At 40.9% G+C, this 144,179-nt stretch overlaps 1 long non-coding RNA gene across 2 annotated transcripts; it reads left to right on the forward strand.

The window, feature by feature from the left end:
* The first annotated feature begins 10,300 nt into the window (after nucleotides 1–10,300).
* Nucleotides 10,301–112,621, forward strand: LOC142818262 (uncharacterized). Of its 2 annotated transcripts, none has more exons than XR_012895645.2 (3): nucleotides 10,301–10,568; nucleotides 14,831–14,959; nucleotides 112,484–112,621. It is a non-coding gene; the product is annotated as an uncharacterized LOC142818262 (long non-coding RNA). The 2 variants fall into 2 exon arrangements; XR_012895646.2 differs by lacking the exon at nucleotides 112,484–112,621 and adding an exon at nucleotides 32,385–33,241.
* Nucleotides 112,622–144,179: the final 31,558 nt, after the last annotated feature.

Here is a 144,179-nt window from a genome sequence, read left to right on the forward strand (position 1 = left end):
TCCTTGGCGCAGCTCCTTAACTTTGGAGCGCACCTGGTTCTGGGTGCGGGGGTAGTGTCCTTTCTGGGCCAGGGCCTCTGCCATGCGGCCATAAATGTCCGCATTTCACCGCCGGCTTTTTAGGGCTTGTAAGGCCTCCTCCTCTCCCCAGAGCTCGAGAAGGGTCTTGAGCTCTGGCCCAGACCATGATGGTGCCCGGCATTTGGAGCCCCTGGTTGGGTCCCCAGAAGGGTCTCTAGAAGCGCCAGGAGGGTCATGGGGCTGGGACATGCTGCACTTAACCAGCCGTGTGCTCTGGCTGCTTTGCTGCCACAAGTGGCTGTGAGGGTGCCTGTCCCTTTAACAAATGGCTGCAGACAGGAACCAGAGACATGCAACGCATGCCCCAGATTGTCCACCAGGGCTTCTTCCTGGAGGCCATTATTTTCGAATAAATGGCCTCCCCGCGTCCACACTCACTTATTTTCGACAGATCTCCATCGAAAAAGGCGTTCTTCCTTGTGCAATGAGGTTTACCACCGTCGAAAGAAAAGCCGCGTTCTTTCGATTTAATTTCGAAAGAATGCGACTGTAGTCTAGACGCAGGTGAAGTTTTTTTGAAAAAAGGCTACTTTTTTCGAAAAAACCCTTGAGTCTGGACACAGCCCTGGATGGGACAGCTGGGGAAGCTTTACACTCACTCTCCACCCCCCAAATGGGAATGCACACCAGCTTCTCAGCTAGAAGTGACTCTCAGAGACCAAAATACAGGATTATGTAGCACTTTAAAGACTAACAAGATGGTTTATTAGATGATGAGCTTTCATGGGCCAGACTCACTTCCTTTGGCCCACGAAAGCTCATCATCTAATAAACCATCTTGTTAGTCTTTAAAGTGCTACATAGTCCTGTATTTTGCTTCAGCTACACCAGACTAACACGGCTACATTTCTATTACTATTCTCAGAGACCAGTGTTTCTCAACTAGTGGTATGAGCACCCCTTAGGGGTCCTTGAGAGAAGTCTGGGGGGCACATCAACACAACTGAAATTTGGAGAAAACTGAATTTTTGCTGTAAGTTTTACAGCGCTTTATTATTTTTTTACTTTTTACACTCAAAAATGTCATCACCAATCCGGCTACGATTAAGTTGTTTAAACAAATGTGTTTCAGTGGTAGAATTTTTTTTTAAAAGGGGTACTTTATAAAAAAAGATTGAGAAACACTGGTCTAGACTGCAGGCTTCTTTCGGAAGAAACTTTTCTGGGAGCCATCTTTCGAAAAAACGTCTTCTGAAAGAGAGCGTTCACACTGCGAAAGTGCATTGAAAAAGCAATCTGCTTTTTTGAAAGAAAGCGTCCACACCAAATGGACGCTCTCTCACATTTAAGCTGTGATTACTATGGATGGAATGGCCACCAGGGCACCTGTGCTTTTTCCCCTTTCCACTTCTTGCAAAAGAACTCCCTCTTCCCCATCCATACATACCTTTTTCCAAAAGAGCTCTTTTGGAAAAAGGCTTCTTCCTTGTAGAAAGAGGTTTACCAATGTCGGAAAAAACCCTCTGTTCTTTCATTTTTTTTCCTGAAAGAACACAATTGGATGTAAGTGAAGTTTTTTTTAGAAAAATGGCAGTTTTTCCAAAAAAACTCTGCAGTGTAGACATACCCTCAGCCTGCACTGTAGAACAGAAGGGGTTATAAGCCATCTTCAGTCAGCTCCTTGTAAGGGACAGGCTCTGGCTATCAGTCGCCAAGATACAAAGTGTCAGCCACTCTCTGTGTCTGGGCAGTCAGTCAGTGTTCTCTACAGTGATCACACACCCTTATCCCACCACCTAGATACCTGAATAACACATTGGGGAAACTGAGGCATGCACCCAGTATTTAGAGGAAACATTACGAACAATCTCACTTTGTAACAACTCCATTTGTTAATTTTTCTTCACTATTATTTGGATTAGAATTCTACTTTATTTTTTAATGCTGTCCAGAGCTCCCTGTAAGGTGGATTCATGTGCAGCTACTCAGGAGAAATTCAAATGCTTGCCAGCTGATAGCAGAGCACCCACACGTAGGTTTTTTGTTTCTATTTGTGGTGCACACTCACACATGCCTTGGTGCACATAAAAATGTATTCCGCACTTGGATGGAAAAGATTAGAGGCTAAGATTCTGCCCTTTTCACATCACCCCAGGGTCTGAGGGCCTTGCCGTGGGCATATACTGCCTGTGTATTGTTAGAGAAGAAACAGGCGACCCAAGAGCTGATGGGGTAAAAGGAACTGCTTTATTGCCTACACACGTTTACTTTGGACATTCAGCACAACATCAGAGTGGCCATAACTTGGTGCCAATTACACCCTTTTATCTATTTTAGTATGTTAATTCATACGTCAATCATTACTTTTCCTAAAGCCTTATTTAGTAATGTCAACACCCATAAAATGAATAGTAATAAGCAAATAATAAATACAATTATACCCACCCCTAATTACAATGTACAGAATTTCTAATTGAATCAAAACTTTCTAAATCAGCAGGTTATAAAGATTACAAGAAATTTTATAAAAATTAAAATATTTTATCCAGCGCCAATGAGGATAAGCAAAAGATGCAACAAAATAGAGCAGCTGCATGCTTACCTATTTTTCTAGGCAACAAAAACAAAGGGAAAGAGCATGTCCAAAGGTAATGCCAGCTGTGGTTGAAATCCTTACCACCCTCTCAGACCAGTATTCATTTTACATATCCCAACATGTATTAATATAGCCTTGATAACATTAGGCATGTCTACATAGCAGGGGTAAGCCCAAAATAAGCTACGCCACTTGATCTATGTCAATTGCGTAGCTTAAGTCAAAATAGCTTATTTCAGTTTTTGGTGCTGTCTACGCAGCAGGAAGACCGAGAAAGAGCACTCTTCCTCCAACTTCCCTTATTCCTCATATAATGAAGGTTACAGGTGTCAGAGTAAGAAGTCCTCCAGCTTGACAGTATTTTGACATTATGTCGAAATAACTGCTTGTAGTATAGACACAGACTATGTTATTTCAGAAGAATGTGAGTTATTACTGCTGTTTAGTCCATAGTTCTCAGAATCCATTACATAGCCGCTCAGTGAATAGATATAATATGGAATGAAGCACAAATTGTCAGCGGTGGTGATATGAGCAGTGGACAATAGTAACTTCTGGTTTATAGATTTTGTGTTTTCTGACAGGTGCTAACCCCCCAAGTTGTGTTTCAGTGGGTACCTGTAAAACTTATATATTTTGACACCCTTCGAATTATTATGAGGCTGCACACCAGAAATGTGGCTTAAGCCATGAAATGAAAGTTTAATAGGAAAGGAACGCAAAGTGATGGACACAAATAGTTCAGCCACCGTGTATATTAGGCAATCACCAGCTTGGATTTCTCCTTTACTTTTGGCATGCGAAATGTTGACTGAGAGTCAAGTGGATCCCTATAGCTGATGAGCTACCAAATGCTAATGTTTGTTTAGCTCAACTGGCGCTGATCTGTACTTTGTTTTTGGAGCTAAAGGTGTAGGGTTCTAGTCTAGTGTTTGCATCCATGCGAGATTTTACATAATAATTATGTCTAATGTCTGAACCTCTTGGGTCCCTCGCTACTAGTGCCCAGCTGTTGAATTTGGATATCTGTGAAATTTAAGTACTTAGTACTAACTTTTTTTTCCTAATGTAGGTGGGTGTATATGTGCAATCCTTTTCTGGTTTTGTGAAGTGTAGGGACTGCTTTAACTTTTCCCTCTTTAAACTCTGTACTGGATTCTGTGAAGGGGCTAGAAAACAGTATATACTAATCTTGTCTCTCTCAAAACTTTTCTTTCACAGCTTGAGATCTGCCTCCAACAGTGAAGCAATAGAAGTTCCACAACACAAACTGATAGAATCTGTCTGACTTTTGCTGATTTTTTTCTACACAAACTGTTACAAAAAGTCTATCTTAAAATAAGAAGAAATAACTTAAAAATCATGCCTGAAGAAGGAAAAACACTATTATGCAAGATAAAAGGACAAAGGACACAAGCCAAAAGTGACATCATTTTAGTAGGCTGGGAGAAGTTGATAGGTCTCAGAAAGGTTTCCTCCACAAATTTCTCTTGGTAAAAAGAGGAAATTAGCAAAATTTATCAGAAAGTTGCCACAACCCCACAGAAGAAGATCCCTATCAATTGTACCTATAAGGATGCCCCAGAAGTCAGAGCCTGAAGCTTGTGACTAGAACTAATCATCCAACTGTACCTCATCACTACTGAGCTTGATTGGGCACTAGAAGAACCTGGGTTCATTCAACTCCAGAGCTGTGCAGCTCAGACCCTTTTAAAAGAGGAACCGGCTCATAATCTTTCCCCTAAAAAGAGTTAAGCATTGCTGTTTCAGTCAGAAAAGGAGGAAAACTATTCAGATGCCAGCTAACACAGCAATACACAAAACTAACTCATATTCTTTAATTTAACCCAACTGCCTTCAAAATGACCACTCAAATTCTAAGTGACATTTCTCAGACCTACAGTCAGAAGGCCCACCTTCTTTCTAGGCATATAAACTCCTGGGTAGTTTATATGCCCTGGGTTCTGGGTAGTTCTGTGGTAAGAAGGATATTCATATTAGGTAGTGTTGATTCAGTTCTTAGTAATCATCCCCAACTACCTGACTGCAACAATTCCCCATTAAGGTATGTTTCTGACAATTGTCTAATGTCTAATTGGTCTCTTAAATGTTTACTGTTCCCATGGATAACTCCTTTGCTGTTGCGATACCCAGGACAAATACAGGCTTTTATTGAAAATAATTCTTGCTACCTGTGCTCCATGCCTTCGAAGGGAGGTTTGTATTTTTCAATACTACCCCAGCATACACCAACATAAAGGCAAGGGTCTGCTTGCCTAATGCCAAGAGTGATAAAACCACACCCACACGTTTATACAAGTGCAGGCAGTGAGCTGTGTGTCTTGGGTCAGGCATCTTTACCCTACAGTCTAGGTAACTATTGAACATTGTAATTATTGTGAGCTGTTGCATCCCAATAGGCTATTAGCCAATTAATCCCTGATGCCTCCTGAAGATCCCAGTGACAGTGGAGTTCAGAGTAGCTCCAGGAGTGTGAGAGGAGCAGCCGATCTTAGAAAAAAGTGTTACCTGTTACTGAGGGGATCCTTCCCATGCTTTCTTGCAGGGGTGGGGAACAACTGAGGACACTTTCTGGCTGACCCAGCTAATGTCATTGGTAGGGCTAGAGAATCTCCCTCTGTGCTCTCCAGCATTTACAGCTGCCTCATCTAGGTAAGCTAGAAAGCAAAGATTGCAGTGGGGGTAGATATTAGAAAACACTATTTTACTAGGAGGGTGGTGAAGCACTGGAATGGGTTGCTTAGGGAGGTGATAGAATCCCCATCCCTAGAGTTTTTAAAGTCCCAGCTTGACAAAGCCCTGGCTGGGATGATTTAGTTGGGGTTGGTCCTGCTTTGGGCAGGGGGTTGGACTCAGTGACCTCCAGAGGTCTCTTCCAACCCTAAGATTCTAAGAAAGAAGCTCCTAGTCCCCTCTTGCCCCATGAAGGACCAGACTTATTTTGGCCTATATGGATTAAATCCTGTCTCCGTGCCCTAAAATGGAGGTGGGGGAAACAACCAGGATTCGATGGCTACCAGCCTCACAGTGTAAATGAGACCTGCTCTCTTTGATGCTGTATAGTGTGCTTCAAACAAAACCCTCATTAATAGACTTTGGATAAAGAGCTTCACAGACTGTACACCACAGTCATACATCTAGTCTCTCCTCTACTTTGTTTGCCGGCTTGCAGTATCTCACCAGTGTTCTCAGCCTGCTGAGCTGGAGTGCACGTTTGCTCACTAGGAGTGAAGGATAATTAGTTCCCCATGTTGGTTATATCCTGCGCCTCTTCTGAGTTGAGGTTGACAGCCATGTGGAGCATTGTGATGTGGAACACTGGTCATTAGGGACAGAGCTGAGATTACCTATCTTATTTCCTCTCTGACCTAAGGTCAGAATTGAATCATGGTCCCTGAAGTGAAAGGCTTTTGCTTTGTACCTAATGCCAGTATGCTAAGTAGCTTCTTCATAGCCAGCACCTCAGACAGCCTGGAAATCTAAAATAGACATCATAATTAATGTGGGTAATATGAATAAAATGGCCCTCCACATTATAAAGCCTGATTTGTTTGCTTAGGAGCCATGTTACCAGGGAAGCAATGAGAGTTTTGGTTGTATGAATGTTATTAGTCCAGTATCCGCTCACCTAGTAATGGATTATTGGTGTCATTGGAAATAGGAAGATAAAAATGTGTGACATTGAGGGGCCAAAGACCAGATCCTTGCTGCAAAGGGGCCTCATTAAAGGCATAGGAAGCCTTATCAAAGCCTTATTAAAGAAGCCTTCTTAAAGGCACAGGAAGAAACCATCCCGATGTGCAGCAGGAAAAGAAAATATGGTAGGCAACAAGATTGGCTTACTGGGGACATCCTTGGTGAGCTTAAACACAAAAAGAAAGCTTACAAGAAGTGGAAACTTGGATGGATGACTAGGGAGGAGTATAAAGATATTGCTTGAGAATGCAGGGGAGTTGTCAGGAAGGCGAAAGCGCAATTGGAATTGCAGCTAGCAAGGGATGTGAAGGATAACAAGAAAGGTTTCTATAGGCATGTTAGCAATAAAAGGGTGATCAGAGAGGGTGTGGGGCCCTTACTGGATGAGGGAGGTAACCTAGTGACAGATGATGCAGGAAAAGCTAAAGTACTTAATGCTTTCTTTGCCTTTGTCTTCACGGACAAGATCAGCTCCCAGACAAATGCACTAGGCAACACAGTATGGGAAGGAGGTGGACAGCTCTTGGTGGGGAAAGAAAAAGTTAGGAACTATTTAGAAAAGCTAAACATACACAAATCCATGGGCCTGGATTTAATGCATCCGAGGGTACTGAGGAAGTTGGCAAGTGTCATTGTGGAGCCTTTGGCCATTATCTTTGAAAACTCATGGAGATCAGGAGAGATCCCGGGTGACTGGAAAAAGGCAAATGTAGTGCCTATCTTTAAAAAAGGGAAGAAGGACAATCCAGGGAACTACAGACCAGTCAGCCTTACCTCAGTCCCTGGAAAAATCATGGAGGGGCTCCTCAAGGAATCCATTTTGAATCACTTGGGAGAGAGGAAAGTGATAAGGAATAGTCAACATGGATTCACAAAGGGCAAGTCTGAGTGCCTGACCAATCTGATTAGCTTCTATGATAAGGTAACTGGCTCTGTGGATATGGGAAAGTCAGTGGATATGATATACCTTGACTTTAGCAAAGCTTTTGATACAGTCTCCCACAATATTCTTGCCAGCATGGTAAGGGAGTATGGATTGGATAAATGGACTGTAAGATGGATAGAAAGCTGGATAGAATGTTGGCCCCAACAGGTAGTGATCAACAGCTCAATGTCAGGTTGGCAATCTGTTTCTAGCGGAGTGCCCCAAGGATCGGTTCTTGGACCAGTTTTGTTCAACATCTTTATTAATGACCTGAATGAGGGGATGGATTGCACCCTCAGCAAGTTCACAGATGACACTAAACTAGGAGAAGAGGTAGAGATAGGGTCCAGAGTGACCTGGAACAGATTAGAGGATTGGGCCAAAAGAAATCTGATGAGGTTCAACAAGGACAAGTGTAGAGTACTGCACTTGGGATGGAAGAATCCCAATCATTTTTACAGGCTGGGGACCGACTGGCTAAATAGCAGTTCTGCAGAAAAGGACCTGGGGATTACAGTAGATGAGAAGCTGGATATGAGTCAACAGTATGCCCTTGTAGCCAAGAAGGCTATTGGCATATTGGGGTGCATTAGGAGGAGCATAGCCAGCAGATCCAGAGAAGTGATTATTCCCTTTATTCGGCTCTGGTGAGGCCATATCTAGAATATTGTGTCCAGTTCTGGGCCCCCCACTATAGAAAGGATGTGGATGCATTGGAGAGGGTCCAGTGGAGGGCGACCAAAATGATTAGGGGGCTGGAACGCATGACCTATGAGGAGAGATTGAAGATTTGGGTTTGTTTAGTCTGCAGAAGAGAAGAGTGAGGAGGGATTTCATAGCAACCTTCAACTTCCTGAAGGGAGGTTCCAAAGAGGATGGAGAATGACTGTTCACAGCAGTGATGGTTGGCAGAACAAGGAGTGATGGTCACAAGTTACAGTGGGAGAGGTCTAGGTTGTATATTAGGAAAAACTGTTTCACTAGGAGGGTGGTGAGGCACTGGAATGGGTTACCTAGGGAGGTGGTGGAATCTTCATCCCTAGAGGTGTTTAAGTCTCGGTTTGACAAAGCCCTGGCTGGGTGGATTTATTTGGGATTGGTCCTGTCTTGGGCAGGGGGCTGGACTTGATGACCTCCTGAGGTCTCTTCCAGCTCTATGATTCTATAGAATCCGGTGTAATGGGCACCCTGGGGATTTCAGGGAATGTAAAGAATTCCTGAGCATGATAGGGTACGTCTACACTACCACCCTAGTTCGAACTAGGGTGGTAATGTAGGCAACCGGAGTTGCAAATGAAGCCCGGGATTTGAATTTCCCGGGCTTCATTTGCATATTGCCGGGCGCCACCATTTTTAAATGTCCGCTAGTTCAGACTCTGTGCCCGCGGCTACACACGGCACGAACTAGGTAGTTCGGATTAGGCTTCCTATTCCGAACTACTGTTACTCCTCGTGGAATGAGGTGTACCGGTAGTTTGGAATAGGAAGCCTAATCCGAACTACCTAGTTTGTGCCGCGTGTAGCCGCGGGCACGGAGTCCGAACTAGCGGGCATTTAAAAATGGCGGCGCCCAGCAATATGCAAATGAAGCCCGGGAAATTCAAATCCCGGGCTTCATTTGCAACTCCGGTTGCCTACATTAACCACCCTAGTTTGAACTAGGGTGGTAGTGTAGACATACCCATAGAGACATACTTCTTCCTTCTCCATGTAGGAAGTCACTGGGGCCATAAAAAGCATGGTTTGTGAAGAGTGAATGTGTATACGTGAACCCAACATATATATGTTCTCCATCACCAATGTAGGAGCCTGATTTGTGTCTAGTGACTGAGCCCTTTTAGGCCCTATCTAGCTGGTTGACTCAGAAGGAGCCCTTATTCCAGGACTAGAAATAGGTTCCTCAATGGCTCTTTTCTTTGGATGCTCGCAGCTGCTATTGAGAACAAGGTCTGCAGGACACCTAATCATCCCCTTCCATTGTCAGCCAGAGGTTTGGAGGGTCTGAATCACTTTTATTCTTTCAAGACAAACCGATAATATGTTAAGCAATCTGTCTTTCCCCCCACCCTGCCAACATCATTGTTGTGTGTCTTTGCATGTATGCTAGATACACATTTAAGTATATGTGCCTTATAGACATGTGCGTGTTTATATAAATTATGCACGTGTGTAAGTTATTTTATCCCTTTTAAAAATCATAAAACTGCCATTAGGAATGTGGGTTGTACTAAAAATGTATCAATCACAAATTTTTACATAATATATGTATACTTAATTAGCTAACACTGGTTTAAATTCTTCATGGTATTCACTGATTCCATTGCAGTGACTATTTTGTCACAATCTAGTATGCTATTTTTACAGCTAGCTTCTATCACTGCTGGTAGGTAACTATGTGATATATAACTTGCAAGCAGTCCTGCTGTTTGTTACTGGCAATTAATTTCTCTGCTGCCTTTCTTCCATTCAGACCAGGCCTTTATGCTCTAAATCCAGCTATTCTAATACTCCCCACTTCTGCTGTGTAGAAAAGACTCAGACTGACAGATTATCGCAGGGCAGTTAAGCATGTAATTGCTCAAATGAGTTAAAATCCCTTCAAATATCTGTCTTTGTACCTCATCACACCACTTCATGGACTCAAATATTTGACAATTGATGAAGATAAACTAAAGGGATCTTCATTAGCTACCAACCACCGTGACAAGCTTCTTTCAGCTAAAGGCTGGCGAATTTTGGGACTTATTATCTACTTAAAAACTGCAGGAAAGCAGAAAAATACTTCAGTGTACTTTAGACTAGAGAAAACTAGGAGCTTACATGGTAGTTAGGGTCAAACAAAACTGCAATTTGTTAATCTAGAGCTGTACTTGTCAAAAGTGTGCTGTGAGACACTCAAGAAATCTGAATAAAAATTTAAGGGAAATATATCAAAGTTCTGATGGCAGCTGTCATCAAAACCTTTTGGTAAATGGCAAATACAATGATCGTATTCATTACAACATCAGGGAGCAGCAGAAATCCATTTGCCAAATGAAGCCCTTTTATTAGCGCATAGCAGCTACACTGGTGTGAAATAACAGCTTCTCACTCACTCAGTTTTGATGTCAGGTGCCAAGCCCAAGTTGAGGGATGGTGGAGGTGAGCTGTATGAGAAATCTTCAGGTATCTTTAGAGTTCTGACTGAACTGGAAAGGATTAAACTGGATGAGCACTGAGGGTACATCAAGCCTTCCTCTGTTTTGATAGCCCACCAATCAAATGGATAGAAGTGCCCATTAATGGCACCTAGATGAGAAGTGGACACAAGTAAGTGTGTGTGTGTGTGTGTGTGTGTGTGTTTGTTTCATGGTTTCACTGAAGTCAATGGGACTAGAATGTCAACCATCACTGGGAAAAATCATGGTTTTGTGAAATGTGGGCACGCATCTGCATGTGTGTCTGCATGCATACACACAGGCACAAACACATCTGTGTGTATGCATTCTGTGTGTATATATACACAATGACATACACACACTTGTACTGTATATCACTTTTTTCCTCAAAAAATGGCATTCAGCTTGTGAATGGAAAGAAATTGTCATTTGACTGTACTGGGTAACATTTATATCCTTTTTACCTTTGTGCAAGGGGTAGATTCAGGCCATTCTACAGTGACACCAGGTAGTCAGGGAGGTAAAATTTGAATAACAGTATTTTTTTTTATTGTTTCCTTCCTTAAGTATTTTACAAACTTTACTTAAAGCCTATGACTCTTGTGAGGTATAAATGGGATTCATATCAGCCACCACTGAAATTCATTCATCTCTAAGACAGTGGTCCCCAAATGGGGGGGAGGCAGTGGACTGTTTGGGGGATGCATGCCATGGGGGATAGAGAGCGAGAGTATTCCCCAGTCCTTCTGCTGCCAGCCCAGCAAGCTTCAAACCCTGCTGCAACTCCATTCTTCCTCCGGCTCTGCCCATAGCTGGAGCTCCAGCTATGTTCCACTCCCAGCTGCAGCCCCACCCTGGCCTCAGCCCATCTCCTGCCCTGGCTGTAGTTCCACTCCATCTCTGCTTCATCTGCAGTCCAGCTCTTCCCTCCTCCCTCCTCCCCCCACCTCCACCCACAGGCCAGTGTTTCCTCTGGCCTCAGTTCTGCCCAAAGCTCTGCCTTCATTCCAAGCACCTTAGCTGAAGAAATAATGTGTGAGAGAGGTGGGACGGGGTTGCAGACAGATTGCATTACTGGTGAGGGGGAATGACAGGAAAAGTTTGGGCCCTTCTGATTTAAGGTGTCTATCTCTAAAAGTTCATAGGAACACAATGTAGGAATAGATGATGTTTATGGGAACTCAAGTTTGGCCAGAACACCAGAGTAACAGCTCCACTTACATACAAAAATACCTTGGGATTTGACCTTCAATTTGTAGAATTATTTAGCTCTTTGCTTGATGTTTCATCCTAAAGCAGCATAATGCACTTAATCCTGTACTTGATTACGAACAGAATACGGAAGTGCTTTCTACGAACTACTAAATTCCCAACACTATTTTTGATGAATCTGGGTTTTCCTGAGAAATTCCCCATTAATGTATTAGCCCAACATAGCTTTGATCAGTTTATGACATTGCACGAGGCCACAGCACAAGGGGATGTGTTTGCAGGTTGGAAACAATAGTAGCATATGACCAAGGCCCATGACCAAAAGGGACTTGTTCCTTTTTGTTAGCGGGTGGATGAAAAAAGATGATTATTGCTTTTGCTTTTTGAAGCTTAAGAAGGTTTGGGAAGAGTGGAAGGAATTCCATTATACTTTTTAAAATTAATTACTGAATCCAGGAGGCAAATAGATGGTTCTGCCATGCCTTAAAAATTAGTTTTGACCAAGATAGCACATATATCAGAACCAATGCAGTTAGTAGGGACTGTCTATTTGTTCTGTGTTTGATCAGCACCTAATACAATGGAGGTGGTCGAACTTATGACTGCTACTGCATATAAATTATAGAACTAGGGATACATGCTGATTCTTGAGTTTCCTGTCAGTCTTTCTTTTTCTAAAGCTGGGTAAGGCTGACAGACCCCAGGTCCTCTCTGGGTGGAATCAAACTTGGGACCTCTGGAGCTTCGTGCATGAGCGTCTATTGCATGAGCTAAAAGCTGACTGGCTACAATAGCAGATTCATAATTCTCTCTGTAAGTGGTCTTGGTGCCACTAGATAGGAAAATGTAAGGGTTACAGCTGCACATGTTACTGTAGTTCTAGGGAAGCATTCCTACCGTGGGTTTTCTCTAGGAGGGAATAGATATATCTGTGTAATGATTCATGTTTTACATATGGAAACACGGCATGTTCTTAAAACCTGCATTGTCTATGTATTGATAGTGCAATAGCACATGTTGCCTTATGTTACATACTCTAGCTCAGGGATTTTTCTATTAGTGCAAGTTTCAGAGTTTTTCTGTTTGTCTTATAGCCAAAGGGCCATGATACCCGTCCTGAGTCCTCTGTGTGTGCCATGTACAAGGGGGGAGAGATTTTTCTGGTAACTGCCTGTTATCCTCTCATGTCTTTTCTCCTCAGCTCAAGGATTTTATACTTTCTCTGGGTTGGGATGGGAAGTCTTTGGCAGTAGAAGTTGTACCCTGTTGCCTAGTTAGGGGAGAACAGCATGGGAAATACAATGTGACCAGAATGAAGCTTCCCTGGGAGAGTCAACTGGTCAGGCCAATGCTTTATGTGTGGATAGACAGGAGTCTTAATCTTCATGAGGTGACCTCACACAAACACAGCTCCATTTTATCAATGGCCCACTGTTTCTTTTGGTGGCTGGCCTAGTGGGTAAAGTTCTGGCCTAGAAGTTAGAACCCCAGGCTCAGCTAATGACCTGCTCTTGGACCACTTTCCTCTGCCACCTTTGTTAGCCATGTCTTTCTCCATTCTGAGCTCTTCAGGGCAGGAGCTGTCTCTTAGGGTATGTCTACACTACCACCCTAGTTCGAACTAGGGGGTATGTAGGCAACCGGAGTTGCAAATGAAGCCCGGGATTTGAATTTCCCGGGCTTCATTCGCATATTGCCGGGTGCCGCCATTTTTAAATGTCCGCTAGTGCTGACTCCGTGCCCCGTGGCTACACGCGGCATGGACTAGGTAGTTCGGATTAGGCTTCCTATTCCGAACTACCGTTACTCCTCATTCCACGAGGAGTAATGGTAGTTCGGAATAGGAAGCCTAATCCAAACTACCTAGTCGGTGCCTTGTGTAGCCGCGGGGCACGGAGTCCGCACTAGCGGACATTTAAAAATGGCGGCACCCGGCAATATGCAAATGAAGCCTGGGAAATTCAAATCCCGGGCTTAATTTGCAACTCCGGTTGCCTACATACCCCCTAGTTCGAACTAGGGTGGTAATGTCCACACTACCACTTACTATGTTCATACAGTGCCTATTACAATGGGACTCTAATCTGCCTTGTCTGTGGTGGGGTTTTATAGTGCTGCCCGGCACTATAGTATCTGAGCATGGCTGAAACCTCTGGCACTAAATATAATAAATACAAACTGTAACGTGACAGACACTATCCAATTGGTCTCTGGAGAGATTACCAATGTGCTGCAGAATTACAGGGGATAGAGGAGAGGGTGACATTGGGCTGAGTGGGCTGTTGCTGATCATTTGGCAGTGTGAGTTGCACAGCAGTGGCTGGTTAGGTATTTGAGTGTGCAAGAGAGCCAAAGTGGAGCACAATCAGGGCCAAACCTAACCAACTGGCAACTCCGGGCGACTGCCCAGCTCACCTGTAGGGTCACCAGGTGGTTTAAAAAAATACTGGGCAAAAATTTGTCAAGCAAAATAATAATAATAAAAAAGGTTGGGGAGTGGGGAGTAACTGGGGAAGCTGAGGAGAGGATTCGGGAGGTCAGGCTGAAATGCAGTCGCAGCCCACCCTTAGGACTGGCTCTGAGCACAATCAAGGGAAGATGAGCAGTGTGTCTGTGAATTCCTGGGACCAGGTCTACACTAGACATGGTAGCTTGGCTGAAGGTATGCAACTTCAGCTATATGGAATACGTAGCTGGAGTTGGCTTACCTTACACCGAGCTTGGTGATATCTCCACAGTGAGAGGCTGACAGGAGCAAATGCTCCCATCGGCTTCTTTTACTCTTCACAAAAGTAGGAATATGGAACACTGGTGGGGGGTGCCCTCTGAGTTTGATTTTGTGAATCTTAGCTAGACTCACTAAATCAAATTCCAGAAGATTGATCATGGCAGCAGTGATATTCTGTTTAGAGAAGAGAAGGCCTAAGTCAAATGGAACCAATAGACCCAAACACTCTAGTAGAATGAATTCACCAAATCTGCACTCCTCCTCCAGCAGAGAATTTGGTCTTGTGCATTTTATTCACAAAATGTATTTATAATGTAAGTGTTCCATTAACTGTTAAGACATGTTTATTTAAAAAAAATTCAAAGCCTTAAAAATGAATGCTGTCTTTTTTTATTATTATTTGTACTGAGTTATTATATAATACTGGTAAGCAAAATGTCATTTTTAAATCTTTCATATTTTTGTCGTCTTAGGTCCTGCTGGGTTCTTGAAATCTGGAAATGGCCAGTATAAATGTGTCCACTACTCCTATTTTCTTGTGTTGACAGCAAGCCTGAACTATTCTGCAACGGAAGAACTGTGCTTAATTTTCTCTGCTCATAGTGAGTTGAACTTTAAGTTTTCTACTGAAGTTAATCACACTTGCTCTCATGAGTAAAAATGTTTTTAATGTGGAACAATAATACCCCAATGAGGTTTGACAAACTATATTTTAATTGTAATTGATTTATACCAAAAGATAAAATGAGTTAATTAGGGAATGCGATCAGAATTAGTGGCGAGGGAAATATGCTATACAGCTAGCAGATATGGGGTAGAAGATGAAAGATTTTTTTAAGGGACTAGATCACTGGCATATTTTAACTTCCAATGGCTGAATTCAGTAATGAAAATATCTCTGTCTAGCACAAACCAAGTAGGTGGATATTCCATATTATGAAATCTGGCTGGAGACTGAATCCTATCCAAAAGATGTAACCGGTTCTGAGTTCCTCACACTTGGCCAACAGTAGGTGGTTGACATTAACTGTACAGTATATATAATACATATGTTTGAGTCTCAACGTTTCTTCAGAGTGTTCATGTGCAGTACACATGTAGGGCTCGATCCTGTAAGTTTTGCTCACCTTGCATGGTGAATTCAGTGGGGATCACTCATCTGAATAAATGTTACTCCAATGTGAGTAAGGCTTAGACAATCAGTCACTTAGTTACTGGTAGCATTTCTGATCATACTGACATGTTCTGTCTTGAGCTGTTACAAGCAGGGGGAAGTACAGACACTTTGGCAGTGGAATGCAATGTATCATCAATAGGGCTGTAATTGCATCATGGTAAATTATAGGGAAAACCCAGTTGCCCTTGTGGAAGCCCCACAAGGGTTTATTCTGAAAAGGAAAAAAAAAAAAAAAAAAAAGAGGAATGCTGTTGCACCTTAAAGACCAACAGATTTATTTGGGCATCTTTCATGGTTTTGAAGTTCTGAAGTTTTTGCATGCACCTGATGAAGGGGGTTTTAAGCTTATGACCTCATGAATCTATTAGTCTTCAAGGTACCACAGGACTTGTTGTTTTTGTAGATAGACTAACATGGCCTCCCCCTCCAAGGGATTATTCTGAGGCCATCAAACAATTGTCCTTTGGAAACTCTCAATGTGATGCAATAAGTCTTGAACCTGACTTTGAGTATACGTCCATGATACATCCTCTCTTTCAAAGATTTCCAGTGTGGGCATAACAATTACTCTTTGATGAAATTTGACATATAAATGGATTGCCTAAAAATGACTGTTTTGTTTAATTGCATCACATTTGTGTTAAAATTTGAGTGGCATAGAGACAATGCTTAAAAACTGCAGATGATGTTTCATGAACTGACTTCTCAGCTGTTTCATTTGACAAAACACCCAGAACCCTCAAAGCAAGCCCTTAGGCCAGGTTTTTCTTAGGGCTTCTGGGAGCAACAGAGAGCCCTTCCCCTGGGTAATGCAAGTGGACAGAGCTCCTTCTGTGACATCAATACCAATATGATATTCCTCCAGTTTCCCCTGGATCCCACAAAGTCACCTCCTCAGGGGCTCTACAGGTTTGGAGTCCATGTTTGGAGAGCAATCCATCCACTCTCCATACATGGACCCCAAACCTGCGTACTTCCTAAGGAGGTGTCTCTGGAGTGGATGGAGTGCAGTGATATGGCATGTCTACACTGGGAAATTATTTTGAAATAACTTATTTTGAAATAATAACTCCCAAAATTACTATTTTGAAATGAGCTTATTCCCCAAGGAAAGCAGGGGTTGTTATTTCAAAATAACCAGTCCTTTATTTCAAAATACAGTAATGGGGGAGGAGGGGTAGTATGGACACTCTGCTTGTTGTTTCAAAATAAGAGGAGTTATTTCGAAATAACTCCCCAGCATAGACCAAGACATAGTCATAGAAAAGGCAAAATTTCCCTCCAATGCCATGGAACTTCTGTGTATAATTTACATACCTTTCTCGTTTGTGTTTTGAGATCCCTGTAGGAATGCTCTGATACTAGGAATCTGAATCTGGATCAGGAACCAGACTAGATTGGAATAGAGGATGTTCTGAGGTGAGAATGAATGTCTTTTCCCTTCTTAAGACATTCATATAATTGGGATCCTCTGATGATACAGAGAATTTCCCCACATCGTGGAAATACATGGAATTGCTATTCAACAAGGTCCAAATCCTATGCCAGTCTTGAACTTTAGGAATGAGTTGGGTGGAAGATTTGCATAATACTGCATATTGTTTACAGTTAACGCCTCTTCTGTGCTGGCACTCTTGGGATTGCTGAGGACACCTCTGAATTATTTTGATTTTTCATGGACTTTGTGATCACAAAGGTAGAATAAAGGACTCTCCATTGAACATCAAAGAATAAATTCCGTGATGTTGGCAAAACATAGTATAATCCACTATATTTCACCTCTGTTCTGTTCATCTTTTATTAGAGTCCTTTTCATTGTTACTATCCTCCTCCTCCTGCATGACAGGTGAGGTCAGATGCAGGATAGTCAATAAAGTGTCTCATGTATATTTCAAAGAGCAGTAGTCAATTAACCTTGAGAGAGTTAGACATTCTCTTGTCTATAACAATAGTCCAACACACTAAATGCAGTCAGGCTATATGTAGGTTCTTGACAGTAGTGAGCAACCCACATGCTAATGAGTAAATCAGAGTAAAGTCCTCTCCTCTCTTGGTAGAAAGCTTTTTAAAAAAAAAAATAAAAAAAAAACAATACAGTATTTGTAACACATCTGTAAATGGGGATGCTCTCAGTTAAAATGAATTATTTGTATTCATTGTTTATAGGTAGCATCATTGTATGGCTTATTCCTTTATGGAGAAATAGAAAGACAAGGTCCTCGACCTTAGAGGCTTACAGTCTAAACATAGACAAAAGGCACAGCCAGATAAACAGCCAAAGAAAGTCCCAGAAGAACAAGTAGGGTAATAGAGACAGTGTACCAAACTATGCTAGTTTTTAACCTTTATAATGATGTTGGATGATGTATGTGGCATTGCTTGTGTCCTTAATTCAATTACTTTTTGTGTGTGTTTAGGAAAATAAAATGAAAATGTCCATGCTTCATTTGAATCATTGCTCTGGAGTGGGGCTGAGGATAAGGGGTTCAGTACGCAGGCTGCCCTGGGAAGAGAGGACTACCCCGGCCCTCTCTCGCTGCCAGAGGCAGCCCATGAGCCTAGGCGAGCTAGGCAGCTGCCTAGGGGTGCCGCTGGCCCGGGTGCCTGATGATGACATCATGGGGCGCCGGGGTGCCCCGTGATGACATCATGGCCATTGATGGCTGTTCAGGCCACCCCGCCTAGGGCGTCAGCTGCTGCAGCTGGCCTCGAGCCACTCCTGCTCACTGCAGCAGTTTGGGGCCAAGTGAGAAGCGCCGATCCATGGCTGCTGCAGCTCCAGTTGGCACAGCCAGGGGAGTGGTGCATGTCTCCCAGCAGAGCAGGTCCAGGTTCATCTGCCCCTGCGCTCCCCTTGCAGAGTGAGGAATGCAGCAAACTATGCACTTTCTCCTCACTCCTTAATGAAGGGGAGCAACATCCAGCAGTGTCCCTGTATGAATTTGGAGCTGGGGGGGAACTTCAGCCCCCTTGCCCTCCCGAAAGAAGGCCTCCGGGGTGGTAGGCTTAGGGCTGGGGCAGTATTGGACAGTGTGGGAATGCCCCCAGCCAGCATCTTGCCCCTGCTTTGTGATTCTGTCTCTTTTCTGTATGGTGGTATGAGAAACAGTCCTATTCCAGGCACATCCCATTGTCTGGGCCCAGCTAAACCCTTACCTTGCTTTCAGTTATAAGAGTTAAAGAGGAAGCTGTATACTGAATTTAATGGTCCTAGCTCTTTCCATTTAGGGGGATTTCTTAGAGGGACAGACAAACTCCCTCAAATATATAATAGATAGATCTCAATTTTTAGTATCTCAGTATTACAAAATACTTGCCAACATGAATCAAATCCGCTGGGAACTCCTCCTCTGTGAGGCAGGGTAATAATGCTGGAGGAGAGAATTTTCTCCTTCAGGATTTGGGTCTGAAGAACACCTTCCACAGGCAGATTCACCTGGAAGGAAGGAAGAGTGAATCATTATGTGGAATTTTAACTTTTTAAGTTTTTCCGCTGCTCCAAAACATCATTAGCCTGAAAACTGGTACACGTGCACAAAATTGAAGTCAGTGTGATTTTTAAAGTTAAGCAGAGTTGGAGGGCGGATTTTCAAATTCATTTTGGTGACTTATGACCACATGTTCTATTGAAAGTCATTGGAACTTTCTCCCCTAAATCTGAATTCAGCTTACATTAAGCTGAGCCACTGTGGTATGTACGCTGCAGGATGCTGACAGGAGCATGTGCTTCTGTCACTTCCCTTATTCCTCAGAGAATGAGGAGTACGCAACGCCAGCAGGGGCTGCCGTCACTGTGTAATTTGGGTGCCTACCCTAGACCAACCCTCCAGAGGCTGATCTTCTAGTGTTTGATTTAGTGGATCTTCTTCATAGTGTGGACAAGCCCTGAGATACTTTGATAACCCTACTTAGAATCTACCTCCTGGTAGCTATTGTCTACCTCCTACTTGGCCTGGAAATGTATCCGCTTTCTTTTATTAAACATTGGAACATTCACATGCCCAGATTATAACAAGTCCTATCACAATTAATTATAAGCTGTTGCAGAGAAAAAAAGTTGTAATGATTATTGCTTATTTTTTTTCTTTAATGCACCGACACAGGGAATATTAAAAGAAGGCATGTTGTTCATTTTTAGAAAATATTCTTCTTCTCCTCAGGTATTTAGTTAGTGTGTGTGTGTGTGTGTGTGTGTGTGTGTGTGTGTGTGTGTGTGTGTGTGTGAGAGAGAGAGAGAGAGAGAGAAATACTCTTTATATGCAGAGAGGATCACACTATGATAGCAGAATGGAAATTACTTTTTTCATATCTGTTAGCAAGAAACCCCGGTAGACGCTCCTATCCTTCCAAGGACTCCTCTTCACCTTCCATAAGGCCTGCATTCATCTAGTTATTTTAAATTGGCTGCAAAACACAATTATACATAAAGAAACAGTAAAGAGCTCACTCAAATGTACTAGAGAAGTAAATACTGTTTTCAATTAAACATTAATCTAAAAGATATTATTTCACTATCTGCGCTATAACCAATTTACTTTTTTAAGCAAACACATTTTAATTTCATTTGCTGGCTCAGAATGTTTGGTCTTTTATTGATTATATTTTGAAGTTATTTAGTGTAGTCTAAGTAACTATGTAGACTGAAGGTCTCATCCTGCATTTTGTTAAGTACCTCAGGTCCCTTGGATGTCACTTCTTTAGAGTACGACTACACTTAAGAAAAGATTGAGACTCTGGAGGACGGTCTTCTAGCTTTCGATTTAATGAGTCTAGTATAGACCCCTAAATTGAATGCTGAGGGCAGCTCCCACTGATGTTGTATACTCCTTCTGTGAGGAGTAAGGGAAGCCAACACGAGCGTTTGCTCCCATCAGCCTTACACTGTGTGGACACCACCAAGGCTCGACTTAATGTAAGCCGACTCCAGCTAGGCATTTTGCATAGCTGAAGATGTATACCATAAGCCAACCTGCCTGGTCTAAAATAGACCAAGCCTTACCATGTAAGCAACAATTAGCCCCAAAGTTGAGACAGTGTCTCTTTGAATAACCGACAAAGACTCTCTCCCGCTCTCCCCCGCATATTAATTTTGGTGATTTATGACTCCATGTTGAATGAAGCTACACTAGTTTACATGAGATGGACCACTTCATTTTAATGTCTAAAGATGTAGTTTGAGACTGATTATAAATATTGGGAAAGCATATTGCCACAAATTCTTATCCTGTCTTAGCTTCAGTTCTAGCTGTCGCAGTTAACAAAACATTGAACATTGCCTTTCTTCCAAAAGTTTGCCTTCTATTTTAGATTGCTATCATTTTGGTTAAACAGTTGCTTGATAATTAGATTCCACTGTAAACTGGGGAAGGAAAAATTCAGGTAACCAGAATTCTATTCTATTCTTCAGTCCACCAGCTACGTGCATCCACCCCTTCCATAAAGGCCAATTTTTAGATGATCGTAAGTGGAAAAGTAGTAGAGTGTGACTCATCTATGCAACTTACATGAAATGGGTATTAAGTTAAATGGGTTGCTTGCAGTGCAAAGTAGAAATTGCTCAGGAAGTACTGGGCAGGGAAAGAGCATATGCACAAATTGAGTAGGAAGAGGAAAAATACACCATTTTGGATAAATTGGCATGAAGTTTAATGCTGCTCCAGGGTATTTTAATTCACCTGGCTGGCATTTATATGGCAGGCGATCTATACAGATAGTGACCTTGTCAATATTACAGGGTAATCAATAAGTGCTCAGTTTAATATTAACTGATAGCCTTGTGTGCTCTGTAGTGTCAGAAGTTAATTCTGATTCATAAAAGTAAATTTCGCTTATCTTCTCTACTCCAACTAAGAAAGTAGACTCGGTCTGTGTGTCAGACAACACCATCCAGAGGAGCACTACAGATAAATTTTAAAGGATTAAATTCCTCTATTAATGGCATGGAGTTAGAGCTTAGTCTTTTGTCCTCGCTTTTAATTTCTTGTATAGTTTTTCCAACACAAAGTTGCTCCTATTCCTTTGCCAAAATATGAAATGTGATCTGTTTGAATGTTGTGTTAATTTATTGCAAGGCATCTATCTCTAGAATGACCAGAAACAGAGAAATACTTATAAAAACTTTGATAAAGAAAAGTCTAGTCAGATCACATATAGCACTTCCAGATATTTTCCTTTCTTTGGAATTATCTGGGATGATTTGATTAGTCAGCTATATCAACCTTTAAAAAAAAAGTATATTGGACTTGAACAAGTCAACGAAAAATCATTAGGAACCCCCCTTTTTCAGCAAATTTCAGTTTACTGCTCTTTTACCATACTTTCAGTGTCTGTTGTGCAGGTTTCCTGAATCTATCACCTAAAAATATTTCCAGATTAAAAGTTTTCAAAAAGCAATTAGAAAATGATTGAAAAATTCATGTTGTAGAAACCTAAGATTGCTCATGCTGAGTAGTGAAATAAAGAGGCTAGGAAAGTGATTTGTATATAATCTACCACTCAGTGTGTGCGTAGCTCCCCCAGGCCACAGAAGACAGGATGAGTCTGTTACCATCCCCATCTACAGAGCCTACCTCATTAGCTTGGGCTGTAGAGACTCCTGCTCCTAACTCTGTTTGATCTCCGGTGTGGATCCAGTTGGAGTTTGTTACATATAGACTTGCTCTTTTTACTGGGCTCACTTTGGTGTCTGATTCTGCAGGATGTTAAAGCTCAGCTCTTGAAAAAGATTTAGGATCCTAACTCCCTAGGTTCCTGAAGATCTTAGGAGGATCAGGGCCTCAGGACCCTCAACTTTCATTAGCCAACAGGTGTCCAATGCAACAAGACTGGAACAGGTTAGCTTTCTTCAACAAAAAAACAAAGCACCTTCCCAGTCTCCCCCGCCCACCCGCCAAAGCTACAGTGAAGAGGCCCAACAATAAGACAAGTGATTAACTCTGGTTAAAGTTTAATTTACAAACACATAGCTATCCAGTGAGAGAGAGATCTCTGCTTAAGGGCCCTCAACCAATTCTGACTGAAGTCAATGGAAGTCAATGGACAAGTCAATGGACTTCAGTCCCCTTGATTTCTAACAGCGCAGGATCCAATCCTTACTTATGTTTGACAGTCAGCCTTCTGGAGGCAACACGTCAGAGCTGAACACATGGAAAATGTATCTGAAGTGCAGCCTTGTGTTGCTGCAGTACAACAGGGTGTTTCATCTGAGATTGGCTCAAGGCATCATAAGCACATTTTGCTGCTCCTTTCTGCTGTTGGTCCCATTGTGTGCATGAGCATGCTATTTTCAGCTCATCCTCCTTTTCCTTCATCCATGCCCCATTAAATGGCCTGATTTGATTTGGTTTGGTGTAGTTGGTCAGGAGCATCTGCTAGTGTGGTGCACAACCCCTCATTTGTCTCAGACGGACCACATTATGTGCACACAACTGCTGGGTACTTGTGTGGAGGTTGTTTGCTGTTGTTATACGTGTTTAAAGATTGTATTTCAATCCTTTGGGTACTAAAAAGATATAAACGTTATGGGAGTAAAGAGTCTGCTGATCTAGTGACTCCGTTCACCAGCACATAAGATTATTGTTCAAGTGCACCATTTTGTTGATCTCCTTCATGTTCCCTGAACCACTGTCGAACTAAGAATATATAGAGTAGGTTGTGTATGCCATTGAAACAATGACCTCTGATCATTTACATTGGGGATCTTGACACCTCATTCAGGGCACTTTCCAATTTCCATTAAAACTCAGTACAATTTGTGTGCTTAATTCCCTTAGTCCTTTGAAAGTCTTTTCCCTAGAATGCAGCATCTCTGATCACCTAGCTCAAAAGCACCTCACTTCTTCATAGCTAAGAATCTTCCAGATCTTTCTTGAGTTGAACAGTATCAGGCTTTTTTTATGAGGTGAATCTCTCCCCTTTACTCCCCACAATGTTTTAACCAGTAAGACACACAACTGTCCTACACTAATTATGTTTAAACCTATAGTAGACATCCTTATTTCAGATAACATCTTTACCATAATCCAATAATGTCCAGTTACGTAGGTTTTATAATGATTTCTCTCTCAGCTCTTTTCATCATTCAGGATGATGACCTCAAGAATGCCAGTGAGCTCCACAAAAAAGATTACTAGGGTAAAATTAAAACGTGTAGAAAACTTGTTAAATGTTGTCAGGGTTTATAATTTAAAACTCCTATGTTATTAGATATTGGAGCTGTATAAAAGGTAACTCGTGCAGAGGTGTTAACCTCTGGCCCCATCGATGCCAATTAAAGTGTAATGTGTAATGAAATTTTAATCTCATATAATTAAACATGGTATTAATTTTGTAAAGTGAGGAAAGCTTTTTAACCTGTATTAATCATCCTTTTTTTAAGAAAATAAGTGTTTCTTGCAAGTTGTGTTTTTCTTTTTTTAATTAAAAATGGCCAGAATTTCTATATTTATGCAAGTTCATATAAACTTAAAAAAATTTCCTCTACCTTTTTACACTCATTTAAATATCCAAGGCATGGTTTTAAAAATGCCTTTTAAAATACTATGGTTTCCTAAGGATAGGCTAATATATTTTGTAGATTTAAGTAACCAAAGCTAGATTTATATTGTAGAATTGCCAACTAATATCCATTAAAATCCTTTCCCCATTCCCTACCATGGTCTATCTCAAAACTTGTTAAATCTTTTCATCTTCATCTTGAGTTTTGTCATCCATTAATCTTTTTATAGCAAACCTATTGTAGTAAATATACATGAGGACCAGTTTCTGGTCAATTTTCTAATTTCACAGGATTTTGCATAGGCCTTGCATTTCAAAGGGGTGGTACATTAAGTAGGGTCTATTCCTTCTTATGTGATCATTGGAAGTTTTGCCGTTGGCTTCAAGAGGAGAAAAATGGGTCCTTACATGACTAACGCAGTTATTGCCACTTCAGACATGCTAAAGTGGTTCAGAATGTCTTAAGAAAATTGACTTGGTCCAATAATTCCCTATTTGAAAACATATGGGCTACGTCTACACTGGCCCCTTTTCCGGAAGGGGCATGTAAATTTCACTAGTCGTCGTAGGGAAATCCGCGGGGGATTTAAATATCCCCCGCGGCATTTAAATAAAAATGTCCGCCGCTTTTTTCCGGCTTTTAAAAAAGCCGGAAAAGAGCGTCTACACTGGCCCCGATCCTCCGGAAAAAGTGCCCTTTTCCGGAGGCTCTTATTCCTACTTTGAAGTAGGAATAAGAGCCTCCGGAAAAGGGCACTTTTTCCGGAGGATCGGGGCCAGTGTAGACGCTCTTTTCCGGCTTTTTTAAAAGCCGGAAAAAAGCGGCGGACATTTTTATTTAAATGCCGCGGGGGATATTTAAATCCCCCGCGGATTTCCCTACGACGACTAGTGAAATTTACATGCCCCTTCCGGAAAAGGGGCCAGTGTAGACGTAGCCAAGCAGAAAAGACACATTTTTACAGCTCCATGTTCATCATACATGCTGGGAAAAGATACTAGAGAAGAACAAAGATGCCTGTGACATACATACTCAAAGGCTAAGTATCATGCTATAAAATATGACCATACAATGAGATGACTTAGCACCAGTGTGGAAAGATTGCCTTCATAGAACCTCTGAGCATGTCAATTGTGAACAAGAACCATAATTCTCCTTTTTTTTTCTGGACCTTACTGTAGTAATTTGCCCCTGTACAAAGTTGGAAGGGGGTATCATTCTGACCTCATGGTATTTTGTATCCACTCTGCACTCACTTTTCCCTGGCATTAATATCTACACATAGTGAAGTACAATGTAGAAACGAGCTCTCAATGTTTTGTAAAAACTAAGCAGTGTGATACTGAGCTGTAAATAATGCATGTGTTATGCCTTCTCTCTGACCAACTTGCCTCTGGCAGCTTACTGAGCATTATTGAGTTGTTACGTACTTTACAGGAGCAAATCAGGAAAGACTATTAAAGAGAGAGTCTATAATACAATTGCTGCAATGGCAACAGATGTGTTCTTAGAGCTTTCTGATTCAGGATACTTGAGCATTGTAATTAACTGTTGGCAATATTTCTAGCTTTCTATTTAAAACTGAGGACAACACAGTATTGTTAAACTTTGTCTCAAGATTTTCCCTTCGCATCAGCTGATAGCAACTGGGCATGTCTGTGGGCTTTCACTTGTCTTGTCTGAAACAATATCACATGTCAAGTGCATATCACATGCAAGGAACTTTAAAAAGGAGCACAGGTTGCAAGTAGAAAGAGTTTGGAAGTAGCACCAAAATGTCAGGCTGTGTGTACATGGTTGGACAGTAGCTGCGTTTGCAGCACTCTGTAAATCATTCTCTTGTAAAACTAAATGGCTGTTTTTTTAACATGAATCAGTGTTCACAACATGTATGAGAACACTGACCAGCTAGAAATCCAGTCTGATTTGGCCAAACTTGCTACAATAGTAGGTACATACATTGTACATCAGGAGGAAAGTTTAGCTGAAGAATTGAGAAGACCACTAAATACAATTAAAGAGACTGTCATTCAGGGGTGGGCTAAAAGCAGCTTACGGGCCAAATGTGATTCACTGGGGTTAGCCCCTGGTGTGCCACCAGACACTTTATTTACCTGAGCATCATTAGGTATGGCCACTTGCCGCTCCTGTTGACCACGGTTCACTGCTTCCAGCCAATGGGGCCTGCAGGAAGTGGTGTCCCAGTCACAGGGGCGGATATAGGGCAGGGCGAGCCCCGGGCCCCGTGCTTCAAGAAGCCCCGCGCATGTGCCGTGGGGCCACTGCACATGCGCCGTGGGGCCACCGCGCATGTGCCGTTGCAAAGGGGGGCCCCGCGAAATTGGACTGCTCTGGGCCCCGCAAAATGATCATCTGCCCCTGCCCAGTCAGCACTGCTTCCCGCAGCTCCTGGTGTCCGGGAATGGTGATCTGTGGGCAATGGGAGCTGTGAATGGCCATACTTGTAGACAGGTCGGTAGATAGTGTCTGGAGGCCTACCAAGTGGCTAAACCTGGCGACCTGTGTCTGGCATCCGGGCCACTTAATTGCCCTCCCCTGCTCTAATGCATATGAGGAAGATCTTGCAAGAGTCTGTGTCATCATGCAAATTTGACTTGTGAAGTCACTTGATGAAGCTCAGCTTGCCCAGGCAGTGAAATGCAGAAGGATGTCTGTTCGTACAACCCCTGGATTGGAATACCCAGGTGGGTTCATAGGGGTAAATTGCAAATCATCTGGATCTGGGCTGGCTTCCTGTGCTGTTGAGGAAGGTCTACACAGAGTGGAGTATCTGCTAGCTTTCACTTCCCATTGAAGCTCCATACAAGCCCTCTAACAGAGGCTACTGAGGGGTTGACCAGGCCTCTTTTTGGAGAGTTGAGCAGCACTCATCTCACTGAGCCATTCACATTCTGCAATCGCATCTTCTTCTCATAGTGAGCAGTCTGCTGCCTGCCAGGACCTTCACTGGAAGGAGCTGGCATAGAAGTTGTGGTGAACTTGACAACAATCAAGGCCTAGAACTAAGAGGGACAAAATCAGCCGTGTGTATGAGTTGGCGAGGGGAACCAAAAAAGCAGCTCAGGAGTAGATGGTTCGCCAGACACAGCACAGAAGCTCAGCTGCCACTGAGCCATGGTTTCATTTTTCAGATGAAAAACACCTTACATTTTTCAAGGAAAGCACACACCTAGTGTAAAATCTTTCATTGTGTAAAATTTCAGTGGAACCTTTTCCATGGGTAGGAATGGTGTCTCTAGCCTCTGTTTGTCAGAAGCTGGGAATGTGTGATAGGTGAGGGAACACTTGGTGATTCCCTGTTCTGTTCATTCCCTCTGGGAGCACCTAGCATTAGCTACTGTCGGAAGACAGGACACTGGGTTAGATGGACCTTTGGTCTGGCCTAGGATGGCCATTGTTAGGTTCAATTACAATGTGATGTTTCTACCCTAGAGTCACAAATGAGTTCCTTCACTCTGTGCAATAGGCTGCTATAGAAGGGCATCTGAATGCATCGATGGGTACATTTTGGCCTTAGAAAACATGTGTCTCCAGTGAACACCACTGTTTTCCCTCCTGGCAAACCATGGCCCCAACCATGCTACCAGTGGAGTCAGTGCAAGAAAGTTTGGGCCCTATCAAGCAGGTGAGCCCAACGTCCAGATTAGCAGGTCTGAGGCTATGCCTCTGCTTATGACAGTGTGTAGAGAGTACAGGAAATAGACATATAGCTTCATGCTGCTCTGAGAGGCCATGTCACTGCCATGCATAGCTACCTGCATCAGGGGACAGCCCTGGCAGAGAATATGTAGCTGGCAGCTGCCTCCCTGCTGCCAAAGTCTTTCACTTTGGCAGGGTATCAGTCGATGGTCAGGGCAGTGTGTGTGTGTGTGTGTGTGTGTGTGTGTGTGTGTGTATGTATGTTACACCCGAGTCTTCAACTGATGGGACACAAGGCCCCGTCGCAGTGGGCAGTCTAGGAGAGACTGACGGGCACCCTGAGGAGTTTAACGTCCGTGTCTTAGTCCGCTAGGATCAGGTCCCTTCGCGGAGGGCAGCCAACAGGCTGACAGATACCCCATAGTTTATAAGAAGAGCTTATTACATCTCAGATTTTAACTGCTAGGATACAGGATCCCTTCACAGCGGGCAGCCTAGGGAAGACTGAGAGATGCCCCTACGGATCTGTCCTCTGGAAGCTACACGATGCAAATGGCCCAGCTCTTCCTATATCTGTCCCTTATGACTGGCTGAAGTTCTTTTAAATTGTGCTTGGTTCTGTTACAGCAACTGAAGGAGTCAGGTTAAAGCTTAAACAGTTACAGGTTTATTAAAGAAGCTTATAAATCATATGGTTACAATGGCTAATGCTCTATTTCTTAACTGCTAGCAAATATAGATTTTAAAAATAGTTACAAAGAAAATAAAGATAGAAAATAGAAATAATGGTACCAAGTGACAGCTTAATCTTTAAAGAGCTCTAAGTCTACGTGTACACTTAAGACAAAGGACCACATCCAGGTACAATTTTTACCCCCTTCTGTGCCTCTCAGTCCCAGCGTGTCAGGCCAGGGCCGGTCCCTCGATTCCTAGGAAAGACGAATACAAGGTGGGCGTCCCCGTGGAACCTCGGGAAGCCAATCACCTAACCTGACCAGCAGATAGATGGTAGATTGACACTCAGAGTAAATGTGCTGCTGGACCCATCTTTATACCCATAGGGGCCCGTATCCTCTTTCTTATCTAAGATGCCAAATTGTGTTGGTCTGTCTTTATGATGCCAGTTCTTACAAGGGAGTTTCTACTTAATTTACACTTGCAAGAGAGATAACTAAATTGTGAGTACTGGACATTTTTTTTTACTGGGCAGGAGATTCCTCCCCCCGGACAGTGTGTGTTCGTATCAATATGGGTTTCAGTCAAGGGCACTCCTTGGAGCCTCTTGGTCAGCAATTGGCGTATCTCTGTTTACAACCATCCAGGGTCACAGCAGCCTGCATATCCGGGCCTTCTGTTCAAGGCTTTCACTGCTCTGTGTGCCCTGTATGCTTCAGGCAAGCAAAAATGGATGTTACAGGGGGGTTCCTGTCTGGCTACACAGGGCAACGTTAAAAAGAGCAGCGTAGATGTGGGAGACACTGCTTGAACATATAGAGAGTCCATGCAAGATACATACTGGAGGGTTCAGTCATATAGTGCACTCTACTCACTTAAACTGAACCTCAGTGTCAGCACTGGCATTTATACCAGTGCTTGCTGGGCATGTGGTGTTTGGACTCCACAGACTGCCATAGGGGCAGACATACTTTGTGGTATGTACTGTTATGAGGGTTCAATCCTGTGAGTTACCCCACATCCCCTGAAACATCCAGAGCTCCCTAATCACCTAACACAGGGGTGAACTATACTTTTTTCACAAATTTCAGAAGTGGCTGCAGGCTGACGTGGAAGGAGTGGAGCCTTGAGCAGAAGGGGCGGGGCCTCGGAAGGAAGAGGTAGAATTGAGAGATACCCTACCATGAGCTTTGCTTGGCCTCGTGTCCCTCTCCACTGACTTCTGGCCAATGGAAGGGATTTTGGAGCAGGTGGGAGAGTGCTGGGGCTAGCCTCCTCCCAGAGTTGTCTGGGGTAGAGGCTTAGAAGTCACATAACAGGGCTCGCAGCTCCTGGCCCTGCTGCTAACCTGTTGCCTGGCAGCCACCCGGCAGGTACAAGCCCTTGAACAGAAGCAGTTGAAAGGGCTCGTGACTCCCAGGGAGTTCCCAGGCAATGGGCCAGTGGAACCGAGAGCTGCGGGCTGTTTCAATTGCTTCTCTTTAAAGGGCTTGCACCTGCCGGGTGGCTGTCAGGCAATGCAGCCACTTAACAGGTGTGAGCCCTTTAAATAGAAGCAGTTGAAAGGGCTCATGCATCTCCAGCTCCCAGGCAATGTGCTAGAGGCACTAGGAGCTGAGAGCACTTTTATCCGTTTCTGTTTAAAGGGCTCTTGCATTCCCTGTGGCTGCCAAGCAACACATTGCCCAGACAGGTATGGGGAAGGCACAAGACCTTTAAATTGAAGCAGTTAAAAGGGCTCATAGCCCTGGTGCCGCTAGGGCACTGCTAGGGAGCCAGAAATGACATGTGAGCCCTTTCAACTGCTTCTATTAAAAGGCCTTGCGCCTTCTCTGGGGCTGCTAAGCAAGGTGGGGGGAAGACGTGAGCCCTTTAAATAGAAGCAGTTGAAAGGGCTCACGTATCTCTGGCTCCCAATCAACGCACTAGGGGGCAGGGCCTGGAACTACCTCGCAGGCCGGATCAAAGTCCTAGACAGGCCAGATTCAGCCCCCTCAGAGGTTTTTTCCAACCCCTGACCTCGCAGAAGCTCATATGCACTGACTCAACCTACCCATCAACATACCCTGTAAAACTATTGTTTCTATGGGCGCGGTTAGACAGAAGAATAGTTGCAGCATAATTAAGAAGCAAAATGGGTTTAAAAAAATTCTCCAAGTTCCCTCGACTCACAAATGTGAGCTTATTCAAAATGAACAGAGGAACTGGAAAATGTGACGGCAAAACAAACTAAGGCAATGGGAGTTTATGAGGGGGAGGAACAAATAATATTAAAATAAAAAAACCTCCTGCACTAGGCAAGTTTTCCCCAGCTTGCCTGGCTTTAATATTAAATTACTGTTTTCTGCCAGGATCATCTGCAAAACTCTGATTTTGTTTCTTCCTCTGTTCATTGCCTGATAATTGAGGCTGAATTCCCTTGTCTTTAATATGCCATATATTTTCCACCTGGCAAAGGACTCAGACAGATACAGATAAATACCCTGTAGACATACAGACAGAGAAACTGCTGTAATTGCTTTCATAATGACTCTCAGACATCAAAGGAAGGCAAATAATGGTATTTAACACTGTTTCCATTCTTTAGCTGAAATGTAATTTTATAGAGTTATTGTCAGGCAGTACAGTGAATGTACAAGTGCAACTGTCATATTCTACTCATATTAATTAGCTGCCCACAAGAGGTCCAGGATAGTAATGGCAAAGTTCTCCTCATTTCAGATGGTCTGATATTCAGACAGAACCGTAAGTACAATAGCTTGATTAACATAGTTGCTTAGATCAGGTTTTCCCTGGGAGTATGTCAATTGGCATTTTGAAGAATCAATTAATTAGCACTCCAAATAATCTATTCTTGGGTTAATGAAAGTATTTTGTACAGCTGCAAAAACTTACATGCAATAACACCCAAGCCTTTCCAGAGTGCCAAGGTGAAAGATTTATAATTTGGGAAATGCTGTACACTCCATGGTCAATTTCACAATAAAAAGTTATTGCAAGAGATTCAGTTGACCAGGGCTTTTCAAAATATTTAGAAGGTTATTGGAGGCAGGAAAGGAGAAATGAATCTGGGGAATTTCATGGTGACATAGAAATTAGAACTTTACTATGCAATCATGTGATTAAAATAGCAGATTAATTATGGGACCCAGGCATCAACATTTTGCATAATGGTATCTTTCATTTTCAAAAATTAGCTCTTGAAGGCAATTTAGCTTATTTAGATCCTGCAAAGCTTTACTCATGTGAGTAATCCATACCCCTGTGATAGGTCCCATTGAAGTCAATGAATAATGGTTGCTTATGAATAAGGCTTTGAAATTAACAGGACTACTTACCTGAGTAAGCATTACTCATGAGAAGAAAGTTCTGCAGGCCTCTAGTTTCCTCATCTGGTACTGAAAACCTCAGAAGCTGATTCTTGTATCAGTGAGAATTATAAATTAGAGATGTGATTTTTTGTACAATAAAGTCCACGTATGAGAGTACTGCATTTCTTGAAAGAAACTTGACCTTTGCTCCAAAACACGAGGTCTCATTTTAAAGTTTGTTGTGCTACAGATGATTCAGTGGGGTTTTTTTATTATTTCTTTTATTTTTTTGGTTGATTTGTCCTTTCCTCATCTTGATTTTCATGCTTATATCAGTGATGGGCCAACACCAGAATTTTATATAAAATTGTGTCCCTGGCTTTCAGTAATACGAATGTAATAAAACCTGAGTATGAACCACCCCAAATTCCAAGGTTGGTTTTAAAAAACAAGGTACATTGTCATGAAAAAAAGGGAATAATTGCAGCAGCAATTAGATATAGTTCCATGGTATAAGTATAAACATGACGATGGACTCATTTAACCTTGTGTCTATATCATTACTAGGAATGGGTCATATTTCTTCACCCAAAGTAGCAACCAAGCCCTAATTAAGCATTTTTATGTGGTGCACATAGAAATGTCTGTGTGAATGATCTGCAGTTGTCCATGCTTGGAAGATGATGGGGGGTATCACTGCATTGCAGGTCTTCTAAGGGCCAATCGTATCAATGGTGAATTTCACTCAACATGAACAATGAATCCAGAACCAAGATCAAAGACCAAGTCCAGCCCCAGTCCTCTCTCTTCCCAGCCCTGCAACTGGAGGAGACTCTGTGACATCCTCACCTGATCCTAACAGATTCCTACTCACTGCTCTTAAATAGTTCCCAAGAAATATAATCTACTTTGCGCTTTGTCTTTATAAAGTATTTTATGATATAATAAACAGCTGTGTTAATCTAGCCTGTTTAACAAGTGTAATCTGTCCTAACATTATTACAGTCATCTGATCAAAAACATTGCCACTCAAATGAAGGCCAAACAAAGCACTGGTTTCACCAAACTGATTCCTACCATTGCTAAATTCAGATGATGAGAAACTGACACACAGAAGAAGAGGGCAAGAGATTGGACTCTGCAGATCTGTCTTTACTTCTTGGTTCTGCCACAGACTTCCTGCTTCTGCCACAGACTTCCTGCATGACCTTGTACCAGTCACTGAGCCTCAGTTCCCAATCTGTAAAATGAAGCTAATATATTTCCTCCTGTCTGTACTGTCTATTTACATTCTAAGTTCTTTAATGCAGGGTCTGATATTTAGTATGTACAACACTGAACATAGCAGCATAACAACCTGGAGTCTATATATATTACTGTAATATAAATATAAAACAATAAAGCCCAAAGCTTTGCAAGAGTTTTCTGGGAGGAAAAAGTCTTTACTGTGCAGAATCTTTGCTAGGTAATCTTAACTATAATTTTATTTCTAAATCGCCCTCTCCTCCTGTGTATGCGTTTTTTGGTGCTTTACAACATTGTGCAAACAATTTAAAATGCAATTAAAAACAGTAAAATAAAAGGCTACCTTCTAAAATTCTAGCAAACAGAACCACATTGAGTAATGTTGGCTCTTTTCCAGATTTTTTTTTTCCAGGAAACCCATCGTGTTATGAGAGCTCTGTATTAAGCTTTCAATAGCGACAATGCTCATGGAACTGGCTAAGGTCTGTTTATTCCTCATTTGTAGGTCTCTTTTGTTTAAAATGCATAATTTGTAAACTTAGTTGTTAGTGCTTGTTATGGACTTATGCCAGAAGTAAGATCTTCCTTATTTTGCTAATCAGGTTCTTCCATATCTGCATGCTCATTTTCTGATATCTGATGAGGCGACAAGGTCATTGGACGTACAAGTACTTATTTAAAAACTGACATGAGAGTGAGATAGAGGTTAGTTGGGTCTATCAGAGCTGTCAATCAATTAATGAATATTATTGAGCAAGGACACTGTGGGGGAAGCGAACAGAAGGAATGAAAATGACCATGGAGATACAACATAGGGAAAACGACAGGACTGACTAAATGAGCTCACGTGAGTGCTAAAACCAGACATGCTCACATCATGAATGAAAGAAAATACGGAGAGACAGTAGGGCCAGAATATATACCATTCAGTAGGCCAAAAGACTGACAGATTACTTCAGCCTTTTGTCCAAAAGCACAATATTGAATGCTGCATTTGCGAAGAATAAAGTTGTGAAATCCCCAATGCATTCTGAGTGGCTTTCATTAAGAGTCTGAGTACTGCAAATGTACAGCATTTTTTAAAAAATGCGCTGGTCGAGGCTACAGAAGCCTTAGCGCCTGGAATTTGAAATTAGTCAAGGGGAAATAGACTAGATTCTTACCTGTAAATAAATGGCAGATATAAATAGCAAAATAGGGCAGTACTAACAGGGCCTCACAAAAGCTCACTTAAAAGCGGCACTATCACTCCAGTACATGGTGTACTGGCACAAGACAAGAGTATACTGTTTATCAGGACAAAAAAGAAATAATTTATAATTTGATCCTGAGGGGGGCGGGGGGATGGAGAAATAAAAATTAGACAAAAAAGAAACAAGAGAGGAGAAAAATTGCCAATATGTTTGTGTGAATGAAAGATAGTGAGGGGAAAAAATGAAAAGACGGCGAAGTCAGAGGCAGGGAGATACTGACACCAAATCTCTGCAAAGCGTTCAAAATTCTCCAGCTGCCACGCTTTTAATTTGCTACCGTTCTAATTAAAATGCAAATTAAATTTATAATTAGCATCAGCGTTTTCTAAAGAAACCTCCTTGCATGCAGCACAAACATATGGGACGATGGTATAGTGTAAAGTTTAAAAACCGAAGGAGAGAGACAAATGGAAGGCTAGAAATGGTGCTAGAAAATAAGTATGGGGAATAAGGGTATAAAAAGGGTGGGAGGAGAGAAGAAGAACAAAGTTGATTTTAAGGAAAAGAAGTGGATAAGCATCCCAGCGTAACAAAGAGATTGCTGAATATGAAAGATCTATCTGGGAGTTACTTTTAGTTGAATCAGGTGTCAGGGGTCACCAGTGTTGTATAGAGTATGCCAAAAAGGCAAAAAGGGTCACAGCTTTTAATCAAAAAGTCTATGGCCAAAAATTAACCGCTGCTTGCTTCCAGATAATTAATTTAAAAATTGATGGGTAACAAAGTACTAACATCACGTCATGATTCAAGAGCATCTAAGATTTTAAAGGTAAACTAGTTTCCCATATGAAAATTAAACCGAAGAGGTCACTAGGGCTCCAAGAAAGGAAGAATGCAAAATTTGTGTCCCTTAATTTGTGTGTACAATTGTACAGTTTCCTTGTTACTTAAAGCTTTTATTTAAAAATAGTTTTCTTTGTGAACTACTTGTAGAATAAAATATAAAATAAAAAGAGAAAATGTTAGCATAAAACAGAATTATATCTGGATAAATATTGCACACACACAACCTGCCCTGCCAAAACCAACCAAACAAAATTTTTACAAGTAGTTTATTCAGGTGTTGAAATTAATTTGCTTTGGTTAAACACATGCCAGTGTTTGAATAATTGAGTATGAGTGGCACAAATATTTGTGCAAATATACCCAAATTGTAGATGCAGTTGTGCATATTCACAGGCATTCTATTTAAAATTTGTACCAGAAGTACATGTGAATCATCCAATCAAGGAGGAAAAACACCATCATGTGATTTAGCTGATCATTCACCATTAAGCTTGAATTTCACATTAATTATTTACCACAAATTATTTGTTTATTATTTATGTATTTTATTTTATTTTATTTTTATTTATCAATCACACTTGTGGAAATTCAGATCAGCAGTTGACTATTTCTTGAGCTGAAAGAGATGACCTTTAATCTAATAAATGAGTTGCTGCAAATTATTCTTTTGTCTTTACTGAGTAGTGAGCCTGGAGGATAGTGGTTTTCCATCTCTACATCTACTATATATTAAGCAGCTAATGTGGTATTAAAGGTTTGATCAAACTACTATAGGACAAAATTGGCTTTATTGTAATAGTGTTTTGTTGCTGGGGTGTCTTTATGACTTCTAGAGGGAAAAAATAAAGTAAGTCTGATCTTAAGAGTAGTAATTTCTTTGCTTCCTACTGAGGAGCCTTGCAGAAAGCTGGAGTGATTTTAATATTCTAGGGATTCTGCTTTATCTATTAACCATGCTCTTCATCAGATATTTTAAAATTTGAATGTAACAGGAATGAATATTTCATAGATGTGTGTTAAGCTGTTATTAAACTGCAATGTAAAGCAGGATTGTAGGAATATTTTTATAAGTCAAGAAGTCAATTAAAAATGATAAGCCTGCAATATCGCTATTGTAGCACTATACAAAAATCCATTTCTCATGTGCTTTCTTTGGGGTGAAGAGGAATTATGATACAGAGAGGGGAGTGTAGCTAAATGCCATTAATATTTAGAGAGACACGGACCAACAGACGATATTACTTCACCCACCTTGTCTTTCTAATATCCTGGAACCCACCCAGCTATGAACTGCAAACAATTATTAAAATTTAGATTTATATTTAGACTGAAATGAAGGGGAAGAGCTCTTGGGGCCAGATTCTTGTGCAAATTGGCATAGTTACACTAACAGTGGAGTTACACTGTATTACCCCAGCTGAATCCTTTTTATCTTTCTGTAAACCCGGGGTGAACAAGATCTGGACCAGCGACCAGATCCAACCCAGCAAGCCTTTCAATGTGGCCCCTGGCCCATCGCACTGGATTTACAGGCAGGGATCAGCCACAGACCTCAAAATGGCTGGCTGCTCCATTCTGCCTCTGTATGGTGGGGAGAGGAGGAAGCTTTATGCGTTGTTAACCCCCTTCTTTGCTCAAACTCCCTCTCAGACCCTACACCCTCTCTTGCACCTCAGTCCCCTACCCTGAGCTCTCTTCTGCACCCAACCTCCATCCTAGACCCCGCACTCTCTCCATTGAAAAGTGTGGCCCTTGACCTTTTCCCAAAAATCTGGGGTGACCCCCATCAAAAATTGTTGCCCACCTCTGCTGTAAACATTGAGAAATAGCACCATTAACCAACTTATTCAATATTAATATATTTTTAAAGCCTGTCTAACAATGATTGAATGGATAGAGTGTATTAAATTATTTATTTTATTTTGCAATCACAGGTTTATCCTTAAAACCGACCGCTGTTCTTCTACAAACACTTGGCTTGATTTTTCAGAGGTGTTGAGCCTTTGCCTTTCCCGTGATGTCAGTGGGTTTTGTGGTTGCTCAGTAGCTCTGAAAATCAGGCCTTGAAACCCAGCACCCGTAAGGAACGCATCATCCTCATCTCCATAGCAACTCACAGTGTTATCGAAAATAACATGGAAAACAATAAACTGAATTAAATGGGGGGAAACGATGGGCCTTCTAAAATAAGTATGTGTAGAGAGAATAAAATGTATTGTCAGAACCTGGTGAGCAAATTTGTGTCTTTATGTTGTGGAACTTAGGGTGTGTCTAGACTACATGCCTCCTTCGACGGAGGCATGTAGATTAGCCAGATCGGAAGAGGGAAATGAAGCCGTGATTAAAATAATCGCGGCTTCATTTAAATTTAAATGGCTGCCCCGATCTGCCGATCAGCTGTTTGTCGGCAGATCGGGGCAGTCTGGACGCGATGCGCCGACAAAGAAGCCTTTCTTTATCGGCACAGGTAAGCCTCGTGAAGCCAGGCTTCATTTCCCTCTTCCGATCTGGCTAATCTACATGCCTCCGTCGAAGGAGGCATGTAGTCTAGACACACCCTTAGTGATCAGTTATAAAGAGACTGTCAAAATTACCATAGGATTTGGGGCCACCATCAGCTTGCAGGGAAGAAAGGCTTCTAAACTTTGTTAGTAGTCTTGGTGGAGAACTGAAGAAAATATGCAAACAATATCCTACCTCTCTAGATGAATTTTATAAAGCAAATGAATGATAAGCAACCATTATTATATCCCCCCTAGTAATGCTTGGATTTTGGTGTTGTGTAAACTTGTCATCGTGACTACAATCATGAATCCAAGTTCCGCAGCTTTTTCTCATGCTGAGTAGCATCTACCGAAGTAGCCTGGTTGACTTCAATACAGCTACTCAGGTGAGTGCCATTCATTTGTGAACAAAGGTTGTGGATTCGGGTTCATGGAGGACAATGTCATTGAATTGCCTGAGCTGAATGGGTCAATTGAATAAGTGAGGGCAGGTCTATGCTAAAACCAGAAGGTTAGCTTAATGTACGCAATGCCAGCTATGAAAATAATGTAGCTGAAATTGATGTACCTTAAGCCGAGTTTCTGTGCCATCTCTACAGCAGGAGGTCGATGGAAGAAATATTCCCTTTGGCTTCTCTCACTCCTCATGACAGCATGGTCAACTGGGGCATTGTCAGTGATCAATTTAGCAGGTCTTTATCAGACCTGATAAATCAAACACCTGAAGATTGACCACCACAGCATCAAGCCCTTAGGGTTCAATCCCATAAGGTTTTGAGCATCCTTACTTAATCACCCTCAGTTCCCACTTAGCACCTTGTAGGATGGGGCTTTCAGTGACTCAATGGTTCCCTGAACAAAAAGATTAACTATCAAAAAATGTGCATCTTGGAATAAATTTTGCAGCTGGGGATGATAACATTCCAAAAACTAGATTTGAAAAAGCTCCTCAGGTTTTGGGAAACTGACAACATGCAATTAATCAAGACTCTTTTCAACAGCAAAATAGTTCTACCAAAACCAGGAGCTGGGAAGTGTTGTCTTCTGCAGAGAATTCAAGTTCCTGGTGTTCAAGATGAGAGGCAGTGAGTCTAAATAAAGTCTTCTGTGTTGACAGACAAAGAGGTGAAAAATGAAGGCATAAAAGAATTGCTTTGTTTAATTTCTAATTGTTGTCCTTTTCCTATTCAGTAAATGAAGTCACCTTTGAAGTGGCTTCATGAACCACTGGGTAATCAAAATTATTATGCCGCCACCTGTTGTCCGTTAATTATTCTGAGAAGATACTCATAAATCATAACACTGGACAATAAATCAAACTGTCAGGACCCAGGCCAAAGGTTATGCATGAAAAGTTATAGGTCACCAACAGGGTGTGAAAGATCAGGGTTTTGGAACATCACTCATTGTCAAGTAATGTTGGGAGAAGTGCCATCAGAACAAAAGAAAAACTAAAGTACAGAAGAATTTAGGCCCAAGGATAGCTCTGAGCTCATGCACAAAAGAAATCAAATTGACATGTCATTACACTGCAGATCTGACAACCAGCAAGATTGACTAGCAATGCCGTGACTCAAATACTTTTTGTCTAGTCTGATTCTTGTTTTGAAGCCAAGGTTCCTTTTGAAATGTTTCGTAGATCTGGCCCAGAACCTGCTCTCATAGAAGTCAACAAGTGCTTTGTCCTCTGTGAATCTGGAATTTAAAGTAGCATCACTTTTTTCAGGTTTGCTGTAGAAGCTTGAGGTGCTCTACAGTAATCAAGAGTAAAATTCCTGAAACTCGTCTAATGTGTCAGGATTCAGCCTTTGTGCACCTGTTCTGAAGCATTGGCAGGATTAAACCACACCCTCGTGAAAGAACAAGCGCAATGCTGCAGCACAAGTCCTTTTTTTCCAGCCTGTTGCCTCGCGGTCCCTCAGTGCAGGTAATTAGCACTGCATCTTTTTCCACCAAAGAAGTAGTCTCCAGCCTCACTATGAATACACCAGTGCAGAAAGGAGAGTGACAGGGTGAACTGTTGTTATAGTCACTTTGCTTACTGGAGTTGTGCTGATGTTGAGAGACCACAGCAACTTCTGGCAGGGTTGATAACTGAATATGTCTTCCCCTTTCAGCCTTTTAATAGCTTTGTCAAGGCTGAACTAATACATTCTCCCTTCTTCCCTACTGGTCTTTCCTGCAGTGTATCTGGAAAGATTGCCCCACTGCCCATTCATAAGGAGCACAGTTGTGGGTTTTAGAATGGAGTGGCAGGCACTATCAGCCAGAGGATGTATTGATTCTGCAGCCCCATCTAGTCTACCCTAATGGTTCCAGTAGACGTTTCCCAAGTTCAAACCCAGCAGCCTACCCCCCAAGCCCATCCATAATGTTCTCTTCTGTAGGAAGAGCCCACTTCCTCACTAGAAAGAAGATGCAAGGACTTCCAGAATAGCAGGTGTATCCATGCTTCCGTCCCTCTATACGGGCATGTCTACACTACGGAGAAGATCGACTCTCTGGAGGTTGATCTTGTAGCATTCGATTTAGTGGGTCTAGTGTACACCCTCCAAATCAAATGCTGAGGGCAGCCGCCCCCACCAGCATCCTGTACTCTTCATTCTGTGAAGAGTAAGGGAATTTGAAGGGAGTATGTGTTCCCGTCGGCCTCCAGCAGCATAGATGCTTCAACAGCTTGGTTTAAGGTAAGCTGAATCCAACTATGCATTTTGCATAGCTAGATGATGTACCTTAAGCTGACCTGCCCTGATCTACTGTAGACCAGACCCACAAGAGGAAATCAAGACTTCGGTGTTGTGGAGGGCTCTGCCTTGGACTGTGAGCCAATGGATGTAAGCATATTGGATATGGGAGGGGAAAAAAGTGTCAGCCGATCTATTGAGCACACTGACCTACTCTCACTGAGTGTCTTCACACTCAAGCACTTGAGCTACATTTAATCTCTTTTAACTCCTTTACAGTGAATGGCCTGTCTTTAAAATCACATACTCATTTAGACGCAAATGAGCACGGTTAGGAAGCCACTGATTTAAAACCTGTCTGGAGCAAATTGTTTCTGGTGTGAAGAAAGCAACTTTAGGATAAAAACCTAATAATGAGAAGGCTACTAGAAACAGCTCTGCTTCTTCAGAGATGTGATGTACTGTCTACTGCCTGCTGTTTGCGTTTACGTGCTGTTAGTATGAGCTGCTGTAGTACTGGCAGCTAATGGCCAAGCAATTTTAATTTAAAAAACGCTTGATTCCCTGGATGTGTTATGGGTTTGGTTTAGTTCAATTGAGTGTTTTCTGATTAGATAACGAAGATTTTGCTTCTTTATGCAGGGCTCCAAAATCACGGAGAGCCTCAGCCATTGTACTTGTAGATTGTCCATGTCTTTCCTAAAATGTGGTGCCCAGAACTGCATACAATACTCCAGCTGAGGCCTAATTAGTGCAGAGTAGAACAGAAGATTTGCTTCTCAGGTCTTGTTCACAACGCTCCTGCTAATGTGTCCTACAATGCTGTTTGTTTGTTTGTTTTGTTTGTTTGTTTGAAACAATATTACACTGTTGACTCCTATTTAGTTAGTGGTCCACTATGAACCCTGGATTCTTTTTCACAGTACTCCTTCCTAGGCAGCCTTTTCCCATTTTCTATATCTATTAGTAGATAAAAGTAAATTTCTGAACACTTTAAAAAAACCCTAAGCCAAGCAGAACTTTTGTCCTAAAAAATAGAAGTGACAGAGACTTCACAAAGTTCACTAGGGATTTCACTGTTGCTATTGCCTGTGTTTGGAAGATGCTTAGATGTAATAGCAAAAGCACTAATATAAAGAAATGAAAGAAACTTTCCATTATGTGGAAATTGAAGTAGTTTATGGAAGTTTGGTCATCGAACGAGAAAAGAAACAAACATGAGATAATTACAAGTCAGGCAGCTCAGATTCTGAGATTTGAATATTGGGTGCCAATCATGGAATGTTTGTAGAAAATTCAAGGCTCAAATAGGATTGAAAAGCTACTTGAGGTATAATTAATGAATAAATAGATCAGAATTGTGGTGTATACACAGACAATTCACAAACAGGGAAAGAAAAAAAACCCAGAACACTCCACAATGTATATCTTCTATTGTAATAAATACTTCTGCCTGTATATGCAGTGACTTGAACTAAGAGGCCAACCGCTTGTGCGTATAAGAACTATTTGCACAGAAGAGTTTGAAAGATTGGCCTTTATGTTAAAAATTAAGCACCACTCTCATCAGGAACAGACACTGAACGTAAGGTGGGAACATACTTACTAATCAATGGAACTTAGTAATTTTTTTCCTGCTTATCTCATTGATTTCAACCTCAAGTTCCCATTTAACTTCACTGATACATGCGCCTGAGCAAGGAAGACCAAGGTTATGGAAGTTTTCTAATCTAATTACTTTAACTTCACATACAAAAAGAATCCTTTAAAGCAATTTATGGAGAGACGAAGACCTGAATTATAAGGTACATCTCCTTACTTTATTATTTCAGCAGGACATGAAATGTCACATACATGTTTCTAATCTGATATGACTTACATTGAATGATGTAGCCTTTGGGTTGCATTAACCTATGGTCCGTGGTGGCTGAAACCAAAAGACAGAGGGCCTTCAGAAACAGCCCACCTACAAGAAATCCAAAGGTGACATCATTCAATGTTCTCTGCAAGTCATATCAGAGGATGCCTTTTTCACCTCCCTCTCATTGAGGAGCCACTGGAAACCAGAACCAAACCCAAATATGTGTGACACTAATGGGATACATCACTGGAGAACATCCAGGGACAGCATATCACTGCCATAGACACCGGTAGTCGATGTACTAGGGAGTTCCTGATGGAACTTCAATCTTTCCTTATGAGGGCACAGAAGGCAGTAAAATATCTAAAATTATTCTTCTGTACCTTTTTTGTAAATATTATTTGACTTTTTATGAACTGAGAAATAGGGATTCGATAACATGAACACAAGAATAACCATGCACTTATTTCTTTCTAACCTGGCATGTATTTGTTTACAAGTTAGTAATAAGAGTTTTGTCCTTCTGAGCATTTACTTTATTTGACGCTCATGTTAATGGAAATATACGAGCAGACTATTTAGAACGTTGCTTTCATTTTCCATAAAAGCAATTTGTGTCAAGATAACTTAGGTCAATATACAATATCCAAGGCCTTTTTTCTGTTTCACATATAGCTCTAAGTAACTTAACCTCATGCGTGTTGGCAAGACTGGACATGCGTATTTGCAGTGTTGGGTCGTAAGTGCCTTATTTGTGGCCACATGACTATTTTCCTATAATCCATCACACAAGGATATCTTTGTTTAGAAGGAACCTTTTTTTGTTCTTTTTTTCCCTTAAATGTAGGATTTGTTATCAAAAAGAATTGAAATGAAAACTAGGAAAGAGTTGTTAGCAAAATGACATTTAATTTTGATAGCGAGGCAATGAGGCAGAACATTTTGCATGTTTGCAAAATAAGCTTCATTTTTGATGCATTTAGCTTTACTGATTATATTAATTAACTTAACACCAAGTGTGAAGATTATTTATGATGCATTAAAAACGATTAGACCTTAATGGCTTCCCTGTAAGAACAAGGAAGTTGAATTTTAGGACCAGACTGTGGAGAACTCCATTTGCGTGATCCTCCTTCTCATGATTTTCACAAATGTCCTTTCAAAGCAAAGTAATTATAATAAAACTAGCCACTGTGCTAAAATCAGTGAGCAGAATTATTGTCATTGACATAAACCTGAGACTAATCTGGCCAAGCACAATGAGTTTGTGTTGCTAATCCAGTACTGTACCAAGATTCTACTTTTTAATTTAGCCATATCATAAAACTCACCACAATCCTCTTTAGAAAGACAGATCTTTCTTGATGATCAGCGCTATTTTGGATAACCCTTTAGATACCCTGGCCTTCAGTTATCTTTGGCCATTTCTGAAATGGAACTTCTTTGAGATCATTATTACTTACTGAACTGTATGTCTGTTTTTTTTTTTCTTGCATATGGTTCAGCTCTGAATTGATAGGTACAGCTGTGCAAACTTCATTCAAATCAGTTAGCTCCCTAGGACGGCACCTGCCAGTTTCCAATACTGAATTTAATTTTGGGGAAGCAGGACTTCTTGCACCCTGGGGTTAATGAGCAAAGTTTCTATAACATTGTATCATATACACAATAAGTGGCTATGAGACACAGCTGTTCAAAACACTATGATTGTCTGAATAATTCAGAGATGCTGATTTTATTGCATATAAAGGAGCAAAATTTGTTTATTTTGCTATCGGATCTTTTATTCAAGACTCACTACTTTACATCCAATCCTGTACCTACTTCATACATAGTAAAGCAAGGCAGATCAGCAACAAGTCTAAACAGAGATACTTCAGATTAGAATTATTATTATTGGAATTATTGTAGCCACACAAAAGCAGGTTAGCCAATACTTTTTTTTGTTCTTAATGCATTTAAAATTGTGTAGTAGACTGTGTATTTGGTATGAGCCCCTGTATAATATCTCTCTGATAAGTGTCTTCTCACACCCTGAGGTCTTTTATAGGCAATTTGCATTCTACAATGAGAGAAATCAGCTGGACGAGGTTTGTTTGGTGTAACAGAAAAGGAGTGTGAAAATATTCCAGCCGTACAGATGGCGTTGCTTGTTAGCCCTGAACATATACAGGTGGAAGTATGGGTTTTCTCTTAACAAATAAATCATTTTTTTCTGTGTATGAATTTATAGAGTGGAAGTCATAATTTGGTCCGATTGTAATAATTAGTAGTTCTCTGAAAAGAAAAAAGTAGGATAAAGTCTTTCTTTGAACCAAGGTGTGCTGAGTAGTTTAGAGACGCTACAAAGGAAATGTTCCCTTTTCATTGGTCTTTTAAGACAGTCGCCTGTAATAGGCCAATAATAAGATCTGTTCTTTTTCATAGACAAAAAGGTAAAGAAGCTAGACTTTTATCAAATAAGATTATATTGCTGCTGGTGAGAAACTTTCCATTGCTGAAAAGAGACAGGCAGCTGTAGAGACCAGGGAGTATTCCTCTAGAAACTAGCATGCACAGACATTTCTGTAGATTGTGCATACAAAAAAATGAAGATTCTGAACTACACATTCACCATGAGGATCATTATAGCTAATGGAATTTCTTTCAATGTCTTCAACCAAATTTTGTTTAGGTGGTTGTTTTGTTTTGTTTTGTTTTTTTGTTGGTGGAAAGATTCCCACTGGCTTTAGTGGTCCTCGGATCAGGACCTAAAAGTGCTGACTTTGTCTTAAAATAAATTGTTCATTGAACAGCAGCCAGCAGTGGGGATGCAGAAGACTCCAACCTTTATTAATAAGGACACCATGCTCAGTAACTACTAGAGTGTGTCCAAATTAAAGCAGAACTTTTTTAGAAAACTGCCAACTTCATTCCTCGGTTGTAAGAAACAAAATAAGAACCCAAAGTCAGCATGCCCTGTTGCCATGCTCCTCCAATTTAAATCAGAAGTTTGAAAGCCTCATCTGAAGGCAAACATCATGATATTGCATGAGGGTGGAGGGAAAGATGATTTCAACGGACCTGTGGCTTTTTTAATTTCAGCCATATCTTTTAAAATGTATTTTAGAGAGTTTGTGCATTAAGACCATCAAACTCAGTATGCAGCTTCCTCTTATCATAACTCAAAGCAAGGTCAGGGTTTGGTTGTGCCAGAACAATGGGATGGGTCTGGAATTAGATTGTTTCACATGAAACGGAGTGGGGGGATATGAGAGCAGGACAGTTATACTCATAAATGATCATAGGAAGGTAGCAAACACCGAGGGCATGTAATAGGGCGAGGCCCTAAGGCCATAGAGAAGTCCTCCAGGAGGCTAGAAAGGCTCTGGAGGAACCAGACAATCAGGGGCAGGGAGGACTACAAAAGGAGCTACAGAAAGAGAGGCAACTTGGACGGGAGAAGGTCCAGGGGGCTGGCTAGCAGAACCAGGGACAGCTCAGAGTCAGAAGCTGTTCAGGACACTGTCTCCAGGAGGAGAAGCCCTAGGGGAACTATTGTCCTACAGAGTGGGGAAAGAGGTTGAGGGGAAACAGATTGACATTGGATTGGACTCAGAGACATTCTGCAAAGTGTACCAGGATGGGCCTCTGTTAGAGGTGTCCCCTAGAAGAAGGTTGTGAATGCACACAAGGCTGTGTGACTCAGCCAGAGGGCTGAGTCGCTGCAAGGCTTTCAAGTTTGAGGCAGTGCAGGAACCTGCACTCAGCTGAATGGGGGACACCTGCGGGAGGTGAGTGCTCACTCCTGTTACATCTAGTGCTGTGAGCAAGATCCTTGGACCAGCCTTGCAAACAAGGGCCGTGTAGCAGCAGCAGGAGAAGTCGAGACCTGATGACTCAGAGGAGCTACGGCAGCATGCACCCAGGTGCTGCACATGGAGGGCTTACAAGTACCAGGGGGAAAAAAAAGGCAAGATGTGAGAAACTGAGACCCAAGATGGACTACGTAGGCCCCCCAATAAATGTCCGACTTTCCAAGCAGCGGTGAGTACTATTGGGACTGCTACGGGAATGGGCTACATGGATCTCAGGGGAGGCCAAGCACCAACCAGGTAGGGTTGTTATGCCTGTGGGCAAAGGGGCCACTTTAAGAGGGAGTGCCCCTACCTGAATGGGGCAAGGTGGCTCCACCTGGACAATAAGACTGGTGGCAGACAACCCCACCCCCTTTGAGGGTAACAGGGGGGCCACAGATATGTTGGGCCTGTGGGAAGCCAGGCACATAAGGTGGGAGTGCATTAATGGGAATGATAAGGCCTAGTCTAGCCCTGAGAAAAGCCACAGATAGAAATTAGGTGGGACATGGCCAATAGAAAGCATGGGAGGTACTTTTACTGCCACTTGATGGGCCATAAAAAGAGTCATTGCTCCCAAAGAGAGGGCAAGGGGATGCCAATAGGCTGGGCTCAGTCTGAGACTGCCCCAAGGAGGGTGTAGTAAAGACTGGGACCCAGGTAGGGAGGGAAACTGAGGCAAGGGAACACCAAGTAGAAAAGGAAACAATGGTGAAATGAATCTAAAATGGAGTCTTCACTGCCACCAGCTGCTCTCGATGAGCTGCAATTAAAGACCATGTTAATCTAGACTAAGTTTTGAACCACCCTTTGCCTTATTTAAATTGGGTTAAAAGCTAAAAAAAAAAATCACCCAATTTTACTGTAAAACAGGAAAGCATATGTAAAGAATGACCCATCAAACTACATTTAACAGGGATTCCCTAAGTCAAAGGACAAACAGAGATAAAGGCTGAGGGTAGGATAGAAAGATCTGTCCATATTTGGAGTAGTGCTGACTAGTGAGGGTATGTCTACACTACCCCGCTAGTTCGAACTAGCGGGGTAATGTATGCATACCGCACTTGCTAATGAAGCCTGGGATTTGAATTTCCCGGGCTTCATTAGCATAAGCGGGGAGCCGCCATTTTTAAATCCCCGCTGCTTCGAACCCCGTGCAGCGCGGCTACACGGGGCTCGAACTAGGTAGTTCAGACTACGGTGCCTATTCCGAACTACCGGTACACCTCGTTTCACGAGGAGTAACGGTAGTTCGGAATAGGAACCTAGTCCGGACTACCTAGTTCGAGCCCCGTGTAGCCGCGCTGCACGGGGTTCGAAGCAGCGGGGATTTAAAAATGGCGGCTCCCCGCTTATGCTAATGAAGCCCGGGAAATTCAAATCCCGGGCTTCATTAGCAAGTGTGGTATGCATACATTATCCCGCTAGTTCGAACTAGCGGGGTAGTGTAGACATACCCTGAGGGACTCTGGCTGAATGGAGCCTAAAAGTGACCAAAAAAAGCCCACCCAGAAGCAGAAACATGGAAATTCAAAGAAGGATGGTTTTGGAAAGTCCACCTGCACACCCATGGTGAGCAGTAGCCCTGTATATGCCTTGAAATGCCCAAAAAGAAGATATGTATACATTTCCTTTTGAAGTTCCTCTAAAAATTGTGGCAGTATTTTTCTGCTCCAGAATCAATGCAATATAAAGATTTGGTTGTTCTGGCTCTATGAAACTACGGCAGTCTAAGCCCTGAGGAAGCAAATGGAACAGAGGCATACAGAAGAGCTTCCCATCCTTGTGTTTCAGGTGGAAGGGGATCATCAGATGGGAACAGGAACAAATTGTTTCATGACACAGCACTGAACACTCGACTAGATGCTTTGGGGCATGTTGATATTCCTCTTAAATATCTGGCATAAGCCACTGCTGGCAGAACATGGAACTAATTGGACTGTTAATCTACTGTGAAATCACAGTTCCTATTGTGTATTTCTGTAGGAAAATCATTTTACTTAATAACCTCAATGGCTGGTGGTTCATCAAGATATTGATTATAAAGTTTTATTGATTGTTTATAAAACACTGCATAGCCACCTCGTGGGCTCTGTAAGTGACTTGTCTGTCCCATATGTTCTAGGTGATGCGGCTATTGATAATCCCTGTGCGACTTCACTCTGCTGGTGCTCAGACTATTGCTGATTATTAGTCCTTTCTTACATAATTCCCCCTCCTCTGGTCTATTGCAAGGTCTTGTATGAGGCATTTGTTTTGTCCACCCTGGTAGTTGGAAAAATGCATTGCTACCCGAACACTTTGGATTATGCACACGAAGAGCTTATGTTCATAGTGATTGATAATTTTATCACAGGAATAGATATGGTTATGGTGCATTTAAAGCTTGCTAACAACATTCATTATGTTGTACAAGGCGACAGGGGCCTAGACTGGACCTCAGGCTTTTATCACTCTGAGTTCCCCGGCTGAAGCAGACACAATGAGCTGTCTTACTAGGGACTTCTGAAAAAGGACAAGATTCTACTTGGACACAATTGTGACTGGAGTAGAAGATTTTGTCCTTGGGAACTAGTTCATTCATCCTTCGTGGTGGCACTCAGTGTCTTAAAAAAGAAAAAAAAACAGCCAACCAAAAAAACCACCTCTGTCAGATTTCAGTTTCCAAAGTCCATGAAGCTGTCAATTGTGATTTTCACCGAAGCCTAAGGGAGTAAGATGATCGACTCCCTTAGAATTCCAATAAGATTTGGGTGTTCAGCTCCCTAAGGTTATGTCTAAACTAAATCCCTCTTTCGAAAGAGGGATGTAAATTAGGCAGATCGAAAGTGCAAATGTAGCAGGGATTTATTCATTTGCATCACAGTGTTCTTTCAAAAAAGGGTATTTTGAAAGTGAAACCTCTGTCTAGACATGGTTCTTAAAAAAAACCAATCCCTTTTTCGAAAGATCCTGTACTCCTCAAAAAATGACATGCCCTAAGGGACACAGGATTGCCAACGCTTTGCACTGAAAATCTGTAAGTCAGGCCCTCTAGACCACAAGATTGGCTTACAAATCATGAGATTTAAAAAAAAAAAATAGATTCTGGTTCTTTTCATGGGCTATCTGGTTTCTCAGGGTTTAGGCTGCATTCATGTCACATTTTCGAGCCTTTCCCCACATCTGTGGAGACTAGAAGTGTACTTAAAAAATGAAAACTGAGATGCACTTTCAGCCATATCACTCCAGAAGGTGGGTTTTAAATTAAAATACCAAATATTCTGAGACTCACAATAAAATCAAAAGGATTGACAACTCTCTCCCTCCTTTTCTCAAAATATCAGAACCACAGACTTTCCAGTGCAAAGTAGCATAGTAAATTAGCCTAATGATGATTGTGTCAAAAATTGCATCAGATGTTGAAGCAGACTGTGATTTAAATGAATATACCAGTTGGAAGTAAACATGTGTAACCAGTCTAAAAATCTAGATTTCTAGTCTTCATACAATAATCTTAATCAATACTGGGACTGAAAAGGCGGAATAAAATGTGAGATAAAATGGATGGTCCGGTATCCCCTTTAACTGCAAAAGGGCTTTTAAAATCCCTTTACAGAAATTGTTTTAAGAAGAGATCTGAAATTCTGAAAAAAATATTTGTTGACCAGTGAAACAGCAGAATAATTCATCTGCAAACTTCTAGCGACTAATGCAATATATTTAGTACTTTATAATCCTTACACATTCCACAGTCTTAGTTATCTGAAGGTCAGACCTAGGGGAGACACTTCAGAAAAGTTACATAAACAACTCTGAACCCTCAGTAGAGAAAATGTATACTTTGAACATGTTGAAACTATCCATATTAAGTCAGTTTAGCACTTTGATTAAAGAGTTTAATCAATCACCATCCTAAGCTGTTTATTAATCACTTTATCAAGCAGTTGATGCATTGCTGGTTTTAATAGAATCCATTTATTTTGATTTCTACCTACTTCATCTTTCCAAAGGGCTTTCTGAATCAGCCGTGATAAAAAAAAAGGAAGCTTAGTTGCATCTAAACACTAGGACGAAAGCTCAGACCTCACTCGCACATACTTCATTATCAACACACTGCACCGACTTAGCCAATTTATTAAGGGTAAAAAAAAAATCCCTGCTTGGAGTGAGTCTTTTGGTGAGCCACTTGGTTTAGCTCAGATAAACAGAGGCCATTCGTTTGCTTTCACACCTGACAACCTCATGATATACGATCCTAATAAGATTAATCTCCCCCCCCCCCACCCCTTTGTTTTGTTTAGTGGCCCTAGTTTGTGATCTTCTTTCTTTCCCCTTAGTAGCCACTTTCAACACCTTTAGTTAAGGCTGGTGGTTAGAAGTAAAAAAAAAAAATCACTTTCTCATTACAGGGCAACAAGCTTTATTTATAGAACAAGTGATATATAAAAATCACATGAGATTTGTGACAAGGCTAAGACTATGCACTGGATGAGTAGTGGGGGAAATTCCTATCATGCACAATTTGGGATTAAAAGCCAGCAGAGTTTGGAAAACAGGTGTAATTAAACATGTTTGTAAATTCTGCGCAGGATGGAAAAAGTGAGCAATTGGTGCAACTGCTGACTTTTATTTTAAAGTAAATACAATGCTGTCTTTCGTGAGGTTTCATTTAACTGTTTTCCTGTGTGTGGCACTGTGAACCTCAGAAATCTAGGGGGATGTGTAAGGCTTTGATATATGTTACGCATTAGCAGCTGCACAAATTTTATATTTGTGAATTTTTTAGTTTTATCGGTGGCATGGTTTATGCTAAATCTGTGTGTATTTTAAACATTGCTCCCACTTGCTTGTTGTTGTTGGTCCAAGACAGGTGATGAGTGGGTCATTAGAAATATGAATATATTTGGCAGGTGAGTAAAAACGTGCATTTAATCTGAAATCTGCTTGTGTCATATATGTCACATACACAGTACATCCAAAAAGCAGCAGGGTCCTAGAAACCAAGGCTTCATAATGGATTTTAGCATTATACACTTTTTTTTCTCACCCTGTCAAATATGGCTTCTTCATTTAAGCTTTATCACTATAAATAAAGTGAAAGGATCTGTTCTCTCCATGTGAAACTGACTCCCTTGTTTGTTATGATGAGATCAGATGTTATGACATATTACTATAGAAATGGATAGTGAGCATCTCATTGTGAGTGATAGCAACTGTAAGCAGATATAGAAAGCAGATTTTCTGGGTGCCATGTTGTACAGTGCATCTTCAGAGAATCCAGAGGTTTCCACTCACATGAATAAGAGAATTCCAGTTGACTTGAAAAGGCGCAAGAGCGGATCTCAGGTCTGGAATCCTGAACTGTACAGCTTGGTGTCAGGGAAATGCAAAATAGGTGAGATTCTCAATAAATCTTCACTTGGTGTTGGACAAGGAGCAGTTAAGAATTGCCCATGTTTAAAGACTTTGCCCTAAAGATAATGGTGATACTGTATGGGTGATGTATAGTGTTTCTTGCAGCGTGTTACAACAGCACTGCAGCTTATAGTGGCTGTAAAAGGTGTTCCAACTGGCTATCGAATGAAACAGAATGGCCACCAAGCTGACTTGCGTTCGTTCCAGAAATATTAATTACGGCTGTAAACAGTGCTGCAAAATTAGTGATACTGCAGCCTCCCTGGGCATTGGATCAGCAGCCCAGCTGTGAAAACCACTTCTAGTCAGCTGTCAATTGAGATGGAATGGCCATCCAGCTGAATTGCAGTGTTTCCAAAAATGTTAATTAAGAATGGGACACTGCTGCTAAGCAGCAGCTTTGTAGCCCCTGCAGGAAGCTGTAACACGACAGTTAAAAATATTACACTGGCATATCTGGGAAACTCTTGTTAATACCATAGGACAAACCCTCTCTTGCCTTCCCCATCGAAATAGACCCAATGGTGCAGATAAGATGGCTCAGGAGCTGAACCCAAGAATCCCTAGTCAGGGTTTGGTCCTGGAACCCTTGCTCCTAGGATTAGTCTGCATGAAATAAGTTCCCCTGGGTCTCATTATCACAGCTCACTTAATGTAAATGTGGCAAAATTGGGCCCTCTGTTTTTGCACTGTCCTTAGACAAAAGTCCCGTTGACTCCACTAAGAACTACGTAGAATTTTAAGAAACTCAAGAGTTTGTTCTATATCCAGTATAAGGTCCCAATCCTGCAAGCCAGCCCCCAGGTGAGAACTCCCCTGTAGCCTGCGCAGAGTGCTGGTAAAGACAGAGGGCACAGGTGCAGCAGATTAAAATGCAAGATTAGGAGACCGAATCTCTGCTTGGAGGAGTTTATCAATTGCACAAAGTAAGGCTACGTCTAGACTACGTGTTTGTTTTTGAAAGAGGATATGCAAATTCCCTGGGAATTTGCATATCTTCTTCCAATCTCACTTTCAAAAGAGGCTCTTTCAAGGATCTTTCGAAAATGAAAGTAGTCTGCATGTGTTTTTTTACAGGAAAAAACTCCTTTTTTGAAAAAACTGCTCTTCCTTAAAAAATTAGGTTTACACGTTTCTTTTCAAAAAAAGAGTTTTTTTTCTCGAAAAAACCACATCCAGACTACTTTCACTTTTGGAAGGTCCTCTTTTGAAAGTGAGATCGAAAGAAAATATTCAAATTCCCACGGAATTTGCAAATCCTTTTTTGAAAAAAAAAAGTAGTTTAGACGTACCCCCTAAGTAGCTCACTTGCTTACACATGACTGCTAAACTTGAAGAAACTTTATTTTTTAAATGAAGTGTTTAATCAAAATCTGTTATATGTATTTTGGTCATTAAAATGGAAAAAAATCAGATTTTTTTTGACTGCTAGAAGGGAAGTTTGATTTGTACACAATATACACAAGTGAAAATGATTAAGTGTGGACAGAGGTCTGTTTGGGAACAAATCAATGGAAGTGTGCATGAGAGATTAATGTTCATAATATAATGCACATTCCTTCTGCATGGAGGTTTAACTGTAGTTCGAATTAGGAGCTTTAATTCGAACTACCTAGTCCGTGTCGCATGTAGCCACGGGCAGGTAGTTCGAACTACGGGGCATTTAAAAATGGTGGCGCCGAGGAACATGCAAATAAAGACCGGGATATTTAAATCCTGGGCTTCATTTGCAAGTTTGAATGCCTACATTAGCCATCCTAGTTCGAACTAGGGTGGCAGTGTAGACATGGAGGTTAAGTTCATAAATGGTTATTAGCCAGAATGGGTAAGGAATGGTGTCCCTAGCCTCCGTTTGTCAGAGGGTGGAGATGGATGGCAGGAGAGAGATCACTTGATCATCACCTCTTCGATTCACTCCCTCTGGGGCACCTGGCATTGGCCACTGTCAGCAGACAGGGTATTGGGCAGATGAACCTTTGGTCTGACCCAGTATGGCCGTTCTTATGTTCTTATGTGTGAGCTTGGGTAAAATATTTCACCGTACTGTGTCACCCTTTGCCCGTTTTGTTGAGTTAGTGCCTGACTTAAATGCAGTCTATCTTCTACAATGAGTCTCTTCTATAATGAGTCTAGACAGTTCTTGATACCATATGGACCACACTTGGGTTTGGGCACCTAAGCACAACCATAACATAAATAATATGTGTTTATATTGTGGCCCACACAAGCACACTACTTACGCATCCAGGATTTAAATAGACTCATGTGGTGATGATGCTAATTGGTTGTGGCAAATCCATATTTATATCAAACGTGTATTTTGATCAGATCTGCTGCAAAGAAATAATGTAGAAATTTCAGTGCTAAATAAAACTCAAAACAACAAATGAAAAAATCTGCAGAATAAAATCCCCATGGAAACTCTTATAAAAAAGGAATGAAAGAAATTTTCTGTGTGTTCTGACTAGAAATGAATGGACTAACCTTAAAATTAATGAACTAACCTTATAACTTAAGTGATCATTTTTGGGGGGATGGGTAATCAAAACTTATCCAATTTTTTTTGAGAATTCTTGGAAATATTGTGAAATCATGGTTTTTTGTTGGTTTTTTTCCCCAAAAATTGCTGGTATTATCTGATTCTGGAATCATACAGACAGAAAAAACATGATGTTTTAGTGTCTCCAAGGGAATATGGGGATACCCATTTGTCCAGGTCTTGCTATTTCCACATACAGGCAGTGTGTGTGTGAATTCTTCATACTGGTCTAACAGTGCTTAACAGCAGGTGAAAATATACAAAAGAGAGAACTCTCACGATTTTAGTGCAGCATCTTAGGTTTTAAACTGGGATGTAAGTGGGTTTTCAGCAAGTAGTGAGGAAAAGAAAGGATAGTAATTATTAATTTTGTTTGAGACTTTTTCGAAGAAAGAAAGAACAATACATCTGAGTAGAAGTTGAGAGGCTCTATAAGAGAAAGAAATATGTGCCCGCATAAGACTTCCAAAATGAAACCATCCACAGGAGATAAACTGAAAACTAAGGGATGTGTGTGTCTCGTTTGTCTTTCAGGTCTGTTTTTCTGTGACTGAGCAAAAAAACAGTAATAATATTAAAAACTAATTTGTGAGTTTCACTTCTCTTCCCTTTCTCCCTCCAAAGTATTTGGCACATAATTGTAAATACTGCCATGAAGATGGAAGAGGCCAATGATAAAGACAATGGCAAATATGTCTCTTCCATAGGATGCACATTGTGATTTCCTAAAAGTTCACAATGTGACTTGTCAAACATAAAAACTCAATCACTACTTCGTCCAATATTCCAGCCTAAATTATGCATCACTGGGACGTACATGAGTATGTAGAAATGCTGGGGATTTCCCAGTATCCTACTAATAGTTTGAGGGCATATGGGCAAATACAGAAAAGTTTACTGTATTGACTTACTGGCTCAGCTTTCCAAGACTTGTCATATGGGTGCATAGTTCAGAAATGTCTTTGTAACCAAAAGACATTTGCTAAATCAGAAGCAGAAAGTGGTGCTTTATGATATTTATGAGTCGAAGTAAATTGGAAAACTAGTAACGACTATATTTTTTAAAAAAGTAATGGTATGAACACAATAGCTATAAAATTCCACAAGCCAATGAGACAAATCCAGGTTAAAACTAGTTGAAAAGCATAAGACAACAAATCCTGACTTTTTCATTTTCCCCCTGCATTTATCAAAATTTGAAATTTCATTGGCATGTTGAAATTCAAAAAAATTCCAACTTGAGCTACAGTTGGCTGAAAGAAGGAAGGAAAAAAAATTATGAAAATGTTAGTTTTGTCCTTATTTTTCATTCATTTCAAAATATGAATAATATTAACAGTTTTAATTCACACGAGTTTTATGGAATTCCATCCATACAAAGTTCTCAGCAGGGTATTGCAACACTTTCATTGAGTGAAACACAAGATAGGAAGCATTATGTCACCAACACTCTCTCATTGGTTTATAATTAGCCCTAAGCTAGAACTTGTTTCTCTGCCAGCTGTTGAGAGCTAATTAACCCTTTCTTGAGTGTCACATACACTATTTTTGTCCCACAATATGTAGAAGATGGACTTCTGTGCTTTGTTATATTTGTGCCAATACAGAGTTACCTCCATTGACTTCAGTGAAGTTTCTCTGGATTTAGTACAATATATAATATTCACTGAAGCCAGAGTGAGTATCTCCATTTATTTCAGGACCGGGTCCTTAAACTAAAAAAGAACTTTTTGTTCAGAATTTTAAAGATTTCAGTTATATACTTTATGGCTTTGAAATCCATGGTTAGAATTTTTGTGGCCTACAGCGTCAGCTGTTTCTCTGAATTACAATGCACTGAGTGATTACTTAATCCTAGGCAAAGCAATAAGTAGAAGCACTCACAGAATACCCTACTATCTCCACCAGGTAATCTCTGAGCAAGCAAGTGCCTAGAAAGGTCAGAAAACCATTCAATAAATCACCCCTGAAGAAAATTTCTCCAGTACTTCCAATTTTCTGATGCTTAATAAATTATGGAAGTGCAGTAAATTGGATATTCAGCAAAAATATTGTTTTTGTAAAAACCTGAAGGAAACTGTGTGGGTGATTGACTCATGAGGGCTGGGGAAACATTTTCACTTGCAACTTTTTTCAGTGGAAAAGACTTTTTTTGACAAACAATAAGAAAACATTTTTACTTTGACTCAAATTTTGTTTTTTTGAAGAAAATGTCTCATTACAAATTTTTAATTTTGGGGCTGCTGACCCACAGAAAAATCAGTCAAGTGGGGTACAGTGGGGGCTGGAATGCCAGTGCAGGCTCTCCAATGCTTGGGGTTAGGACCCCTGCCCTATGGGTTCAAAATTTGTAAAGCATGTAATTATTTCCTCCTTCAAAGAAAAATACATATTTTAATTGAAAAAAAATAGAAAATTTCAAACAAAGCTACACATTTTCATTTTTTCCTTAATTTTGTCTCCAGATAGTCTCAACTTTTTAGACCAGACCTACTCATTCCCTCAAAAAACTTCTCGGTTCCTGAAGTTTGATAAGTAATCCACAAAATAACAATTAGGATATCAGTTCTCATGTTCAGGAGCCAGAGGTTACATGCATGAATTCATGTGCCTCCTGGTGTGAAAATATCATGTTTTATGCCGCATTCTCTGCAAATACCACACACTTGCAGCTAAGCACCAATCTGCTGGCCGTGTTGTTCACCATTCTCTTTTCTGGATGGTGGTTTGAATGCATTGAGCCTCACAGTTGGCCCATCCGCTGCAGTGTGAGCTTATTTGCATCTGAAAGGAAGCTTCAACAGTTACTGGCCCTGGTTTGCATCTGTCTGGATGCAACTTTCCAAGCAGACACTGGTGCATGTATACTTTGTACTATCCCCAGCGCATGTATGTGAATTAACTTACCGCACATGAGTAAAACCTGATCTCCACTGAAGTCTGTACAAAGACTCCCATTGACACCTTTAGGAGTCTTCTTTGTAGAGGCAAATGGATTTTGTGCATGTGAATTAAGAGGAAATGTTGGCTTCAGTTACATCAATGACATTTCAGTTGCTGTAATAGTTGAAATGTATCAGTTCTCCATTTTGCTGTTTTGGCTCGGCAGTGGAATTGGGCAAAGTGTTAGAACTAGGTATTTGCGTAGTTTCCAATAGCATTTTATTTGTACTGCAGCTCTTCATGTTATAGAGAGTAGACGAGAAGCAGAGGGAGGAGTGGATGGACAGTGGAGGATTCCTTCGCATGGAATAGTTGTATGAGTTGCCATTAGATGTTTTGATATTAGAACAAGCTGCCTTTGCTGTTTGGCAAAAAATGTCAAGAGTTTTGCTTTGATGGAATGAGAGGGAATGACATGGGTAGAGAGGAAACAATGATGCTTCTCATGCTGTTTTTACAAGATGTTACTCCATGGATTTCATTGAAGTTGCACCTGATTCACACTGATGGGTATGGAAAGTAAGGACAGAGAACTAACCGTCTCAATGTTGGGCTGACAGATTACATTTTATCCAGACCTGTTTTCTTGTGCATTTTAAATCATTTATTGTTAAGGATTCCTTAACACGTGTCATGCACCCACACGTTTGCTAGGGCATAGGTGAGTTCATCTGTTTCACACTGTCATGACCATGAGGGATGGCCAACAGCCTGGGGACTAAGGGGTTAACTATTCCTAGCCAGGTAGCAGTTAGCCAATAGAAATGCAGGTAGGAATTTCAAACTGGGACACAGGAATTTTAGGTTTTTCCCTTCTTTGTCCCTGGGCAGTTGACTCTCCAGATACTGAGGGGGACAGACAACATGTCTCTCTCCAAGAAAAGCCTATTCAATATCTGTAAGTAGGATAAAGTTTAGATAAATCCGTTAGGTTTTATTGTTTTATGGTTTGGGAGAGGAAAACCCAAACTTTATCCTACTTACAGATAGTGAAGAGTCTTTTCTTGGAGAGAGACATGTTGTCTGTCCCCTTCAGTATCTGGAGAGTAAACTGCTTAGGGACAAAGGAGGGAAAAATCCAAATTCCTTTGTCTCAATTTGAAATTCCTACCTGCATTTCTATTGGCTAACTGCTACCTGGCTAGGTATAGTTAAGCCCTTAGTCCCCAGGCTGCTGGCCATACTTCATAGTCATGACACACACGCAGGCCCATCTCTGCAGTTGTGTGAGCTATGATGGGAAAGCGTCTAATGACCATCTAATAAGGTCAATAAACAGAACAGTGAAACTGTTTCCCGATGGGGTATAATGAATCAAATAGTCATACTTCCTTGATTTTTTCCCCCAACCTTCCCATTGCCCTACGCCACGCCCTGCATGAAAAATATAAACTAGCATATCTCTTACACATCCATGCCATAAAATCTGGCTGATTGAGGCATTTTGTCCTCCCACCTCTAAGTGAGATATAGATAGATAGATGGATAGATAGATATCTATATGGCTCACTCCATTTTAAATGCAAAGTCCTCAGACAATCCTAATCATATTGTCAATCAGATAGCCATCTTCTGAAAAGGGATCCTTCACCTTTAAGAATGAATGTACAATAGTGATATGTAAGCAACTCAAAGACTCAATACTCCTTTTTTCTGCAAAGCAAGGCTGGGTTAGGAAAAAATCAATATGTTGGAAGTAAAGGTCACACAAGGAAAAGTGACATGAAACAGTCTTCATGAAGGATATTGTTCCCTTAGTTCTGTTTGAAGTTTCCTTTACCCTTGTATTAGCCTCAGAACAAAAATATTTTGTCTTAGAATAAAAGCTCGTATTCCTGTTGTCCCCTTTAAAAAGACCTATTTTAAATATTTGTCTTTTAGGCTATATTCATATTTTATACTTTGTAATGTCATATGGGCTAAGTGATGCGGGGAGAGAGAATATTGGATAGGTGACATCCTAGTTTGTTTGCTGGTCAGGGTTCCTTTAGAAATACAAGTATATAATGAACACAAATGTATTTGCCTATCTTTTTATCAGTTCTCAATTTACTTTTCAAGTGGGCCAGATGCACCACTATAGCTCTTCAAAGGGTCAGGAATATCTCCTTATTTCGCCACTCTCTGTACTTATTGCTTGGGTATAGTTTTAAAGTAGTCCATGAACCCTTTTCACCCTTGCAACACATTTACCCACAATTAACAATCAAGCCCTCCTTCCTTCATTCAGCATCCCATTCTCTCTCTGCCTCATTTTCCCTGCCTCTCTCTTGATCTGCCATTGTGCTGAAAGCTGTTTGTGCCATCGCAATCTGCCCTCCTTACTAACTGCACAAGGCTTGGGAGGGGGGAAGAGAAAAAGCACACAGCATTCAGGCATTGAATAGCAAATTGCTCTTGAGTGTCCTTGCTTCCCCCATTTCTCCCCCTTCCTTCAGAAGGACAAGGGGGGCCCTGAAAGCAACTATACATTTTGCTTAGTGCTCTTGAAAACAAGCGTTTCACACCTGAAGCCTTTCACAGCAGCCCAGAAGCACCCCTTCAAACCACTTAATTGCCAATTGCTTCTGAGCTTGTTGTAAAAGTCCATTATGTCAGCCCGCTCTATGGCGAGTGACAAAGTATGGGAAATGAAAGAGTCCTCCTTCCAGGGCCAACACAGCATTAAAAATCCCCAGATCCCTGGTTTGCTTGTTGTTAACAGACAGTTATTGGCTACAGTCAAAGGTATGCACAACCCCCTCAGCTTGTATTATTTTTTTTTTAAATGGAAGATGCTATTTTCCATATGTTCTCACACACATATACGCACGCACACACACTCGAACACATACGCACGCAGATGCCAAATGGAGTCAGGAAAGATATCTTCACACAGACCTAATCTGTGTTCATGGGCCTCAGATTGTACCATTGGTGCTATTGTTCTTCTTAGGCATGTTTTCATTAGTGGGGAAAAACGTGTTATGATGATTTTCAAGGTGAAGAGACTGTATCAGTCAGGTTCTAGTAAACGAGCACTCAGGTGTGCCGTTAAAAAAAGAAAGGAGATCATCTTGAAGATAAATGAAATAGCTCATTAAAATACAAACAAACAAAAAAATTCGGGCTTCTATTAAAGCCTCAGTTGTGGGGGAAATTCTGAAATATATTCTTACCTTAGAAGTGAGGCTTTGTGAGGGTTAATTGTTCGTACTGAGCTTTAGAAGTGTGTGTGTGTACGTGGGCGCCTCTGTTTATGTAATACTATTAGAGCTAAGTGGACTTTCAAACATTTCACACTTTTATGTGAAAATTCTGTTGAATGTATAAATGAATTTGCCTTTAGAGCCCAAACCCACATCTGGTGAAGTCCCTAGGTGCGTTGCCAACGAAATCTAAAAGTACAAGACTGGGATGTTGCTGTGTTCTTGCCCCTCTTGTAGTCACTTCTGACAAATATTCCCATGAGCCAGTTTTCTGGTGAGATTGTTGAATGAAATCCATTGTTGAACAGAATCTAATATTAGAGGATATTTGTGAAAAGCAAACTTTGAATACATAAATTTCAGTATTTACAGCACAAATATGATTCTAAAAGTTTCTCTTCATCCAACGAGGGAACAGAAACAATACCATCTGATCTTTGCGCCCAATCAAAAGCAGCCAATACATCTTGAATTCTGAATATTGAATATGCACAATCCACAGATAGCTAATGAGTTGCAAATCAAGGTAAATTATCTGAATAATTTTTGAGAAACAAGTAAGTTCAAGAAAATAGCTGTCTGCATGAAGACAATTCATGAACAGAGAAAGAGCTGACATGCACTGAATTAACTGTTCATTAGGAAATATTTGCCCAGCTTTAATTAACACCTTTTAGTGGATTTAAAAGAAAAAAAACTTCAAAGTTTATTGTCGAATTCAAAATGCCTAAATAGTTTCAATCTGAACTTTAATGGAATAAAATTCTTATTATGGGCACATATACTCTTTGGGGAAGGGGCTTGCCCTATTATTAAAAGAACAAATGCAAACATGTTGCCCTGTTTAGTGCCTCATTAATAAACTAGGTAGGGAAAAGCAAGATCTTAGCGAAGGTGCTTATTCCTCTTTCCTAGCAACTCTGGATTTTTTTTTCTCGGGATTTGTTTAATATAAATAAATGCACTGACTTTTTTTTTCTTTTTCACATACTTTGAACAATCCAATCTGTCTTGGTTTAGGATGGTTTGCCAAAAAGATTTTTAAGCACTGTTGTGTTAAGGACATGAGATTTTTATTGTCTATATTTGTGGCTTTTAAAAAACCATTGTTACTTTTATTCCTTGGGGTGAAAAAAAATTCTCTTGCCTTCCCCCCTATGTATCCTGACCAAAGGAAATAAGTAAGTTGTATAGCTGGGGTCAATACATTTTAGGAATGAAAAATATACTCTAGAAATGAGCACATTTAACTGTGGCCAGATTCTCAGCTGATGCAATTTGGTGTAGCGCTACTGATTTCAGTGGTACTATGCTGATTTATACTTGTTGTGGATATAACTGAATGCACATGTACACACAATTAATATCATCCTTGTATGGAGGAAAAAAACTTTAAAAATGTGCAGTCACTTGGGCTACCATCCAACAATAGCTGGATCATTTCCTGTTTTTTTCTCCTCGTGCTTCCCTCTCCCCCCTATACACACACACTTGAGCTGTCCTTATATCTGCTAAATTGATTTCCTTATAAAAGCTGGCAGCTGCTTTCATGAAGGACAAAGTACAGGATTCCATGAGGTCCTACTGCCTTGCTCCACAGATGGCAAAATACAATACTAGTTCTAAGAGATCTCAGCACTCCTGGCTGGCGGTATAAGAGTGAGAGCATGTCCACTTCCTTCACCAAAGGCTACATCAGTTCATCGCTCTCCTCTCACATGATCAAGAAAGTTTTAAGTTTATAAATAAATCAGAAGAACTTCTCCGAGATGCCGCCGACAAAAACTCCCTCTTGTCCCAAAGTCAAAGGAGAAGATATCATTTGATTTCCAAACAGACATGATTTCTCAGGCAAAATATCGCCCTGGGCTGTAAAAATAAGCATACGTTTGTCACCTACTCCTTTCCATCTTTCTCTTTAGAGGAATAGCCCCTCCACTGTATATTTTGCATTGGTATGTAATAATTTCTGACAACTCATCATCTACCTCTTTGACTCATGCTCTTGGAGGCTGCCTCTTGTTTTGCTGTTGTGCTTTTTTCCTCAGGAGAGGTGGGCAGATGTTACCATGGACACAAAGGGGCTGTCAGTCATATTCAAAAGATATCCAGTAATAGAGCAGTGCTCTTACCCCTCCACCCACTTGTGATTTTTCTTCTCTCTCAATTTCCCTGAACTCCCTGAAATTAACAGGTGCTTCTTCTCAGTCACCTCCCCTTCATCCAGCCCATCTGTCAGATTCTTCTATGGGAAAGATTAATGGGACACAACTCACATCATCTAGTTTCCAGCAGATCTCAGAGTGGATGGGTAGGTGAGAATTCTCTCCAATTTTAGATAGAAATTTCATGATGGAGACCTGGTGGTATTCTGGTATCAGCACATTTGAGAGATTTCATAGTGTTGATATGTTTCCAATGTATTTCACAGACTCATTTTTGAATGTCACCATAAGTATGTTATTTTAGTTCCTCCTCTATAGTTTTAGGGTTTTAGCTGGGAAGTGGTTCTGTGCTCACACAAAAGTGGCACATTTACTTCTGAAGGAGCTTTGATTTGCTGAATGTTTTTTTACTTAATCAGTGGCATTCAGTTTCTAATGGATCACTTTGTTCGTGCAGTTTCACAGTTACCCCATAGAAAGCTAAAATACTATCCCAATCTGTGCCAGGAATGTGCACGTCCACTCAATTAAGATCAATAATGCTCCTCACAAGTCCAGAGAGAAGTTTTGTTACCTAGAAAACATGCTGTCAAAACATGCCACATCTGAGTATGAGATTACCTATCACATAGCCAAGGCCACCTATGGGCTAATAGGGGCATCTGCATGAACACGAAATGACATATCTAAATGGTGTGCCAAAATCCTTATTGGAGCTCTGGCATTGAAAGCATGCTCATAACAGCTCAGCAGTGTTTATCTAGGCACCTTTTCCATAGGGCCAGCTTGACAGACACCTAGGCAATGTTTTTGTTGTCCATTAAAACAAGGCACCCAATCTCAGGGTGGTCAGTTTGGCTTCAATGTATCTTTATACAGTTTGAACTTGAAAGCACATCAGGTCAATCTCATCAACTGGAAAGCCTTTACCAGAGGAAAGTGGGAGCAGGTATGTCATGTTGCCATTAACCTCTTTGAAGCAAGGCACATCAGCACCTTATGCAAACAACGAGAACAAAGATACAACGGGCAATGGTCCTGGTCAGTTTTTGTTTGTCCTTCATGCAACCATGTTTGACCTCCAATATATATATTCATTTTATAGTGTTCACTGACTCCTCATTTGCTGACATCAGAATCAGGCTCGATGACTGTCAAATAGTGTTTACCTTGCAGTTCTCCCTATATACATCTGTTCATTTCTAATATGTCCACTGTTGGGGCATTTAGGGTACGTCTAGACTACAGGCTTTTGTCAACAGAGGCTTTGTTGACAGATACTATCGACAAAGCTTCTGTCGACAAAGAGCGTCTAGACTACATCCAGTTCTGTCGACAAAGCAAGCCGCTTAGTCGACATGAGAGTGTAGATGCAAAGGACGGTGTAGATGCAATAAAGCCTTCTGTCGACAGAACTCTGTCGACAAAAGGCATTATTCCTCGTAGAATTAGGTTTACCACCATCGACAAAACTGCCAAGTTCCATTGACGTTATGGCGACAGAACTCGGCAGTAGAGTAGACGCAAGTATAGTTTTGTCGACAAAAGTCCACTTTAGTCGACAAAACCCCTGTAGTCTAAACACACTCTTAGAATCTGTGTACGTAGCTATGTATATTATCCTTTCTGTTTCACAAAGGGCCAAACTCCCTCCATCCTTAATTGAGGCAGCTTTTCCAAGTGGATGTTAGTTCAACCGGAAACAGTTTTTCATTCTTCACCAAATATTCCATGTATATCAAAAGACCTCCCTCTTCCTCACAGTTTCCTCTGCACATTTCTCTTTCTGTTACAAAATCAAAACCACCTCTTTAGGACTTGGCTCTCTAACTTCCTTTGCTGCCAATTGTTGTCAGCATTATTCCTGTTGAGAAGGATATTTACCTACTTGTAAGCTTCATTGAAATCAATAGGAATACTTGTGTACTATTGTATTTCTAACGCATGGGTTCCCAAACTGGGGGGCATGAAGAAACTCCAGGGGGGTAGCAAGGTGACCCAGCCCCACCCCCGTCACTCACCCCATTCCCCTAAGTTTTGCTGCTATTTTTGTTTTTTGGCCCCGGTCAGTCCTTTTTTTTTTTTTTTTGCTCAACAAATTTTGCAGCTATTGTGTGTGTGTGAGGGTTTCTCAAAAAGTGGATCTGGCAGTATCTTACTCTGTGTTTGCTTTCAAACACATGTATTTTCCTCATCTCCCCAGCCTCTCGTATAGGCTTTCCCCTAATCAAGCAATTTATACTCCTGACGTTCGCAACCAGATTTGGCTACATTGTGCTAGGTGCTGTACACTCAAATAATAATGACAGACGCTCTTCCAAAGAGCATACCATCTACATTTTTATGTAGTCTCCCCTAATAGGAGACTGAGAATCAATTTTGGAGTTGAGTTTTGCACATGTGTTTATCAGACGGTTGATGTCAGCAGTGAAATCTTCTACACACAATAGCTTCCTTTAACAGTAACAGGAAATGCTGAATATTGATACATTTGAAAATTAGTTTGGTCAAGAGACGGGTCTTTCCCTTCCCTCGCGCAGCTCTGCTAAGTACTTTCACTAACAGTGTGGAAAGAAGTGCACAGAAACTGAGGGTGCGGCACACACGCTTTGAAACTAAGAATCGGTTGTTTTTTCTTTTAAACAATACAGACTTGTGACCTAACCTATTTCTGAATCCATGAAAAGTGCACAGTTGCCTGGTTGAATACTACGGTGCTCACCTTTGAGGGTACTATGGAAGCACTTGCATTTTGTGGGTGTAGCCCTTGGATCCATCTCTTGAATAATTAGACCCTAGAAGTTCTGCTTCACCCAGCCATTTTAAAGCTGCCTTGTCTGAATAGGTGTTAACTTTCCTCTCTATGCTTTTAGTAGCTTTGCATATGGTGAAGGAATCTGTCCAAATGTATAGTCTGACGCCTTCTGAAATCCCTTTGGCTCCACCAAAGTGCTGCACAGGGTGTACGTTTACACAAAATTTGGTATTAATACTCTGGGTCAGATCATACTCGTTGGTTCATGACCATTTAACAGAAACATTTCTCAGTTTAAAATAAAAAGAGTATTTGATTCCAGCCAAATACTGAGAAGCCCTGAAGCCCACTAGAGTCTTTGTGTTACTTGACTATTAGAAAATAGGGTTGTGTTATATACTATCGCCTAGATGAGCAGCAAAAAATGAACATTCCTGAAATGCCAAAACTGTAAGATTCTGAATACACTCAGCGAATGTTCAAATGCACAAGACTGGGTATCCTAGGCCCATTGTAAGTACTTAGCTCCCCTTGAAAATCTCACACCACTCTCCTCTCTACCCCACACATGTCCCTTTGCTCCCTTTATCTCTGTGGGACAGGGAATTTCACCCTATGAAAGGTTTTCTGAAACACCTATCACAGATGGCCTAATTTTCAAAAATCTTCAGCACCCAAAAGTGTTCTTTAGCATTAACAGGAGATATTGAGTATCAAACACTTTGAAATTAGGTTTGAAATAGTGTTCACTCTGATAAGTATTAAATGCACACAAGAGCTGGCAAGAAACTAACTGAAATTTTACTTCCTGGCTCCAGCACATGATCTGGGTCAGGGTTACAAAGGTTACCTGTTATGGATGAGTGTGTCATGAATGCAATGGCTACTGTTACACCCAGCATTGTTACTGGGCTCAGGTTGCAGAATGGAGTTAGGACATCCATTATAAAGCCCTTTTCTGATAAAAATACAGTGTGTGGTTTTGCAAAACTAATGTATTATCAGAAATGTCAAATTCGGGGGTGACCATTTATCTTTCATTTGGAATCGAAGGAACATAAAGGGGTAATTAATAGGGTGTTTTTTTGTAGCTGACTCCAGGGGAAATGGCTTCAGGTTCTAGAAATCTTTGTTTGCAAGAGATTTGCTGGGCACTTTTTGCACTGTTTGAAGATGTTAGTATTAGGGTGAATAGGGAAGGAAATAGACTTGCAATGAGTTTGTCAAGTTGAGCTTCCATTTTTATCACTGTAAAGTGCCAGGCCATATGAGAAGAATAAGGCCTGTATTTCCATTATATCCTCCCATAGATGAGCTATGCCAACCTTTTGTATGTCCAGGGATTTAGTGCTCTGGCTTCATATCTGTCCCACACATTAACTCTTGGGTTCTTCATCTGTAGCATATTACAGTAATGGTTTCCAATACAAGGAAACCGATTCTACAATCGGCAAGGTCAATCAGCTCTTATGTGCTCCCTGCTGGAGGTATTAGTAACATGACATTTCCCACCCCCAGGAAATCCATTAGACTGAGTGGCCTACAAAACAGTCCTCCAAAGGCCTAGAAGGACAAGAAGAAAATACTGACCAATCAAGAAACACTTGTTCAGTTAAGACGGCTCGCTCACTTTTGCTCTGGGGCAGTGCTGAGTGAAACTTGGACAGAGGAGAGGCACTTTAGGGCAAGCCCAGGTCAGGGCCTTTTTCTAAGCACTGCAACTCAATGTTTTCACCTGAAGTTTTTTTACCCCCCCCCCCTCCCCCTTTGTTTAAAGGTGCAAATAGCCGCATCCTGAATTGCTATTTTGTTACTTGGTGGTTTGGAGGCTGATGACAAGCTCAAAGAATAAGCTACCCTGCCCCAAACCAGCAGTCAAACCATCAGGGCCATCCGTAGGTACATAGCTGTGCAGGGCACCAGATTTTCAGGTGCTCCTATACAGTTTGTATGATTGAGGATGGCCCTGAACTTTTCTGCTGGTTCCTTTCCAGCCCTTCCCCTTGGCTGCTCTCTCATGCCTGTGGGAGGGTTTCTCCCAGCTCCTTCTTACCTTCCTCAGGTATTCCTCTTGGACAGCAGCAACCAGTGGCTAGTGAGGGCTTCCTGCTGCCGGATTTGGAGCAGAGACGCCCCCCCCCCCAGTTTCCGTAGTTTCAATCCAGACCCAGGGAAGACCCTGAACAAGGGTGGAAGCTGCATGGGGTGGGGAGAGACAGGGAAGCTGCACAAAGAGGGAGGGAAGCCCCAGGTGCCAATCAGAAGCCACACCGGGAGAGTGGGGGACATGAGGGGAGCAGCAGATCCCCATCAGAAGCTGCTCTGTGGAGGGGGGGGGCATAATTAGCAAGTACGGCCATGCAAGCTGACCTTGGGGAATTCTGCAATTGTCGCATTTGGAGCCATAATATAATTGCAGCATTCCCCCAGGACTGAAACCTTACAGACTAAAGCAGGGAAAATGTGCAGTACTGTACATAGCCCTGAAGGGGGCACTACACAGCAGTCCATGCTGGGCAAAGCTGTTAATTGGAGAGAAACTTTTCCTGGAAAAGCCTAGTCTTTAATTATTAGTGGATGAAATAATGTAACATAAAACAGAGATTCAGCAGGGTTCTGAAAGAAGAGAATAACATTTATTTGATTTTCTTTTAGAAAATAAGCACATAATACACAGTGGACACACACAAAGGTACATAAACCATTTCTAAAGAAAACATTTGTTCTAGCACTAATTTTCTATTTAAAGTACAGAGATCAGTACCTGAAAACTCTCTCAGATCAGAACGAACTTTTTAGCAGTTCACTGTACAAGTACATGGCAAAATTTGCACTATGGCCAACCCCAGCTGTTCAAAAATCATGAGTCAAGGTCCGAAAAATCATTAGACTGGTTTAAAAAAAATCAAGACACAAAAGCCCAACAACAGCCCAACCTACACTTTAGGTTATTTTTCTTTATCTTGTATCTTTTGAGCCTTTGTGATTCACTCAGGCCATATATCAAGTTTTCTTTCAGAATCATGAGGGCTAGTAGCTTGAAAGAGAGAGAGAGATTCTAATGTAATCCCTTACCTCCAGCAGCTGGGGATTTAAATAAAACATCAATTGTTATGACGCTCATGATAAAATCCTAAGCATTGGCAATAATGCTTGACTAAGCTGTTCAAAAGAAAAGCAATCATATTTTACACATGTATACTGCTTTCCCATTGGAGGATCTCAAAGCGGTGAAGCGATATATAGGGACGACCTAAGGATGATTTAACTGTTGTTATCTCTAAGTTAGCACTTGCAGGCATGCTGCTTTGTAGGACTTCACTGCAAAAAAAGATGTATTCTTTTGGTTAGCTACCTCTGTTCTAAATAACAGCAAAGACACCACAGTGAGGTTTTTAACTGTCGCTCAGGTAAAGTCTATAGGGAGGGCCCAGGGTTAAACTCAAGATAATAACCCAAATTTAAGAACTGAATGAATGCATCTTCACTCTTGTTTAATCTGATTTGGCTAACCTGAGTTATGAACAAATGCCCAGCTTTTAAAAAAATTGCATCTATTTTACCCAGTGCCACTGATAAGCACTGTGGTTGAGCTAGGAAAAGAATCCAGATAGCTTAATTCTAGATCAGTACTTAAACTTAAGACTATCCTTTGTCCCTTCTCAATAGTGAGACATGTTTCATGACAACTATTCAATTTTCAAAATACTTCATACCCAACATACAGAGCTCACTGGAAAATCTGACCACTCATTTTGGTGCCTAAATATTTGCCTATGAGCACCACTGAAACTCTGGCCTATTATAATTGAGCTTATATATATATTAAGATACTGTAACTTATGCCAATGTGTTACAATGTGTACAGAAGTGTAAGGAGAATTTGACCCACTTTTTGTAATTCCAATGGATTCAATAAAGTTACTTCTGATTTATGCCAATGGAAAAAGAATTGGCAAATTCATATTAGACTCTTAGAATGGATATTTATCTTTGTGAAAAACATCTTGAAATGCCCTTAAACTCTTACAAGTCACTGAAAATACAAGCCTGAAAATCATGACAGCTAGCAATTAACAATGGGTCATAAAAATGAGATTAGGATTTCCGTGGGATTTCATTGCTTTTTCCATTTGAAATACACAATATAACAAGCTTTTAACACAAGACTTGGGATTGTTGTTTGTGGTTTTGCATATTTACTTACTGTGTCTTCCCTGATAAAGTTCTACATGCAACATTTCACTATGTTTGGTAAAATGAATATGAAGAAAAGAGTTTTCAAATTGAAATATTGTGGCTATTGTCAGTCTTTAGCTTAACCTCCGTGAGTTTGCTCCATCTTTAACCTAACCTGTATTCTCTCCAAAACTTGGCCATTTGTTCTGTTTGACAATGTAGCTTTCTAAACAACATGTTCCTTAATCTAAATCTATGGACTCTTCTATAACTTTGTGCTGTGTGAGGGAAATATGGATCAGTTTTCTGCAATGAAAACTATAAAACCTAGCAAATATTTTAACCACCACACTACTGGCAATTTAAATATATGGAGTACTGGAACTCAAACAGTGAATAATGAACTAAAATTATACAAGACTTTTTAGGCAATTTGCATAGGTTGGGGGGAGGCATAGAATGTTTTCCTTAGGGTATTTTTTTAGCCTGAAATTCCTGGAGAAGTGTACACATAATTTATCTCTTTCTTCGCTCTCCACCCATCAATTTTTCTTCTCCCCCTTTTTAAAATCTGTGCTCGACTGCTGCTATCTGTGTTGTTCAGCCTTCCCTGACCTGGGTTGTGGCTCAGAGGGAGTGGTATAGGCATAATCAGAAAAATAATTGTCTCCATTGCGTTGGAGGGGGAAAAATGCAGCTGAGCATGTATGATGGAACATGCATGGACCACCAGAAAAGTGCAGTGGAGTTGGAAGGTGGTGGACTCCTTTTAGAACAATCTGCTTCAACGGCATACCTCTAAAAAGAAAAGGAATCCAAAAAGAGTGCTGAAGTGCCAGAATGCACTGGCTAATAACTTTAAATAGTTCATTGAGTCTTCCGGAATTTTTTTTGTTCTTCTTCAGAAATAATCTGCTTACATCGTTAAGACCTTCAGCTAAGCCCAGTAACACAAATTACCAGATGTTGTATCCCCTTGTTTTTTTCCCTCAAAAGACCAACCACCAAGCTTGTTGAAAGAGAGAGGTCATTGTCCCTCCCTGGCAATAAAACTATTTTTGCAACTCCTAACAAATGAAATGAGAATACTTTTCAGCTGTAGAGGGGATCCTATCTTCTACTTCTTCCAAGACTCCCAGTTTGGCTTTGTTATTTTCTAATAATGCACTCATGTGTAAGCTAATAATGTGAACAGAGGGAAAATGAAGAGACTAAAAAAAAAAAAAAGCAGAATGAATTAGGGCAATTGAGGTCGCTCTCTTTCATTTTTGCTGGAAGGATTGTAGCCCTAGTTTTTACCTTATCGCTTATTACACAATTTATGATAAAATGAGATGTGATTCCATTCTTATTGTTGTGCTATAGCCTATTGAACATGCATATATAGAATTCATTTCAAATTTAAACACTATCTTAATTATAAATTGAATAAAATGGACAACCTATCAGGTTCCCTAAATTGCATTCCAACAAATAATTTCACTTTCCATTACTTTTCCACCAATGATATATCAGGCATAACAATGTTGAGTATACATCCTGTTCCTTTAATTGTACCAGAGATTTTACTGCATGACAACTACATTTATGTGTGCATTTGTGGTGTTTATCACTCATATTTCATAAACGGTGCATTGCAGATTTGCAGTACAGGCACATAAAGACTTTGAGAAATATTTGTATAAAAACTGTATTTTTTAATCTTAATTTACCTCACATTTCACTTTCCTTAGGTATAAATTTAGAACCAGGTTCTGATCTCATTGTGAACCTTTCCTACAACTATAGGACTCCACTGGCATCACTAATTACTCCTGATTTATGCAGGATTTGAGATCAGAATCAGGCCCATAAACTGTGGGTTAGAAAGACATGTCAATAAAATAGATCTTAAAATAAAACTTAAGAGGAGATCTAAAAATGTTTCAGTCCAAAGCAAATGCATTTTTAGAAAATAAGTTGGATTTGACAAGACACTTTGCAAAATACATTGAAAAAGTTTTCTGAAGTTTGCCATTAACTTCTCAATAGTACTCTAAAAATATTACTAGTACTAACAGAGTATAAGAGACAAATAAATGAAAAAATAACTAACGGGAACCAGAGTGCAAAGAATGAAGACAGATCATGTTGTTGTTTTTAAAAAAATCTATATCTGAGGTTTTTTCCTAACATATAAACATGGATTCAAATTCTACCCTTCTTTCCCCATTGCCTGCTCAGTGGCTTCTCTGGGACTGCACTGTTGAAACAGACCAGATTTTGCCTCTTTTTGCTTGTATTGTTCTAACTTTCTAGGAAAACATGAATTTATAGTATGGTTTTTAAGTCTGATTTAATTCCAAATCAGAAACTTTTGTTGAACAAGATTTTACATTTGATACAAAATGTTGATTATATTAAAAATATGAGTCCCGTGGTCTTACAAATTTCTAAGTTTTCCATCTAATCAGTCATCTATTTAGATTTGAGATGTTATGTTTCAGTGGGCTACAAAGGCGACATGTGTTACCTTAGAAAGTCTTTGCTATGTTATTGAAGTGAGTTTTTGAGAACAAATCTGTAAAAACCAATTGTACTTTTCATACTATGTAATATTATAAAATATTAAATGTCAGTAAGATATAAGTTGTCATCTGACATTACAGTGATTCATTTTTTTTGAATCAGAGCAGAGTGAATCCATTTGAACAAACATTTTGAAACTTAAAAAACATATAATTAACTAATAGTTATACAACTGTTTTAGAGCATTTTCTGTAATTGATCATTATTGAAACAACTCTCTTTAAATCCATAGTTCTCTGCTTTTCTATTGTTTTGTTTGTATTTATTTTCAGTTTAGCTGCATTGACTTTTCCTTTATCATAACTTACTTATAGTTCTGCATAGTATTAAAATGGCATAAAAGTAAAATACTTGTTGCAACGAAAAAACAGCTTTTTTTCCTTCTGAAGTTTGCAAATGGGGCACACAATCTAATAGTCTCTCAGAAATTCTAGGAGCAAGTTGCCACCACCCAGCAATGTAGCACTGACGACACTTCTGAGCATTACAAAAGAAACTATTCCTCTTTATTTCATTTTCCTTTAAGCAGAGAGTTGTCCAACACACACAAAAAATACAATTTTCGTCCATTTTTTCCCCAATTGAAATGATTTGCTATCGTAGTTACTCCATCTTTTATCTCCCAAATAGTTTCAACTCTGTTAATGTGTGAGTGTACTCTTTTTTTCTTATCAGGCTCTCGGCAGCATTTGTGATTCATAGCAGTCATCAAAGTGATAATAAACTCATTCACAATACTAACAAACATGGGGCTCCCAGTTATTTACGAGGCAAATTCACTGCAATGCTGGGCAGTGGAACAGGGGAGAATCAAGATGGTGTTGATTGATAAATTGACAGGTTAATTTACAAGTGGATAATAGGAGTTAGACCCAGGGGGAGCAAATGCAGGCTGATATTCTAGCTTGGTTGCACTGCCATCTGTCTTATGCTTGGAAATCTGCAGGAGCAATGCTAGTCAAGATCAAATGCATACATATTCTTCCTAAGTTAAAGACAAAGACCCCTATTTATTGCAATTTTGTTTGCTGGGTTGACACAGAGCACAATAGACTCCCCTCCCCAAATGCCATATAGCTAAATAAATTCTCAGAATTGTTTTTCATTTAAAAATGTAACTGTTTCCAGCTGTTGGAATACTTTTGTGTGGGGTTTTTTTTAAGTTAGGGAATACAAGGAATATTTTTGCAGATGATTATAGAATGAGATATATTCCTGCAATTCTGTTTTTCAATATGTGAAAGTAGTCTTTATTTACCTTTTAAAGCCTATATATGTTGTATTCGTAAAAGTTGTACAAGATTATGTGCAAGACTCTCTTCACTTTTTTTTTTCTAACTGGAAAGCCTGTTCTTGAAAATTCGTGTTGTTTTGCCAGCACTGTATTGCTACCAGGAATTTAATTTTTTTAGACACAATATTTATTGTGCTTGGTATAGAATGCTATGCAACTTTTGTCAGTCTCCTTAGTTCTGCAGTCCAAAAACTGAAGTACCATTTTTTAAGACTCTCAGACATTATTTTGGTCACTGACCATGGAACTAAATTGCTTATTGCCTTTTCAAAGATGACCTGAAATTTGATGGAATTCAAGATCAAAGAACTGTTGTCATTACACAACTTTCAAGTTAATGAATGCCTCTCTTGCATGAAAGAAGTTTCATACAGAAAAAAATTAGTAGGAAGAGAGAGAATTTTCTTCCTTGCATTATAAAATATAAGCTTTTAAAACCAAAACATTATTTTTTTGTCAGTAACATTGTCTACTTGCAAGCTGTCAAGATTTTAGCAGTGTTATTACAACTCCAGAACAGATTTATTAGCACTCCTCCTTTAAATGTAGGGAATATGTATTATGAGTATGTATCTTCTAGCATCCTGTTCATAGCAGTAACACATTATGCTTATTCTCTGCCAAATCACTAAGACCTTGAGGTCTGGAACATGACCATGAATTCTAGGCTCACATTGTATAGCACAAAATTTTAAGTGGGATAAAAGTACTGGTAAATCAAATTGCTGGGTTTATAGTATGCTCAGCTGTGCATTAAGTTAAGACATATTTAAAGCACTTACTCGGTCCAGATTCTGCAATGACTGTTACTCCATGAACTCCCAGAGGGGATTGAAAGTCAGTGGAATCGTACCGAATGTAAATCAGAGCAGCTTGTGTGTCGTGGTTGCTAGTGAATCATAACATTCTAAATGAAGCTATGAAGGCATTTGGGGCAAATTCTATCCACGCCTAGCCCAAATACAGAGGCTTGACCTGAGGAAACTCTGCAGGGGTCAAGAGGAGGAATCATCCTTCTTGTGCATAGGCCACAGACCTGCTCTGTGGTGACGGCTGTAACCTCCAAGCCTGCAGTAGCCTACAAGTTCCAAGAGCCACCTCTATGGTTGTGCCTGTCCATCACTAGGGTAAATAGCTTGGGGATCTGCATAATAACAAAGGTGCTGGCCTTGCCGTTGCTCACTCCAGCCCCCACATCAGCACATAGGAGTCTGTGCCCGCCCTTTATGCATACTCACAGTGCCCTGTATTGTGCTCCCACTGCTTGATGAAACCACGTAGTTTGCTGACCCTGCACCGGTCAATGAAATAATTTGTTCCATTGCATGAAATAGGGTGAATTGTTAAGCGAATGCATGTGCCGCAAAACACACAAGGTTGTTTGCTTTCACAATACAGTATTTTAAAATGGTTCTTGCTACTTCTTAGATACCTAAATATAACACACTGAGAATTTGGGCTATTAAAGGAATACACTTTGAAAACACAAATCTTTCCCTCTTCATGGATACATAATGATTGATAAATGGAGCCTTTCTGGTTATGTATCCAAATTAAATGGGCCAGATTCCTCCTTAGTGTAGTACTCCTGAAGTGGAAATTAAATCTGTCATGATATACCAAAAATGAACATCTATTTATTATCAACCTCATCAGTATATAATCTGAGCCACTGTATGTAGCTAATTTTCACTCTTCTGTGTGCACACTCTTTTGCAGAATACATTGGTCTCTCTGAATATTTAAAAAGGCACATTTTCCCACCTTTCTTGTTGCCAATTTTTATTTTTAACTATGTGATTTTTCCCAACTAGTTTTGTTCCTTGGCCCTTTCAAAGAATGTTAGAAAATCTCCTGCACATTTAATTTAAAATGTAAAATGATTTGATTAAGTAGTAGAGAAAAATATTTGGAATTATACAAGCACTAAAAAGTTAGGCTAAAAGGGAAATAAATAGTCATATAGGTATATAAATATAACAATTGAAGGTTTATAGCTAGGTATTGTCACTGAACCTCACTTTGTTGAACACACTAGTAGTTTGGAAACCTACACAGTGAACAGTCACTAGATTTCCTCCCCCTCCCCGCCTTCATATTGATGACATCATCATCAAAATATCTCTTCTCTGATGTAAGTGTAATAAACGATCTACTGCACTCTCTTCCTAGGGCCAGACCAAGTGTATGGTGTATGCTAATGCAGGTAGAGGCCCCTAATGATGGAGAATGTTCTGACTGGGGCAACAGAATATCTACAACTTCCATTTACAAAAGAGAAACATATTTTCTGCTGTAAATGGACGCTTTAGATTCCAACTGACAACCATGTAGCGAGGGCAACAGCAATCTGCTAATGCTGCAGTTCCATTCCAAGGTTCCCACTGGCAGAACTTTTGTGAATTCTGTTTGCAATCCCAGGTGCCCACCCTGGTAGTATCCTGGAGGGAGGCTAGAAGTTGGTAACAATTGTGAATCCCTCTCACTACTTCACAGATAGAACTTGTGGGGTCGTTTGGACTTTATGGCTTCTTTTGTTTGCAACTCCATATTTTCACCCTTATTTTTGTACAGGTGAAGATCAGTGTATTGTTGTGTTTGACTGTGGAGTTTGTTTTGTCTACTTTCATATGTAAGGTCTTTGGACAGGGACTTGCTCTGGTTTCACAGTGCTTACCACAACTGAGCCTTGATTGTGGCAGGCACTTCTAGGAAACACTGTAGTAATAAGAACCACAACACAATAATAATAGTGCTTATCAATATTCATGGAGAGCTTTACATCAGTAGCTCAAAAGCACTTTACAAAGGAGCTCAGTATCATTATCCCCATTTTACAGATGGCAAAACTGAGGCTCAAGGAAGGCTGTGACTTGCCAAAGGTCACAAGGCAGACCAAATAATTGTATCTTGGTCTCTTGAGCCAGAATTCAGTGCTCTGTCTATCTGTGGTGTATAAATTCAGTGTCAGCTGTACTCAGTTGAAAAGCACAAAAATTCACTAAGAAATTCTCTCTCTACACACACACACACACACACACAGAATTTCTTTGTGAATGTTTGTGCTTTTCAATTGAGTTCAGCTGCCACTGGTTTTTGTTTGTTTGTTTGTTTTTTTAAGATATTGTAGTATTGCCCTGTGGATAAAATGAATTAAACAAGAAAGTGCAATTGGGAAAAAATCCCACAACCGTAGAGAATAACTGGTGAGTTAAAAGCAGAGAATATTTAGACTCATTGATTTTCATTATTACTTTCTTCTCATTCCATATGTCACATCAGGCCTGATGATATTCTGCTTGGAAAGGAGATCAATGCCAGTAGACAGTACTGATTCTTGCTATGCAAGAGGAGTTTCCAAAGTCAGATGGTGTTTCAGGAGAAAGTAACCCTGGATTTGCTATTACTCTTTTTTTTTTTTTTTTTTTAAAGTTTGGCTAGATGGAATCTTATTTAAAGAGAGAGAGAAAGAGGAAGAAAGAGTGTGAGAGAGAGAGAGAGAGAGAGAGCGGCAGGCCGCCTACGAAAACTATTCTCTCTTAATTGAAACCTGTTTTAAAAACTTAGATGGCCTTTCCAACTATCATACTTCAAGATAGTCTTAGTTCCTCTCTATTATTCAGAATCATTTCAAATAAAAATATACATCTTTTCTCAGTAAACATATTTTATGAATCAATCCATGCAAATAATGCTTTCTTCAATTGTGCACTTCCTAAAATAACATGTTGACATCGAATCATCCTGTTTTGAAGAGTTTGTAATAATAAATAATAATCAGTGCTGCAGACTGAAGGATGCATCCATTATATTTATTTTACCTTCCATCGAGCATCTCTCTCTCTGTTGTGAATTTTTTTCTTGGTAATTTTGCATATTTTTGTTATAAAGTGTCCTTCAGTCTAATTGCTGATGTGGTTACTGACTGCTGATTGAGACAAAATTGTGCTTTGCCTGAAACAAAAATTGAGTTCTGTTATATTAAATCTAAAATATCGCCCTCGTCCTGCCCATCTGTGGGAAGATGCTATTTGTCAGGGACGAAGGAGAACTGAAAAACAGGTAGCGCGAGGAGATAGAACTTGATGATGCAGAAATTGGGAAATGGTGCTTGGAATCTGAGTCAAATCACCTGGGAAGAACACAAGGCAAATTCCAGAGATTATAAACTCATGTTAAATGAAACTGCAAATTCAGGAGATTGTGGACCTGTTTCAGTTTCAACGAGCTTTGAAATGTGTGCATGTGGATTTGTTTAGCAACTGACTTTTTGTTGAGGGTGAATGGTGCAGACAGAGAACTATACATGAGTCAGAAGTAGAATGTCCCCTATTTCTGGACATGGCTGCCTTAGAGTGGTGTAGGCTGGAGAAACACATGGAGCTTTTGGTTTTATTTTTCCTTGAGCAGATGTTGAATTGGGTATCACACAAGAGGGGCTGAAGCTATAACAGACACGTCCTCAATTATACAAATTTTCCAGGGATATTTTGAGGGGAGAAAAGATCACATATGTCATTCTCAGTGAGCACAGAAATTCCCTTTCAGAGAGTTTAAAATTCCCCTCCAGTCTGTGTCTTATTTTGAGCCTTTAAGAAATAGTATTTGAGCCCATGGGGAGAGAGCGCTTGCTAACTTGTAATTTCATATGATTTGAAATGTGGCACCTGCAGGCCTCATATGTGGCATCACTTAGGAGAAACAGTGAATATCTGTGAGACTGGGTTGTCTAGCCAGTCATCGTCAGCAAAAATCCCCCTTTGCATTTTTATCTTACATATGAAAAATACAGAGTGGTTTATTTTAGCAGTAGATGCTTATCTGTAGATGTAAATTTCTTTTCACCTTAGGGAAGGCAAAATTCCTACAGCAGCTTTATTCAATGAACATAAATGTTAGAGATATGTACCAAGTAAAAAACGTACTGGCTGTCAGGCAGTATAGTTTCAAGAAGCTGAGCTAGGAAAGATATAAAAGACCAAATGGAACACACTGCAGAGGAATCTAATTAGATCCTGTTTGCTAGGGTCCATGGATTACAGTTAAATTATAAACCATAGGGAGGAAGAGATGGTAGAGTGAATTAATGTAGGAACCATTCATCTCTAGAGATTCAAGTTCAAAGATGTGTGGTCAAATCCTTCAGGATCAGATCTTGCAGCAAGTCCTATAGATCATAAGTGAAAAGAAATTTGGTCTCATTCCCGACAACACATGTGAACATAAAACCACTCAGAAAAACAGCATGGCTGGTTCCCTTTGCATAAGTCCTCAGTAGGACTCAGCACTCACTACTGGCTTGTCTAAACAGAAACTGGAACCAAAATAAGTATGATGGTTGTGATTCATGCTTTTAATTATTTTGGTCCAATTCTGTGTTGGACACTCTTAGTTTGGACTAAGCATAACCTATTTGCGTCTGTCTTAAGTCATTTTTAATTATTTCTTTAAACAAAGGATAATAACCTAAGGTAGGAATGATCATGGATTCAGCTTTTTGGTGTCCAGTTTCTCAGTAGAGCAGCTCTGAAATACAATTATATCACAGTGTCATCCCCCCCCGCCCCCTTCCCCCCAGACATTTTAAAACCTTTTCTGGTTTGTTCTCAGTTTGTTCATTGAGAGGTTGCATTTTAAAGGGGAATCTTGGTCTTGTGATTATAGGAGGGAATGGGAGATTTGTCAGTTCTCAGTTCTGCCACCAGTTTATGATGTGACCCTGGGCAAGTCCCTTAGCCTCCCTATAAAATGTCCTCAGGCTGTATCACACTATTAGTGCCTGAAATAGCATGAGTAAAGGTGGCAAAATCTGTCTCAAATTAAGTTGTACCTTACACTGCATTCCTCTTTCGAGAGAGGAATGCAAATGCAGGTGAGCGAAATTGCAAATGAAGCACGGATTTGAATTTCCCACGCTTCCTTGCTTAATCGCGGTCGTCCGCTTTTTTTAAATACCCTATTTTGAGATAAAAAACGCTGTTTAGACGTGGTTATTTTGAGAAAAAACCCTTCTTTCGAAATAACCCTTACTCCTTATAAAATGAGGTTTATTTCGAAAGAAGTTTTTTTCTGGAAATAACTGCATCTAAACAGCATTTTTTAATCTTGAAATAGGGTATTTCGAAAAAGCGGATGGCTACAATTATGCAAATGAAGCGTGGGAAATTCAAATCCGCGCTTCATTTGCAATTTCGCTCACCTGAATTTGCATTCCTCTCTGGAAAGAGGAATGCAGTGTAGACATACCCTCTGAGAGTTGTACCACTGATTTTAATAGTATTTCTTTCAGTGTACCATGCCGTGTAGTAAGGAGAACGTAGCCCGTCTAGTTCATCCCTCATATCACATGCCAAGTTTAGGCTCAGGACCTGGTTTATGAAGAAGCCAAAATACTTTTGGCTAGTGCCGAATCTCTGACTTCAATTGGCCACTAGAACTCTTGCTACTTTGTAGGGCTGGTCCCAAACTCAGCTACAATGCACTGAGTGTAGATGCCCAACACTGAAACGTCTTGTGGGACATCTGTTACTTTAAAAATGATTTCTGCCTCCCAGCATGGCAAGCTTGGGAAAACATTGCAATTTAAGGGAAAGGCTATTTCTTTCACATAACAGTGCCTTCCATCCTACTTCTCTCCCTCAGCCCCCTCAATATCAATCACAGGTTCTGTTCAAGTCCTTCTTCCTCTTGTTTGTTTGTTCCTCATAACTGACATTACTAACTCCTTAAAAGAAATGGGGAGGGCGCTGTAAGTGATAGGGGTCCTCTCCATTAAAGAAAGCTCCACCGTCAGATTGCCACAAAGTCAAGGATGAGTGCATTTCTATCTTCTAGAAGCCTTTTACTCATTAATTTGTGGAACAAAATTAGATGGTCTTTTTTTCACCCTTTTCTCCCTAAGATACCATCACCTGAGGTAAAGCATTTAAGGCAATACATATTTAGGCAAATAGAATGTTAGGAATAATTTAAAAAGGGATAGAAGATAAGACCGAAAATAACTTAATGCCTCTATATAAAACCATGGTACGCCCACATCTTGAATACTGCGTACAGAAGTGGTAGCCTCATCTCAAGAAAGATATATTGGCATTAGAAAAGGTTCAGAAAAGAGCAACAAAAATGATGAGGGGTTTGGAACGGGTCCCATATGAAGAGAGATTAAAAAGACTTGGACTTTTCATCTTAGAAAAAAGGAGACTAAGGGGGGATATGACAGAGGTTTATACAATCATAACTGGTGTGGAAAAAATGAATAAGGAAGAGTTATATACTTATTCCCACAATAGAAGAACTAGGGGTCCCCAAATGAAATTATTAGGCAGTAGGTTTAAAACAAACAGAAGGAAGTTTTTCTTTACTCAGCGCACAGTCAATCTGTGGAACTCCTTGCCAGAGGATATGGTGAGGCCTAGGACTTTGACGGGATTCAAAGGGGAGCTAGATAGATTCATGGAGGTTAGGTCCATCAATGGCTATTAGCCATGATGGGTAGGATTGGTGTCCCTAGCCTCTGTTTCTCCCGAGGTGGGTAACCGGGGTGTCCCGTGAGGATTACCTGTTATGTCCCCTCCCTCTGAGGCATCCGGTATTGGCCACTGTTGGCAGACAGGATATTGGGCTGGATGGACCGTTGGTCTGATCCAGTATGGCTGTTCTTATGTTCTAAATACTGCCCACAGTAGACAGATGGAATTGAACAAGGACTGGCAGCTGACTTTCCTGACTCATGAAATGTAGGACCAAATTCTCTCTGAGTGTAACTAAGCAGTGTTTGTAGGCTTCCATTAAGTTATTTCCATTTACCCTGACATGGAAACTCTTCTGTGGGTCTGATTCTGCATCCAATAGAGACAGTGGCAAAGCTCTGAGTGACTTCAGAGGAGCAGGAGCAGCCTATGTCAGGCAAAGCTTGATAGCACATATGCTACTTCTGTTTTCAGATCCCTTTCTGCAAAACCATCGATCTCTGGGGAGTGATGAAACCAAATCCCAGGTTGGGAAGAGAATACTGTCCCCATGTTGTGCTCAGATGGACACATTTAGGCATTGTGCAGGCAGGGGAAAGCACATCAGACAGCAGTATGATGTGATTAAGGACTGAAAGTCAAGAGTCTAAGAGGTGAGAGACTGGTCTCTTGATTTTGGGACAGTATCTATCTATTAATTCCAGTGGAACTTTTCCTGCATATACAGTATGTATAATAGAGTTAAGTGGTGGTGTAACTTAGGAGAGAGTGGTAAGTCGAGTAGGAAGAAGCATTGAATTTGGAAGAGTGTGTAAGGCAAAAGAAAAGTTATATGTTGTGGTTTCCTTTGAGCTGAGGTAGAGGAGATTTTAGCAGTTGTTTCTTGTGGCAGAAAATCATCCCTGATTGTTTTTAGAAGAAGAGGCATAAGTGTCAAACAGATGCAGCAGATCTACAAAAGATAAATCCTGACCTGTTTGTCTGCTGGATGCACATGTCATGGCTGTAATTTTGTCATGGTAAAAATGTCAAAAGTCATGAAGACCCAGTAAAAATGAAAGAGGAAAGTCACTGATGAGTTCTGAAGTAATCAAATGACCCTTTAGGGCCTGGATCCCCTAAAATAATTTTCCTGTGGTCTAAAGAGCAGCTTCTGCTTCTTCTCCTCACCACTCCCTAACCTTTTTGAAAAGCTCCTTCTGGAAACTATTTTGTAATATGCTGCTTCTAGTTCTAGAAACAGCAGCACCTGCAAGTGGCACTCCCTCCCCAGCCCTACTTGTCTGGATCTGATTAACCTCATAATTGTCTCCCAATGTATTCAGCTCTTCATCTACAAACTCACTGTCTTTCTCCTATACACACAGAAACATACCTTCATGTCATGGACACATCTTTTCTCTGCAAAATATTCCTCCTACCCCCTTCTTTTATTCTACAGTGCAAACCCTGATCTTCGGCATGTTGCTCCTATTTTCCACCATTAGGCCAGGAAGCAGATCAAATGCTCCATCTTGGGGTAAAACACATGGGTTATGCGAAACAGTGAAAGAATCAGGGACTATTCCTACAGAATCAAAGATCTCACTCTAAAGGAAAAAGAAGAGAATTCTGTCACTTAAAACAAATGGCCGTGTGGCCTTGCTCAATTAGCACTCACTATTGGACTACCAATACTGTAACATGTCAATTCCTGGTCAGAACACACCCGAAGCATCCTTCACTCTCCTTATCTGAACTAAATTGAATGTTTTTCAGGTTCAGATCAGATTCAATCAATCTTGCCTCCCAATATGCTTCAGGCTTCTTCTTGTGCCCTGCAGCTTCACCTGCCTTCAAAGATCAGGTGGCTGGCTTTTGGCAAGACCCATTGCTGCTCATCACAGACTTGCTCTGGAGATTCCCCTGAGGTCTTGCCTCAGTCAGCATGGCATCCTGCTCACAGAGGAGCCCCAAAGCCACCCAAATCTATGTAAACTCTACCGCTTCAAATCACCCCGGGCTCGAGGATAACTAACAGGGAAATCCTAAAGGAATGTGAGACTTGAATATATTTGATGGCAGCTTGAGGCACAAGCCAATGGTGTGTCGCTATAATTCCTCCTCACGCTGCTGAAGGTGATGGCAAAATTCTCATTGAGTTCAGTGCAGGCTAGGATTTCTCCCCCTGTGTTTGGAGGGCGGGATAGGAGAGAGGAGATGATGCATGGGCTATACCCATAGTGCTGTGGAAATTTTTGCCTCCTGCTTTGAAGGGGAAACTGAACTCCCCTAACAGGAAACATGCAAGAAGCTTTGCCTGTTAGCATGGCTATCCAAAGTGGGGAATATGTTCCCTGCTAGACCAGCTGAGGAGGCACAAAACCAGGAAACGGTAGTTTTCCCCAAGCTGCCGTGACACCATGTTGGGTTCCAAGGGAGAGTATCTGCTTGATTTTTCCAGGAGGCAGGAGGTGGCTCAGCTTTCAAAAGTTTGGGAAGTGCTGCTCTAAGGGGATTTTAATAATAGAAAAAAGTTTCTTGCACAACAACACAAGCTACATTGTCTTGTACCATCCCCAGGATAACCAATTTGGCTGAATATTCCTCCCAAAGTAGAGGGGTTCCTGGGTAGTGTCAGCCCCACGTATTAAGGTAATAATTGGGGCATACTGTAACAGTAACCTCTCTAAAATTGTAGACCGTCACTTCAAATTTAAGGGAGGTCTCCTGGCCCTGCTTGCTGGCAGAGGAGCTTTGTAGGGAAACCATCGGTCAGCAACCAAGAAGCCTAGAGTAAGGTGGGGTGAGTTGTGCTTCTGTGTTTTAGGGCAGTGTTTCTCAACCGGTGGTACGAGTACCCTTAGTAGTACTCAAGAGAAGTCTGAGGAGGAGGGTACATCAACACAACTGAAATTTGGAGAAAACTGAATTTTTGTTTTAAGTTTTTCAGCGCTTTATTATTTTTGTACTTTTTACACCCAAAAATTTCATCGCCTGCCCGGCTACGATTAAGTTGTTTAAACAAATGTGTTGCAATGGTAGAAAAAAGAATTGGGTGTCTGAAAACTGTAGGTACTGGGAGTACTTATATATATTTTGAAAAATGGGTACTTTATAAAAAAAAAGATTGAGAAACACTGTTTTAGGGTGAAAGCTGCTTTTCTCTCTCTGTTTTGGAGTTCTTGTGTGTTCTTGTTCTAAATTATAAGAAATAAAGTAATGTTACTTTGCAACTTGCCCTTGAGAATATTTATGCCTTTAACTTCTGTGTGTGCCATGAATATAATCATTACACAGCAAGGAAGAGGAGATAGTTTGGATGGTTGTGGGAATAAAGTTCTTTGACAATTTAGGAAGCACGTCCATATTGAACTGGGTTTGCTGTATGAACAGAAGCAAACCTGCTTCTGTCTCGCATTCAAAATTGTCACAAGAAAGAAAAAAAACACTGCCAAATGCAAAAAAATGTTTCTTAAACAATTGAGATGATTAATGTAAACTTTATGTTGGTACAAAGAAGTCGCCCCCCCTCCCCCCCCGAATCTACTCCATTGCCCCTTAAGCACAAAAAAATGGTGAACCAGGTAAGGGAAAATTTGCTTTTTCTCCCTGGGACCACTGAACAATTTTTCTTTTTTCTTTTTAAATGAGATCTTGATGTTGAATGCTTAATTTCTGCCTGATGTTCTGAAAAAGTCAAAATGGGGGGAAAAAAGCCTAACTAACCTTTCATCAGAGTAATCCATTTCTGTGCCACTATAATGAGTGATATTATAACTTCAATTAATTATTCACAAACTTGTATAGTGCTGTATTGAATATATGTTTGGGTCTAATTCTTATTTCATGCTGGCTACAGACTGGTTTAATGCCAATGATTTAGTGGATTTACTCTTGATTTGCACGGTGTAAGTGAGAGCATAATCAATCACGCCCTTTGCCAGAAAGCCTATTTCAGGGTTTTTCACAGGAAAAGAGGTAAGGTTTCTACAAAATGTAGATTACCAGACTTTCTCATTTCCCTTTTCTGAAATCTGCTTTTAGGAAGGGAATTTTCCCTCATATCTTCTCCTTCTTGTAGTTATTACTTTACCCCTATACTCTTCACTCTCTTGCCATGCAAGTGTCTATAATGTCATGGGATTATATAGGAATAAGGAATCCAATAGGAGGAGAATACAGACTAAGTTAAGCCATGTGGTCTCAGGTTTTTTTTCATTTTGAGATTTAAACAGGGCAAATTCAAGTGATTTGATCTGTTTTTATATGGATGGGTGAGTGGAACTTGGGCTTAAAACTCTCAATTTGTCTCATTTTGTAGAAACAGCTCATGCGTATTGGAGGCTACACAGTTTTGAAGGATCGAGTGTTGCTGTGCTGTGTGTGAGAACTAAGGCACTGATTGCTCTTTGTTACCTCCTCCTTCGCCTCCATTCCCCCTCAGACCTGTATGGCATTTGCCATCCAAGCAGAGCTATAAGGAGACAGTAGTCTATGGTTCCTAAAGGAGTCATTTTCTAATGAATGAGACACGGAATGAGAGACACCGGGGAATAGTGCAGAAACACCTGAGTCTCGGGGTGAATGTCCCAGCATCTGATATTCCCCAGACTTCCAGCAGGAGGATTGAAATCTTGACTTTCCAGCCTTTAGATGAGCTTTTCTTCATAGAAAGGGTTGTTTGGTTTAATATTATTTCAGTGCTGAGGGAAAAAGCTTCTGCTTAAACTGAAGGCCTTACATTTTGAGCTGTCTTACATTTGGACAACCCCTTGTCATTCAAACGAGGATTTCACGAGTAAGTGAGGGTAGAATTTGGCACTGAGGATTTAGGGTTTGGGGAGGAACTGAAAAAACTAACAATCACAAATGTTTGCACAAAACTCTGCAAAACCAAACCCAGTAGCACTGCTCAACTTTAGAGTCAAAGCCAGAGGGGAAAATGACAGATGCTCTTTGTCTCCATCAGACTGCTCTAAGAATTCTGCCACATCTTCCCTCTGGCCTCCCTTATTTAGGTGAATTAATTAGGGAATGGAGTCTGCTTGATAGGGTTCTTGAACCCACCCATAAATCCCTCCACCAATCTCAGCCCTCGGCCTACTAACCTGCTTTCCAAATGGCTTCTCAATCAAAATCTTTCTGCAGGTGCAGATCTATCTGAATCACCAATAAACACAAACCACATGCCAAGGAAAATGGAAGAGTTCAATATTTAGCACCTTGCCGGCTCTCATTTCAAAGGACCCATTACAGCATGGTCTTGCTGCTGCATACCTCCATTCCCTCTCTTGGATTCCCACCCTATAAATTAGATTCATTCCAGATGAATCTCGGTCCAGGCATGCAGATAAAGGACAAATAACGCAGCTGCTGGAGTGACTGACTGAAACAAGAAAAGGTTAGATTAGGGAAAGTGAAAACCATCTGCCCAGCCATGCTCCAGCTTAGAGAAGTTAAAGGGCCATCATCGTTACATTATCTTGTCCCTCTCCTGAAAGTGGAAAAGATTATTTGATCAGGGAAAAAAAAATCTGGTGTCACATTCTGTTGCCAAGGTCAATGAAAAATGGTAAAGGTATATGGCTGCTGGGTTAGGACCAACTCCTATATGGTACAAATACTCTCTCTTTTGTTCTATTGCAGACATCTCTATTTGGTCTCTTTAAAACAAGTTCCTGCCCCTGGAGAGAGTACCTGAAACTCTCCAAAGGCCATTTGACGGAAAGCTATTCTTTTTCAGTCCTTGAATAACGAGTCTCTTGGGAGAAAAGTTTCATTCTAGTGAACTCAATCGCTTCTTCTTGACCATTCTCTTCCTGTGGTAAAACTATGTTTCTCTCTTCTACAGAGGCTAGCCACCTGACTTAATGGGGCATCTCAAAGTCTGGATTAATTGAGAGGATATACTATATAAATGGACCTTATGATACAGGAATAATTCTCATTCTACAAAGAATACGGGACCTTAGATATTGAGGCAATGTCAAAGTATTGTATATATCTGAAGTACTATCCTGTTGAACTAAGATGGCAGTGGATTTGTTTCTTGGTAGCTTCTTACAGGAACTCTGCACTACTTTGATTTTTTCCACTTGTGTACAAATATTGTCACTCCTAAGAAGAAATCCCAGGTATGGGATGGATCTTTCGGCCAATGTAAATTTCTTTCTTTCTCAGTTCCTTCATTGTAAACCAATCTTCAAAGTTACAAACACATTACATTTACCAAATAAATACATGTTTTTTCTTGTCACCATGCTATTCATCTCAGTGGTAACACAGGGCCTTTTTGACCCTACAGTTTGCTGCTGATTTGATCTGTCTCTGAGTTAAAAACTAAAAGAAAATACAGATTCCTGCTTCCAATGATCATTACATTCCATGATTCAGAAGTCATGGAATCAGAAAGGTTACCAATAGAAAAGGCTTACTAAGCGAGCCACCTTTCCTCCATAGTCTTGCTTTATGCCACTGCAGGATTGTTTTCCACAACAGTGCTTTGTTTCAAAGGGGTTGAAACAATGGATTCAAACAATGGATTTCCACTTTCTCCCTTAAAGGATAATTCTACAGTTTGATGGATCTCACCAGAATCTATGATTTTAAAGCAGAACTCCCTCCCATCATTAAGCATGCATGCTCTGCTTAACTATCAATGACCTGATATGGCCCAGTTGAGGACAGTGATATGTATCTCTTCTTTCATTTCAACTTCTTGTTCCTAGTTATATGCAGCTTCATTCCCTTCCCTAAATACCTCTTCTGCATCCTTGAAATATTTACAGATAGGTGTCATGGCTTCTTTATTAATTACTTAACCAAATTATACATTGTCATATCTTCATATTTCCTTAGCTCAGTGGACTAGATTGCAGGGAGCAGCTGAAATCCAGCAGGTCAAAGGATTCAAAGTTGTCTTAATATGGACATAACACTCTCCTCATCCTGCTACCACTGCTTTCCCAGTGTAGGGACTGTCTCCTGAGCTAACTGGAAATAGTCACAAGGGGCCAAAATATGCAGCCTAAGCTTGGTATGATGCAGGCTCATTTTGGCCACATCCGCTTATCCAGCTGCTGGTGGCAGAGCAGGGATAATGAAAGAGTGTTAGGTCTGAGTCACCAGAGGATTATCCTTATACTGGTTTGATTCTACCTGGGTCAGCTGAGTAACTTTAGGGCTAGATTTTACCATTGGTGGTTGTTTGCATTACACAACTGGCAAAATTTGGTCCTAAACTTACAGAGACTCTGACCCATTTTTTCCAGCCCTTTGATCATTTTCATTTGCAGGTCCTACATTTGCAGAAATTCACTATATAAGTATACAGACCCACTCCTATGGAGCGCTGAGCTAACTTGACCTCTCAAAAATTACATTGCTTGATGGGCAGATTTTAAAAAAAATATGCAAAATAAGACAGTTATTTATCCTCCAAAAGATCAAGATCTCTGAGATGAACCATTGCTGTCAAGTGCCCATGATTACAAGGCAGAGAGATCTGGCTAAGTCTACACAAGCACTTCACAGCACTGTAACTTTCTGGCTCAAGGGTGTGAAAAAAAACCAAAACCAAACCCCTGCCAATGCAGCAAGTTACAGTGCTGTAAAACTACAGCTACTCTCATGGAGGTGTTTTGCCTAGTGATTGTGCCATGGCCACACTTTCAGTTTAAAGCGTTGCTGTGGCTGTGCTTTAAACTTGTAAGAGTAGAAATGTGACAGTGCACTGTAGCTATGTGCCTCTTAATTTGATCTATGGTGTGTTCAGATTTCTAGCTTTGCGCTTGAGCTGTGTGTAGCTGATCATCATGTTGCACAATACAGTGATCCTTGAAATGTTACTTCCGTTAACAAACTCCCAGACCTCAAATTTGAGCTCAGCTGGCTGGCTTACATAAATATATTTCAGGGTTAGCTTGATAGTTGCAAGAGATGCTTTCCTTTTTCATATTACGTAGCTTCATGCTAGTCTTTTTTTTTTATGTAGAGGGAAAGTATTTTTCCTCAAATTAGGGGTATAACTTTTTTTCTTGAACAATTTTAAATAAATGTTTCATGTTACAAACTACTGAGCAATCTTAATGCCTCATTAGTACACTTATATCTGCTCAGCAACTTTTAATGCTATTACTGAAAGAACCTAGGAGAGAAGAAAAGATTTATTTGCTAAACTCAAACATGGGTGCATCCCACCTGATCAAGTGTTGCTTAGAACAAATGGCAGACTAAAAATAATTCCTTTATACAGGTAAATTCTGCTAAACTAATAAAACAGTTCTGTGTGTGTGCGTGGAGGGGGGGGGAGGTAATGTTTAAATATCACCTCGAATATGATAAAGCAGTGTATAAATTAAGAATCTGTTTAACTATGCATAGATTTAAACACATAATTATTAAGTGATGTATATTTTGCTGAGATTACATATGGAAATTTATTTTTCAAATAAACATAGATCTTGTCCCCACCCCTCAAGGGCTCAGTGTTTCAATGTAATCTTTCTAATGCTGATTTTTTTTTAATTGACATTTTTTTCAGAAAAAAAGCCATGGCTACTTGTCCATGTCTGTGCCCTCTTGTTGTGCACCTTCACTTCTGGGTTCTGTCCAGCTTCTTACCTTTAGCCTCAGGCATTGCTGTCTGCTCAATAGTTTCCAGCCCCTATAAAGAAGAAACAAGATGACGTATTACTTTTTAAACATAAACTACACATGACTAAGACCCAATAATTCACTCGCTCCCACTAGAATGCTGAATGATTCAGTCTGACATCAGTCAGTGCCAGTAGTGTATTTTTGATAAACCACAGTTGTCTGTTGTATATGCTCACATCTGTATTTTTCACACCAGAGGCATCTGTCTTGTTCCAGAAAATGAGACATGTAGCACACTGCTTGTGCAAGTATTAACACTGATAAGAAACTCTACCAGTTATCATTCTAAATAGAACTCCTTTCCAAATTGATGTCAAATGACACATCTGGACCACTTTTTAGCAAAAGAATTCCAAGGAACTCACTCCTGTACCCTATCATGAAATATCTTGGGTCACTGTTCTTACCAGCAATACCATCTAGTGCTGGAGGGGGAGAGGTTAGCTAACTTTCCCATCTCTGTTTACATCATTCTTAACAATCATTTTAAAGTTTTCATTCTTTCTGTGTTATACAATTATGATCTTTTTAATTTCTCAAATCTACCCATCTGAGAAATCTTGAAAATGTCTTGAATAGATGCAGCACAAAAAATATTTACAGAGGTTATTACATGGCATATTACCTCCATTTTACCACTAATTCATAAAGGAATAATTTAACCTTGCTTTACCCTCACTGTAGATTTGACCTGGAATTCTCATTGAAATTAAAAAATTCTGATTATTAGATCATATGTCTGGAATTAAGCCATTTTGTTTTCAAACGGTACTCTCTTCTGTTTTTGTTTTCTGTGTCTCATTAGTCTAAATCTTGCATCTTGGACCTCTATTTCTATTTTTAATGCACCTAACTAAAAAGTTACCATGTGAGAAATTTTATTCATTTAGCCACACAGTTGCAAGTAATTATTATTTACACAACAGTCACTTGCTGTGTCAGATTAACTAAAGAAGATGTTGCTACCTAAAAAAAAATTCTCCAAATCAACTTTAAATGTAAAAAGTAAGTCCAGATTTGAACATCTAAAACAAAGGCGTGAAAAAAAAGAAATCATTCCAAAGCCCCTTGCATAGCAAAGAGAGAATAACAAAAAGGAAACAGAAAGGTACTTTAAATAGAAATTTGAAATAATAATAAGTGATCATGTTCTGCCTTAGCAATGTTACTTCCAACAATGTACTTGCAGAAGGCATCTAACAGCTTTTGTGGTCTAATTATAAGTTTAAAGGAGATTGCAAAATCAAAACAAAGCAGTGTTTTCAATTTTTGCAATGAAGGGAATGTTAGACTTTGATCACAGTGAAAATGACGGCCCATTCAATAGACAGATTCTTAGAAATGGCAACTGCTTTGGAGCATGTCCTTTAAAGTGCTATAGATCCGCTACTTCTCCAGAATATTTAACAGGGGAAGTTCTAAAAGGGTTAAGAAGCTGTTGCAGTAAGGAAGGCTAAAAATGATAGACTGGAAGAATAAGAGGTAGTAAAAATTGAAGGATATAAAAAAAGCAGAGGAATGTGGCTGGGGAATAATAAAATGAGAGAGAGAAGTTAAACCAGTGACCCTTGTCGGCAGTGAAAAGCGGGAGATTAGAAAATGTTTCATGCTAATTTCCATGGAGATTTCTTTAATTTATCGAAAATTACTTTCTTCTGCTTTGATTTGTCCAACTGCCTGCCCCCTCGCAGCTTTTTCGGGGTGGTCCTACCTGTCACACCATGCTGAATACGGGCCTCATTTGCCCCCACACTGGGCCAAAGCGTCGTGAGATTACTGAAGCGGCTCTGACGTCTCTATCAGCTTGTGCCACCACAATGCCCTATTCCCTTCCCCCCCTTCTTCTCACAGCCGAATCTTAGGATTCCTGTCACATGATGGCTTCATTGGGGAGGGGCCCCTTGCTGAAGCGCTTTCGCTTTCCTTCTGATCCGTTCAGTTGGGTTCTCTGTGCTGCCTGGCATATCAAAGGAGATTTGTGGGTCATTGAGCCATGGACACAGAATATAAAGTCATCAGCCTGCCTGGCAGAATCAAAACAAAACAAAAATCAGTCATCCTTTACCATCTTCATCCTTCAAGTGGCAGGAGATCATTAGCCTCTTTTATGAATGTAGATTGAAAACACTTAATATTTAACGGATAATCAGGATGTAGCGGTGCCAGCTAAAAAACCTTAAATATTACAGCTTTTTACAGGGCCTATCGGATTAAGTGTGATGGCGCTAGCAAGAAGACGATGTTGTTCTTATGTCTGCATTTAAAGGCGCCAGCTCACGTGAAGGACACAAACTAATATTTTTAACGATCAGACTGGTATTTTTATGGCATAACACAGTCACTCCTTATAGTCTTCACATGTGTTCCTAAGCTTCCGAGGGGTAGCCAAGTTAGACTGTAACAGGAAAAAATTAAAAAACAACAAATAGTCTAGTAGCACTTTAAAGACTAACAAAACATGTAGCTGGTACAATGCACTTTTGTGGGTACAACCCACTGTTCATGTAAGTTGAGCACTTGGGTGGCTGCCCAGGAGAGATTCAGACAATGCCCAGCTGATTAGCAGAGCACCCACAGCCAGCAGCATGTGTTTCCACTGGTGGTGCACATCTGCACATGCCTCGGTGCACATAACAAAATTTATTCTGCAGTGGGATGGAAAAAAATTAGAGGGAACACTAGGCTGTGACCGATCAATGAATGGGTTTGTTTATGGGTACTAGGATCCTGATCAGTTGCTGGTGCAAATATCTCTATATGAGGAGTGAGGTTCACGATGCCATGAGCTGTTATCATTTGCCACGGTTGTATGAATTGTCTGACAAGCCTCAGTGCATTTTCCTTATTTAACCCTAGAACAAATACTTGTGTTAAAAATGCAGGGCCCATTCCTGTGATGGTTTGAGCATCCTTAGCATCGGTGGACTTTCCAAGGGAGTGGCTCGCACTCAGCAGCTTGCAAGAGAACTGTGCATCATTGCAGAGGTGGGTTTGGCCACACCTGTACTGAAGTATCCGTGGTATATTAATTAGAAACATTGCTGGATAGGCATCCATGTAAAGTCATGAAGAGATGGGGGTGCTCAACACCAATGAAAACCGGGCTCATTACTCTGCTTGAAACCAAACTTTATGCTTAGCGGTGGCTTTACGTGATGCTTTAAACACTCATAGTAAGTGGGGGGAGGGGGGGGGTTCATCTTTCTACTGTAACCCAGCATCACCTCAATCTCCTATGTCTGCTGCTAGGTTTTCGGTATCCCTGCAGAATGGCTCAACTAGACTGTTAGGCCACCAGGACATGTTACCTTCCAATCTATTTAAAATTCATAAGGTGCTGTCACTGCATCCCCTGGAGTTTATATTGCCAGGTGCCAAATGTCTCTAGATACCCTGGTTCATCTTTGCAATGTTGTACCACTGCTGAGTCTGTCCTGACACTCTGTCTGTGTCTAGACTGGCAAGTTTTTCCACAAAAGCAACTGCTTTTGTGCAAAAATTTGCCAGCTGTCTACTGTCCGAAATCAGTGCTTCTTGTGCAAATGCTTTGACGTTCCTGTTCGGGCAAAAGCCCTTTTCTGGAAATGTTTTTGTGCAAGAGGGCCAGTGTAGACAGCTAAAAACTGTTTTGCGCAAAAAAGCCCCAATGGCGAAAATGGCGATCGGGGCTTTCTTGCACAAAACCACGTCTAGATAGGCACGGACGCTTTTCCGCAAAAAGTGCTTTTGCGGAAAAGCATCTGTGCCAATCTAGACGCTCTTTTTCCCAAATGCTTTTAACGGAAAAACTTTTCCGTTAAAAGCATTTGCGGAAAATCATTCCAGTCTAGACGCAGCCAGGGTGTCCTCTTGCAGATAAGCGAATGAAGTGATTTCATACTTTGCCTCAGTGCAGTCAGAAATCCAAAAATTCAACAGGGAACAAATGAGCATCTTTTATCATATCGAGAATGTGTTCTGGGATTACATCTACCTGGGCATTAACAAGCACTCTGCAGTAATCTTGGTAAACATCGGAGAAGATTCTTAATAGTCTCCTGACTCTAACAAGGAACAAACCTGAAAGTCCTACACTAACAAAATTCCTTGGACTTCAGCAGTGACTCAATTAAGGAATCTATGTTTTGGCACTTTGTTGTATACAAATGTAATATATGTTGCTCTAGTGGATGACAAGCACCAGGATGATTCTTCTGTCTGTCTGGGTTTTTATACAACACCCATAACTGAGTGCATGCTGATGAAGATGTTCCTTGGGTTAAAGGCAAAACAAATCTGCAGACATGCTGCTTTCTGGTCCTTCGGAAATGGATTCACAAATCTTACTGAAAAGGCAAAATGATACCAGGAAATTCACCAGGCCAGTGTAAATATGAAGGTTAGTGAAATTAAGTGACCAGGATCTAAGCCTCCCCCGACTAACAAACCTGCTGCAGAGGTGTCATTTCCTAACCAATTAATTATAACTAGTAGGATGCTTATGAATACAGGACTTCTTGAAATGCTTTCGAAGCAGAGAGAGACAGAGAGAGAGAGAGGCCAAAAAAAAGGCTTTGCACTGTCTGGCTTCGGTGCTACTAGTGGTTTAAATGGTTGTGCTGCATCTTGGTTGCAGAGACAGCTGTCTTAGATCTTCTGATTGTTTCTCCTCAAGTCAATGTGGGAGTTTCCAATCTCAAACAATGAGACACTTTTCACAGTCCTAAATCACAGAACCTAATTGAAATGGACATATCAAATGATCGGTTTCTCTGAAAACTAGGACAACATACTATATATGTAAGGAAATGTATCATCCAGGAAAACGAATCTGAACAAAAAAGTCAGCGGGCCTGGTTTTTGGCTCTATCCAGGCTGAGCTTGGAGCAGGGCTGAGATGAGGTAAAAATGGGCAAAACAAGCTTAAATCTATTTTGCTGCTTCAGTCCTACGGACTAATTCCTCTACTGGTGTATACTAAAATAGGCCCAAGTTATATACAAGTTGCACCTCCCTGGTCCGACACCCTCGGGACCTGTCCCTCTCCTCATGGCCCATACTGAACCGTTCTTCTCCATGGCTCGGGCACCAGCCTGACCCCTGGAGCTCTCTAGCTGCTGCTGGCCCCGCTCTTGTGGGGGCCAGAGCTCCCTGGATGCCGCCAGGCCAGAGCTTTTTGGCTACCACCAGGCTGAAGGTCCATGTCCAAAGCTGGCCCCTGCCACTGTCCAGCCACTGGGGCTAGAAATCCCTTCTGTGCCACCCACCCCTGCCTCTCTCACAGGGCTCCTGACTGGGTCACCACCCCTCCCCTCTCCCGGCCATGCTCTTGTCCCAGGGCCAGACCTGCCTGTACTTGGACTCTGTGGTCCAGAGACATGTTGCTGGGAGGTACAACTATTTCTGTGTATTTCCCCACACCATCAAAAGTTACCTGACATTTAGCGATTTCATATAATCTCCTCATCTGAATTAATGTCTTTCTATCTGTGTTAGCTTCTTCATATGCATACCACTTAGTCTGTCATGTAATATATTCATGCTTCTCTTTCTAACACTCACCATCTCAGTTTCCTCTTGTATTTAAATCTTGGCTCCATAAATGATTTCAAATTCCCTCATGATCAAACATGATCATGCAGAGCTTGAAGTTAGAGAGAATGTTAAGTGTTCTCTAATTAATTGCATAAATGTGGAATGCAAAAATTAAGTGTTAACTGGTCATATCTGTGTGCAGTAGGTTCCCTCAATATGTGCTAGATTATGATAATTTACCAGTGCCTGAGATATTAGCGATTAACGATTTGCATAAACATTATTTTCCAAAGGTTATAGTGATGCTTTCTTAACTTAAGTTCTATAAAGATTGTTAATACAGGAATGGAGGACTCGTGGAAAAAGGGAATACAGAGTGTGCCATTGTGTCAATCCCTTTAGCTATGTTTTTCTTTCTTATAGTACACCCTCACTGTAATATTTATGTGCCACATTAAATCAAACAGAACTAGTAAATAAGTGAAATTTACACAATTATGGTTCATTAACTAATTGATTGATGATGTACATTTTTTAATGGCAGGTTAGAACAGCTGCCTTTGGAAAATTTATATCTATTCACACCCTCTTCACTTACAGTCGACCAAATATGACTCTTGTATTGGATTTTGAAAGACAAAACTTATAGGCTATGTCTAGACTGGCATGATTTTGCGGAAATACTTTTAACGGAAAAGTTTTTCTGTTAAAAGTATTTCCACAAAAGAGCGTCAGATTAGCAAGGATGCTTTTGCGCAATAAGTGCTTTTGCTCAAAAGCAACCATGCCAATCTATACGCGCTTTTGCGCAAGAAAGTTCCGATGGCCATTTTAGCCATTGGGCTTTCTTGCGCAAAAAAATAAGGTGCCTGTCTACACTGGCCCTCTTGTGCAAGTATTCTTGAGCAAGAGGGCTTATCCCTGACCAGGAGTGTGAAAGTATTTGTGCAAGAAGCACTGATTTTGTACATTACAAAGTCAGTGCTCTTGTGCAAATTCAAGCGGCCAGTGTAAACAGCTGGCAAGTTTTTGCGCAAAAGCAGTCACTTTTGCGCAAAATCTTTCCAGTCTAGACGCACCCATAGTATGTGTTAATTTGTAACTTGGAAAGGGGTATTTTAATCCCTTTAGATGTTAACCTTTCAAAAGAAACATCTACTTTATTGTGATTTTGAGTTTGTTCTGGTAAATTGTAATGTTTTCCTTTACTTTGCAAACACAGAGTGAGATGACTGTATCAAGCCTAACTTTAAATATTTCTTTTTCCAGGTCACCCTCTCTAGCTATGTCTATGTATATCTTGAGCCGGGGGGGAAGGGCCTTGACTTCTGTGCCATTCTGTAGGCATTAACTTCACTTTGAGTTTCTTGCTAGATGAACCCCAAAACTCTAAGCAAAACTGAGTTAAAATAATTGATTTTTGCGTCAGAAGTTTGTGAAAGCACACACTGTATATGGTTTGGATATTAACTTGGAAACTGCCCCAGATTCAAAAAGTTCACGTTTTAGTCTTTCAAGAAATCTATTCTCAGTTTCAAGTTTGTAATGAAACCTCAAGCTAGGAGAGTGTCATGTCATTATTTACTTTGACAGACAAAAGCACAGCTTTAATTCCAAGCCGTGCCAGTCTTAGACAACAGCAGAAGCTAAAGCTGGTAGGAAAAGAAAAAAAAATAAATTGTGAAAAATGTTGTGGAAAAATCCTTTTTCACTGAAAATTTTTTGAATTTGAAATTTTGTCCGCTCTAAGAGAAACAGATCCAGACTTAGAGCAGCAACACAACTACACAATAGGTGGAATCCAGACCTCGCTGACTTCCACAGAGTGAGGATTTCATCCCGTGTGTTCAACACAGAACTAGAAAATGGTTCCCTATCCAGAAGTCCTTCACTTGATTAGAGGGGTTTCTCTATGAATGGGAAGACCAAGAGCTCCACGAGTTCTAACTTCTAACTTCAATATGTAAGAACAAACAACAAGAAAAAAAAGATATACTCAGGTATGGTTAGGCTTCCTGAAGCATCCATCCTCTGCAAGTCTGTCATTGCCATTATTAATATTTATTGTTATGGCTAGTCAAATTTTTTAGAAAATAGGAGTTTTGATGTAAATTCAGATTTTTCTTTTTCCCCCCTGTTTTTATCAGCTCTAATGACTATTATTTTTATTGTCGCTTCAGTGATGATCGGGGACCCTTGTGCTTGGCACTCATCAAATATTAATGAAACCTCATTCTCTATTATCACTATGGCTATGTGGCAATCCCATAGGGAAAACGATTTTTAACAGACTTTATTTTCTCCCGTCTGAGAGAGTTGAGGGGAAAATAGAGAGCACGTTGTGCATAAAGGTGTCTTGCAACCATGCACGCAGCCAGTCATATTTTATTCTGTGTACAGTGTTGGCTAGCATAGACACAATTAATGTGGTCCTCTCTTCCTTTGGGATCTCAGCCTGGCAGCAGTGATAATGGAGCTCAGTGTTTCATTAAAGTTGTGGGCCTGATGCAAGAAAATTTGGACATGCAGAATATCAAGTGAAATAGCCAGGAGAAACAATGACCAGAAACCACAGTAGCTGTGCCCTGGTGGGTTTGGTTGTGGCATATGCATGATCATTCACTCCAACTGTCGCTAATTTAGAGGAGGACTTTTTCTTTGTTTTTGAAAGAGAGCGTTAGCTATTGCTTTGTGCTCCTACCTATGGTCAGCTCCTTTTTTAGACCTGCGAAGGCAATAAAGCAAGGAAATGTACTTTACAATGATGATAGAAATGTAGCTGTGTTAGTCTGGTGTAGCTGAAACAAAATACAGGACTATGTAGCACTTTAAAGACTAACAAGATGGTTTATTAGATGATGAGCTTTCATGGGCCAGACCTACTTCCTCAGGTTTGATCTGAGGAAGTGGGTCTGGCCCACGAAAGCTCATCATCTAATAAACCATCTTGTTAGTCTTTAAAGTGCTACATATTACTTTACAATGAGTATCTTACAGTATGGCCTGAGTCTGCCCTGGCCCTTTCCATCTGATTGTCACATGTGGCTGGAAAGGGAGGAGAACCAGTACAATCCCGCTTTGGGGGAGAGGTGGGAGAGACTGTGGAGAATAGCATGACTAGATAGCAAGTGTGAAAAATAAGGACTGAAGTTGTGGGGTGCTTATATAAGAAAAAGCCCCATATATTGAGACTGTCTCTATGAAATCAGGACATCTGTTCACCCTACTGGAGAGGCCACATTGGGGCCCTAGTCCTGTATCTGCCATAGAATATTTCTTTATAGCAGAGGTGGGGAATCTTTTTTGGGTTAGGGGCTGCTGACTCACAGTCGGGAGGGTGGGGACACACACACAAGCGAGAAGCAAAAATGAAACAAAAAACAAACCTTCACTGATGTGGCCCCCAGTTGAGAAGCAGAAGAGACACTCCCCATGTTCCTCTTGCACACCAGAGTCGGGGGGGGGGGAGTTCAGGTTAGTAAATTTTGTGTTCTCTAGCCCTATGGAAGGTAGTGGTGGCGGAGGGGCTGAAATGCCAGATGGTGGGGGGATCCCTGAGCCTCGGGGGCTGAATCCAGGCAAGCCAGGCGCCACATTGGGTCCCCAGGCCTTAGGTTCCCCACTTAATAAAGCAGGGTTCTTGATCCAGATGGTGGGCGCTAAGCAGGGTAGGATAAGTATAGGTAAGTAGCAAGTGGATCTGCAGCAAGCTATTTCCTCAGATGAACAGCTGTCCCCAAACTCAGCTGCAGGAGTTACTGCCACACAAGGGCCTCCATAGCATGCAAGGAGCAGATCTGCTGAAGAGAAGGATGGTGGTGTCTTTTCAGCTAGAACTCCTAAATGCGATGACTGTTTACTTGGGCTTTACACCAGGGAAAGGATTGTACCTGCGCAGTTGTTCAACTGGAAGTCATAGAAGGTGAATGAGAATGTTCCATTAAAAACAAAGGCTGCTAGAGAATGTGGACTCAAAAAGAAAACTCTTGCTTAGCTGGGAGGCTATACTTCGAGCAAATAACACAGAGTTTGGTCTAATAATTCCAAAAAATTGATGGGACAATAGCAAAGGGAGTATCTATGAACAGCTTTGTAATGGGACGCTGTATGACAATTATTTTCTGAGCTCTTCCACAAAATACATAGAGTCAAATCTTGGTCCCAGTATAATCAATAAGGCTACGTCTACACTGCAGTGTTTGTCAGCAGAGACAATACAAATGAAGCGCTCATTAGCATTTCTCATGCTCTCATTTGCATAGTGTCTTCCAATCTGTTTTGCGTAAGAGGTTTTTGTGCAAAAAAACCGCAGTGTAGACGGGAAAAAAACCTATTGCATAAGATCCTGTATACCTGCTTTTTTAAGGAATAAGGGTTCTTGTGCAAAAGGGTTTTTTGCACAAAACGGCCTCATCGACACTGCTTGTTTTTGCTCAAAATCCTCTTCCGCAAAAAGCATCGACAGAGAATTATGCAAATAACAGCATGACAAATGCAAATGAGTGCTTCATTTGCATTGTCTCTGCCAACAAAGGCTGCTGTGTAGACGTAGCCTATGAGTTTTGCTCTTTTTGATTTCCACTGGACCCAGATTTGGCCCAAAGACCTAAAAGAGGATAATATGGTGAGGGCCTGTCTCTGATCACCTTCACAACAGTGCATCTCCTCTATGGAGCAGTGCCTGGCCTATGCTGAAGTAAATGAGATTTTAATCAGGCCAAGAAGCACAGACAAGTAAAGCACTTGAGCTTATGCTTAACTTTCAGTACAAGCATCATCCCACTGACTGGAAAGTTAGGTATGTGCTTTGATGGTTTGGGATCTGAGACTGACTTCATTTTATTTACCTGAAAAATGTAAGTAGCATCAGTTACAGGAAAGTAAATTATGTGCTGCATAGTGCCCCATTTGGCAGAAGCAAGATTTCAAGATGTCCTTTTGAAATGACTTGTACCTAAGGTTTAGGACTGTATTACCATGAGTAATATTAAATGAAATGAACGTGATATCAGTGGTGGTTTTTATTATGTCTTATTGGCAATTACCTAGCATTTATAATTCTAACCTATGATGTTTTTGCTCTCAAATGGTTGGAACATTGCAAGAGCACAAGATGCAACTTGGCAATTTATTACTTTGATGTTGTACAAATATTTAGCATTTGTATTTGGGATGGGAGGGCAGGAAGATGATTGAAAACAAAAAACAAGTGGCTATGAAACTATTTTTAAAGCTTCATTGCGTGAGTTACACTGAATTTGATGTGATAGGTGTGAGAATCTTTTGTCACCGATGGTGTAAATCCGGAATGTCTCCAGTGATGTCAGAGAATCTGCATTGATATGGCAGAGAGCCAAATGAGAGTAAAATCTTTTCCTGCCTTATTTGGGAAGAATAAAATTAATGTTGTTTTTAGTTTAAGGCCTCATATGTGAGAATAGTAGTTTTGGAGTTCTTTTTATTTTCCCCCTCATGTTGTGTCATGGTTCAGTCATGCCTGCCAGCTGTAGAAAGAAAAACATTGTTTAAATATTCAAAATTTTAAAAATTCAAAGTATTAATAAGAAAATAAAGTGGTTCCAATATAAAATATTTTACCAGTGAGATTGTTGTGTACACGGAAGAAGTCAGAGCAGCATGAAAACCTGGCAAACTGCTAGGGCGGAAGAGAGCGATTCTGAAATCCCTGAAGAAAATTTGTAAGAAGGTTGAAGTTACTCCAGCTGCAAAGCCTGATCCTAGAAAACTGGGGCAGCATATTCCTTAAGCACTCCTTTCGGACTAGCCATAGAAACTTGAGATTTATTATTTTGAACTTTTGCATTGTTCAGTTGTGCTGTCTGTCCCTGCCTAGGTGAGTAGAGGGCATAGTCATAAATCAGCTTTTACTTATCAAATGTGCAGTGTTACTTCCTCAACACAGTGGACTATACTTCAGCAGTCACTTTCCAATCCTCTTACATAGCTAGCCAGCCCTGTAGCCTCAACTGAGAATGCTTGTGTATAAGCAGGGACTCTGGCAAAAACTCAATCCTTTTCAGCAGAGTTCTCATGATATGTTATTATCCGTAAGGGAACTTCAATTCTTTTTCTAGACAAGTCCAGCATCTTATTTTATTCAGTTCCTCCTGTCTTCATTCTGTCTTCCCTCTTACTGTATTCATATGCTATTTGTTTCTCAGCCTTCATGGGAAGATTGCTGCTTCAGAAGATTAAAATGAATCTAATTTTATGTTTCAAATCCACATAAACCATGGATAGTTATGGATGCTTGGACTCATTGTGACAGCAAATTCAGCCTCGAATGCCCTGCGGGGAATTATGTCTTAACATGTTGTATCTCTTTTTCAGTGCCTGCAAGGCTATTTCTTCATCACCCTATAAACTGCATGGTGAGGAATGGCAACAAAAAATAAGACACATTGGAACATAAAAATTCAGTGTAAATAAGGTGTAAGATAGGCAGTAAAGCAACAAATGGCTTGTTCTATTTAAACCTACTGTGTAGAAAACAGAAATGGGAGATGCATGTTCTTATTATCCTCATGAACTAAAGAAAGCTTCTATATATTTCCAAAAATAAATTTATGTTGCAGAATTAGTATTGCACATTGGAATCTAAATGGTTGCAGGCATAAAAGTGCATAAACACATAATATAACACAGCATTGCATTTGTATTTGCTGTCATAAATGCTAAATGTTTATTTTTAGCACAATCTATCTTCCCTTCTCTCCTCCTTTCTCTTTTTTTGGGGGGATGGCGTACAGGAGTGAAAAGAGGCATGTAATTCAGTTTTTCATCTGCAGCAATCACTAATTTCAGATGAGGAGTTAGACCACACATGAATAACTTTCCTAAACAATGGCTTCAATTAGTGGTCAGATATAGCTTGTTGGTGTTTTAGGCATTTTCTCACCCTGGACTATACAATAGACATTTTGCAAATTCATTCAGGGTTTTCACAACAGCTGTGTGAGATTTCTTTCTGAAGAAAATGTTCAAAAGGAAGGTTGGGGGCTCATGCAAAGAAATAGATGCCTATATTTCAGCATTTAATTATAGCCATTTCTGGTGTTACTGCTACTACTTAGCACTCATATAGAAAGCCGAGTGAATAATACGAAAATGCATTGGTGAACTTGTTTGTTAAATTCAGCTTGTGATTCATTTGGCTATGATTATTCATAAAGCTGGTCAAGAAACAGATTTCTTTTCCACACACAAAAAACTGAGTTATTGTGGAAAACAAACAAACAAGCAACCACCTGAAAGACTGTTAAACTTAAGATTAACTTTTCCACACTATGGGATTTCCATTTTTCCGTGAAAACCAGAATATTTTAAGTGATCACCATTTTTTTTTCACGTGGGAAATTTAATGGTTGACACAACTCATTTTCAAATGAAAAAAATGTGTGTCAATGTTTTAGCCAGTTTTAATTATTTGCTTTGTCAATTGTTTTTTCACTGATGTTTAGCATGTTTTTTGTCCATGTGAATGTGTGTGGAAGGAATTATTCACGTGTATCTGAGTATCTGTGCTCCAGCTAGTGTATTAGAGGGAACAAATATCTTTTTGGTGGATATCCTAGAGACACACAAAATTACTTGGTAAGAATATGACAGAAGAAAATCGAATATAATATTTAATAGGAAACAAAGCTGATTTATATCCTTCTGTATGCTTAATCAGGAAAGAATCCAGCTATTGTTAGATATGTCTAATTACACAGTAAAATATAATACACTTTCTTCTGCAAAACTGCCAGGGGAAAATGTTAAGGTTCAGCACTTCTGCTAGTATATAATATATACCACTTAGGATCTGGCCATCACTCTCCTAAAATTCTCTAGAATGGCTTATTTTCTGCTTTGTCTCATTAAGGTGATCACTGCCCAACAGACTCAATGCTTTAGAGAGTTCTCGAGGCATACGACCTGTTTTACAAAGGCTAATTCACCCAATCAGATAATGGAAAAGACACCATGTGATTTGGGAAACCAGTCAGGTTCTCAGATCCTAAAGTGATGGATGTGATTCTAAGAATCTATTTTGATGCTGAAGGATGGTTAAGTGAGGATGACAGTATTGGACACCTGTAGTTGTTTATGATTCTTTGAAACGTTTCATAAGACACCACCATCTCCATCCTACCATGTAACTTATATTCACGTGGAATTCTGAGGATCACTGTGCTAAGGGTAGAGCTTTGTAGATACTGGAAACAGGGCATTCTTATTAGTGGTCCTGTGCCTTTGTTTGCCTATGTAAATGCACTTAAGTATGATTCTGGACACTGGTTGAAAGCTGAGATCTTGTTTTCCCTGCAGCCAGTAGTGGGGAGTCTTATGTAATCTCTCTCATTAAGACAATTCTTGTCTCAGTTTAGGAGGCCATATGCTATGGTCATGAGTACCCTACACTTAACACTTGTAATAATAATAATTGTTTTTATTAATGCTTTTTGCAGTTCCAGTTGGAGATAATAAGCTAAAACTATTATCAGTAAGCTTCCTCTCATTGGATTTCTTGAGCAAGGAAGTTGGGATAAACTGAGCTGAACATTGGAGTGTCCTCTGAATCTGGCCAGCTTCTCCTATCAGAACTGAAAAACTGTCTGTGTCAAAGGAACTCAGCTTTTTATCTAGGTAAACAAGTTATCCTGAAATATTAACCACATTACCAACACAAGTGCTCTTTTAACGGTGAAATTTACCTCTGGGCAGAGGATCAGCAGAAGACCTAAGTCCCACTGAAATCCTATGGAGATAGTGAGACAGAATTCAGGATGCATGCAAGTAACTTATGAAGATACTTCTTAAAATGGAGCCAGCTGTCCCTGTCCCTTTTAAGCAGAAGGGGTTATGTTTGGGCTGGGGTTGGCAGTCCTGAATGGCAGAGCAGCTAGTTGGGATCTGTTCTCTGTTAGCACAAGAGAGAGAATCGTTGTGGATAAGAACCAGTAAGCCCAGAGAAAGCACCTTATATTCGGATGGGGAGTGGTGGAGGAGAAAGGTGGTAGAAGCCTCCTTTTGCCCTCCCTTCTTGGCTGTGGTGAGTGCTGCATTTGATGTACTTTGAAGTCTGGCCCAGATGTTTCCAGGCCTCATAAGACCACCAAGTGGAACCTGGCTTTTTGGGTGTCAAGAATTCTTTGAAAACATTACAAACTTACAAAAACGTTTGATGTAGGTTGAGTTAAGAGATGAGCTGGGCTTACACTAACTTTCATAAAGCAGTTTGTCATCACTAAAATTAACCTTGTTTTGAGTCTCAAGTGTAGAAGATCAGGCTGTCAGCTGATAAACACCCAATAGTTTTGTTTGCCCCGCTTACTCTCACTCTTACAAAACACTACTAATCATGTTGTTCTGCATACACAAAGACAGGATATGGTTTTTTCCATACTTTAAGCAAGTGGCACTTAAAGTTTTGTAGATGGAGCTGGAGCCATGGTGTCTAGGAGACCAAGCATTCTGACAATCTTGCTTAAGTGCAGCAATTCAAGTTTCATAACTAGCTACCCAAGGGGCCTGTACACTAACAGCATCCTCCTACGTTGGCGCTATATGTTAGGAAAGTCGGAGGAAGTCCAAATTAAATGGCTTAATACTCAGGTGCCCTGGACCTGCACAGGGGCATCAGGGCAGAAAATAATAATATGAATGATAAAAATCATAATAACAATAATAAACGATATCATCCCTAGTGTCTCAATCAGTCAATAAGGCACAGGATTGATGAAGAATTGATTGTATCCATAGTAAGACTTCGGCTACTTACAGTATCAATCTAAGTTTTATTAATAGGTCCAATTTTAACTTTACATTGTCATTAATGTTAACGAGGAAGTGTGTCAATCAAAAAGTTTAGCACAAAGATATTTTCTATTGATTTCACATGCTGCACTTTTATTAAGTTAAAGCAACACAGTGCGTCTCTGCTAAAATGTGTGCCTTGAAACAAGGGTAGCAAGCTTGTACTTGATTCTCCACATCACTTTCTAGACAGCCTGATGCTGTGAGGTGCCAAACATCCTCAACTCCCATTGATTTCTATATAGGCATGACTGTAATTTCCATTGAAACCAAAGGGAATTCAGAACTCTCAGCTCCTTACAGGATTGGGTGTAAATGGGTGTGTGCAAATGCAACATCAGAAGTCAGATCCTGAACCTGCCAACACCTGCACATGTGAGTAACTTCTTTGAATTTCGGTCCATGAGAGTACTAGAAGGACCTGAGCTGCTAGTGCTTATCTCTGCACACTGATGTGAAATACACATATTCATTCCCATATTGAATTATAATGTATATATAAAAAGTACTAAACTCTGTGTCTGTAAGTATGCCGGTGCATATGCATAATACATTTATAAAGAGAGGTCCATGTGTGCACAGAGATAAAGTTTCAAGATAAGTTGTTGGTCTTGTTGTCACAACATACTGCATTTAAAAAATAAAAGTTTTTGAGTCAACCTTCCTCCCCATCTGTATTTTGAACTGTTTTTGTGTGTTCACTAAAATGTAACAAAGAATTATTATACTGACCTAACACTATACATGTTTCTGAAATATTTAGTGCATGTTAGTATTGTAAAGTACAGGTGTGAGGTATCTATTCCTACATGACTTTAATTTTCCAAAAAGATTTATGGATCAGTTATGGCTTTGTCATTTTCGCATGCCCCGAATAAGGAGCAGCGCACAGTTATGTTGCTTCAGAACATATCAAGAACCAGGTTTTTATTCTGAGAGTTGCAGTCTGGCTCCTTGTTCCAGTGAGGGAAGCAGAAGAAGGGATTGGGTGAATCAGTTCTTCACATGTCACAGGTGACTTCCACTATTGCACTGGTTTGGCTTTGCTAGTGTAATGCCAACAGCAGAATCAAGCCTGGGACTTCTGGAGCTTAGAACATGAGCTTCTACCACATGAGCTAAAAGCCATCAGGCTCTCAGGTGAGGCTGTAGAGCAGACTCATTCTTCTCTCTGTAAATGGTCTCAGTGCCACTAGATGGGATAGTGCATCACACCCAGATGGTGTGAGGGTTACACTTGCCCGAGTTATAAGGGATTGGAGCCAAGGCTTCATCCACTCCCCAGCCTTACTCACTCCTCACATAAGGGTACAATGTCCCTGCACAATTTGTGTTCTCACGCCTTACTGTTACCACAATGTGGTGGTTAGCTAATGTATAATGAGCATCCTTTCTCCCTCTTAGCTCCCCTGTGCAATGGCATGGCCAGGCTCAAAATCTGGCCTGTGTAATGTATAGATAAATGCACATATATTTTCCTACATCGTTCTGAAGTCAAAACACATTTGTCTTCCTTTCTAAGTCTTGCAACAAGTTAGGGGCTCAGAAGACTCACGGAAAGCATTTTTACAGCAAAATTAGGTTCTCAGACTTGCAGCTCCTGAGATTGCATTTGGATTTTCTGTATGTTTGAGACCACCTGCTGTCGACAAACCTCAACAGCACATGGGCAGGTGTGGTCCTGGCGAGGGATTTGCCTATATTGGAATGAGAATACATTTGAGTGACTACATCAGAGTGTTTATTGCTAGATCACATTGTTTCAGCAATTGCGTTCAAGGGGACTCTGCATTACATAGAGTACGGTTTTGGGAGTGCATGTTGATTTTGAATTTGCCATAGTGTGGCACAAAACAACGCTGCTGGATTCATAGTGACTCATTACAAAGCACTTTGATCAGAACCTGTGTGTTCTCAAGACCGGCAAGGGTCCTGCTTTCTGATGCCATTTTTGTTGTGTGTGTGTGTGTGGGGGGGGGGGGGGGGGGGTTCAGAGTGGGAGATTGTATGTGTGAGCTTTTCTAATCCAAATAAACATACTCTGAATATTGGGGTTCATTAGAACCCAGATCTTCAAAGTGAAACTCGGGAATGTAAACCCACAAAAAAATTTAATCCAGAAAAGAAAGGGTTTACTTACTTATTAACTAACTAACTAACTAAGCACATGGACATGCATACACATGCATACCCCGCAAACTAAAGCCACAAAGTTTCACACTGGACTACGCACGATTTTATCTATCCATCTATCTATCTTAAGGAAGAAATTAGGAGTTACTTTAATGAAAGGGGAATAGAAGTCAATGGAATTTGGCTTTCGATGGTGTATGTACTGAATCATTCAGATGCTTTTATGTTAGATTTCTGAGTTATACCAATCAATGAAATTGGCCTGTGCTTTTCTCTCCCTTTCTTCAGTGAAGCGTCAAGGTGAAATTCAAAGGCTTGTGCAGAGCTACTTGAATCATTCAGACAATGACTGCCCTACTGAGGATTCTCTTTGTTTCAGCACTGGAACACTATTGGTTTTATTATCTCCATTCAGGTTTTGTGATTATTCTCATCCTATACTCTCCTTATAGTCTTGAGAAATGCAGACACAGAATGGATCCAGTCTTTGCACTGTTTGAATAAATGTAAATACCAACCACAATATTTTGTGACTTGGTGGCCATACTGCTAATGATCAATTATAGCAGCAGAGTATTGTAGCAAGTCTCAGCACACCAAAGGCCTGATCCTGTGAGATACTGAGCACTCTCTATCTCTATTAATGTAAATGGGAGTCAAGTATGCTCTGTGCCGTATGGTTGCTCAGCATCTCTCCTTTTTGCTGAGAACTGGGTCTGTACTTGTTCTATAGCTCAGCTGGGTCTGTACTTGTTCTGTAGCTCAACCCTACAACTAATGTAGTTCAGTTAGTTAGGTATTAAGATCATCTAAGAAGAAGGCCAATGCCTAATTAGAGAAGCCTCAAAGAATACTTCATTTACAGGCCTTATTTAAAGTTAGTGATGCTACCTCCATTAATAGCAATGATAATTACTGATAAAATCCAGACTAAACCCAACGTAAGAAGCGTATCCAGATATTCAGTAATAATAAAATCATAGGGCTGGAAGAGACTTCAGGAAGTCGAGTCCAGCCCCCAAATGTAATGTAATGTAGCTTAATTCCCTGTAAATTAAGAATCAGAACTGATTCAGTAAAAAAAATGTAGTCCAATGTCCTCCAAGTCCGAGACCACGTCAAACTCAAATCTTATTTTAAGGTTTTATTAAAAGCTGTTTCTGTGTACTTGTTCAGTTTTTTTTCCTGACAAAAAAATCTGTGTGAGCATGAATTTGGATGACTTCAAATATCGCTTGGTGTGTTGATTTGCAGGAGGCAGGCTTGGTATTTGGTTTCTGCTATGTCACTATATAAACCAGCTCCTACAGGTTCAGTTGACTGCTATAGGCAAACCAGAAAGGGACTATTTCTGGATCTCTTCAAGATGGAGTCTTGTTAATTCAATAGAAGCTGATAACTCCCCTTGAAGTCAGTGGAGTTACTTGTGCCTGACACCAGTAAATCTTCCCATCCGAGACATTGATTGGTATAGTATCTCAGTGCTGAAATGTGAGTTGTGTGTGTGTGTGTGTGTAATTTAAAATGACAGACATTATGCTCTTCCACTTAGTACATTGGTATAATCTTCATTGTCTTTCATATGAATTACACATCTCTGAAGGAAAAGTAAGGATCTCAAAACAGAGCGTAAGATCACATACATTATCTGGTTGCTAGCTGGTCATCTTGGTTCTTGGTTGCTATTTACCATAGGCCTTTTTTAAAAAAAAAAAGATTCTTTCAGCACCTTCTTTTCAACTATTTTGCTTTCATGCCTCAATTATTCATGCTAACATTACACTGCAACTCAAACTGTATTACAGTCACCATTCAAGGTGTATTGGGTATGTGTGTATTTCTGTGTGGTGTCTATGTGTTAAATGGTGTGCAATTGGCTGTTTTTCTAATAAAGGTACAGTTAAACTATCCTCAGTACACTTGGAGATAGTTTACAGTTGGTCTCTTACAAAAGTAGGTGCCTTAATAAGGGTAATTGTTAGCACAGGTTTCACATGTGATCTCGTCTCTTCAGCATAATATTATTTATTTACAGAATAGAAATAACATTAATAATCTCTCCCCCTCTCCCCCTCCAATTGCCTAGGAAGGAGAAATAGCTTGATTAGTTTACAACTGTATGTGAGAGAAGAGCTTATTAGGATAAAACTAATCTGCAAAGATGAGTTTAACTCTGAAAGTAAAGATTGTTTGGTCATTCTTTTTCCTCTCTACAGTGAATTCTGTATTCTAGATCTAGCTTCTAGGAAAGTTTTTCTTCTGCACTCACAAACCTATCATTTTGATCAATAGGTTCATGGTTCAGGGAACACAGTTGTTATGGGAGGTCAAGGTAAAGAGAGATCAAACCCAATGAAGGGCTTTGAATATGTAGACATATGTTTTCCTGGATTTAAATCCAGCTTTGCAGATGTATTCCTATCCACGAGACTTTGAAACACCCTCCCACCACCCTCTTCGCAATATCTTATGTCTTGCAAGCCTTTCTGGGAACATTTATTTAACCTCATGCAACCAGGCTACAGTTAGAAGGAGACTTAGAAAGGAGATTGGGCTAAACAAGACTTTTAAAAAGGCATCTTGTGTCAGATCCCATGAAGGGTCCTGGGTTTGGTCTTCCATGGTCATCTTGGTCAACAGTGAACCAAATCCAAACTAGACAGTCATGGTAAATGTGGATAAGTAATGCACAAATGGAAAAGTCTGGTTCCCCATGACAGACCATTGAATATATCACTACCTACTACCCCATTTATAAATATGAAGGAGGCATTACTGCAATAAATTCTGCTACTCCTGATGTAGCCATTTGGTTCAGTCAACTTCAAATGAAATTATAGTTGGTGCTTTACATGAGCCCTACAAAATTGTATATAGCTAGAGGGCTTGAAATAGATTCCTTAAACAATGGGGAAATGGTGCTGACAGCAGAAAGCCATAATAATTTGGTTACAGTGACCTATGTTATGTGGACTCACTGCAGTGTTTTGTAAATAGACTATATTTAGTCAAGATTTACTTCAGTTCAAACCAGCTAGAGTAAAGATTTCTCGATGGTCTTCTGAAAAAAATAACTCCTTGACTTTGGCATGAACCTTGAGTATAGCAGAGTCAAAGTTCAGTCCCTGGTCCTGCCTTTTCTCCAGGCAGCAAGTATGCTGTAGAAGTCATATATATTACTTCCCCGTCCCTGCAAGAAAATTGAGGAAACAGGGTGAAGGCTTCACCCATCCCTACTGCCGTCCTACCTGTGAAGGAGGGCATTCAGCAGTCTCCACTCATTGCTGTGGGTAAATGTGATCTGGGGAGGTAAGGGGGCTCCTTAGATTTCCTTACATCCCTACACGGGCACATAAAATAAATACAGGTTGAAACTCCATAATCTGGACCTTTCCTAATCTGGCAACACCCCTGTCCAGCATTGTCGGTGACCCTGTGGGAACACTCACAGGGACAAACCGGTGAGCTCAGGCCAGTGGTTTGTCAGACTATGAGCTTGGAGGCAGCAGAGGCCCCGGCCACCGTGAAAAAATGGAGTCTTGGATTGGCATTGATTTCCCCATGTCTGGCAAATTCTCTGATTCAGGACCGGTAGGGTCCCCAGGGTGCCAGTGCAGGGAGCTTCAGCCTGTGGTAGTCTCACCCATATTTATCAATGGACAGAAATTTTAACAACTCAGCAATATTGACCGTTGTAATACAGCACCTTCACTATTAATGTTTATATTTTCAGCAATACAACGCTAAGATTCACTCAGTGTTAATTTAAATTCAGACAAGTGCTGTTGTCAATACAGCTATTATGTTTTTGGATATTTCCAGTTCAAATTTCCTTGATAATATCAAACTGAAATACAATAGCCATTAACCCTCATTAACCCTCTAGAATCACATGGTAAGGAGATGTGTTCCCAACAGGACAAATAGGACAGAGGTCCTAGGAGGAGAAAAGAGTGCAGCTTGACTATATCCTAAAAAATAAATCTTAAAGATGGAAGAAAAATATAGAAAGAGAGAAAACACACACAAAAAAGAAGGAAACAAACTGTGGTAGTCCAGAGGCGAGCAGTCATTTATTAATGTTTGTCTGCAGAAAAGTAAAGAAGCACAGCATATCTGTTTTGCTTAATTATCTGGTTGACCTCAGTAAAAAGAAAAGCTGAAGTTAAATGCATAACATTTTTCTTTACAGCATTCCACCTCGCCCCTCCCTCCCTCCGAGTTCCTTTCTGATGAGTACCCATGTGGTTTCTCTATTCCTGAGCAGAGTGAGAGCTCCAGTCATTTTAATAACCTCTGAGAAAGTGCTTCAGGACATATTTGCAGAGCTGAGGTTGCCATGCCACAGCCGTGTCTCCTTACCATGCTCCTGATATTGAACCTTCCCGTAACTACAATTACAACATAAACCACAAAATGTAGATTTACAGATTGTTTTCAACAACACCCATTCAAATTTACTTATATTTACACTAGAAAAATTAGGGTAAGTGCTATTGTGACCAGAGACAGAGACCAAGATCAATAACCAACCAATTCTTGGCTAATAAAGCACTTCTCTAAGGTCTATGGTTGCTTTATTCTGACTTTGAGGTTGGCCTCTAATGTCTTATCCATTGACTTTTCCCGTAAATATGTCTAATAGAGACCAAGCTGAACCCTGAGAAGGAAAGATACACTTTGTTTGGTAAGAATTGCTAATTAACTAAGTATGTAAAACCTGTAGCTACTTACTGCTTTCAGCATTTCTTCCATGGATAACATGGATCTAAAAGTCAAACGTTAAGTCCTGGTTTATATGCAGATATTTTTCTGAAGGTCTAGCTAGTTATATATCTGCATGAATAGAGATGCCATTTCATATTCCTCTCTCTAGAAAGTTCATTTAAAAATAGTGTAGGGAATGGTATTAGGAATTGCTGAGTATCTTTGTAGCAGAGCAACTGGGTCCTTTTGTCATGTTCTTCAGTCACCTATTTTAAAAGGTATTGATAAAAGGATAAGCAGAAACATATCATTCAATTTTTGTAAAATATGCATTGCATTGCTGATACATGTGGGCTATTGTCTAACTAAATTCCTGTGTGGTCAATCCTTCTTCAACTCCTGTTTGACTCTAGTGGGAATTGGGGGTGTTCTGCACCACTAATTATCAGACCCTTGAAGTGACTGCACATTTTGGCTCTACTCCAGCAAAGCAAATTTAGCATGGGCTTCATTTTAAGATCAGAAAGGGTTAACTGGGTTCCCATGACACATTCCTGCTTCTCTTCTTCCAGTGTGAGGGGGGAAGGAGACAGATCGATGGGAAGCGAGCCTATCACACCACTCACAGAGAAGTCTGGGTAGAAGAAATGAGATAGGGGATTGAGTGTGTTTGCACTTCTCGCCATATTGAATGGAATGCTGTAGCAACATAGATTTTTAAAAAGCCCAGCTACTTGCAATATGGGACTGATCAAAAGCACATTGAAATCAGTGGAAACACTCTCTTTGACTTCATTGAGATTTGGATCTGGTCCTGTATTAGCATCCTGACAAATTAACTTAAGACGATAGCATATCATGATTATAGAAGGGAACCAGCTAGCATTGGAGAGAGCATTTTTTTGATCTTGTATAGTGAAAGATGATTTTTTTTGGCTTTTCAGTATCATTGTAATATAGACAGTGACCTATAACAATCATTGTCAACATCTTATTTGCTCACTGCCTCACTATGTGTTTATAAAATACATGGATTAGTGTGAATGTGTACAGAGTCTATTCTTTAATTGGTCTTTAAAAATATTAAAGTGGGTAAAAATGTGGGTTTTTTTAAAACATGAGGCAGATTTTTCCTTCCTGGAATATTTCAGCTACTTGTTCAAAAAAGTCTGAGGGTAGATTACGGAAATAATGCAAAGACCTTGCTTGTCACACTTAGTCAAGGATGGACTAATTTATGTGCACTTGTGGATCTATGAAATGTGTTCATTGGAGCTGATAGAGTGCAGATGAGTTGACCTCCAACTGTTTCCCTTGCTTTCAGACTCAGAACAGTAGGAGGAAGCTCAAAGATCATGAACAATAAGTGCAAATATCTGTAATATGGTCCTATTCTGCTTGGATATTTCAGCTGGAGCAGCCTGCATGTTAACTGGAATTGAGTTTCCCATCAGAAAACAGGTAATACCACTTCATATTCTTTGAAGGGTGCCGATGCTTTGACATGTGAGCAGGTCACTTGGCAAGGCTCCATTATACAATGTAATGATACGATGTGTTCAAGTGGCAAATCACCGGTCTCCCTCACGGAAAATTTTAAATGGTACACAAGAAAGTTTGCTGTCATCTGAACAAGTCATTTTCAGATGATTTCCTGATTTCTTCCTCATCTTCCTTCAATCCATTTGGACAATCTGCTTGCTATGCTAGAGTTAGGGAAAATTCACCCATCTGACTTTGGCTACATCTAGACTGCCTGGAAAAGCAATGCCATGTCCAAGGAACGCATCCACTTTTCTGAAAAAAAGATTCAAAAAAAGCAGACGTGTTCGTTTGCCATCCCTGTAAACCTCGTTCTATCAGGCATAAGGGATGTGTTGAAAGAGCGCTTTTTTTTTCCAAATTTTGGCGCTGTGTAGACATGCCAAATTTTGGAAAAGCCCCTTTCAAAAGTAAATCAGAAAAAGATACACAATTAGCGTACCGCAAATTGCGTATCTTTTTCCAGTTTAACAGTGCATTCTAGACTTAGCCTTTCTTACATATCTCCTTACAACATGCAACCTGTTTATGGCTGTACACTGTGAAGGGCAGTGGGTCCTCCATTCTGATTTAATCCCTGAGCATTACCATAATAAAAATAATAATCTTGAAAAAGTACCTCCAAAGTTATAGAATCATAGGGTTGGAAGAGACCTCAGGAGATCCAAAATCCTGCTCAAAGCAAGACCAATCCCAACTAAATCATCCCAGACAGGGCTTTGTCAATCTGGGACTTAAAAACCACTACAGATGGAGATTTTCTCTAGGTAACTGACTCATCCACACTACTACTATTATGAAATTACAATTTTAAAATAAGTGATATTCCCTGAGGACAGCAGGAGTACAGATTTCAAAATAACCAGCACCTAATTTGGAAATAATTGACTTGATAGTGTGGACGCTACATTTGTTATTTTGAAATAAGAGGGGTTATTCCAAAATAACTCCCTAGTGTAGGCCAGGGAATAGGGATGGACATTTTACCACCTCTCGAGGTAACCCATTCAAGTGCTTCACCACCCTCCTAGTAAAATAGTTTTTCCTAATATCCAACCTAGACCTTCCCCATTGCAACTTGAGACCGTTGCTCCTTGTTCTGTCTTCTGTTATCCCTGAGAACAGTCTCTCTCCACTCTCTTTGGAAGCCCTCTTCAGGTAGTTGAAGGCTGCTTTCAAGTCCCCTCCCCCCCATTCTTCTGCAGACTAAATAAGCCCAAATCCCTCAGTCTCTCCTCATCAGTCATGTGCTCCACCCCCCCCCCAATCATTTTTGTTACCCTCTGCTGAACTTTCTCCAATGCGTCCACATCTTTTCTGTAAAGGAGGGCCCAGAAAGTCCCTGTGGGGCACAAGAGCAGGCATTACCATCTCCATTGTGCCAAGAAGAGGGAAATTCATTGAACTCTTGGCTATCAGGCCTGTACTGAGACCACTGGTGATTACTCCTGTATCTCAAAGGCAAGAAATGACCACCAGTAAGTTGCCAATGCTAGGAAGAGTGTAATATTATAACCAATATAATGGCAAAACCAAAACAAGTTCAGAGGGGATATAAAAGCTCAAACTTCAGGGCTTAAATTAATCTTCAATTGGGTTTAAGAGGAGGCTTTCCCAAGAAGCTGATTGTACCACATATACCTGCTGGGGGGGGGGGGGGGCAGAGCGGGGGGAGACGGGTCTTGTATTTCCCTCTGAAGCATATGGGATGGATGCTGGAAGACAAGATATGAGACTAGATCGACCCTAGATCTGATCCAATATGGTCATTCTGGGAGTAGCTACACTTCATTGTCAATGAGAAGTCCTGTGGCGCCTTATAGACTAAGGCTACGTCTACACTGGCCCCTTTTCCGGAAGGGGCATGTAAATTTCACTAGTCGTCGTAGGGAAATCCGCGGGGGATTTAAATATCCCCCGCGGCATTTAAATAAAAATGTCCGCCGCTTTTTTCCGGCTTTTAAAAAAGCCGGAAAAGAGCGTCTAGACTGGCCCCGATCCTCCGGAAAAAGTGCCCTTTTCCGGAGGCTCTTATTCCTACTTTGAGGAATAAGAGCCTCCGGAAAAGGGCACTTTTTCCGGAGGATCGGGGCCAGTCTAGACGCTCTTTTCCGGCTTTTTTAAAAGCCGGAAAAAAGCGGCGGACATTTTTATTTAAATGCCGCGGGGGATATTTAAATCCCCCGCGGATTTCCCTACGACGACTAGTGAAATTTACATGCCCCTTCCGGAAAAGGGGCCAGTGTAGACGTAGCCCATGGGTATGTCTACACTGCCACCCTAGTTCGAACTAGGCTGGCTAAGGTAGGCATTCGAACGTGCAAATGAAGCCCGGGATTTAAATATCCCAGGCTTTATTTGCATGTTCCCGGGTGCCGCCATTTTTAAATGCCCTGTAGTTCGAAGTACCTGCCTGCAGCTACACGCGGCACAGACTAGGTAGTTCAAATTAAAGCTCCTAATTTGAACTACAGTTAAACCTTCTTGCAGGAGGAATAACAGTAGTTCGAATTAGGAGCTTTAATTTGAACTACCTAGTCTGTGCCACATGTAGCCGCAGGCTGGTAGTTCGAACTACGGGGAATTTAAAAATGGCGTTGCCCGGGAACATGCAAATAAAGCCTGGGATATTTAAATCCCGGGCTTCATTTGCAAGTTTGAATGCCTACATTAGCCACCGTAGTTCGAACTAGAGTGGCAGTGTAGACATACCCTAAGGCTATGTCTACACTGGCATGATTTTCCGGAAATGCTTTTAATGGAAAAGTTTTCTGTTAAAAGCATTTTCGGAAAAGCGCGTCTAGATTGGCAGGACGCTTTTCCGGAAAAGCACTTTTTCTGGAAAAGCGTCCGTGGTCAATCTAGATGCATTTTTACGCAAAAAAGCCCTGATCATCATTTTCGCGATTGGGGCTTTTTTGCGGAAAACATTACTGTGCTGTCTACACTGGCCCTTTTCCGGAACAGTTTTCCGGAAAAAGACTTTTGCCCGAACAGGAGCAGCATAGTTTTTCTAGAAAAGCACTGATGATTTTACATTAGATCGTCAGTGCTTTTCCGGAAATTCAAGCGGCCAGTGTAGACAGCTGGCAAGTTTTTCCGGAAAAGCGGCTGATTTTCCGGAATAACTTGCCAGTGTAGACGCAGCCTAACAGATTTATTGGAGCATAAGCTTTCATGGGTCTTTTCCCACGAAAGCTTATGCTCCAATAAATCTGTTAGTCTATAAGGTGCCACAGGACTTCTCGTTGTTTATGCAGATTCAGACTAACACGGCTACCCCTCTGATACTACACTTCATACTGGGGCTGTAAGTCCCATCATGAGGAGATGTACCTGCACTACAGAGGAATGGATTGCCAGCCTTGCAGGATTGTCCTGGAGTTCCAGCAATTAAAGATTCATGTTTAATTAAAGAGCATGTCATGGGATGAAACCTCCAGGAATATATCTTACCAAAATTAGCAACCTTTAAGCTGAGTCAGAGAACTGGAAATGAATGTAGCTGTGGCAGTGCAAGTGGTAGGAGAGGCTACTCAGTCTGCGTGTAAACCTGTCCAAGATGGCCTAGGTAGAGGTTTTCAAGCTTTTTATCTCATGGCCCAGGTAAAGAAAATTGTTGATGCCTGTGACCCAATATAATTTGACTAGTGTGTGGAATCTGGGGTGGGGCTGAGGAGGAGAGAGTGTAGGAAGGTCTCCAGCTTTGGAAGGGTGGGGGTCAGGACTTATCTTGATCATCTCACGGTCATTGGTGCAGCGGGGGTGCTAAAGCAGCTTCCTGCCTCTCCTGGCACCGCAGACCATGCTGCACCCCAGAAGCAGCCATCAGCAGGCTTCCAGCCAATGGGAGTGCAGAACTAGTGCTTCAGGCAGGGATAATGTGAGTTCTCTCTCCCCCATCCCAACTTAAGAGCCAGGCCTGCTGATGTCCACTTTTGGGCACTGCACAGTCTGTGGTTCCAGGACAGGCAAGAAGCTGCCTTAGCACCCCACTGGTCACCTGATCCCCCTACAGCAACGAGACTCAGTGCCTGACATTCCGCAACCCAGTACAGGGCCACAACCCGTAGTTTGAAAACCACTGACCTAAGGAGATCACGTCTCCTCAAGCTGGGAATTACACAGACACCCACTCAGCTTGAAGTGCAGACACATTTTCTGTAGTGCTGAGAAGAGCTGAACTGAAGTTGATAAAGTGTACACTAGTTGAGGATTAAACCTCCTTTCTTGTTTCCTTCCACTTTTCATGCCCAGACCCCACCATTTTTTAGCAGTAGGGTGCTTTTGTACTCTGATCAGCTCAAAGGCACCCATTTATGTCCATATTCATTTGGGGCCCAGAATTCTTTCCAAGTGGTATGACTCTGTCAGAATTGGTCATGTTGGCATTAGTGTTTCTCTGCATTGTTACAATGAACAAAGCAATTAATATGTCTTTAATTTGCACCTAACAAAACAAAAAGGATGTGTTCATTCTGTGTGACATGTAGACAATTTTTTCTTTAAAAACAAAGTTTCACGCTGTGACTACAATTAGTGTAATTGTCAGCTCTTCTCTAAAAACAAATATGTATTAAGAGAAAAGCCAGTATTGTGCCCTCCTCTGGTGTGAAAATGAGACAATCAAAATCTATTGTAATTACCTCAGTGATATTATAATTAGCAACGATTAAGTTATTCCATGCTGCTTTTTTCCTCTTGGCTACAATTAAAAAAGTATATATCTTTCTGCTGCACATTACTGCTGATCATTTTACCTCCATACATGTCTGGTAAGTGGATAAATTGGAAGTAATTTTAAAGCACAACTCCGTTAAAACATATATCTTTCTATTTAACTGTTTTAACCCTTTATATGATGTGTACATCTCTTAACGTCTCTGTAAAATAAATAGTTGGGATTTATTTTGTTTTGTTTTATTTTAATATTGTCTAGGACACTAACTGAATACAAAAGTGGTAAAGAATGCCCCTATCTATTTATATTATATGGTTTAGGTTCTCAAATTCTGCTGGTGTTCCTGGCTGCCCTGCTAGAGACATGTGAATTGGCTTTCTTTTCATAGGAGAATGTGCAGCTATAGGCATTCAGATACCACAGTGATAAGTGTGGTATAAAAACCTGCATAGAATAGAAAAACATTGCACTTTCTGAACACCAATCTCCTTTAGGTGTCTCAGATTGGGCTCCCTAAACCTGCGAATTGATTTTGAAAATGTAGACCTAAGATACCAATCCTTGGTGCACTTAAGTACATGGTTAGCTTTGTATACATTTTGAGGTCAGTTTATAGTCAAGTGTAAGACATTGAGCATGTTTATCATTGTTTTAAGCATCAGAGCCTAGACTTGTGTCTTCAACATAACTTTTTAAATAGCACCACACACAATACTTACCAATTCACATCAAATGAGTGGCTTGTGGACTTCTGAAAGCTATCATTAGCCATTCAACAGTAATACAGGTAATCACACACATTGGCATCCCTTTTGTACAAACCTTGGCTTTTCATGAATGGAGCAAAACTAAATTTGGGAATGGAGGGAATTTAAATTCCCAGATGAGCCTCTGTTGCCCTTCCTTCTCCCTTCCCTCATAAATACCATTTTACTCAAGTAAATGGAGTTGCACAGCAGCTGTGTATCAATTGCAAGAATCCTGTGTAGACCACGAAAGGTAGCTGAATGCACTTTTGCCAAAAGGCACGTTAAAATAAAAAAGCACATGCAAACAGTATAAATAATTTTACCATTGGCTTTGTGCTTCCAAATACATTTGATGCACATTTTAAAATGTGACTTGGCAATTCACCCTTGGAACACTAAAGACATGCTACTAGGAGAACAGGTTCTACCAGGGCTTATCCTAATTTTACTTCCTTTTTAGTAAAATCATCAGTCACATCTTCCCTCTCAATAAGTGTAGATGCTCTGCGAGTTTTTGTGCAAGAACAGCTGTTCTTAAGCAAAAAGCCTGACGTGGAGACGTAGCCACAGTATCAGAGCCCCAAACCTCTGGCTTCCTTTATGTGCATGTCAGTGATGTTAATAATGTTTTGATTGGTGGTGTGTGTCTGAAGCAAACTCCCAGGGCTTTTGTTTTGTGAGTGGAAATCCCTTTCTAAAATGGTTTCCATCTCTGACTTCGGATGGGGTGCTGCAATCTAGTCTCACTGGAGATGTGGAAAGCTCTTAGGCCAGCCAGGAAACAAGAAGAAACATTATTCTCTCCAAATCTTCCCCTCCCAAATCCACGGTTACTTTATTCTTACTTTTTAGGGTTGCTATATTTCTGCTCTCACAATGAATGGCGATGTATAGAGCCATATCCTGTGAGGTACAGAGCACCCTTTACTCCCATGGGCCTCAGCAGGAGAGGGGAGGACACGGCACTTCACAGGATGAAGAATGACGGGACTGGAAATGGAATTCTGAGGACGCTGAGAGACCAGATGTGGCCTAGCAGGTGTCGGGTAGCTCCCCAGGACCCCTTTATTCCTCCTCTGAACCCTGGTGCGAGGTGCGATCTGTTCTAAGGGAGAACTTGACCTGCTATGCTTCTGGCTGGTGGTTTCACAATTCTGGATGCTATCCACACAGTTGTGAGGCAGCTCAAAGCACTTGCTTGAACTTAGAAAGCAATTTTAACTGCTTCAGTGGGGGGGGGTTCTCCCGTCCTATTTGTTCCATTGTCCGCCGTTTATGTTCAGAGTAGATTCCCACAAGTGTGCAGACCTATGTGCATTGTGCTTCTGATTACAGAAGGGGAAAACAAACAAAAAAAAACAAGACAGTGAATGGAGAGGCTTCTAACTTGTGAAACGGATGAATTCGTACTATAATAGTAAGGATTTTTTTTTAAGTCTCATATTAATTGAAACACTCTTCTTGGAAGTAATCAGCTTCACTTGTGACATGTGGGGGTTGGAAAGCACCTGTATGCTGCAGGGAGCCTTTCCGAGGCTTTGTTTACATGGCAGCGCTCTCATAAATAAACTCATACTTGACTGGGTTTGGAGGTCATGGTCTTCCCCTCCACCTTGGCCCTTTATACACACCCCTCACTCTGGAATGTGATTTTTAAAATTATTTTTAAATACTACTTATTTATTAGCACGCTGACAGCTTTATTTAAAGGATATTACTTTGCAAGGGAAATGCATACCTCTGGAGTTTTGATTAGGCTGCCATTCAGGGATTTGGAAGCAGTAATTCCAGGAGATTAGGGAACCAGGCCTTCCCGCAGCAGTCAGGCTGACACATTTTGCTGGGACAGGGCCTGTACCTTTAAATCTTTTGCGCTGAATAATCCTGTAATACAGATCTGTTTTTGCTAAAAAGATTTAGTGTGGGAAAATGATAGTCCATGGTTATAAGATTGGGATTTGAGAGACGGGGGTTCTTATCATCGACGTTCAGTGGGTGGTTTACATAACTACGGGCAGGTATCTTAACTGCTCTTGGTCAGTTTCCCATGTGCAAAATGGAGATGCCAACATTCCCATGTGCAAAATGGAGATGCAGATGTGGAGTCTTAGGGTACGTCTACACTGCAACACTAATTTGAAATAACTAGCACTATTCTGAAATAACTTAGTCCGTGTGTACACAGCAGGCAGTTATTTCGAAATAGTGTCAAGATACTGTGAAGCTGGAGGACTTCTTACTCCAACTCCTGTAACCCTCATTGTTTGAGGAATAAGAGAAGTCAGAGGAAGAGTGCTCTATTTTGAAGTAAGTGCTGTGTAGATGCTCCCTATTTTGAAACAAGCTATTTCAAAATAAGATACGCAATTGAAGTAGCTCAATTTGCATAGCTTATTTTGAGTTAACCCTGCGGTAAAGACAAACCCTTAGCCTTTTGCTTACAAATGTTTAGCTTTTCAGATGGAAGACTCCATAGAAATGCACCATATTATGTAACACAGAGGCACAGAAACTAATGAGTGAGTGAGATCTGCACTGGAGCCTTAACTAAGGGAGAGTTCGCTTTTTGCTGATGTGAAGAAGCTCACAGCTTTAGCTCCTAAGGTCTCAGGTTCAATCCCACTTGCTGTCAATTGGCATTACAGTTATAAATGTAATATATTTTTCAAATGTAGGGTACTTTTCAAGGTTTTTTAGTCTATATATGGGCAAATTGACGGAAACGACATTAAAAATCAGATGAAATCACCTAAAAGGAAAACTCAAAAGTTTGTGAAGTTTGAAAAAGTTTGATGAATTCTGTTTCCTTTTCCCACTGTAATTTCCAGTATGGGCACTGAAGGAAGGATCTTGTCATACTAGCCCAACCTTGCTAAAGCAGTACATACTAGAGCTCTTGAGAGAATGTGTTCTCACATTACTTACAGAACAAAGTGTTGTGCATCCTAATGTTTGGGGTTTGTCAGAGCTGAAGAGGACCTGTTCCACTTGCAATCTTTTTGGTTCCTTATAAGTAGTATTTCTCCAGCTGGAGGATGAGCAGGCTCCATCCTTACAGACAACTAAATACTCATATTGGAGGATGTCTTGCATGACCTTCAGAAAACTGATGCATAAGGGGAATGGGATTTTTTGTTAGTCTATAAAGTGCTATCAGACCATTTGTTGTTTTTTCTGTAACAGACTGTGACGGGGCACCATCGTCCCCACGGCGACTCCCGCTGAGCAGACTTTGGTTGACACCAGGGTGGAGGAGCCTTGGCGGTGCACCGAGTGCTTCCGCGTGGCTCGGTGGCTAATCGAGCCAAACAACTGCGGGCGGTGGGCTTGGAGTGTGGAGATGGGAGCGGGGACGGCATGGAGGCGTTCCTCCACCCCGTGAGCCCAGCTTGGTGGGGAGGCGGCGCAGCACGGGGAAACCTGGGTGTCATGGCAACCCGCAAGGGGAGGTGAGCTGGCGTGGATACGCGACAGCCCCGCCCCCTTGACATCAGGAAGGGCGGAAACGGCGCGGTGTTTAAAAGCGCCGCTGCCATACCCAGAAAGGGGGGGGGGTGGAGAGAATAGCCGGGGCCGTGGCCATGGCGCACTGGGAGAGAGCTCGGGGAAGGGCTAGGGTAGACCGGCGCTAAGTGTCCGGCGACTCCGGTCAACCGACCCCTTTTCTTCAGCAGCCTGTCCGCCAAAGGGAAGGTGAGACTGGAAGCGGCAAGAAGCTGCGGGCGGGGGAAAGGAAGCAGCCCAGGACAGAACCCGGCAGGGCTGGTGGGCTAACAAGTTATGGCGGGATGCCCCGTCAGCCGGACCAGATCCGGACTGATCCATGTCCTTAGGGCCCTGGGCTGGGGCCCGTGAGTGAGGGTGGGCCTGGGCCTCCCTTTCCCCTCCACCGCTGCCTTGGGGAGGGCGGTAGTCTGTCAGCAACACTGAAAGTGCATCAGCCATGGCGGGGTGGTGACCAAGCGGCTGCCCAGGAGGGCATCCGAACGACAATAACCCCCAAGAAAGGGGGAGGGGCAAGAGGAACAGCCGAGTAGGGCTGGTACACAGACTAACTTGGCTAACAGACTAACAGAGTGAGTGTGTGCTCTGTCAATGTTTCCCTCACCCTTGTGTGGTGGAGTGATGGAGTCTCTGGGGATAAATGAACATTATGGTGAAGACACAAACTAAATCATTCCATCTTTCTGGCACTAATACATAATTAGTGAGCTAATCGCCTTCCTCGCGTCTGATCAAAGTAAGGCATAGGAAGATGGAAAAAAAAAGATGTAGGGACCAGAGAGGCAAAAACAAACCAAGAAAACAGATTGCTACAGTCCCATATTTCTGATGAAGTGCGCTGTGCACCAGCAGCTGTAAGAAGTGAAGCTAGAATGAGCAGCTTCCCATTAGGATGAACGTGGCCCATGTTGTTATAATAAGGAAACGATCTTAAATCGACTGAGCTGTGCTGCCTTTTGTACACAAGAAAGCCTAATCCCATTAAAAGTAATGGTCTGAGATTGCTCACTCCAAGTACTGATAATGAGTCAAGTTTGTGCTGTCTGTAATGAGTCTTCAGAGTTCTTTATGTCCTCGTTGGTGATGAACTGCAAAGCATGAGCCATCCCAGGCTTAATTATGAAAATTTCTCAGAGTGAAAATGATCTTTTTAGGAAGCAGCTGTAAATAAATGCCACTGGGAGTAGCTCATTCTGCACAGGGCTGAGCACCCTCAGCTTTCATTCCTTTTCCTGGGAGCTGCAGCTGCTCACTAGTGATCAGTATTTAGGCACCGAGAGTGGGATGTGGGTCTAATAATGTGAAACTAGAAAAGTCAGATTTAAAATACGGTAGGACCAATTGCTCCTGTTTTAGCACATGGTGACTTCTGCATGAAATCACCAGAATGCAGTTTGCAGTGCAGGCCTATTTGTTTTTATCTTAATTTTAGGGATTTTAAAACTATCCTCCTGTTGTATTACATTATTGCTTCTCATCACTCATCATTTCATATGGCTGTATGATCTGAGGCTATTCTAAATTTTCATCTACAACTCAGATTAGATGTATTATCTCCCATGTACTTCTAAAGCTGGCTCCTTGGCAAGTTTTGCTTTTTATGGCTTAATGCAATGATATCCATTGACTTCTGTGGGTTTTGGATTGAGTGGAACGTTGTATGTCTGTTCTTTTGATGACACTTTAGGAAGAATCTCATTTAATGATCAAGTGTTTAGTGAGTCCTTTAGTTTTCTGTGCTGCAGAGTTAGGCAGGAATAACTTTTCTCTCAGGATTAGGCTCATTAAACTCACACGTTGCAAGTTATGCATGTAAGTGTCTCCAGGATCAGGCCCTAAATTAAGTTACATCATTACATAATACTTTTTCCGAATATAAAAATACTGTAAATAATCACACGGTTTAGGTCACATCGGAAGGGATTGAGATAGATCTGATCCATGTGCAACAGTGTAAGAGAAATCAGTAAAACCCAATTATTCTGGAAGTCAGGTGGGTTGGGTTTTTTTTCCCCTCTTCCCTTTCTTTTTATTCCAGTTATTATTTACACTTAGATTTTCCTTCCTTTTATAGTTTTGAACGGGAACATTCAGTGCTAGTTGGCATGGAATGTTAACGGTATACTACCCAACATATGGCCACAGGATGCATGCTCACAAATGTATTGCCTGGCCACAAATTTGTGCAAAAAACTGTAACATGCATTACCCGTCCCCTCATTAAAAAGGTGCATTACTGATTATTTCATTTAAGTAGATGATTCACTATAAGCTGGTTTTTTTATATAGTAGGGCTCTGCTTCAATACAAAAAAAATTATGAACAATGACATGAATAACCCCAGTTCCTAACACAGAACTCGTTAGCTAAATCAGCCTGCAGCACAATATTAATACATCCATGAAAAGGCCAAGGAAAATGCAGGTGCTTTATTCTATATCCCTATCCAGCTTCTTTGCAGATGGCAGCCACTTAAAAGCTGAAAGGGAACTGGAGACTGTTTTTGGTTTTTTAGTAAACCCCATTTTCAAACGACCAAATCTATTTTACTGATTGGAATGGGGCTTTCAGTACTTTGAGACCTGATTTAGATCAGGAAAAAGATTAGATCCCTGGAACTGGGACACTGGATCCCAAACCCCTTATGTTTCATAGAAAACTCAGATACAAACTCTGCCAACATTCTCTAATTATCACTTATGGGCTTAGGGACCCAATCCTGAATCCTGTTACTCACTTAAGTAGTCTTTACACATGCGCATCATTGCAGACTTAAGCTTGGCCTCCATGCAGCAATGCAGAAAATCTGCATGAGCGCAAATGTCTACCTGTTCAGATATGATGTAGGATCAATGCCTTAAATAGTTTCAGGCATAAGAAAGGTTTACAAGATTAGGCCTTATAAGTGGAGTAGTTAATCAGTGGACTGACTCAACTCTGCTGCATTTGCCACATTTACCAGATGAGAAACCAGGCTTCTCACAGGTTTAGGAGTAAATCCTCTAATGCACAAAGAGTGAATAAAGTTATCCCATAGCAACAGCAGTACTTGGCTTCCCAGACATCTTTCAACTAGAAGTGCTGTATTCCCTTTGAGTTTCTGTTAATTCACTTATAGTGAAAAATACAGTCAGAGCAACACACACACAGTCTAATGTTTTCCTGTTATCTTTGCACTGTACCATTGCCACAAAAACAAGCCCAGTGGTTTGAGTTTGCAGTACTAGGGTATGTCTAAACTACATGGCTCCGTTGATGGAGCCATGTAGATTAGGCTGATCGGCAAAGGGAAATGAAGCCGCAATTTAAATAATCGCGGCTTCATTTAAATTTAAATGGCTGCCGCGCTGAGCCGACAAACAGCTGATCAGCTGTTTGTCGGCTCAGCGTGCTAGTCTGAACGCTCCCCTGCCGACATGAAAGCCCTTTACCGACCTCCCCGATAAACCTCATCCTACGAGGCACAACGGGGAAGTCGATAAAGGGCTTTCAGGTCGGCGCGGGAGCGTCCAGACTAGTGCGCTGAGCCAACAAACAGCTGATCAGCTGTTTGTCGGCTCAGCGCGGCAGCCATTTAAATTTAAATGAAGCCGCGATTACTTAAATCGCGGCTTCATTTCCCTTTGCCGATCAGCCTAATCTACATGGCTCCATCAACGGAGCCATGTAGTTTAGACACACCCTTACTTATTAGAATGTAAAGATCCGCAGTCTGCAAATGGTAATTCTTTCAGGCACATTCTCCTCAGCAAACCAGAATTTGATGTCTTCCACTGCATTTTGCTGCTACACTCTCTAACTTCCTTTAAATTCAGATGATTGGGAGGTACAAAGTCAGGAAGTGTAGATGTTGAAAGGTCTCTGAAGGTAATAGGTGTTGAACAAGTTGTTAAACAAGAGAATTGGAACTCTTTTGTCACGATTCCCAAGGTAGCATTGATTGATTGGAGTCTCAATAGGTATTGGTTTTAGATAAACAAGACGAAGTGAAAGATCAACAACAACCAGATGGGGTTTAGGAAAGGATGGGAAAGATAATATTTTACACAGATCAGATTGAGCCAAATTCTGTTTTCTCTTACACCAGTGTAAATCTGAAGTCACTGCATTAACTTTAAAGTCACTGGCTTCAGTATAGTGGCTCCAGATGTTATACACTGCTAAAATACACAGCAGAAATTAGTCCAAGATGAACAGTATATTTTGTTCACAAATGGAAACACTTGAAACTAGTTTGTGCTGAATGAATAGAACTTTATTAGACCCTATGGACTGCTCTGTCCATGTGGCTGAGTTGCTTCCAGCCTAAGTCTCTCTGGGTTCTGGTGGTGTCCCATTAATAATAGTCCCTCTGGGGAACAGAACCCTCTTACTCCCATTCCCCAGGTCACAATATATAGTAAATCTAACTCCAGATGATCCTCAATGACAGAGTGGCCTGAAAAGCAGCAGTTTTTGTTTCCAGGGATTCATTTGCCCATTTTACAGTGCTACTGCTTTTGTACAATCGTCTCATGCCTTCTGCCCTATGTCTCCAGTTCAAATGAACCCAAAAATCATGAATTGGAATTCACTTTAACCTGTTAGGTTTGGCATGGTTTGTGCCCAAAGCCATCAGATATCATTCCTAGAATGGGATGCTCCACCAGTCTACCCACTATGCCACAACATCAGAATGAGGCTTTCAAAGCACGTTACAGGTATGAAGTAAGCCTCCCAACATACCTGTGACCTGGGGACCACGCTCATACAACAGACAGAGGTAATCTGTTTGCCCAGAGGAGAGCTGGAGTTAGAGTAACAATCTCTGAGTCACCGCCATGTCCTAACCGCTAGACACGTTTCCATCTATGTTCTAAAATCCAGGAAGGCCCGCTGACGGGGTGGGGGACAAGGAGGTAACTGCCCCAGGGTCTGGGGCTCCCAGCCGCTGCCATCGCTACTGCAACAACAATGGCAGAGGGAGCCCTGAGCTCTTTAAATCACTGACAGAGCCCCACACAGCATGTTCCGGACAGCAATGAGGACTGGGGGAAACTAGCCTCAACCTCACCCCTTTCACTTGAAACCTCGCCCCTTCTGGAGCATGGAGCTGGCTCCTCACTGCCTTGCTCAGCCACGCAATGAGTCTGTTGGCCCCACTGAACATAAGATATTTAACCAAGAGATTGACAGTGTACCCAATGCCCATTAATTTAAATGTCTAAATGCTTCATAGCTATTTAAGTCCCAAGTGTCATGTAAGTAATAAAAGTTGTGTGAGCAGGCAGACACTTTTAATCATTTAGAAACTTTTGTGGCTATTTAGACTTGCATGTACAATGCCTCGCACAATTTCCCCCACTCCTCCTGATGATTACTATTATAATAGTAGCAGGATACCCCCATGTAAATTGAAGAAGTGCAGTGGTCATTCACTGCCATAGTCAGACCAGGTGTATATCTCCAGAGAACAAAAACAAAACATAATGGTCTCTCTGAGGCAAGAGAAATCTTAGAGATAGGGGTATGAGATGCTGCAGGGATAAACCTTAGGAACAGCTCACTCTGAAAGAAGTACAATGCTATCTTCTATGAATGTAAGTAAACCCCGGGAAATGAGATAGGGATAAGATTACTGATCTCACCTGTTTACACTGTAGTTGGATAATATTTACATTCTGAAATAAACGTCACAAGTCAGGAGGGTCTGTTCTCCCCCTTAACTCAGAAACTTGGAATTAATGACCCCAGGCTATTGAGAAATGGGATAGGAACCTGGTTTGGATTCTGAATTTACCTTTGCTGGTAAAATTAAAGAGCAGCTCCACAGATGACAATGGCGTTAAATTGGTGTGAGATCAGAAACATGCCCTCCAGGACTCTTGCCTTTTTGTTTTTCTTATACTGAAGACTGATTTTTGAGCTCTAACTTTAAAGGTTCCTTCCTTGTGTCATATCCCAGCCTTTAATGTTACAAGAATGACCTCCTATGTTTAATTATTTAATTTAATTTAATCCTACAAATTATGCTTAGCCGAGCAGTACTGTTTAATTGATTAATAAATTACCATTGACTGTCAATGTTCTTGGATTTTCTCTCTCTGATATTGGGTGCATAGTTGACAGTAATTAAATAATCATTTCATCACCAGTAATGATTGAGTTTATCTAATTCAGTGGGTCTCTTATGTAAGTAGTATTGAAGTTCGAACTCTTATAGGATTATATTGATTGATGGATGAAGACCAGAGAGAGATACCACATGTTGTAACTTGCATGCAGAAGAATCAGTAAGAAAAATTGCTGCCCTGCTGGGTTATCATAAACATGGACAAATAGTGCTTTTTGTGTTGTTGGGTTTTTTACACCTAGAAATCTCAGTAGCATAACTTGGCTCATTTAAAACTCAGTTCACAGTACCCAGTGTTTGAGAACACTAATTGGTGTTCTCACTCATTTGTAATAATGTGCTATAAAGTAATTGTAGTTCAGGTAAAAGAGGTAGAGAGAAATCTAACCTTACTGTGTCACTTGACTTTAAAAGTTTTGCTTAGCAGTTAATAGCATGTGTTTGTAGATACATTCGCAGATATGTGTGCCCCTATAGAGTAATAGGCTACGTCTACACTGGCCCCTTCTCCGGAAGAGGCATGTTAATTTCCAACTTCAGAATAGGGAAATTCGCGGGGGATTTAAATATCCCCCGCGGGATTTAAATAAACATGGCCTACTTTGAAGTAGGAATAAGAGATCCTCCGGAAAAGGGCTTTATTCTGGAGGATCGCGCCAGTCTAGACGCTTTTTTCCGGCTTTTCCCCAAGCCGGAAAAAAAGCAGCGGCCATGTTTATTTAAATCCCGCGGGGGATATTTAAATCCCCGCAGATTTCCCTATTCTGAAGTTGGAAATTAACATGCCTCTTCCGGAGAAGGGGCCAATGTAGACGTAGCCTATATGTATGAGTGTTCATCTTCATCACTAGCTAAATGATAATGGGCTAAATCAGGGCTACTCAACACATGGCTCACGGTGCCGTTTGAGTTTATGTGGGACTCAACACACACCGCATCCTTTGGACGTTGCCTCCACTGGGAACATGCTCCACAATGGCGAGTCAACGTAATGGTCTTCTGTTGATATTGTTTTAGTAATTAAATTCCTGGACTGTCATTGCACATTAAAAGTGCTGTCATATGGGTGGAATCGAGTAAATATTGCATTTTATTAATATCAGCAGAACTGACTTAAATGGGGCCTGCGTATTGTGTAGTCTTGCCTTAATCTTTGTATTCATGCCGGTCAATGGGAAAGAAGCTAGTTGCATATATTTGCATATATGTTTGCATGTAAATGCAACCACACTTAAGTTGCAGCCCTCGGCAAGTGCTGGGAGTATCTTTGTGGCCCCTGAGGCTTCCCAAGTTGAGTAGCCCTGGGTTAAAATAATATTCTCTCCTTCGCACTCTTCCAGATCCCATTCTATAACCCTCAATAGGTTAATTCCTGTTTCCACTTACAGTGGTGTAAATCCATCCAAGCCCATGGAATTACTCTAGGTTGTCACAAATGTAACTGAAGTCATCTTCCTGTCTAATAACCATAAGGAGGGTTATGAAGTGTGACAAGTGGCAGAACAAGCTTGTGGGATTGCCTTCAGAGGAGAGGTGAAGGCATAATTCAACCCCTGTTGGTCACTGATGGTTTTGGGATAAAGAAATTAATCCTGCCACAAAGGTCAGGGATTTATGAGATGACCTGCTAGAAATTCTTACCCACCCAGGTGCTCCATCTCCAAGTCTTTTCTAAGGGAAAACTTGCATTTAAAGCCTAAGGATTTAGAGGATCAGGAGAAAAATTTGCCCTTGGATGTGTGTATGTGCACCAAACATTGATAGCTGTGGTCACTGGAGAGGGTAAAATCTGAGACCGGTATATGAGAGTTGTGGAGGGCCAATTAAGGGATCCCCCAAATGTCCATTGTGTTTAAAGGTGATTAATAAGCTATGTGTCAGTTCTCAGCCTTCCTCATCTTTGGGAAGTCCTCAATGCCCTGCTTAATCAAAATAAAAGATTCATTTCTGCACTGTAAAAATCCACGTAAAGTAATTGAGGCCATTACAAATGAAGGGTCCCAATCACGCATGAAGAGGAAGCCTGTGGACTAGCTACATGGACTCAGTGATGAAAGCCATGACTGCTCAGTGGGTTAATATTTAAAAATGATGGCAGCAAAGAATAAAGTACCCCTCTAAACTTATAGATGACATCCCATTTCAGCCCCCATGACAGTGATTAACTATTTGAGCTTTGCACTCTTGCTTTATGATGCCACCATCACCCTCTCAATGGAAAGGCAGCCTTATTATATACAGCAGGGTGTACATTATTCTATATATTCTAAATCACTTGACTATTTTCGGTCTCCATTAATGTCAAATTACAATGAAACTCTTAAGGAAATATCCGCAATGACTCTATGAACGCTGAAAGAATTAATTATGATTGATTTTATTAATTAAGTTCAGTAGCTAATGTCTTTACAGTAATGGGATGCTTAAAAGACAGAGTCAGGATTAAGTGTCACACCTAGAGATTAGTTGAACAGGTTCAGCATAATGTGAGGAGATACCTTCAAGTAAAAAGATTTGGCTTTCACAAAGAGGGCCCTACAGATTCTGCTCTCGTCCACAAGTCATAGAAGGTGTTCGGTCAATATTTAATGGCAGGAAAGCTCCCTCTCCCACACCTCCCACATACACACTCCTTTTTATTTCCAGTGTATTAAACACATTGTTTTAAGTAGGTTGGTTATATTCCCACTAACCCTGTTATGTCCTTAATTGTGAGCCTTTTCTGGATCTGAGATCTGATACTTTGATATTCTTCTTTTCCCTCCCCTTTCCAATCACTACCTTGTCTTCTCTGTCCATCCATTTTACCCTCCCTAGTATTGCTACATCTTCTGCAAGCACCTCTGACCAAAGTCTGTCTGCTTCAATGGTCCATTCCCAACCTTCCAACATGCTCTCAAGGTTGTCATCAGAGCTCTGACCTCCTGTATATAGCATGCCAGAGTACCTGGTCCACCCTGTTCTGTAACAGACCCATAACTTCTGGCTGAGTTACTGAAGTCAAATCATGATTTAAAAGCTTCAAGTTACAGAGAAAATACCATTTACACTAGTTTAAACCTGCAAGTGACTGGTGCCCCATGCTTTAGAAGAATGTGAAAATCTACCAGATTCTCTGCCAATCTGTCTCAGGGGATAATTCCTTCCCAACTCCAAATAAGGCAGTCAGTGAGATCCCGAGCATGTGATCACAACCTTACAACCAGACACAAAGGGTACGTCTACACTACAGGCTTTTGTCGACAGATACTGTCGACAAAGCTTCTGTCGACAAAGAGCGTCTAGACTACATTCAGTTCTGTCGACAAAGCAAGCTGCTTTGTCGACAAAACCCTGTAGTCGAGACACAACCCTACATGCAATAACACCTTCTGTCGATAGAACTCTGTTGACAGAAGGCATTATGCCTCGTAAAATGAGGTTTACCAGCGTCGACAAAACTCCTGAGTTCTGTCGACGTTATGTCGACAGAACTCAGTGGTAGTGTAGACGCAGGAATAGTTTTGCCGACAAAAGTCCACTTTTTTCGACAAAACTCTGTAGTCTAGACACACCCAAAGAATTCTATGTAGTAACTCAGAACCCTCCCCATTTAGTGACCCTTCATCAGTCACTGGAGATATTGCTAGCAGGCTCAGGTCTTGTCTGTACTTACCTGGAAGGTCAAATAAGATACACAACTCCAGCTACATTAATTATGTAGCTGGAGTTGGCATTCCTAAATTCAAGTTTCCGCACAGTCTCCACTGTGGGAGGTCAAAGGGAGTCAACACTTCCGTTGGCTTTCCATATTGTTGTGAGGAGCAGGAGTACTGGCACTGATGAGGGTGCCCTCTGAGTTTGATTTACTAGGGACTTTACTAGGCCTACTAAATTGAACTCTGGAAGATCAATTGCTTCAGCATTGATCTTCCCTATAGTGAAGACAAGACCACAGACTGGCTATATGCTAGTGTAGGCAATCTCAACATACCTCCTTCCATAAATGTATCAAGCTCAGTTTTGAAGCCAATCAAAGCCATCACCAATTCTGAATAGCAAATATTTTAGCAGAGAGTTGCCCATGAACATTTTTTCAAAGATTTTTTTCACAGCAATGTACGGATTAAAATTAAAGTTATTTCGGGAATTTTAGTTTCTTTGCAGATAATTTGTGAATAGGAAGAGGCTAAATCCATCCAAAAGGTCCCGTTGTTTATGAGTGAGGGGGTGCGGAGAGACAGCCAATATTAATTTTTAATATATTATGTTTTACTAACACAGTATCATTTTAGAGTTAATAGCAATGTATAGCTGATGGTAACAAACCTGCTTGAAATAAAATGCTTCAACTCATAGATGCTCCTGATGTATTAGGTATTATCTTGCACAGCCATCGTGATGCTTGGTATAGATAATATGGCCTTGAGAATTTTTTTTATAGCTGAGGGATATGTTGCTTTAAAAGCAAGCTACCCCCTTTCTGCCTCTGTGCCATTGCAGAAGCTTGCCGAAAAGGGTTTCCCTTTTTTTCCTGCAGAATTATTTGTTTTTCCTGACACAAAGGAGAGTGCTTTGTCATTGTTTTCTGTATAACATTGATGGATTTCATGTTGAATGGGTATTGGGTTTTAGTTAAACATGACAGGGGAAGAGATTTATAGGCAGTAGCCACAGAGGTTGTTTGAAAGGCCCAATAATGCTTCAGTGCACAGATGTGTTTTCAGTGTTCTCTGATGGTAAAGAACCAACCGGCTCATATACACTCCACCCTCATTACAGAGCTATCCTTGAAAAGCCGAGTGTTAACAACTATATAGGTTTTCTTTCTTTGGAGTTTCAAAGTAAACAGGATTCAAGGAGCAGCCTTATGTCAGGAATGCTGGGCTAATGAGGACAAATTATATTCTAATCAGGTTTCTCCATTATTAATTCTCCCTTATTCTGCTCTCTTTTTTTCTCCTCCTCTTTGTGTCCAATTTAAAGTTGCAGAAGAAACATGGGGTGGAGTGTTTTTCTTCTAGTGCTGTTATTCATATTAAGTAGTCTTTTCTCCCCTTGGCGTGGTGGTGAGTGTTAAGAGTTTAAATATGCATTGAGGGGATAATATGAATCACCACCCAGAAAAAATCCTACATGGACCTCAACAGTGCTGTACCACTAGAATAATTGAGAGTATTTCTACACACAAAATACTTTGACTCGAGACACTCCTAGATGTTTTAAGGATTTGCCTAGAGAGTTGTTTCTGTTTATTTCTCCAGGGAGAATTGAATAAACAAACTTCACTGCATAATGTTTGGTGTAATTGCATTGTTCTGCTGTGTTACATGTTTTCCTAATAACTATAGACTTGTTTTTTTTTTTCAAAATTAAGCCAAGGCTCCACTAAAATATAAACAAAATAAAATTAAATCAAAGAGAATGCTGGTTCTTTATTGTTGTATTGGTTTAGTTTTTTATGCACTTTTATCAGGAAAACTGGCCATGGGGCATCCCAGCAGAAAATGCACATGAGTTCGACTCTAAAAGTAATGAAGAATGGGTAGTGAACCGTACTAAGTGCCAGCTCACAGATCATGCACTCGGTCGGTTTCTACCACAGTCATTTGCCATGAATCTGTGCTAGCTATATCAGGTTTTGCTGCACTGTGGGCCTCATTAGCAGCTTGCCAAGAGCTGGAAAGCTGCCGCTAATATGTCTCAATACATCTGCATTGGTTTTAAAATAAAATAAACTCGCACAGCCATATTATCTTCTTGTGCTTACATTTTCTTTGAGAGATGAATAAAATTGCTTGCTAGTTGAGATCACCTGGATGAAAAAAAAAATACACCAGGGCTTTCATAAAACAGAAATGTAGTAGACTTTGATCTAGTTTTTGAAACAGGTTGTATGTGGAACTGTGAGGCTATTTTGTATGCCCAATAGCCACAACGGCACATACAAACAGTTAGGTACAGTAGCTCACAATTAGTTAAGTTCCTGATATAGTTGCAAAAAGTAAGTATGCAAGTTAAGTGCTTAAGCACTCCTTTTTCACAGGGTTAATACTGGGCGAAGGGGAGATAATTATACTAGGGCTCTCAAGTCATCTATAATGTCTGTTAAAATAAAATGAAAGGAGGAGGATGGAAGCCCATTGTACTAGGTATGTATGATGAACAAGGGCCCCATGTTTTTCTGACAGACCTAAAGATTGCTACACACCAAATTTATTTTATAATCTGTCTATTGGACTAAGATGTTTTAGAACCTGACTCACCATGAGCCTGTCTGTTTTTGGGTTGATTTGTCAGATCTGTGCCTTAGTTCCCTCATGGCACTGCTTCTGTTCTCTGGAGTAATCACAGGCTACACAATTAGAGGTCTCCCCCTACACACCCAAAATTCCCTTCTGTTGTCTGGTTTACTAAAAGACCAATTCTTGCATAGGAAATGTCCCTCCAGTCTATGCTCAGTCATAAAGCCCCCACGGCCCTTTCACTGCGGAGGAGCGGGACTATACATAGTGATTCACTTCGAGCCATCACTCCATTCATCACCAAACATCCAGAACCGTTTCCCTACAGGTAGCCTTGGGAGAGACTTCTGACCCACCCTCAGATCTCTCTCAACAAGTAGCAGGGCCTACCTTTTATTTCCAGACTCTTCTCCCATCATGCTTTGCTCTCAGGATCAGGTAGTAACATGATCAGTTTCAGAGCATAGAATCATAGAACACTAGAACTGGAAGAGACCTTGAGAGGTCATAAAGTCCAGATCCCTGCCCTCACGGAAGAACCCAGTACCATCTAGACCATCCCCGATAGATATCTATCAAACCTGTTCCTAAATATCTTCAGAGATGGATATTCCACAACCTCACTAGGCTACTTTATTCCAGTGTTTAACCACCCTGACAGTTAGGAAGTTTTTCTGAATGTCCAACCTAAACCTCCCTTGCTGCAGTTTAAGCCCATTGCTTCTTGTCTTTGGCAGAGCTGAGACCTGGTAAGAGTCATGCTGGACTATATCTGTCCACAAAGGTCCAGGGCGATTGATCGAATTTTTTAAAAAACCCAGTGTAATTGACAGACCCAAACGTCTGGCAATACAAGTATGGAGGGCTACCCCCATGAAGTGTCTTGCATGTATAGTCTGCATCTTTTTCTTACTATATATTTTGAAAGATGTGTCTTTCTGCCCATCTGTGAGTTCATTTATTCACTAATTGCTCCTAAATGGTTACAAATAGGGCCACCAAATATGATAAGCAGCTTCCTCTTCTCATAACTTAAACAAAGTAAAGGTTTTGTTGTGCTAAGACAATGGGATGTGCCTGGAATGTGATGGTTTCTCATAAAATGGAAAGGAAAGGGTCTGGTAGCAGGGAGAGTTATACTGTAGAATGACCACAAGGGGGCAGCAAGGAGCCAAAGATGGGGACCAGAACAACCATAACCCCATTGGGTCAGCAGGTGGCCGGGGTGCAGAAAGGGATAGCTATCTACTAAGTATTTCAGAGTTCATATGTGTGTCTTTTTGTGTGTCTGTCTCCAAGCTAGGTAACATGCATCCCCTCTTGCACCCTTGCCCACTGCAGCTGCAGAGGCCATGGACTGACACTTTTTATCTGGACCTAAGCTGCTGTGGTGACAGAGGACTGGAGTTGTCCTCTCTCCATGGGGCAGCCTGCACACTTAACCCCCTCATCCCTAGCCCCACCCCAGTGTAATAATTCAAATGCAGAAAAACAAACGTCATTTAAATTAAAGATCCAAACAATTCTCAGCAAATCTTTTTGTCTAAAATATAACAAACTAGAGCTATATCTGCATTTAGTGCTTTGAACTGTACTCTGGGCATCCTGAGTCTGTTGTAATAATAGCATAAGGGATAATACTTTACACAAACATTCAGAACCCAACCCTTTTGCCATTGTCTTGAATGCCATGAATATTTAAATATTGTATTACTATTAATGTTCTATAATATTATTTATTAAATATGATTTGCCATCTGACTGAAAATAGTACATTTCATGTCAAGTCCACTTCACGCGGCCAAGTATCAGTGTAACACAATGTGTTCACAATGTGTTTTTTAATGCTTCCCCCCCCACTCAAATTGGATGCCTGCTTTCAATTTGAATATTGAGTTACCTGAACTGAATTATTTATCAACTTTAATTGGATTTGCAGACAAGTCATATTTGCACATCTTTTCTAGGAAAAATGGAATTCTTTCCGAGAACTTTTTAAAGCTCCAGGTTGAGGATAGAAAGCTAATTAGGTTCACATTTCCTGTCAAGACCTTTCTTTTTTTTTATTGTCTGATTTTTTGTTTTGTTTGGAAATTTTTAAATTACTGGAAGTGATGTTGCAGTTTTCTAAAATTCATTGGTTATAAAATAAAACTTCTATTGCAACATACATCTTTAATCTAAATCTCACATTCAGTTAATCATAATAATCAGAGGATTGACCCAGTGTTTCTCGGGTGCTGAACTGGAATATTTTTTGTTTTTCTTCATTTAAATCATTGCTCTGGGGTGAGACTGAGGATGAGGGGACATCCCCAGCCCCCTGTCACTTCAGCAGCTTGTGGCCAGGTGAAAAGCACCTGTCCATGGCTGTTGCAGTTGCTGCAGACACAGTCAAGAAAAGGATGCATGTTCCCTGGCTGAGGTACAGACAAAATTTCTGAAACATAGAGGAGATAGCTGCCCCTCTACCACCCTTGCCCTCTGCTGCCCCAGTGAGGTGAGGTTTTAAATATTGTTTGCAGTAGGGAATGTTTATAAGATGTTTACCAAAACAACCCCCTCCCTGTAACATTTATTATTTAGTCATAAAAATATTTACACTTTAATTTCATAGAACAGATATCTCATGTAATTACTCCTTAAATTACCTGGTAACTTTATAGGGTAGGTTATATGTAACTACATAGTAATTACAGGCTTCTGCAAATTACTGTGTAATTATATTTAGTCGATTCCAAAAGCAATTACCATGTAACCTAAACTCTTAACACAGAGGCCTAAAATGAACATGGACTAGACTGTAAAAGTGGATAAACACTGCTAGATCTCCTGAGATAAACTGGGAAGTCCAGTCATCTAGGATGTTTAAAAGCAGCTTGGACAAAATATACCAGAGAGGCTGTTCTGTTCAGAAGAGCTCACAAGCTTGTTCCATCTTTGCTGTTAACTTCCTGATTCCATGACTCATTGTAGTAATTGGAACAATCTGGTACCATATATGTATCAACTATTTATTTTCATATTTGTACTGCGTAAATTAGCCTCTATGGGAGATTGCTTTCCCACAAAGTAAGGAATGAATAGGTGTTGAGAAGGAATTTATACATGTGCTCACTGGCCTCGTCTTATTTGCCCCAACTCTGTTACAATTCTGTTACAAATCCTGGGGCACTCAGGAAAATCACCCTTATTAGGCTGAATTCTTTGATGGTGGAAAGAGGGCCAAAGGTCAACAATGAACTAACCTAGTCCTAGGCCAGAATCATAGGAGCTGACATGGGAGTCTGAGTGTCGTTCACTGAGGTTATTACGGATGCTGGGGATTGTCACTATGCAAGGACACCCAATCAATTCATCTCATGGCCTTTCTTTCTGAGCCAAATTCTGTGGCAATGGGAGTGATCCAGCAGTTTTTCCCCTCTTGAGGTATCCACCTGAAACAGGATACACTAGCTTAAGGGCAGCTTTGCCCCCATCAGATTGGTGAAAAGCAGAGTAAGATCTGAAGTGCATAATGTGAAATGAAATTGCTTAATTAGCAACAAAAATCTGTTAGGTCAGTTTGATCCCATCGGTGACATTCTATGTTTTCGTTTTTTAAAAACTACCTGCTTATGTTGATCTTCCTGTATGGCATTTCAAGCACAGTGGTTGTTGTTGCTGTTGGGTTTTTTTTTTGGGGGGGGAGGGGTTGTATGACATTCCACTATTTGAGATTGGGAAGGTTTGCATTCACTGATCTGCTTTATGGATTTATTTCAGTGGTAGGCAACCTGTGGAGTGCTGACCACATGCAGCCCAGTGGGGTTCTACCTGCAGCCTGCACACCCTGTGTCTGCCCCACTCCCCCACAAGCCTTTTGCATTAATGTGTGGGAAGAGGATAAAGGAAGGCTCCCAGGCCACAAGTGGAACTCCAGTAAGCTGCAGGCCACAGGTTGTCCACACCTGGAGATGACTGAGGGCCACTCACTAGTTTTGCCCATTGCTGATTTAGTTGATCTGTTGATGGTTGAGTTCCAGACACATATATGAATGACTTCAAAGATGACCGCCGATATTTCTGACTGCTTCATTGCAGATTTTTAAAAATTTCAACACAATACAAATGTCTTGCACAGCTCTCCTGTGCAAATTGCATCTCCAAAATAGGGTATGGTTGTTCAAAATAACACAATTACTGCATTAAATTATAACAGCAAGAGAAAATAATTGTGTGGGGTCCACAGGAGAGAAATTTGGAAAGTTCCAGAGGCATAGAGAGAGGGGGCTCTTCATCTAGATGGCAGAAGCTGCACAGGATAGACTCTCCAGCCACAGCGATGAGCTGGTGTAAAAAGTCTCAGAGGTGACTAGTTTCAGAGAGGGAAAAGGGACTGGGAATAGCTAGCTCATTACAAGAAGTAAGTTTTCCATTTTAGATAGTCTCACATTCTTAGCAAAATGTTGGAAATGGGCCGAATCCACCCTGATTAAATTAGCCTCATTTGCAGTTATGTAACACTCCCATCTCTGTATGTACTTATAAAACCCTGCCAAATGACGCTTTCACTTCATCCATCTGATGAAGTGAGCTGCAGCCATGAAAGCATACACCCTTGTAAATGTGTCAGTCTTTAATGTGCACAGGATTCCTTGTTGGGTGGTTTATTTATTTTTGTTTCTTTGTTTGTTGGTTTTTAAGAGATGACTAGGGCTGGCTGAGCAGAGGAGTTGATAAGGAGAAAAGAGAGACAGATGGACAAACTCCATGATGGAGCAAGATCATTGAGACAAGCAATACAAAATAAGGAAGGCAACTTGAACCTAGATTATGAAATGAGCAAAGAATGTAGACCATATTTACAGCATGGGGGACTCTATCAAGGGAAGGATGAAAAAGAGTTGGGGGGGTCGTCATGTATGATTAGCTGAACATGACTCTGAGTGTGATGCCAAGAGTGCTAACGTGATCCTGGCATTTATAAACAAAAGACTCTCAAATAGTAGTAGAGACATTATCTCATCTCTATCTATGCAACTGATTTTACTGTGGCTAGAATACTGTGTCCAGATCTAGTGCTCACAATTCAAGAAGGATGTTGATAAATTGGAGAGGATACATTGAAGATCGACAAGAATAAATAAAGGATTAGAAAACATTCCTTATAATGATTGACTCACAGCGCTCAATCTATTTAGCTTAAGAAAGAGAAGGATAATGAATGGCTTGATTACTCTGTATCTACGCTGCACCCTAATATTTAATAATGAGCTCTTCAATCTAGCAGAGGCGGATATAACATGATCCTGATCCTATAGCTAGAAACTGAAGCAAGATAAATTCAGACTGGAAATAAAGTCTTTTTTTTTTAACATTCAGAGTAATTAACCTTTGGAACAATTGGTGGGTTGCCATCATTCACAATTTTAAAATCAAGATTGGATGTTTCTCTACGGGAGGTGCTCTAGGAATTATTTTGCGGAAGCTCTGTGTCTTGTGAAGCAGAATTAGAAGATCATAACTGTCCCATCTGTCTTTGAAATCTATGAATGAGGAACCAGTGGATCATGGGAACACCTTATATACCTCAAAAATTCCAAGTAGGAAGTTGTCAGATTCGATTGAAGAGATTGGTGTTGTTTTGTGCATACTGGACCATAGAAAGATGGGATGTTCACACTTCATAATACACCTTGCTGATATGTTCTGATGGAAAATTCAGTAGTTAAAAATGCAGTAAGTTGCTTCCAAGTAGATATCTCTACTACCTACTATTGATGGAGGGGCAGCAAAACCCAAGTCACAAGATATAGTGTTCTCCTTATAAAATAGCATCCTAATCAGAATCAATATAACTGAGCTTTAACATGTGTTTCACAGGATTCACTAAGTTCCTTAAAACTTAGAAATACATGCATAGCCATAGGTTTGACTGCGTATTACAGAGGTGGCCAACCCATTACAGATGAAGAGCCAAAATAGTGGTGGATACAGTGCAAAGAGATGAGGGAAAAAAGTTGTTGAGCAACAACAACAAAAAAAGCCCCGGCCGCCACATTTCTGGTCGAGCAAAGAAAAAAGAGGGGGCCAGTAGCCGCCCTTTTAAGAGCAGAGCAGGCATTGCCCTTGTAAGGTGGCCATTTTGATGGTGGCCATTTTGAAGTCTGCACGGGACGCAAACATGCTACTCTTCAGAGCCACAAGCCATGGGTTGGCCACCACTGGCCTATGAATATATGTGGTGTGATGGAGCACTGCCCCTCACTGGCCTTTTTAGGGGTTAAAACTCAATCCTGGGAAAGAGCTGTGGCTGTGGAGCCCACAGCTGAGGCAGATACAGCCAATCAGGGCCCAGGTGGGACTGTATAAATAAATGGCTCCTGGAGGGAAGGAAGACGGTACGCAGTCTTGCTCTAGCTGGGAAGCAGGAGGAACCTGGTTGCCAGGGAAGCTGGAGGCTTCCTGAGATGTAGCAGAGCTGGGAGAAAGGCAGGCAGAGCTGGGAAGTTCTTGCCAGCAAGCTCCCAGGCTACAGGGCCTGAGGCAAGGCCTGAGGCTACTACTAGGGCTGCAGGGACTCAGCCAGGATAGAAAAGGCAGCAGGTCATACCCCCTTGCCAATGCTGAGTGGCCATTTCAGACTTCAGTTTTCCCCCAAGCTATGGGGCTAGGTGACGACCGGCAGTGGGTGACTGAGGCAAGGTGGGCATAGGTCAATTGGGGATTCCTTGGAAGAGGAGGACCCTAGAGTGCAGGGGCGCCAACCTAGGACAATATTAGCAGGAAAAGGTGCCACTGGCAGGCAGGGGACACTCCAGGTCTGAAGAGCTTATTCCCAGACTAACCAACTGGAGGCGCATTGGGAGTGAGCGCTTGACCCATGACTTGTAATTATAGAAGGTACAGAATCCACCACAAATGGTGTTGATGCCCAGGGAAACTATTTTGGCTATGAACACTGATCCGTGGAACCACACAGTACATCTCCCTCAACGCATTTCAAAATATCTTATTTTCAGTGGAATGGAAATCAGCTGTAGTACAGGTGGTTATATTGAGCAGCAATTGATGCAGCTATACTAGGAATCAATGCAGGATTGTTAACAGTCCACAGCAAAATGCACTTGTATAATGGATTGAACTTGCATATGGTATTTTGGGAGTTCTCCAAATAGCTTTAGGCACAGATTTTCAAAAATGTTTAAGGCAAGGTGTGGGGAAACTTTTTTGGTCGGGGGTCACAGACCCACAGAAAAATTTGGCAGGGACCACACACAAGTGAAAAGCAAAGGAAGAAGCTCCTGACTGAGGAGAAAGACACTCCCACGTTCCCCTTGCACGCCAGAGCCTAGTAGGGCCCAGGCTAGTAGATTTTGGGTGCTCCAGCCCTGCAGGTGAGAAACCGGGGGACTGGAGCACCTGTGCAGGCTCCCCACTGCTGAACTTCGGGGGGCTGAAGCTAGGCAAGCCGGGGGCTGCATCCGGCCCCCGGGCCTGAGGTTCCCCACCCCTGGTGTAAGGCCTAAGTAAGTCGCTTTGAAAATGAGACTTAGGCTTCTAAGTTAGTTGTATTAGTTGCAGTGCTGAATGGAGAAATGGCTTAAATACCTTTAAAAATCTGGAATTTACCTGAGCTCTTTGAGTGGGTTTATTTGATTCTTTCAAATGAAAAATTCGATTTTGCCCTCTGTTTCTTTGGTAATATAGTTAACTAGAGAGCTAAAAGTTTAATACCAGAACATACTTATGAGTTATTATAATTATGTAACTTGTTGATGAGAAGTTACAGGTATAAGACTCTGTTAACTTCATGGTGTGTGTTATAAAATACAGCAATAGACACAATAAGCTATTAAGAGTAAATTAAGAAAGCATCTTAAATGGAAGTATTAGTAGAAATTAAATCTCACCAAATAGGCAAGCGTCTTATTTCCAGTACAAATCTTGTCACATGACTTTGAGGAGGAATGAAAAGCCAGCATGTTTTGCATTCATCAAAAGACCTGGCATACCTTCAATATATCTTCTAAGTGCTGCAACATGAGTTGATGCCTGAAAGCATGAAGAACGGGACAGAGACATAATATAGTGTGCCAGTGCATACAGTAATGAAGCTTTTAATATTCTGATCATTGACCTAATACATTTAAGAGGTATCTAGTCAGGATGTAGTGTAGAATGCTCACGGGCGTGACTAACATCTCCATTGGTGTCATTATAGTATATGGTGTCAGTATAGGCTGTCAGGAAGCCCTTAATCCCTGGACCATTAACACTATCTGACATGATGGTGTATCACATTGAGACATAATACCGACTGTGTGTGAGTCATCATTACAGTCATAAAGAAAAAAGTCCTCATGATTCTTTGCAAAATTATTATCCTTCAGGTTTGATGACACTCAGGTGATGTTATAAACTTTAAATGGGGGAAATAGAGATACCACATGCACAATTAGTACACAGCAAGTTTGGGAAGCTTACACTAGTAGGCACTTAAACGAATAACTCCTTGAGTTCAGCAGCACTGCTCATCAAGGGTTTCACACACTGGTCCATAATTTCCAATGTAAGCATTTACCAGATTACCAGAGAAGGCCAAAGTTGCCTATTCTCCAAAATAAATGATAAAGAGGACAATAAGAATTAATTTAAAAAATCCCATCAGAACCTCTACGGATGCTACATTCAGTTTTAGATGGCTCTGATAAATCTTCATTTATCATCTTTGTCCAGAACACCTCACAACATTGACCAAATCCTAGAATAAGGCAGTGCACAATGATAAGTGTAGCTTTATGGCCCCTCTACACAGAGAACCTATTAATATGTAGCCAGATTTTCAACTGGTGTAAATTCCCATAGCAATGAAAGGACAATGATTTGCACCAACTGAGGGTTTTGATTGAAACAGATCTGACTTCTGAAACCTGAGCACCTGCAGTTGCTGTTGTCTTCATCTGGGGCTTCATCAACACTGCAGGGTTTTTGCAGAAGAAGCCTTTTACACAAGAGTTTTTGCGCAAAAACTTCATGCACAAAAGCACATCCAGACCTCAAAGTGCATCGCAAAAATGATGTGCTTTTGCGCAAGAGAGCGTCCACACTGCATGGATGCTCTTGAGCAAGAAAGCTCTGATGGCCATTCGCAGAATGGCCATCAGAACACCTATGCTTTTTTCGATAGAGGTTTCTTGTGCAAGAAACCCCTGCACAGTGTCCATATCTGTCTTTTTGTGTAAACGCTGTAAAGCAAAAAGGAGTTATTTCTCGTGGGGAGAGGAATAACTCTATCGGCAAAAGCCCTCTGTTCTGTCAATTTTCTTGCACAAAAGTGTGCGGGTATGTCTACACTAGCTTGGTAGTTCAAGCTAGGTAGGCAAATGAGGGCAACCGGAGTTGCAAATGAATCCCGGGATTTAAATATCCCGGGCTTCGTTTGCATCTTCCCGGGCGCTGCCATTTTTAAATCCCCCTTAGTCCGAACTCCGTGCCAGCAGCTACACGCGGCATGGAGTAGGTAGTTCGAATTAGAGATCCTTGAGGAGTAACGGTAGTTCAAATTAGAGATCCTAATTTTAACTATGTACTCCATGCTGCGTGTAGCCGCAGGCACGGAGTTCGGACTAAGGGGGATTTAAAAATGGCGGCGCCCGAGAAGATGCAAATGAAGCCTGGGATATTTAAATCCCGGGATTCATTTGCAACTCCGGTAACCCTCATTTGCCTACCTAGCTCGAACTACCGAGCTAGTGTAGACATACCCTGCTTGAGGTGTGGGTGCTCTCGGCCGTTTTTGCGCAAAAACCTTGTAGTGTAGATGTAGCCTGGAGGTTTAGGGTGCACAGTTATGTGTGTACATGCTTCACTGTTCTTCATGGCTTTCTCTCTGTTTCACAGGTGTAAATCTGGAGTAAGTCCATCAGCTTCCGTGCAGTTGCTCTAGACTTATACCCCTATATTGTGCTGTATTTGCCTATTATCTCTAGAATGTTGTTTCCATTTCATGTAAAACTTCAGTGGGTTATTTTATACTCCCTTATATGTGATTTTATCAGTTAATCCAGTCATATTGTTTTTTTCTGTGTAATAAATTGATTTTTAGTGCATGACCAGAAGAAGGGATAGTGCATCACGTATAGACAAGAAGATATAAATGAGAGTTAATAACCATCAAATGTGTCTATTTCCTTTTCCTATAAATTAGAGCATGCTTTCCTACT

Source organism: Pelodiscus sinensis, chromosome 14 (genome assembly GCF_052426305.1).
Source record: "Pelodiscus sinensis isolate ZL-2025 chromosome 14, ASM5242630v1, whole genome shotgun sequence".
Classification (NCBI taxonomy): Eukaryota; Metazoa; Chordata; order Testudines; family Trionychidae; genus Pelodiscus; species Pelodiscus sinensis.